The sequence below is a fragment of the Zophobas morio genome, unplaced genomic scaffold (genome assembly GCF_036711695.1).
Source record: "Zophobas morio isolate AGI-343-1 ecotype UQ-CSIRO unplaced genomic scaffold, CSIRO_AGI_Zmor_V1 ptg000304l, whole genome shotgun sequence".
Taxonomy (NCBI): domain Eukaryota; kingdom Metazoa; phylum Arthropoda; class Insecta; order Coleoptera; family Tenebrionidae; genus Zophobas; species Zophobas morio.
The window spans coordinates 299,857-404,815 of record NW_026972408.1 but is presented as its reverse complement, the minus strand read 5'-3'; the positions used below and the strand labels follow the sequence as shown (position 1 = coordinate 404,815).

At 27.6% G+C, this 104,959-nt stretch overlaps 14 protein-coding genes and 4 long non-coding RNA genes across 18 annotated transcripts in view; 7 read left to right on the top strand and 11 right to left on the bottom strand.

Moving 5' to 3' along the window:
• Positions 1–2,896: 2,896 nt before the first annotated feature.
• LOC135119746 (serine/threonine-protein phosphatase 4 catalytic subunit-like) lies at positions 2,897–8,141 on the top strand. Its single transcript, XM_064044128.1, has 10 exons — positions 2,897–2,968; positions 3,169–3,214; positions 3,269–3,392; positions 3,512–3,602; positions 3,661–3,722; positions 3,836–3,898; positions 4,791–4,952; positions 6,327–6,470; positions 7,065–7,186; positions 8,012–8,141. Exons 2-10 carry the CDS (start codon positions 3,198–3,200, stop codon positions 8,139–8,141), a joined length of 915 nt encoding a protein of 304 aa, XP_063900198.1. The 5' UTR covers positions 2,897–2,968; positions 3,169–3,197.
• Positions 8,142–9,058: 917 nt separating this feature from the next.
• Positions 9,059–14,623, bottom strand: LOC135119768 (dnaJ homolog subfamily C member 25 homolog). The gene is made up of 9 exons (XM_064044147.1): positions 14,575–14,623; positions 14,331–14,485; positions 13,384–13,508; positions 11,945–12,056; positions 10,586–10,680; positions 9,516–9,599; positions 9,406–9,467; positions 9,270–9,337; positions 9,059–9,215 (listed from the first exon to the last, which is right to left on the bottom strand). Exons 3-9 carry the CDS (start codon positions 13,463–13,465, stop codon positions 9,059–9,061), a joined length of 660 nt encoding a protein of 219 aa, XP_063900217.1. The 5' UTR covers positions 13,466–13,508; positions 14,331–14,485; positions 14,575–14,623.
• A 1,631-nt stretch (positions 14,624–16,254) lies between these two features.
• LOC135119744 (small ribosomal subunit protein uS4-like) lies at positions 16,255–17,323 on the bottom strand. Its single transcript, XM_064044126.1, has 4 exons — positions 17,152–17,323; positions 16,878–17,072; positions 16,474–16,660; positions 16,255–16,423 (listed from the first exon to the last, which is right to left on the bottom strand). Exons 1-4 carry the CDS (start codon positions 17,165–17,167, stop codon positions 16,255–16,257), a joined length of 567 nt encoding a protein of 188 aa, XP_063900196.1. The 5' UTR covers positions 17,168–17,323.
• An 897-nt stretch (positions 17,324–18,220) lies between these two features.
• Positions 18,221–19,714, top strand: LOC135119766 (uncharacterized). The gene is made up of 6 exons (XM_064044146.1): positions 18,221–18,583; positions 18,635–19,058; positions 19,141–19,213; positions 19,279–19,320; positions 19,376–19,576; positions 19,631–19,714. Exons 2-6 carry the CDS (start codon positions 18,988–18,990, stop codon positions 19,712–19,714), a joined length of 471 nt encoding a protein of 156 aa, XP_063900216.1. The 5' UTR covers positions 18,221–18,583; positions 18,635–18,987.
• A 339-nt stretch (positions 19,715–20,053) lies between these two features.
• Positions 20,054–23,144, bottom strand: LOC135119765 (uncharacterized). Its single transcript, XM_064044145.1, has 19 exons — positions 23,058–23,144; positions 22,851–23,006; positions 22,692–22,781; positions 22,588–22,638; positions 22,491–22,537; positions 22,321–22,436; positions 22,161–22,259; positions 22,012–22,113; positions 21,737–21,950; positions 21,491–21,678; positions 21,255–21,431; positions 21,113–21,179; positions 20,981–21,060; positions 20,856–20,921; positions 20,696–20,799; positions 20,538–20,643; positions 20,403–20,483; positions 20,272–20,350; positions 20,054–20,136 (listed from the first exon to the last, which is right to left on the bottom strand). Exons 1-19 carry the CDS (start codon positions 23,093–23,095, stop codon positions 20,054–20,056), a joined length of 1,944 nt encoding a protein of 647 aa, XP_063900215.1. The 5' UTR covers positions 23,096–23,144.
• Positions 23,145–23,218: 74 nt separating this feature from the next.
• LOC135119743 (uncharacterized) lies at positions 23,219–23,832 on the bottom strand. Its single transcript, XR_010278358.1, has 3 exons — positions 23,533–23,832; positions 23,359–23,464; positions 23,219–23,307 (listed from the first exon to the last, which is right to left on the bottom strand). It is a non-coding gene; the product is annotated as an uncharacterized LOC135119743 (long non-coding RNA).
• Positions 23,833–35,110: 11,278 nt separating this feature from the next.
• LOC135119798 (uncharacterized) lies at positions 35,111–35,686 on the top strand. Its single transcript, XR_010278372.1, has 3 exons — positions 35,111–35,308; positions 35,363–35,466; positions 35,524–35,686. It is a non-coding gene; the product is annotated as an uncharacterized LOC135119798 (long non-coding RNA).
• A 1,258-nt stretch (positions 35,687–36,944) lies between these two features.
• On the bottom strand, positions 36,945–37,945 carry LOC135119764 (uncharacterized). Its single transcript, XM_064044144.1, has 6 exons — positions 37,883–37,945; positions 37,569–37,629; positions 37,416–37,517; positions 37,317–37,364; positions 37,133–37,264; positions 36,945–37,074 (listed from the first exon to the last, which is right to left on the bottom strand). Exons 2-6 carry the CDS (start codon positions 37,622–37,624, stop codon positions 36,945–36,947), a joined length of 468 nt encoding a protein of 155 aa, XP_063900214.1. The 5' UTR covers positions 37,625–37,629; positions 37,883–37,945.
• A 2,956-nt stretch (positions 37,946–40,901) lies between these two features.
• Positions 40,902–41,616, top strand: LOC135119763 (DNA repair protein SWI5 homolog). Its single transcript, XM_064044143.1, has 5 exons — positions 40,902–41,048; positions 41,187–41,214; positions 41,281–41,345; positions 41,407–41,498; positions 41,552–41,616. The coding sequence occupies exons 1-5, from the start codon at positions 40,912–40,914 to the stop codon at positions 41,614–41,616; spliced, it is 387 nt and encodes a 128-aa protein (XP_063900213.1). The 5' UTR covers positions 40,902–40,911.
• Positions 41,617–41,962: 346 nt separating this feature from the next.
• Positions 41,963–44,253, bottom strand: LOC135119790 (actin-like protein 6B). The gene is made up of 14 exons (XM_064044177.1): positions 44,184–44,253; positions 43,953–44,065; positions 43,682–43,772; positions 43,510–43,632; positions 43,378–43,453; positions 43,234–43,328; positions 43,071–43,177; positions 42,921–43,010; positions 42,804–42,865; positions 42,611–42,719; positions 42,516–42,554; positions 42,316–42,456; positions 42,087–42,224; positions 41,963–42,027 (listed from the first exon to the last, which is right to left on the bottom strand). The coding sequence occupies exons 1-14, from the start codon at positions 44,206–44,208 to the stop codon at positions 42,001–42,003; spliced, it is 1,236 nt and encodes a 411-aa protein (XP_063900247.1). The 5' UTR covers positions 44,209–44,253; the 3' UTR covers positions 41,963–42,000.
• A 1,706-nt stretch (positions 44,254–45,959) lies between these two features.
• On the bottom strand, positions 45,960–52,926 carry LOC135119762 (uncharacterized). The gene is made up of 18 exons (XM_064044142.1): positions 52,873–52,926; positions 52,611–52,808; positions 51,891–51,946; positions 51,710–51,836; positions 51,593–51,652; positions 51,480–51,541; positions 51,326–51,419; positions 51,154–51,265; positions 50,758–50,824; positions 50,559–50,699; positions 50,435–50,492; positions 50,281–50,377; positions 49,972–50,173; positions 47,711–47,806; positions 47,430–47,509; positions 47,095–47,308; positions 46,865–47,024; positions 45,960–46,202 (listed from the first exon to the last, which is right to left on the bottom strand). The coding sequence occupies exons 6-18, from the start codon at positions 51,495–51,497 to the stop codon at positions 46,012–46,014; spliced, it is 1,530 nt and encodes a 509-aa protein (XP_063900212.1). The 5' UTR covers positions 51,498–51,541; positions 51,593–51,652; positions 51,710–51,836; positions 51,891–51,946; positions 52,611–52,808; positions 52,873–52,926; the 3' UTR covers positions 45,960–46,011.
• A 25-nt stretch (positions 52,927–52,951) lies between these two features.
• On the bottom strand, positions 52,952–53,342 carry LOC135119789 (uncharacterized). The gene is made up of 3 exons (XR_010278368.1): positions 53,203–53,342; positions 53,097–53,149; positions 52,952–53,040 (listed from the first exon to the last, which is right to left on the bottom strand). It is a non-coding gene; the product is annotated as an uncharacterized LOC135119789 (long non-coding RNA).
• A 1,407-nt stretch (positions 53,343–54,749) lies between these two features.
• On the bottom strand, positions 54,750–60,556 carry LOC135119761 (uncharacterized aarF domain-containing protein kinase 2-like). The gene is made up of 11 exons (XM_064044141.1): positions 60,328–60,556; positions 60,138–60,245; positions 59,827–59,978; positions 59,662–59,775; positions 59,376–59,533; positions 59,198–59,303; positions 58,718–58,920; positions 58,482–58,658; positions 58,278–58,417; positions 55,146–55,269; positions 54,750–54,923 (listed from the first exon to the last, which is right to left on the bottom strand). Exons 3-11 carry the CDS (start codon positions 59,939–59,941, stop codon positions 54,750–54,752), a joined length of 1,311 nt encoding a protein of 436 aa, XP_063900211.1. The 5' UTR covers positions 59,942–59,978; positions 60,138–60,245; positions 60,328–60,556.
• Positions 60,557–63,892: 3,336 nt separating this feature from the next.
• Positions 63,893–66,352, top strand: LOC135119760 (U4/U6 small nuclear ribonucleoprotein Prp4-like). The gene is made up of 13 exons (XM_064044140.1): positions 63,893–63,961; positions 64,019–64,128; positions 64,239–64,317; positions 64,374–64,499; positions 64,553–64,704; positions 64,766–64,872; positions 65,083–65,253; positions 65,315–65,404; positions 65,463–65,585; positions 65,663–65,770; positions 65,839–65,936; positions 66,067–66,219; positions 66,282–66,352. The coding sequence occupies exons 1-13, from the start codon at positions 63,955–63,957 to the stop codon at positions 66,350–66,352; spliced, it is 1,395 nt and encodes a 464-aa protein (XP_063900210.1). The 5' UTR covers positions 63,893–63,954.
• An 8,341-nt stretch (positions 66,353–74,693) lies between these two features.
• On the top strand, positions 74,694–86,678 carry LOC135119758 (conserved oligomeric Golgi complex subunit 2-like). The gene is made up of 10 exons (XM_064044139.1): positions 74,694–74,735; positions 75,196–75,329; positions 76,292–76,341; positions 76,590–76,714; positions 77,215–77,268; positions 79,272–79,346; positions 81,027–81,164; positions 83,126–83,215; positions 84,551–84,681; positions 86,501–86,678. The coding sequence occupies exons 2-10, from the start codon at positions 75,292–75,294 to the stop codon at positions 86,676–86,678; spliced, it is 879 nt and encodes a 292-aa protein (XP_063900209.1). The 5' UTR covers positions 74,694–74,735; positions 75,196–75,291.
• Positions 86,679–87,102: 424 nt separating this feature from the next.
• Positions 87,103–88,009, bottom strand: LOC135119736 (uncharacterized). The gene is made up of 4 exons (XR_010278353.1): positions 87,954–88,009; positions 87,418–87,578; positions 87,213–87,356; positions 87,103–87,163 (listed from the first exon to the last, which is right to left on the bottom strand). It is a non-coding gene; the product is annotated as an uncharacterized LOC135119736 (long non-coding RNA).
• Positions 88,010–88,498: 489 nt separating this feature from the next.
• On the top strand, positions 88,499–91,750 carry LOC135119757 (uncharacterized). Its single transcript, XM_064044138.1, has 5 exons — positions 88,499–88,525; positions 90,892–90,915; positions 91,311–91,387; positions 91,438–91,551; positions 91,606–91,750. The coding sequence occupies exons 1-5, from the start codon at positions 88,499–88,501 to the stop codon at positions 91,748–91,750; spliced, it is 387 nt and encodes a 128-aa protein (XP_063900208.1).
• Positions 91,751–101,561: 9,811 nt separating this feature from the next.
• LOC135119756 (CDK-activating kinase assembly factor MAT1-like) overlaps positions 101,562–104,959 on the bottom strand; it is a 10,576-nt gene continuing 7,178 nt past the window's right edge. The window contains exons 7-8 of the mRNA XM_064044137.1: positions 103,046–103,212; positions 101,562–101,607 (exon numbers count right to left, since the gene is read on the bottom strand). Coding sequence (XP_063900207.1) covers positions 101,562–101,607; positions 103,046–103,212 — 213 coding nt within the window. The remainder of the gene's footprint in view (positions 101,608–103,045; positions 103,213–104,959) is intronic.

Genomic DNA, 104,959 nt, shown 5'->3' with positions numbered 1-104,959 from the left:
AAAATATACCACTTTTAACGGCTTTTGAGGCACTGAATGAATTGTCATCTGATCGTTTGCCTGTCCTTCTCGAATTGGGCGACGAAAGGAAGCAATAAAAACAGTTCTCCGATCTTACAAGAATTAGAACAAATTCACCGAATTGCCCGAGAAGGCGTACCCACCTCCATGACACCACTTGAAACTCCCGCTAAACTAACCGGCGCTGCTGCCGAAATTGAGCGCGCGGTGAAAGAAGCTCATAGCAAAGCGGCGACGACACGTGAACTTGTGTTCCGCCATAAACGCCTTCCTGAGGAACTAAAGGCAATAATATGGGAGCGTCGGCGACTCATTCGAGTAGTCATAGTCTTCTAACGCGCAGTAGACGATTAGTGCTAAATCGCCTTCACTGGCACATCAGGAAAATACTCATGGCGCGTATAAACTGCTAATGGGATAATAAATTAAATGAAGTACCGGAAGCTGGGGACATCGGCAGCGCCTCTTCTTGGAAATTGTCAAGCGAGTTAGAAATCGCGCATGTGACTCGGCCACCACTTCTCCAAGCAGGTACCGTAGCCAAAAGAATGGACAAAGCGAAACTTTTAGCCGATAATCAAGCTGCCCAGTGTTTGCCTTCCGCCCACTTAATCATCGAAAACGCTCTCCTTGGGACTGATCTTTTCTCGTTTGGTACAACTGATTTTCTAGGAGCTGTCTACTACCGATGAGATCCAATTAATTGTTAAATTACTACCGTGGTTAACCTAATGTTAAACCAGCTGTCAGAGGCTGTTATGAATCATCTACCAGTCTCGTCAACTCGGGGCGACCTTCAGCTATTTCCCGGGTGAGGGAAAATGGCAGTATGACGTTATTAGAGACATCGCAACTGGCTTCGGAACCTCGCAACCATCGTCCCATTGGTCTTTTGTGGGGAGTAGATAAGATAGCTGAAGCAGTGATACTTAATCGTTAGAAGGTGGTTTTGGGGGCTCGTCGAATTTTACTTGAGTTTCAGTTTAGATTTCGCAAAGGACACTTAACGTTAAAACAAATTCTTCGCCTAACCGAGTGGACGACAAGAACCTTTAATCTATTAAAAACGCCCCATCGCTGTCTTTCTCGATGTTTAGAAGACTTTTGACCGAGTATGGCATGGTGACTTGTTACGCTAGCTACATGTTCTGGCCATACCGCGCGGCCTCCTAGAAGTTCTCAAGTTGTATTTAAACGACTGCGTCTTCAACGTGCGGGTAGGCGCTGCTCTGTCGGTGGCTCGCTATATTACCGCGGGACTTTCGTATGGCTATCTTCCATCACCACTGCTATTCGCGCCCTATACGTGCGACGCGGGACACGATGATACTATGATTTATGCTCCGTCAAAGTCACACATTTTCTACCTCAGCACTTGCAATTTTATCTCGACACGGTTGCTAGCTCGTGTCGGCAAGGGGACCTCTCCATAAACGCAGCAACAAGCAGGGCGCTTCTTATAACGAAAAACGCCATGCGCTGCCGGCTTCGTTTACTTTTAACGACATGGAATTTCGTGTTTTTCAGTTAAAATAATTGGGGGTAGGGTCATTATAAATTTTAAACTGTCGAGTCGTCCACACTTAAATTACTTGCCGGCTAAGGTCAAGGCAGCAAAAGTAAACTTTCGTTACGCAAAGGTTTTATGTGTTGTGCATTCGGCTGATTATGACAAATGCATCTCCTGTCTGGACTTATAACTTATCGGCATTAACTTCCTCGCATTAAGCGCGACAAAACAAGCTGCTGCCCCTGTTAACAAAGTGCCAGCGGTTTTAGCGCAATGATACACTTCACCACGAACTGCAGACTGAACTGCGGCCACAATCTTTGAAAATGAAGCAGTCACACTCTACGAACGGATAGCTGTCACGCTAATAGCCTTTTTGCGAAAGGGCTCACTTACAAGTTGTGGGACGGCGCACAATACCGTTGTCCGCGTGACTTACTCTCATCATTTGGTTGAAAGCTAAGTTGGGGATCTAAACTGAACGTGAAAAACATACGTTCATATATTAATTTTACTTGCATTCGAGGATGACACAAAACCTGTTTGAGATCTCATATTTTCGAAGTTGTTAACTCGATCGAACACCAGGAAACGCCATTTATAAATAAAATAAATAATATGGGTGAGGAGCTTATAGTCGGGGAGCCCTGCTGGCAGTGGTCCTGGCCGATATGTTCAGGGGACCTAGGTCCTCGTGCTTAAGACTGTCTCTCCCGATAGGGGTTTTAGAATTGTTCCACTAAATTAGGCCAAAATAGTCGGGATCGGGGCCCCAATATATACCGCTTTTCCAGTTCTTTCGAAACAGTCATTAAAGTTCTATAAAGGGCGTACACTGGTGGGCATTTGTGATCCAAACCTTTCAGAAAAGGAAAAGACAGTGCGGTTAAGGTTTCTTACGAAGACCGGCCATAGTATGCCGGTGCCCCCACAAATAAGTTGTAAGCTTTTGTTCTTTATTTCTCTTAGTAGACGCTGTTAGTCAGTTTATAGAGTCTGCGTACCGTCAGCCGGTTAGGTCTAACTATTATACTTTCAACAACAAGTAAATTGTTAGCTTAAAGAAGTATGCAATTACTCTCGCTCCTCACTAAATTTTTAATAATATCGGTCTCATTAATTTTTAGGGTGACTGCGTTGTCATTAAACTAATAGAGCCATTTTAATGAGTTCTTTTGTGACGAATTGATGCAATAATAATAATAATGGAGAAATAAAAAAAATTATACAGATAGTGACAACTGCAAAATTTAAAAAAATTTGAGATTTATATGCAAGCACCGCTCCTAAAAAGCAATGCAGGCAATAATACGAATTCACAACGCATTCAACAACTGCTCTCCGGGACCACATTTACTTTGCACCGCCGGTTGGATAACTTTTCGGGTTCTCCATTTGACCCCTCAAGTATTTTATGTTGCGGAAGAAAAGTTTGTGGTTGAAATAAAACTATTTATTAAAAGAAATAAGTGATTGTGATATTCCCTTATCTATATTAACAAGAGTTTTACAGTACATATACATTATATATTTATATCATTCTATTGTTTTTATTTTTTATTGCAAGAACCCTAATTTTAACGAGTTTTTTTAATATGAATTGTATATTTTTATTAACTCTTTTCTTTAACAAAAAGAATTTTGTTCGTCATGATTAGTATGGAACATGTCAGATCTTGATAGGTAAGATAACATAAATTGCTTGGTAATATCTTTTTTATGTTTTGCGAATCCAAGGCAAATTGAAAAGTTACGTCGCTGTGAACTTATTACAGAGTCAGAAGTTAAAGAATTATGCAATAAAGCTCGAGAAATTTTAGTTGAAGAAAGTAACGTCCAGAGAATAGATTCTCCTGTTACAGTTAATTTTTTTTTTGTATATAAGTTAATTTTTTTTAATACTTTGTTTGTTAGTTTATTTAATTTTTTCTTCACTTATATTTATCTAATTTGCAACTGACCTTTTGGGTAATTATATAGATTTGTGGGGATATCCACGGACAATTTTACGATTTAAAAGAATTATTTAAAATTGGAGGAGAAGTTCCCGAGACTAACTATTTATTTTTAGGTCGTCTTAAGAATTTTTTTTTTACAGGCGTTTATATTAAGTTATTTTTATCAAGCAGGCGATTTTGTTGATCGAGGCTTTTACTCTACAGAAACATTTTTGTTACTCCTCGCTCTAAAAGTTCTCTTTGTATACTTTATTGTAATAAACTTAAAGAAAATGTAGCGCTTTATAATTAACTTATTTTAAAAATTTATAATATTTATTATCTTTGTAAATTTATTATAATGAAGGTGAGATATCCTGATAGAATAACACTTATTCGTGGAAATCACGAATCGAGAGGAATAACACAAGTAATTAAGAAGACCTTTTTATTATTATATTTAATATATAAAATAAATAGTTTTAGGTTTTATAAATTTTTTAAAATTATATAAATATTAATTGTTTTATTAAGCACGAGTTTCATTAAAAGTTTGAAAAATATAAATAGTTTTTAAATTGTTATTCACGCGTTATTTATATATTTTTTTCATGAAAATTAAATTTTTTTACTTGCATTTTTTGTGAACTTTTTTTATTCTTTATATTATTAAATTTTAAAATTGTTATAGTTATTAATACTTACAAGAATTCTTCCCTTTTTTTTAAATTACTATTAATATAATATTCATATAAATACATTTATTGAGTTTTTATAATTTTATTATTACTATTAGTAGTAATAATAAAAGTTTCATATATTTAAGTAATAATAACATTGACAAAAGCTTTAATAATATTAAGAGTTTTGAATAAACGACTGAAAAATAATAATAATTAAAATTTAAGTAATTAACTTAAATGTACTAAGCGTATAATAAAAGATTTAAATAATTAATTAAAAACCTTTTGAAATTTCAAATCATTTATTATTTATAATTTATTTAAAGTATTTTGTGTAATTTTCTCTATTAATTTATTTTAATAAGAATTTTATATAATTTTCAAATTTTTTGTTGACTGCAGTTTGTTTATTTAATAAATATTTTTTTGGTAGTGCTCTAATTTAATTTTAATTGACTTTAATAAAGTGATTAAATATACAGATCAATAACATTAAAATTTTGTGAGTTTGTTATTTAATATGTTTAATCTAATCTTTATGAAAAAGAATTTTAAATTTTTTATTAATTACTTTGCATTTTATCTAATTTATCCAATCTTTTCCTTGGGCTTGCCAATTTTTTAACTAAATTTTTATAGATTTATGGCTTTTATGAAGAATCTCTTAGAAAGTACGGCTCATTGAACGTTTGGCGGTACTGCACTGAGATTTTCGATTATCTTTCGCTTTCTGCCTTGATCGACGACAAAATTTTTTGTGTGCACGGGGGCTTGTCTCCTTCTATTTCTACAATCGATCAGGTTTTTATAATATTAGAATTAATTTTTATAATTCTCTTGCATTTTATAATTTTTAAAGAAAAGTTATAGAAATATTTATATTTATTATTAACTATGATTTATTTCTCCTGATCAATTTTTTTATATGGATTTTAAACTTTTATTAAAAGTTAAGGATTTTATTAAATCATTATTCTTTTATATTTTTTTTATTAGTCATATTGCTTTTAATCTATTAACTATTTAATTTTTAATGACTATTCATAAGATCTTACTTATATTATATAAAACTAAAATTATTATTATGAACTTTCTTTTTTCTTTCACTTTCACAGAATTTTTATACATGTCATAGAAATCTTCAACGCCTTTTCATATGTTTTTAATATTATTTATGCTTATTTAAAATAGTTTATATGACATTTATGAAAGCTCAATATATATATTTTTTATTTACTATTATAAATTTTTAAATAATTACAATGAATTGTGTACTTTTTTAATCTGTTTTTATATTTTGATTATTCAGTATTTATAAAAAAGTGATAGAAATCTGACTATTTTATTAAACTTACTTAAATATATGGTTTGCTTATTTGTTACAATTTTTAAATTAAGTCTTTGTCTTTTATGAAGCTCTTTTTTTTTTTTAAGTTAAATTCTTTCAGTGGACATTTTTTTATTATTTTTTGTTAAATTCAATATTAAGTATTCAGTTTTGCTTAATAAAACTGAATATTTTTAAATTTTTTTCATAATTTAAATTTGGTTTTTTTTAAATTGAAATTTCCGTTTGCTTCTAAAGTTTATACTTTTAGTTATTTTTTTAAAATTTATAAATTTTATAATATACTTTATTTTAAGGTTTAACTTTATAATTCTTTTTTAATTTTGTTTAATCTTTTATATTTGTGATATTTTAAATTTAATAATTACTATGTTATATCTTTTTTTCTCTCCACAATAAGCGTTTACTCTCCTGCGAAAATTAAAATTTATATGTTTTTTTATATTTTATTGTGCTTTGAGTTATCTATAGTAAAAAAAAATTAAAAAAAATATTTGCGATTTCTCATTTTTTTTTGTAATCTTTTTAGCAATTATAAGTGTTAATTTTTATTTTAATCTTTTATTGCACTTTTAAATTTAGTTAATTTATCTATTCTTTAGAGACTTTTAATTACTACTATTGATAATATATCTTTATTTTTTTTGATTAAAATGTTTATCAACTTTTCATTAAGTTTCTATATAAATTATTTTTTCTAAGTAAATTTTCTATAAAATTATATTTTGCTACTCATTGTTTTAATATTTTATACGACATAACTTTAAATTTTAAAAATATTTTTTCTTTTATATTAAAACGGATCTTTTATTTTTTGGATTCCGCAGATTCGCACAATCGACAGGAAGCAGGAAGTGCCTCACGAGGGGGCCATGTGCGACCTTCTGTGGTCTGATCCGGAGCACATCGAGGGTTGGGGGCTCAGTCCTCGCGGCGCTGGTTATCTCTTCGGAAGCGACGTCGTGAGAAACGTAGAAAAACTGCTTGATTTTAACTTAATAGAATTTTTTTAAAATTTTGTGAATTAATTTTTCATTTAAATTTTTTGTAGTTCTGCCATCCTTTTCGTTCATAAATTGGTTAATTAGTAGGCTTATTTTATTTGTAATCTTTTTATAAGTTTATAGTTTCCTAATATATAATATATTTATTCTGTTATAATAAATATTTGATTTTTGAAAAAGAATCTTCCTTGTGAATTTTAAATTCTCATAAATATATTGATATATTCTTTATTTGTAGTTTTTATTTTATATTTTTTAGTAGTCTTTTACTGTTGGTATGTTTTTTGGTTAAACATTTTAATTATTTAAGCTCTGAAAGATTTTTTTAAATTTTTATAAAGTACAAGACACAGATTATTATTTAGTAAAGAAAGTTTAGTAATTTATATAAATTTTTTTCAGTTATCAAAAGTTCTCTTTAGAGTTTGTTTTACTTCTGACCACCGTCCACCTTTTTTTTTAATACTATTTTTTTTAATTTGCTTTCATTTTAATATTTATAATTTTTATATATTTTAGTTATACTTCTATTACTTTAGTATTATTATTCACCTAATCTAGTTTAACTCAATGAATGGAATCACTTTAATTTGTCGGGCGCACCAGTTAGTAATGGAAGGCTATAAAATGATGTTTGACGATTCCATTTGCACCGTTTGGTCTGCGCCTAATTACTGTTATAGGTGTCGCTTTTCATAGATTTATAAAAAGTAGAGTAGTATTTTTATACATGTATAATAAATTTTATATATAAAAGCTCACACTTGGTGTTATGATATTATTAGTAATAAATATAAAATCGTTTAATGTTTTACTCGAATTCAGATTAATTATAATTTTCTTTTAATTATGCTTTTTTTTGTTAAAATCTTGCATCTAAAAATAACTTCTAAAATTTTTATTTGAAAAAAGACTTTTTTGCTATTTTTAATATTGTAATCTTTTCATCCCGAGAGCCCGGCGGGATCCTGTATATTCATAATTATTTTATTGCCCGTCTAATTTGCCCCAACATATTAAACCATTTGGCGCCACAAGCTTTTTTACTATATATACGTCTACTTGTTCGTGTGGTTGGTTTTAGTGCGAACTGCTGGCTGAAGTAGACTGCCTGTGGCAAAGAAATTGGTGTTTTCTGAGCCTGCAGGGGGCCGATGGGAAAGAAATCTTTGGCTTCCTCTAAATTTTAAACTTATTCTATTAAAAAGTTTTAAACAAATTATTATAACAAACTTAATTTCCGTTTACTAATTAGCAAATTATCGTTAAATATATAAATTGATTGCCTAATATTTGATCGTCATCCCTTTTTTATAAGCATAATTTCTGTAGGTACCCTTGCAGTGTTCTGTAAAGCATTGATTTTTATTTTTTTCAGTCAGTTGGAGTAAACTAAGTTTATTAGGCGTTTAACAGCGTTCAAATATTTCCACTGATAATTTATTTTAATATTCTTAGTAACTTTTTTGTTATATATATATGCAAATGACTTATTTTTATAATATAAGATGCGGAAACGTTGCAGCCATTCTTGAACTTGATGAAAGTCTAAACACTAATTTTAAAATTTTTGAAGCTGCTCCTCAAGAAGAACGAGGTATTCCTGCTAAACGCCCTCAAATTGATTATTTTTTGTAAAAAGGATTTGAAATTTTTAAAGCGCGTGCTGTTCTTATAACTTTTTCTATAGTTATTGTAAAAAAATATATATGTTTACTACCACTCACCGCTTCTCTTTTTAATATAAATGCACTAGTAAAGATATACAAATTTTAAGTTTTTTTTGTTTACTATAGTAAGCCGCATAGTTCACAACACATTTTAGTGTTAAGCGATTTTTTTTTATTACTTTACTACTAAATAAACATGTCTATATTACTAACTAATTTCACCTTTACTCCGCTCTCGATTCAGCTGTTTCATGTGTACTGTTATATCTGATTTTAGGTTTTGTAAAATTTTACACCTAATTCTGAAACTCTAAATCTATCATATTCCTCATTTTTCCCTATTGATTTCGCATTAAAATTACGTTTGCACTCTAAAGATTTGACTATTGTTAAGTTTTACTTTCTTTATTTTTAAGTATATGAGAATAAAAGAACTTTGGGCAAGCGCACAACCCCAAGTATACTTAAGACCCCTCGTGATGTTAATTTTCATTATGCATAATAGCAACTTGGTTTAAAAATTATTCTAAAAATTGTTTTTATGGAAGTAAGAGAAACCTTTCTATAAGGGATAGCGGTGTGCGTACGGGCCAACTAGAAAGGAGCATAATATTATAATTATCTCAGTTTTATACTGATTTCAATGAAAACTTTAAGATTAATAACTAAACAGACTACTTTTGAAAAAGAGAATTTACGATTGCATAGCGTAACAGTATAAATTATATATACCGTGTACAAGTGTCACAATGCGCAATGTAAATAATATATTAGATAATCATATATTTTTTGTAGTGGCAAATGAAGTAAGTAAAACTTGGAAAAAAAACCTTTGTTTATATAGAAGTGCTTGAGTATGTTATTCTACAACTACAGCGTTAACTATTAATGTCTAGCTCGAATTTTTTCAATTTTTTCCAGTTGTTTTTTTCTTTTAAAAGCTGCGCTCCCGAGTACCTCTCGCTCGGCTAGCTCTTTTTCTTTTTGGCAGTAAACTTTATAATTCCCTGGAAACCATAATCTCATGTTGATATACGATTGCCTAGAGGTGCAGGGCTGAGTAATGCATTTTTAAAATATATTAATAACTAATAACTTTTCTTGTTTAGGGAGACTATTCCACTTTTCATCGGACATCTTTAATATTTTCTTCGTCTGTCGTTCCTTTTATATATTTACAAGAACAACAAAATATTTATAACATAAAAGGATTTTAATATAACTTTTTTAACTTTTTCAGCTTTGTCATAATCTAACTTCAATATGTAGTATTTATATATCCAGTTTGTTTTTTCTATTATATACAATAAAAATACTACATACTTAATATACGTATCACTACCCCATAAGAAAGTCGGCAAGACTAGCGGTATTTTTATCAGGGACATCCACAAACAGTCTTTCCAGTTAATTTTCTTCCATCCAGCTGAAATAAATATAATTTGATGTTAAATATAATATGTCCAAGCCGAATATAGATTTTCTAAGGGTTATACGTTAATTTGGTTTAGCGTATTACCTTCATATACAACTAAAAAGTGGTTCCAAAGTAATAATTAATTGCAGACCACTAATTTATTAAACAAAATAGCTGGTAAAAAATTTAACTAGCTATTTTTCTGCGAGTGCTTTTTTCTACTCCAACCGTTCTTTCTTACTCGTAAGTATATCTCTTTTTTTTTTTTAATAATTTTTCTATAGTTTATTATATTTTTAGTTCATTATATTTACTATGAATTTTCACACGTTTCAATCATTATCCTCTATATTACCATTAATAATGGGAATTTACTAACAATATAACTTATTTACATAGTTTTTAACTCTTATTGTTAAATAAAACTATAATGATAGTTATCCTTATAATTATCTCAAATAGTTCATTAATGTTAGTTATAACTAGCAAAAATGCTTATTGCTAACAAAAATTTTATTATCGTTTTACAAGTAATGCTTTATTCTTAAAAATTTTTATACTTCTCTTTAAGTTACGACATATACAATAAGCATATGCTTTCTTGTTACGTTTTTTCCCCTCATTATCAATATTAATAAAAAGTATATTTTAATTTTAAATCACTATAATAATAATAATAAAGTATAATGTAATTTTCTGATATCTTCTATTTGAATAAATGATAAAAAGCTTTTTTTTATAATATATAACTTTTAAACTCCGTTAATATAATTATATAAAACACTAAAATTTTATTAATATTACCAGAAAGGATTATATTCAGGTACAATATTGCAAGAATTGTCTAATAATTTCTTTAAACAATCTTTCATTTTTTAATAAACTTATAATAAAATAATTGCAAATGACTAAAAAAACAATATTAAGCTAATTAAATTTACAAGCTTCATTATAATGAAAAAATATATAATAATATCCTTAAGGGCCAACGGTACCTTCCACACAAATTTCAGTTCCAAAGAGGTCTATTAAAACTTGCTTTAGTTTATTTTTTTCAATAAGCTTTCCTTTTGTTTCCTGCACGCGACTTCTAAAGGCGGTCATACAAAATAATAATAAAAGAAATTATTGATTTATTAATCCTAAAATATAGTTTTAAAAAAAGGCACAAGTTATCCCAAATATACTTAACTTTTTTTTAAAGTTAATTTATAGTAAATCAAAGATCAAAGTCAGTAATGCCCATTTAATTTTTAAAGTTAAAATAAATAATAAGACAATAAAAAAATTTTTTTACAGTAATTTACTAATTGATTAAACAAAAACCCAAACGCTCTTAATCTTTTATAGAAAATTAACACAAATTAAAACTTGAGTAAAGCGGTTACTATATTATAATATTTTGTTAAATTAAAAAGATATATAATGTATCTCAAGTGGAAAATATTTGTTAAGCCAGTAATGTAATTTCAAACTTAATCTAGTTAAAAATGAAAATAATCAAAGCTGCATTTTTATAAGAATTACTTCTTCATAAGTAAAATAATAACCCACAGCTAGTCAATTTCACTAAAATTATAAAAATGTAACTATTCTAGTTTACTGGCATGAATGAAAACTTTATAATCACTCTACTTTTTATATAAATATTTAAAAACTATTAAGGCAAATTTGAGAGAATATAAAAACAAAGAAAGTAAACTAATTAAATATAATTTAGCGTATGCCATAAATTATAATGTCGTTAAAATAATATAAAAAATAATTAATTTTATTTTGAAGATAAATTTAATATCATTTTTCCCGCGAGATAAAAAAATCAAGCATTTGAAGTAATAAACTTATAAATTTTAAAAAAATTAGTAAGAATAAATATTCTTGAAGTTGGAAAAAATTGAGCAATAAAGTATAAAAGTAGATTTTATAAGGTAAAACCAATTTTTAGAGTATATATATTAAGTAAATTTAATATCCGACAAAGGTACAAAAAATTAACAATAGAAAGTTATTAAAAATATATTTAAAATTTAACCTTCAAAAGAAAAATATTTATTTATAATGCACAAAAAAAGAGAGTTATACAATAGTACGCTAAATTTTATAAAAAAAAGTTAGGATTTGGAATTTATAAAGAATGAAATAAGAGTTACTGATATTTAAGCATCCGTTAATGAAAATTATATTATTTTCTCGCATCTTATAAAAAGTACTTGTAGCATTTAGAAAAGTAAAATTGTTCTAAGTTTAAATAATTCAACAAAAACACTTTTAACTATTAAACTATATAAGCACTACAATTTTTATGATAAACCTTAACGAGAACTTGGTAGAATATATATTAAAAAAATAAATACCCGTAACCGAGCTCAGTAGCCTTCTGAACATATCGATTACGAATGCGTTCATTTTCTAGAAATTGCTTTAAATTTAGTTCAACACTATTATTCACGAGATAATATTGAGCAGCTGTTAAAGTTAAAGTAAATTTAATTCTTTATAACAATAATTTAATTATAAAATAACTACACTATAATAAATTTATGAAACTATAGAAATGAATTTAAAAGTTCTTAAAGCAAATACCAGTTTAGAATTAGAAAACTAAATTAAGTTCGTTTCACTAAATTTATACAAAAATAAAATAAGTTATAAAATTTTAAAAAACAAAAAGAAATTTTAAAATGTCAATGATTCCCACTTTAAATAATAATTTTAATTTGAAATCACAATAAAAATATAATTCTCAATAACTTAAAAATATATGTTTTTAAATTTTTTTTTAACGAAACTCTATTAAAAAAAGATTGTAAAAACAAAAGTAGTGTTACTAACTTTCGTTGACGTAAAAGTACTGTACCTTAAAAAAAAAATTGAATTAATTTTCACATTAAGTTTAAATTAACTTACTAATAAAAATTATTTAAAATAAAAAAAAATTTATAAAACTACGAAACTTTCTTTAAAAATGAAATTTATATAAAACTAATATAAAAAATTAAGATTCAAAATATGTATAATTAAAAAAATCTTTTTATTTAATCTAATGTGAAAATAACTTGAAGTAAAAAAAAATTACATCAATAATTAAAATTCACAAATTTAAAGTAACATTTTAAATATATGAAGCTTTCAGTTATGTATAAAGCTAATCAAAAAATTAAAGTAGAATTTTAAGTTACATATCCTTAAGCTATTGAAAAAATTACTTCAACTTAGTTAAAATTAAAATAACTAAAATTTAATTAAAAAGAAGACTTTATTGTTTTAAGAATACCTCAGTATTTAAATAACTTTTTAACTAAATAACAATAATAGATAAAACTTATTTTTTTTGTACTTAAAATTTTTAAATTTAAGAATTTTTAAAGTAAAACAGGAAAGATTCCATAAAAAAGGTTGAGAAGTTAGTAAATACTATATAATAATACATACTTTAAAAAAAAATTATACAATTAGAATTGAGATTATTTTTTCAACATCAAAAAAATAAATTCACCGAAATCATTCAAAATAAAGAAAAATAAACAAAATTAGTTTTAAAATGATATATAATAAAAAAAGATTTACGGGCGAAAGTTTATTTTTATAAAAGAATAAAAATTATAAAAGTATATGTTAAATATGAGTAAAAAATAATAAATGGTAAAACATATAAACATACAAATTTTTTATAAAAAACAATTTTTATAGAATTCCCAAAAAAGTATAAACAAGTAAAAATACTGAACAGCCAATTTAACGTAATTTAAATAATTACGAAGTAAACCAAAATACAAACGAAAAATAGAAATACCCGAAAAAAGAAAAACGAGTAATATCACAATTACTATTGAGTTTGCATGAACTTTGTAGCGATAGCCGTACTTTAAGATCATTTCACGCCGAAGTTCTTCCGGATGGTCAAGCAAAAAATTATATCTTTAACAAGGAAAAAATTTAAAATAAAAAAATAAATAAACAAAAATAAAGTGGTTAAAATATGATAAACACTGATAGAAGAGATTTAAGAAACGTAAGAAAATTATGTAATTAGTAATTAATGTTCGGTTATAAGTAAATTAAAGTAAAGAAAATAAAGGAATAATCTTAAAATATAAAATTATAAAGGATTGTTTAATAAAAAGGAAATTTTATAAAGTATTTATTATTTTAAAAAAAAGTTAAAAATAATAAATGACTAAGTTTGTTACTAAAAATAAAAAAACACCATAAGTTACTTGAAGTTATAAACAGATTAAATATTAGAAATCAATAAACTGTGATAATGTAGTGTAATAAGTGTATACAAAAAGATTATATACTGATCAGAAAATTTCTATATAAAAATAGTTTAAAAGTAAACTGTACTGTAAGTACCTCTTTATAGCAATAATTATATAAAAGATGAATTTATTTATAAAAAAACTTATTTAGTTATAAGTTATAAAAAATCGTATCATATATACATAAAAATCAAAATAGTAACAAAATTTAATAAATAATTTATATTTTCAATTTTTGGCAGAAAAGTTTTGTTAAAAAATATTAATTTATACTATTTTTGAGGTACAAAAAAAGTAAAACTGAAAGTTTTTAAAATTTAAAAAGGTTTCTTATATTAATTATTTCGTTGTAAATAATGAATTTAAAAAGAATCGATAAAAAAATAAGCTTTGGCATTAAAAAAAAATCAATTAACTTATAGAATTACTTAAAATTAAACTTTAAAAGTTAATAGCTATCTTTCGCTAATTTTGACACCTTTTTCGCTTTTCATTATCTTTAAGTGTTTCATAAGCAGTAACCAAAAGGTTTCTATATTTCTTTAACTCGTTCGAGTTAACTTCCCCAACCTGATTATCTTTACGATCGGGATGGAATAATAGTTGTTTCTGCCGGAAAGCTCTAGAAATCTCCTAATAAAGTAAACAAATATTACTTTATTTAACTATTACCGTGCGTATGTGGTCATAGAAAGAGGCAAAGGTGAAAGCTAAATATATACTTTTATGGAAGAATTTCTATTAACGCCAAGAATTTCATAGCAAGTTTTTTTTCCACAATAAATTCCTAAAGAAAAAAAATAAGTAAATGTATATTATATATATTAAGTGTTTACCATCATATAATGATTTAACTTCTATAATCAAAGTAAAGAATACAAATAACAAGAAATGATGTCTTATTCTCCAGGAAAGCAAAGTTATCATACCCAAACTATAACTAATTTCACACAATAGCGTAAACGTCGCTTGAATTTTAGCAAACTTGGAGAGACTCTTGGTATAAGTCAAACCCTACTAACCCTAACCCTAACCTTTATTGAAACGAAGTATGGAAAAAATGAAATTTTTTTAAAAACTACTGAATATTATTAGTAAGTTCGTGTTATAATACTGACACCGCTAGTGTTAGCATGTAGAATAAGTATTTTTTTTACAGCTGAGTAGATAACTTTACAAATTAGGTAGTAAAAATAGTTCTTTTGAAGATAGGCCGTTTGGAGTCGAACTGTTCTATGCAATTAAGTAGGTAATTATTCAAGTCATGTATTAAGAAAAGGTCTCTTAATGAAGAGTCGTTTCTTGTTATTTTGTATTATATGTATAGTATTATTATTCTTTATAAGAGTATAAAGTACCTAAAATATTAGTATAATTCCTCCTTTCGTTACAACTATTACTACAAACTGCTTAACTTAAGAAGAAAACTAAATACTTGTTTATCTCAGGTTATCTATAAAAGATAATTTCTGAAACACCAGCCATCCCCTTTAAACTTTTTTTTTCATAGAAAAATAACTCTTATACAATTATCGCTTAGACACTTGTATTTTCTACTTACAATCTAACCATACAGCTCTAAGTTGCTCTCTGTACACTTGTCAATATAAAATAAATCGCAGAAATTGAAGTATTTTATATTTAACAAAGAAAATTTTTACCTAATTAATAAATTTGCAGTTTACAACCTTAAACTTTTTTACTAAATAAAAGTTCCAGGAAAATTCTGTCCATCTTATTTAGAGGTAGGAACTAAGACAAGTTACAGCTTGACACCCGTTGAGCAATTTATGTTTTTTTTCTTCATTACAAATAAGTATCTTCCAAAATTAATTTAATTTAGAGTAAAATAAATAAAAGCTCTATTAAAGTTACTTTGAAAGCTAATAAAACCGCAGCAGTTCGGATTAAAAACGCAATAAAAAAAAAGGGAGAAATTAAACATACTTTTTTTTTTTTTTTTTTTTGCGGAAATCCCGTGCGAACAGAAAAACTGTTAGCTAAGTTAAAATTCAAAATTATTAAACAAATCCTTTTAAGAGGTTGAACGAATTAAGGATTATTACAGAGTTAAAACGTCAATCAACGCAAAAAAGAAACATCGTTTTTATTACTCAATAAGATTTTAAACTACTACACAAGTTCTAACTTATCCACCAAAAAACGGTTAACACTGGCTCTAAGGACTTTAACTTGTGTTATAAAAGTCGATACAAAGCTTTAATGAAATATCTATGTTATTACTTGAATCTGCTTAAATTTTTAGGTTCAGCTAGAAGCATTTGTACAAACTCACCATGCTTCTCCAAAAGTTGTGAATTTAGTACATGACTATACTTGAAACGAAGAATTAGCTGAAACTAAAAAAATATGCAATTATATAATTTATTTAATTTCATAAGCTAGTCATCATCTTCAGCATCAGCTTGTATCTTTTTAGAAGCCTTCTTACGTTTAATTCTTCCCAAGCGGCCGCCCGCTACTAGCGAAGAGTTGCGGGAAAAATCAATGTGCTTAGCCGAGTCTACACGAACCAAGAAGGAAGGGACATTCACAACTTGCTTCCCAACTCTGTACATAATCAACTTAATCACGACGAGCGATAGAAAAAAAAAATAGACCTTATATGGCGCTGTCGTATCAAAATGCGAGCGTGATGAATAGATTTAGCGTAACGAGCCTTATATACTAAAGTTTGCAACCGTCGCTCCAAAAAATCTTCGGTTTTCAAACCCAAAACATAATCCAGTTTCATTTGATCTTCGGTAAGAACGCCCAGTCGAATAAGTCGGCGAAGAAGAGCATTCCCTAGCGTAAAATGGTTATTTAGAAAAAAAAGTATAACTCTTCTCCAAAGCCTCTTAACTTGGCTATACAAATAAAATTATTAAGCTGTTGCTATTCAGTAAATAGTTTAGAGCATAAAGCAATAGTTATTTGCTTTTATTAGTCAAGAGGTGTCAGAAATTCAAAAATAGCATCACAATAACAACAGATTACAAATGCTGAAAAAAAAAATTTCCACCTTCAAATAAACGTCGAGGATCTTTCTCTTGCAAAGTCAATAATTCACGGGCTGCCTTACGAATTTTTGCCAAACAGTATTTAACTCTCCAAACTTCTCTTTTATTTTTGAGGCCGTATTCACCAACAAGTTTTAGCTCTTGATCTAATCTCTCCTTTTCATAAGGACGACGAGGGGTTGTATAAGTCTTACTATCTAAGTATAAGAGGAAATAGTTAGAGAGATCAAAAAGCTCTAAACAAAATGTATTATATAATGTTGATAATATTAGTACAATTGGGCCGAGGCATGGCTCAGCAAAGACTAAATCCAAACGACAAGCACCAAAGGCGAAAAGCAAGGAACTGCAGAAAAAAGAAAAGCACGCTACAGAGAAGAGGGGATACTGCCGCCTTGCGATAAGCTAATTATACATTTGCTTATGGAGGGTTAAACTAAAGCGTGGATTTAATTTCTTCCCCACTTTAATAAAGGGATGGCAAGCAGTATTTTATTAACTATGACGATAACTATAACGTTGTTAACTAATTTAGTCTAAATTTTAAGAGATGTTGTTTTAGATTTTTATTTTAATAACTTTAGATTTATAAAAAAATTTGTTAATTTTCTTGAAATAAAAATCTAATTATAAAAATTAGTTAGGTAAACTATTAACTAAGCTAATTAATCAAAAAAATCATTAATTTAGTACATTCTAAGAATTAATGCCCGTTTACCACATTATTTCTAAAGCAAAGAACATTTAGGAAAAGATTCACCCTCGGTATGTTTCAATTGTATTAAGTTTCAGTAGTTAAGAATACGGTTCATAAAAAATACAGGCCTTCAAATATAACATTATTTATTTTAACGTGGAGGCCTAAATATTTCTTTTGAATAGCTGGGCATAAGAAGTGCGTGTGCAAAGTTGGCTAATTTTAAAAATTCGGGGAAGCTCAGTTTAAAAAAATAAAGTTATATTATAAGAGGAATTGCTTATTATTGGTAAAGCATACCAGAGCGCAATGTTAAAATACCCCCAAAACTTCCGGTAGTTTTTCCATCTCTGCTCATAATGTATGTTCCAATTGGAGGCAGTAGAGGGTAAGCCCTTAAACAATTTCAATTATAAGTCTCGCAAAATCTTTACGCGATTATAATAGAAACAGGTTAGTTAAATAGGCGATCATAAAAGAATAAAAATTAATTCGGCTGGAATTTTATAATAAATATTTGAGATCCTACGCCATCTACCTTTTTCTCTTAACAAAAACATAGTCTACTGAGGGGTTTGCTAAGCTTTCAACGTGTGCCCTGAAATGAGTTCACCTTTTAAACTTTTTCAACACTTCAGCGTACTATAAACGCCTTTTAGAAGAACTTTCTCAGGCCCAAAGCTATTTATATATGTGTGTTCTGCATGAGTTCCTCAAATGCTGAAAAGGGAGAAGAAAGTTTAACACCAAAGAAACCTTTGTCCTTTACTTTTAAAACGAAGTCTAGCCATTTAAACATTAAAAGTAAGAGCGAGATTGTAACAAGTACTGGAAAATCTATATCATTTTTTGAAGCTGGAGAAAGCTTTTTAGAAAAGGGCGAGAATCATAACTCTTCCCTAATTTATAAGGCACCGATTCCTCTCGTTGCCGATGATAAATGGTTTAACAAAGGCAAAATTACTAGTAGAGCTAGAGCTGCTTCGACGCAGACCAATAACCTGGCCTCAGGTTTCTCTTCGTTTTTATTAAAGTTACTGTTAATATCATTCACAATTTAAGGATCCGAGGAAATAGTTTCCGCTGTAATATCTGATTGGACAGGTAATAGGTTTTTTAGTTTGGGAAAGAGTATACTTAAAAAAAAGTTCAAGTAACTTTGAAGTTCCTAAACTTTGGACTTAATAGATTCAGTCACTTTAAGTAAAAAAAATCTGTCTGGAGAGAAGAGTATTCCTCTTTTGTCTAGCGATAGATCTTCTGTTGATGGTTTACCTTGGCTTTACTCTTGTTATATTGGGTATTAGTTCCTAAATATATTCTCTGAAGTTGGCAGGCCACTAAGCGATATAGAAAAATTTAAAAATGATGTTAATTTTCGACCCAACGAGTGCACCACGGAGCAGTACGAAGCCATGCCAGTGGAACATTTTGGAGTGTTGCTTGTGAAAGGAATGTTAAAGGAAAATGAGAGACTTGAAGAAGAGTATTTATTTCTTATAATTTGATTTTTTATTTTTTTTTATTTTGCCTACTGCATAACTATAATAACAAGGCATGTATACTAGACTTAAAGAACCTCGTAAACCGCTTGTGAGGTACGGAAGAAGAGGTTTAGGCGCTTCCATGTCTATTGAAGATGTACACACTCTCCCTTTCAATATCGCTTGCATTCCTTTTGCTTATTTTGTTTAATTTTATTTAAGCAAGACATTGAAAATTTGCTGCGGAAAAATAAAAAAGGCAAAGTAATGCAAATCCTTTTAAGCTTTTTTTTTTCTCTTATTGTTATTAAATCTTTAGGGATATACTAAGCAGAAAATTAAAGCTTCTACAAAGATCCTTTATAAAAAAAATGCACAAAGTGTTGCTCGTCAAGCTGATCTTTGTGAAGGCGACTTTGTAGAAGTGACTGCAGGCAAGCTTATGGGCTCCTGCGGCCGAATCAGTTCGATTAACAGGCAGCACAACTACTCTTTGCTGGAGTTGCCCGTCGAAAATTTGGTTTTTTTGCTCGATTATTTTCTTTTATCGCGTTTTTGTTATCTTTTTAATTAGAAAGTGAAATTGCTTAACACTGATTTGAAGATTATACCCGAAAAGAAATTTCTCAAAGCTATAAAAAGCTTGGCCAAAACTTAGTATCGTTTATTATAAGTTTATATTTTTTGCGTCTCCTGCATCTTCTAAAAGATTTTGGTTGAAAAAACTTGAATTTACCTTAACTTTGTTGTTTGTGTATCCAATAAATTTTATGTTTTAATTGGAAAGAGAAGTTTTATTTTAAGCTAGCTTCCCCTTTATGCTTAGAATCATGAAAGCACATTTATAGTAAAAAGCCTTAATTCGGGCAGTTATGAATCCTCATCAAGTTTGGGAGATCTTCACACTGGCCCTATTATAAACACGTAGCGCCTCACGAGCCTGGAAAACACTTGCAGGGCGCATAGTGGTCGCGGATGAGTTGCTAACCGCCCTAGTTTACTTCATTCTAAATAGTTGCCACTGCCCAGGCTGCTGTACTGCTCGCCATGGACAGCAGGCGCCGGAGTTGCGGAATGAGACTGGGGGAAAAATTGTACGACGAAGTTTTCGATATGCGAGTTCGTCTTTTGTACAGCAAAAACGCCATAAAAAAATAGAAAAACACCCTTTTATTATACAATTAGTTTGGCTTTGAAAAAAAAATTACTATTTACGGGCCCTTCCAATGGGCATTCCCACTCTCACCAGCGTTTCAAGCGGCCTTAGCGAGTTTTCTATAAGATCTCTATCAAACTACGAGATGTTAATCGTAAAGATCTATAAAATTTTATGAAAACGATCGCACGAGGATGCATCCTGGTTGAAAGAGCAACAATACGGTTGATCCTCCAAAGGCAAAGTAACCGTGTTCTTCGCCCTTCCGCATCTGCTCGGTTTGGTGGAAGTCAAGTTTGCGTAGTTGAAGACAGAGCACGTGTACCTCTCCCTGCAGTGGCGCAGTGATGTTTACGGATCCGACCATGGTAGCGCCTATGCATACCATTAGCAAGAGCCCAAATTCTTTTGTGTGTACTTCCTCTACAATCCTGGAAGCGAAGAAAGTTGCGTGTGCGTTGGGCACCACATGGAACTACTTACCTTTTGTTCTCGGTAAAAACGTCGATACACTGGCACACGGCGATGGGGTTGACAGTAAGTAAAGTGCCGTCAACTTCTACGCGGCGTCCGAGTTTCCCTGACACCTGCATTGGTTTAACGTGGATCTGCCTTACGAGCTATAGGTAAGTGTAACAAATACAGGCATGTGCCAGCGATGATAGTCTTGTGGAGCCAAACGCGCTATTACCAGCGATCCTTCGTGGAACTACACATGTGCACGGCAGTTTATAAGCACTGGTAGTATACTCTAATGAATGCGCAAACCAGCGGTGCCACGTCGCTCAAATGCGGTCCGAGGAGTTGAGTAATAGTAAATCCTGCGCCCTTGACCCATATAGCTGTGGCTATAAAGGGTACATTGTACTACGCTTAAGTTAATCTGCTAAAGGAGTGTACCTTCCTTCACGGTCTCAAAAACTGTCATTCTGCAATCAGCACAACTCACGACTATTCGATTGTCATTCTATCGAAAGCTAGATAATGACTTTTCCAAAAAAAAAAAAAAAAAAAGAAAATGTATTAAAACAAGAAAAAGAACCGGAGAGCCGATTGTTCTAGCAGTGGGTTTGAGTTTTCTATAGAAAAAGTGGTTAAAGCATTTATAGTTTCTGTTTTCATCATCGACGGGTAGTAGCCACTCGGCTGAGTTTAACTTATGAAAACTGATGAAGGGCCTTATATGGGCTACTGATGCGGGGTCGTCCATGCGTTGGCCCTGGAGGAACCATATCACGTGCCTTAGCATAGTCACGCAGTTGGGGGCTCTCCTTGTACCTCCCGGCGGGACATAAACTTGAGAATCCTGTGGATAGACTTAGTCCTCACTGTAAACACCCTCGACCGTTTACTATACAACAAGTTCAATGCGACTTTCACGTAACGCGGAATGTTTTCGCTAACAATCAAGCCGGTCGTGCGGTCCATGACATTTAACATGAGCATATCTTTCCGGCTTTTGTATTCTGCCAATCAACGCGAAAATAGTTTTTCCACGGAGTCTAAAGTTTGAAAAGTACACGCCTTCGTTAGTACAGAACACGCCAACTCCAGTTCGTGTTCTTTCGGAAAGAGTGTCGGCCAGCGAGTATCTGTCGTCAATCATATTGGCCAGCCCCTCCTTTCCGTCCGCCAAAAAGGAGAGCAAGTTATAGGCTAAAGGGTGCGACTGAAACTCGGCAGACTGTAGAAAATCCAACAGATCTTCCTCCTTGATTTCTTCTTGGTGCTTGAGTTTCTGTAATAATCGTTAATTAGTATGAGCTAAAGACGGGTTTAGTAATTAAAATACAACGCACATCCATTAGTTCGTCGACATTTTCCTTGCCTTTGAAGTTTACCGAGGAAAGCATGGCGTAAACTTCGAACCAGTCCAAAAGACCATCCTCGTTCGTGTCAAACTGCAAAAAAATTTACTTTACGCACTTTCAAGCACGCTATAAACAACCTCTTCAAGGAGTCGTTTGTAAAACCAGCGCTCCACATCTTGCTTTGGAGAGAATTTAACTCTAAGTAAAACTTTGCCGAGCATGTTCTGGTCAATTTCCTTCATGTGATAGTAAAAAGGTCACCAACACGTGCGTGCAGGGCACAAACTTGCCAGCAACCTCCTCCAAGCAGCGTGTCAATTCCGGCGTTACGCCTTCGGAAGCTCCAGTAAAGCTAAGTGGGTTACGACCAATGGAAAGCGCTCTCGATAAGAGTGGCGAAGACGGTGGTGTGGCTATTCAGAATTTTTATTGATCTTCAATTTGTGATCTGGAAATCTACTGATTACCTCGTGCCTGTTTGAAACGTGTCCACCATAGCTTTCTTCCTCCCGTTCTTTGATGCTGAATAAGTGTACGCTCTGAGTACACTAAACATTATATTACCTTTTCGCCTTAACAATTTCTGGCAAATCTCGTTCTAATTCAGACTCGCTCCTTTGCATAAGTGTATAAGTTGTGGCTTAATAGAATACACGAAAGGAGCGAACTGTGCGTTAATATCCGAAATTTCTTCAGGCACTCCCTTTTTTTCCATAAGACTCACCTCAGCATTTCGTAAATCTTCCATACTCTGGGATCTGTATAAAGTGTTACAAACATACTTTATAAAACTTATGGATCTAAAATGTGCGCTATAAGAGAAGAACTGTGTGAAGGATCGAGTAGATAATAGTTCACAGTGCATGGAGTCCGTAAGTTTTTCGTCAGTCTGGAAAATCGGGACCACAAAAGTGTAGTCTTTAGCCACCGTAGTTTCGACAAAACTCAAATCAGCAAAACCAATTCCAGCAAATCTTAATTTACTATAACTATATAAATTAAAGTCATCTACGGCATGTACCGAGAAGCTCTACCTCCTGTTGAGGGTAGAATATAAGACAAGTTTGAGCATGTACTTTACCTCTCCTTCTTTGACCCATATTCTGCATTCCTGATGATCAATACGCCTATAAAAGTATTGAAGTCGTTATGCATTGACTAAAAGTTTTCTTGCCTGATTAAAAATGGGATGCCTGCCGGCGACAACCCGAGTTCTAAAGGCAGAGAATCCGTGCCTAAGAATGAACTGAGAATTCGTGGCTTGGTTGCTTTTGCCCTCTAACCCTGAGGTAAGCTAATAAAGTGTTGCATATCTACAATGAATATTGTTATAACCCCTGAAATATCCAAGGCGAAGAGAAAGTAATCCTATATATTTTGCATATTCTACTTCCGAAGGATTCGCAAAGTTTACATGCGTAACATTTATTTGAAGTTGCAACTAGATATTAGTTAGTGTATATAGTAAGAAAATTTTTTAAAGGTTTTTAAGAATAAAATAGGTTTCACTTTTCCAGCGAAAGAACCCTTTTCGTGGAGCGAGATCCAGGAAGTTATCGGTAATTTGTAATCAGAGCTGTCAAAGTTGTAAAGAGCACTGCCAAGCTGTTCCTCTTCGTCTCCAAGGATTTGAATTTCAACACTGCCAGGTTGCTCTTTCAAATATAAGTCGAGTCGATCTTTCTCAATAGGAGTAGAAGGGCCTATTTTCTTTGGGTTACTAAGTAAGTGTTGCTTCCCTGCTTTTAAGCATATATGAAAGGGGCCTGTCTCACGCTCTGCAAGCCCTTGAATTAAAAGTACAGAAAGCGCAACCCCTTCTAATAAAGATAAGAAGTATTTAGATATAGATTGGGCATCTTCTATAAATAACGAACCTTCATTGTTACTATGTAGCATTCTTTATACATAAAAGTTAAGATAATATGATAATTTTAAGTAAATTTGATTAATTTATATCTAAGTTAATATATAAAGTTTATTATAAAGTAAAACAGAATTTTATTATTTCTGCAAAATGAGATCATTACTTGACATGTTTGGTCTGTTAAGGACATTATAAGTTATAAAGTGACCAATGGCAATGAGTTTTATTATTGAAAACCTCTTACGACTAATATGATTAATAATTTAAATATAGTCTTAACCAGACCGGCAAGGGAAGACCAGTCCGCTTTTGGAAATAGTTTTTATTTTATTATAATAAAAATAATTTTTTTTAACCTCCAACCTTAGTTTAGCGTCCTTTAGATGCCTCTATTTGTTTGCACAAGAGCAGTTTTTAGAAAATCTCGTTTTAGTTTTATACTAAAAAGTTAGTCTTAAAAATATATATTTAATATTTTTAATTTTGTTCTTATTATAATTAAAATAATTAAGAAGTTATCAAAGTAAATTTTGTAAATTTTGTAATGATATCATGGTTTTTTAAAAAATTAAAATTTTTGCATATTTTATTTAACATAACATTGTTGTCTTTGCTTTCTAAGCATACAAAATTGCTTTTAATAGAGAATTAAATTAAAGATTCATCATTTACAAAATTATGATAATAATCTGTTATAAACTGTGATAGTTTAAAGGTTTCTATTGCTTTGTTAATTTTAGGTTCGTATTTACTTCTGCTTTTCTTACTGGAGTTTAACTTCTATTAAACACACATAAACATATTGTTAAACCAAAAAGGTAGGCCATCAATAAAATTAACTTTTTTTATGTTAAGAAAAGCTATTTAACGAAATTTACAACTAATTTGTGTAACTTCATTATAGATATTATCTGTAATAATAGAACCGCAATGAAATAACCTAACCCTAACCCTATTTGGTGCCTCATATCTTCTGCTTTTCATCGCTTAAAAATATGTATATAATTTTTAGTAGGATATTTTAACTTTAACAATATTTAAAAAATATTTTTTATTAGAAATTTATTTACAGCCTTACCAGTTTGGTCAGAAAATTATTTTGTGATTACATTAAAAAAGTTAAATATTAATTGCACAATAATAAAAAAATACTAACCAGATATTTATTCTTATTCAATATATTAGTAAAGGATAATTACTGAACGAGATTATTAACTTTCAGTTAAAAAAGAGGTGACTTTTCTAAGTACTTTTAAACAATAATTTGTAACGTTATATCATGACTTCAATGTCTCTTTGAAATACATATATCTCAAGGTCACACCAAAAACTTAATAATATTTATTAAAGGGCTGTTTTTGACACTCCCGTCACTATTTATCTTTGTTACAACCGGTTTAATGTTTTTTTTTTGAAATTGACCAATAGTTACCTTTCAGTTGGTTAGAATGCTATAGACTATTTTAGGAACTAAGCCTAAAACTTGCCCTAGAAGTGCACTTAACAAACACTAAAATAAATGTCGCTTTGTTTTATTAAACTTAAGAACGAGTAATTACGAAAATATTATAAAAAAAATAGTAGACAGTTTTTAAAATTTTAAAAGCATTTACTTACTACTTTTACCGGAGTAAATTAAAAGTACTTTTATGAAGCAATAAGCTTTTTTTTAACTAGTTAAACCTCTTACTTTTGGTCTCTGTGATTACCAACCTTTTGTTCTCCGAAGTGGTAAGAGGCGGTGATAGTTCAAAGGTTTTTAAAACTGAATGTTGGTTTAATTATTGCGTACTTTAGCGGTGAGTTTTTTTATATATACCACAGATAAATTTAATTACATAATTATATAGGGGTAGACATCTGTCGAGGTAGGATAGACAGTTAACTAATAACGCTCAATAAGAGTAGGTCGAGGTACCAGGCCTTGTAAAAATAATTTAAATAACCTCTTCTTTTAGCTATTTTTACTTCAATATTCCTGGATAATAATTCAGTAATACCACCTTTAGGACTCTAAACGCAGTTACTATATACTAATTGGTTAAAGCAGTGCTTTAACCTCTTTAAAAGTAAGGTAAAATTGTTCTCTTGTATACAAAACTAGATAATGTTGCGGAAAGCAAAACTTATTATTATAGTTGGAATATTTATTGAATTTGCTATCTTTTACGCGCAGGGTTCTAATGAAAAAATTGCACAAAAAGATATTAATCCTTAATCTAAAGTTTTTGGTCTTAGTGTAGCTGAGCTGAACGGTATATCTAGCATAGTGACCCTCAACTTTGGAATGCAGCAGACCCCCGAGGCAAAAGTATGTGACTTGGACCCCCTAATAAAAAATACATCTAATTAGTATTGATTAATTTATTGGTAGTTAAATACATGGTAGTAGTTTAGCGTGGCACAGGGTAAAGAGACATTACAATAGTGTTATTTACTGGTTTATACTACAATAAAAAAATTAAGAAGATTACGCTTGCAATTTATTTACTAGTTGCGAAATTCTAGGACTGATACTGGTGCTCAAAGCGACACCATGGCGTCGGTAGCTTCAAACTGACTCCTCTGTTCGTTTTTATCAAAAGTAGATTAAAAAATCCCTCTTTGAAGGAACAAGATGCCAAAACATAACAAGATGTCGCAAAGCGTTTTCTCGAAGCTTATCATATGAAATTGCTTTTTTTGCACCAGAACTTTTATAGGTTAATATCTAATTCGACCGTATCCTTGCAGTTGCTATCATTTTGCAACTGGATGACTTTTTATTGGATTTCGTAAGGAAGCTCTCCTACGTTGACAGGGGAGGGGTTTCTAATTAATTTTCGCATCGTTGCCTTCCGGAAAGTATCTTGTAAACGCCTTTTTAAATTCGTGGAGGTGATCCATGACATTTTGTTGAATTTCGGCAGTGATATGCAAGTAATTTTTGTCGTTAAGAGAATTTTTGAGCGTTGGAAACGGCAAACAGCTCGAGTGTGCAATTATTTGCGGTTAGGTTGTTTCCGAACATGACGTTTGCACAACCCTCTAGTTTCGTATTGCCTGAACCTTGTAGTTGCATATTAAGTCTGTTTACGTGTTTAAAAATGTCTACAAGTTAGCCCAACCTTTAGATAACAAAACTGCTCCCACAAATAGGTCAATCCTTTCTCAATTAAAAACACGCTTAGCTCTAACTGAAAAGTGCACGAAAGAGATCGTGCCTATCTATTATAATGAGCAGTTCTAGGACACATTGCAATCCTCGCTCCATTAAAGAGTATACAAAATAGGCGAAAGCCGCTAGATATCATATGATCTTCCCAGCGTGTCTCCTTTCGTCAGTCCACGAACCTTACTATGAAAAAAAGTAGTGTATCATGGTCGGAGTCCAAATCAGAGCACAATTTTTAAAAATACGCGTAAACGCACTGTTTTTGATTGCATCCACTAATGTTATCGAAAGTTTCATGGTGTTCGCCAACTCTTTCGAGCGGCGTTACTACGATATTCATAGCTCATGTAGAGGTCTTTCACTGACGAGCTCTGCTTGGTGGCTAACGTTTGTTTTATGGAAGTTTACTCTCGTACTTTCACAGGTTTAGATGGCAAGTGTTTTCCGCCCAATGCTTGGCTCAATGCTAACTTCAACCGCGTATATATAATATCCACTTTATAGCCCCTTTTTTAGTTATTAATGATGATTAATTCGTGGACCTCTTTTTTATTTTCACGGACCACCGGTTGGGTCCACTCTTCTAGAAAATTATCACTCTAACGTTCTACCGCTTTCACATAGTTCGGCGGTTTAGAGTAAAAGCTGCTCACTTTTTCGGTCGTTCTTGCTCCTTAAAATTTAAAAGTTCAAGCATAAAGTTGTAGTCAAGGCTTTTAATGCGACTCAACTACTAATATTCGTGATCTTAGCATGATTTATTGTTAAAATAACGGAGTGGTATTGATTATATTCTAAAAATGGCCTGCCTTTAATTAACTTCCAAAAAATTTTTTAAAAGCAACTTATGCTTGTCGTTCGTTCAGGCAACTTGCAAATAGCAAATTATTGCGCTTAGTCCACATTACCTAAGTTCCAAGTAACAACACAAATGATGGACTCGGTAGTATGGCTCAAAGAATTGTGTAAGCTTAGTTTATGGGTGCAATATAGCAGCCAGTCTAAAGGACTGTCTCGGTCTATGTAACATTCACTTTTTTTAACTCAGGAACATAAAATATGAATAAATAGGAGTGTTTTGGCAAATAAATTCTTTTATAGCAGGTGCATAAAAGTACACATAGAAGTTTAAAAATAGTAGGGTAAACTTTATTGCTCCTTACGACATTTTTTTGGAGTCCGCGAGTTAGTAGAGGGCTTTATTTTCTTTTTAGCTGGTCTTACTTCTGATTTTGGCACAACATCTAAGATTATACACACAATAAAATCAATTAAATTATAAACTATAGATAATAGGAAAGCTAGTTAAATAAAGAAGAGTTCTAGAAGTCTATGAAATTAAATTTAATAATTTAAACTCTTAAATGTTACCAACAAGGGCGACATGCTTATACCTATTAAGATATTGCCGAATCGCAGGGCATAAAACACCGTTTAAACTGAATTAGACCATTAAACGAAATTAACGGAACTGTTTATCTTTTTTTTTTAAGTAGTAGAACAAGAGTTATTTCTCTGTCAAGAATTAAATCCGTACAATAAAAAATTAAGTTTAACAAGTGTTATACAGCAAAAACATGATGCAGAAAATATATAAACTACATCGCCTAATTATAACATAGTGAACTTTAAACCATTATCATTTAAATATGATCAGTTCCAACTGGGCAATTTTAACATTTATGTTGAGACAAAATATAAAAAATCACAAGTGTTTTTTAGAGACAGGCAGTTACAGTAAAAAAGGGTGCGCTAATGAAGTCAGGACAACCATTTTAAAAACGAAAGTGCGAAGTGTCGCCCTATTGTATATATCTCTAAAGACTTGCAATGTAAACTGCAGAGAAAAGGAAATACTGTTGCACTTTTAAAAAACTGTACGGAAAAATTTTTTTTTTTAAGCAGATATACTATATTACCTATGACCAGAAAATGTGACCGTACTTACTGAATTCGATTTAGAATATACTATCCATTAAAATTCTTTTAAATTTTTTATAAATTTTTAATATTCCTGCTTCTCTTGGTATAACTAAAACAAGCAACTTGTAAGAGTTAAGAATATACGTGTGGAAAGTGGAAAGAGATTCCTATTTAACTAAGAAAGAAGTTCAATTTTTTAAATACATTATATTAAAATTAAAAGACAGGAAATGAAATTTTAAATTTTTACTTAATTTTTTTGTGGAGGATTATAACAGATAAAAAGAGATTCAGAGTAAATTACACTAAAATATAACCGTATTTTTAGATTTTTTTTTGTTTTTTGGCTGATAAAAAGCGGTTAGAACATACAAGGGTTATAGAAAATCAAACAATGTGATAAGAGTTTATAACTATAAGAGAAAAATTCTAGTTGTGCTGGCGAGCAAATTTTGTCGGGAATTTGAGCTTCCTCTAGTTTTAAGTAAGCTCGCTTCCTAGCTCCAAAAAGCTTCCATTAAATTAGCCTTAAAATGAGCATAATATGAAAAAATTAGCAAGCGTTCTCGAATGTAATAAATTTTTTGAAGTTTACAAAGGTGCTTTCATTTTCAACGCACAAAAAAAATTTTAACGACTTATATTTAAAACGCAAATAAAGGTTCATATGAGGTAAGTGTAGCAACTAAAACTTTGTAACATTATTTCTCAATAATTATTGAATCTACATATATAGTTAAAAATATCTCCTTAAATTAGTTAACTAAAACCATTAGAATTCCAATCACGAGTTATTTATTTTGCACAAAGGCTTGTGAAGTTTTAATAGTAAAGTGACCTTAGAAACATATATATATATATGAAAGTTACCATCTAAAAAAATAAAGGGGTCTTTCGCATAAGTGCAAGCCGCTAGATTAATTGATACGAATTTAATATAAGTGAAGCTTAACATTTACCTAAAGTGAAAACATACATTTTTACCTATATCACGAAGAAAAATTGTTTTACGGTCATCTTTCTGGGTTAATAAAAATGCCTCGCCGACGAAATAATTCAAAAAGCATTCCTACATTTAATAATTAGCATTATATAAGGTATAACGCAAAGTAATCTCTGATGTTATATGTTAAGTTTGTTGGAAAGAAGTTTAACTTGGTAAGTGACTTTTTATGAAATAATATAATGGTAAAAGTCTAACAAACTTTTAGTAACTGAAAAAGCAATATATAGAAAAGGCATGACGGTCGGTAAGCTTCAGAGATGGTGTTAATTTAAATTGGTGGAAAGAAGTTTTACTTAGTAAAAAACTTTTTACGAAATGTTAGTGCTTACCAAACTTTTAGTAATTAAAAACAACGCCTCACCACTTAGTAAGGGAGCGTCTTCATCCCTTTTAATTATTTTTTTTACAGAATATCGGGGCAAATCCGTTGAACAAGAAGGAATGATTGCCATCTTTAATTGTTATTACTTGTAGGGTTAGAAATTAGATAAGTTTGGGCTTTTGTGTGATATACTCGAAGTTCGAGGTTTAAGGCTGATCAAGTAAAAACATTTCAATCTCCTTTTATGCCTTTAGTCTGAAACTAAAACTAGAAGGTAATGCTAATGCAGGTTTTTAAGCATTAATCTTTTTTAATAGGTAAAATTACTATTGATAGAGTGGGATTCTCTTAATTTTTATTGCTAAAGTTTCTAAATATAAATTTCGCTGTAAAAGTATCAATCATTATTGATAAGTGCGGTGTGATATGCGGTCCTAATAACTAAATAAACTGGGAAATTTAATTCTCTCTGGCCTATATATTTTTTTTATAATTATTAAGGGCTCAAATCTTGATAAACTTGTTAAATGGTAATGAAAAATGGATATATTACTGTTTATTCATGTGGTTAAATTTATAAGCCTATTTAAGTTAAAGTGCATGTTAAAAAAAGTACCAAAGAAAATGGAATGTCAACGCTCCCAATCTTGACTTGTAAGCATCTCCTTAACTCAATCCTTGGTTTAAAGCAATCCCACAGGAGCTGGACGGGGGCAGACATGAAGAGCCTTCTTAGCGAGTCACGGTGTGTATATTTGGAAAAGCTTGTGACGTCATTCAAGAAGGAAGGATCTAAACGACGCTGTTTTTTACCCCTACTGATGCGAAAAATGATATAAAAATACTTGGAAAAGCGAGTATATATACTTTGAATGAATTTTACCCGAACTAGTGACGAATTTGGTGAAATCAAGAGCAATATATCACCGACATACAGACCAGTTTCAATTTGACTAGTTGTACAGACTTTGGGAGTTAGTAGGTCTTTAGCTCTATATAGGTTAGGTATTTGCTGTGAATAGAGTTGCTAGAAACGTAAGTAGCCCTACTATAGCTAACTCTTTAATAACTCATTAAGCGTTAGACACTTAATTGTTACGAAGCAGCACAGGACCTACCACTGCCGCACTGTGACATTCTCTCTGAAGGTTTTTGACAGAATAAATCAATATAAAATTATACTTCTGTTTTACGGAAGTTAATATGAACCACTACTTTGTTAACCATGGAAGCGGAGCTGGTGGCAATAATACGGACTCAACGAAAGATGCTTTAGGGATACTCTACTTCGTGATGAGGGTGCTGTCTTTAAAAATTTGCTTCAAGCTGCACCTCGACAGTCAAGGTGGCATTAAAATGTCGCATTTCGGAGCATCACGAAAGGTTGGGGGGTAAAAAATAGTCAGATACTAAAGCATTCTTGTTGAGCTGGAAAGCAATTCTCTCTCTCTAAATTATAACACTCCAAAGCTCATTGTGGCGAACATGCTCAATTAATATGTCAACCGGTGAATTTAAAAATAAAAACCGTTTCAAAGATTCCTCGGTAGCCAGCCTTGGAGGGTTAAAACGCTGCTAGAATGCTATGGCACATTTTTTAGGTCATTTTTGATTTGATCTAAAAAAGGTGATTATTAAATTAGCGGACCTCATATGTAAAGATGTATGCTTAATAAAAATCGACTGATTAATTTCATCTTTCGCGCTTCCCTGCATTGCTGTGGATCGTTCTCTCATCAAGGTTTAGTAACTGATTAAAACTCGAACCAAAACCAATAAATAAACTAAACTAACTTAGTGATCTAAAGGGTTAATAATAACTCGAAGCATTATTTATTAAAACAAAAACAATACTAAAGTAGATAACCCTAACCTCAACCCTTAACTTCACAGTAAATCTGTAGTCGTATAAACCTGAAGCTCCTATAAAATACCTATAAGGTTTTTTTTAATTGTCATCTACATATATCAGGAGCCAGGGAATAGGATTAATCTAGGTCCAAAATAGCTTGGAAAAAATTGTTATAGAGTAGTTCATCATTTAATTATGTAAAGAGTATAAAGCCAGAACAGTAGTTTAGTTTTTTCTTAAGATATCCAAAATAGGACGTCCAATTTTGATTGTTTAAAATGTCATGGAAGCATTAAATGTGTTTTTGCTAAGGGAAGAGGATCTAAATCAATCTTTTACTGTAACCTTTTTCTTAAGAAAATAAACATGGCATGGCTCTTTTAGAAAATAGCAATTATTCTCAACCTTTGTTAACCAAACGTTACTAAAGGTAAAATTACTTAACTTAAATTGCGAGAATAGATTAAGTAATTGTATATAAATTTCATGGGTATAAAAAAAAACGTAAAGGTGCATGAATGTACCATAAAGCATTAGTCTATCCGCCACTTTTCAATTAGCGTATTGTCCAGCTATTAAGTGTTCTCGATGTTCAGACCTATCTTATCATATTTATTATCTATTGGTTTATACAGTGGGTCTCAGTTATTTATAGAAGTCGGAGGAGCCGACTCACCTCAACCGCTGAACCATGGACAGTTTCAAGTTGTAATTAGCTGATAAATTAGGAGGGAAGGGGGATAGTTATGTTTATATGTAAGCAAAGCATAAGTTTATAGTAAAGACTAGAAAAATAACGATGCATAGGCCACACCAAGAAGAATAACAAAAGGAAAAGGACATTAGATATACAAGACTAGTTCTACATCATCAGCCTAATAAGCCTTACTTATTTTTTGTGTTTAACTTCTCTTTTAAACAATTTTCAGAAGCCTAGAATATATAAAATTATTAAATCAAATGGTTAATTTTTTGCATGTGCAGTCCGGAATTAAAAATCTGGAAGACAACAAGAACCAAGAATTCTATTAGCTAGTTGGAAGCAATTCAAATGGTTAATCATTATTGATTAACGAAAGCCGTCGCTTATGAGGACCAGGAAAAAGCAGAAGCCTTTTTTTAATTACTTTACGGTTTGTTGCTTTTTGACCAGAGTTGTTGACCTTACTATAAAAATAGCGTTGAACACTTATTTACCTACATTATTATATATTTCCCACTAACGAGCTAACTAACATAGACGAATAAAATAACACCTTGCCTGTTCTACCTTAACTAACAAGGCATTCAATTCTGTAGGTAAAGCATCCTTTGAGCTAAAAACATTTCTGAAGTTAACTGTATTTATTTTATATATGGTAACACCATATTTCCATTTATAAATTCAACTACTCTAATAACCTTTGAACCGCAAATGCGCGAACCATTTATAGTGCTAAGAGCTATCGTCCTATTGTCTAGTTCTTGTGCTTCAGAAAGATTACTGAGACGGTAGTATTGAAAAAACTAAGAATATATGTAGACTGAGCCAAATTATACCAAAGTTAAATTTAAAATGGCTTCTAAGGTTTGAAAGCATACTATTGAAAATTTTTATATGGAGAGACCGACGTGGGCGGTTTTTTTTATCGAACATGTCTACAATGAAAACATATATATATATATTTTCCTCAATAATTTTTGATTAAGTCATAGACGGTGAAATGTAAAGAATTAATAACGCTTGTTCAACCTCAAAGAGCTAGAGTGCCTAATGATTCTTTACTTACACTTATCCTTAATGCAATTTATATGTCCAATATTCTAGAGCCATAGGCAACCATACTATTAGACGAATCGCGATTTTGTTTGAGTTAGCGTTGTTTACAATATTGAGCTAATGCACTTGTCCGCCAAAGCGCTTTACGATAACTTACTATATGAACTGCTCTTTCACCAAAAAAAATTTACTTAAGATTGCCTATACGCAAAAACAAAATATCATGTTATCAACCTGACTTGCTTTATGCTATCGAACATATCTAAGATGGCTCAATACTTAACCACGACATTACCCAGATAGAAAATTAAATTAAGCAGTATATTGGTTCTAGTTGGTAGCAAGCAGCGGGTTTTTTCTATACCGTCTGAAGTCTACACGCCCCCTTCCCCACGAACTAGATGATAAGCGGTTTAATGGAGATGCAGAAAACTAGTTTTGAATTTTCAGATATGTTATATCTTTTTCTGGCGTTAACACTGTATGATAAGTGAGTTATACAAGTATAATAAATATTATTTAACACTAATAAATTATATAAATTATTTATTAAACTATCCCGTATATTACTAGACACAAGATAGATTCAGTTCTTATACAGAGGGCAAACTAAAACAACATGAGAGAAAGATAGGGGAAAGTCATAAAAAACTGTCCTCCATGTGACTTATATATAATCACCCTAACCCTTAACCCTCACTTTCTATAGTTGCAGCTATAGCAAAATTAACCTCTCGTGTATGCGCGGTTACAATCTTTTGTCCTCTTGGAAAAAAGAGTTACCTTCGACGTGGGTAACTACTTAAAAAGGGATTTCTCGAATCAATTTAAATTTATTCTATAAAGATTGCGAATTTCGACAAGTGGAACAGGCCATTTTTTTAAATATGCCACACTATAAAAAAGAAAAATTAGCTAAATTGTGCACATAGCCTTACCATAATAACATTATTCTTCCTGTAAATATTTTAAATAAAATTTAAAATTAACTACCATTTGTGTATCCTACATAATTATTACACGTGATTCATAACTTAAATTAACCGGCAACCGGTCACGTGTTAGGCAGGATTTCTTATCCTACTAGGAGTGTTAGGCAACCTGATTTAGCAGGCATTCAATATACTAAATGCCCAAGTCGAAACGTAATAAAATATATAATATAAATGTAACACGAGCGAAGGGTTTATGTGGAAAGAAAAAAGTTGCTTCTTCACTTGCTGAGTGTGTTGGAAAGTTTTCAAGCATTCACATATTTAAAGTTGAAAACTATAGGAGCTCTTTTTTTAAGAGAATGAAACGTATATGGAACGACAGCAGATTTTTTATGGGAAAAAACAAAGTAATGGCTCGCGCTTTAGGTCGTAATATTGAAGAAGAACTGGAAGAAAACCTTCATAAAGTAATTACATTGTAGTCTAAAATTAATTGTTTGTTTATTATCTACTCCCGAGAGGTGTCAGGATCTTTACACGGAGAAGTTGGTTTGCTTTTTACTAATAGGACTTTGGAAGAAGTCAAAGAATTTTTTGAAAAAAATACTTTCCCGGATTACCCTAGGCATATTCACCGTAATAACTATCAAATTTATGGCTAGCTCACTGTCGATATTGGCAGGAGCGGAAACATAGCCACTGAAGACTTCATGTTAAGTGAAGGCCCACTTGAACAACTTCCGGCTAGTATGGAATTTCAACTTCGTAAATTAGGACTTCCTGCTTGCTTAAAAGCTGGAAAATTATTTTTAGAAAAAGATTTTCAAGTTTGCTCAAAAGGAGATTTAATTAAACCCGAGCAGTCGCAGATTTTAGTACTTTATTTTTTAACCTTTTATATTATTATTTATATTATATAATATTTAGAAGTTATTTTGCGTAAAAATGTCAAAATTTCAAGTTCATATACTTTCCAGTTGGTCTGGCGGAAAGTATGTAGTCTTGTAGTCTATACACTTAAATTTCTTTTCTGGCTTTCTTGTTTTTGACTTTTAGCAGTAATTTTTAGAAGAAAATAAATTATACTTTTTTGTTAAAAAAAATTAGTTGACTTAGAATTTCAGTTTTTTAAAAAAGTCGTCTGCTAATTTTTCACTTCCTTTGTTTTTGCATTCGCTTAAAGCGAAGTGGACGCTGTCATAAATTATAAAATCCACTGTGCTTGAAGTGTTTTCAGATTCCTTTTCAAAGATTCTTTTTAAGACTGACTTTCTTTTTAACTTTTCTGCATTGCAACTTTCCAATGTTTGATGATTCTCAGTTACACTTAATAGAAAGGGAAAAAAATAATTAAAAAATTGAGCCAGATCGTCGCTCAATCCTTTGTCTATACAATCTTCTATAATCTTCGATAGGTTGACTAACAACGTATTCTTGAATTTATCACAAAACACTGCTGGGCTACTCTCACCCGTTACCACGCCGGGATCGTAGCCGCTGAGGGAATCAGTTAAGATTCTCGCAATGTCTAGAGCAGCGTCAGGGCGGCTGCGGCAGATACAAGTGGCGATCAGCGACACAAGCAATTTGTTGTCCAATAACTCAAGCGATGGCGCATTTGTTTGTCGGATTCTCGATTCTTCCTCGTTGATGTACTTTACTCTTCTACAAAGTCGATCAACGTCCTCGTCACTGCCTCAGGGAATGAATCAAAACTTGATCACGGGGAAAATCTACGCAGAATACCTTTTTAATAGTTGCTTGATACACCATCGCAAAGTTATCATCATCTTCGGATTATTGAATTTATCACGAACACTACCAACACGACTGGCGCTGTTTATTTCCGAGTGCTGCGTGTATACAAATTGAAAAAAGTATGCTGTAGAGCGCAGAAGTTCCAAAGAAAATTTAAATTCCATGTCAGACTCCTCTCCGAGACTTGGCGAATTTTGTTTTAGTTTTTGATGGAAATAAGTAGCCAAGTCAAAAGAAGAGTTAAAGGGATGCAAGTGCATTCCATCATCTTTCATTTGTTGGTAACGAACTTCGACCTCCTTAAATTCTTTATTTTTCCAAAACGCTGTAAAATTTAAAAAATATTTAAAAAATTATGGAAGAATTACATAAGAAAAACATGCCGATTAAAATTTGAGTGTTAACTTTTTCATTAAGCGCTTTAGCGAGGGTAAGACGATACGAAAGTTTTCTTAAAAGGTCTATTTTTTGGTACCTATTAAAAAAAAAGCAAAAAAGAAGAAATTCACTCGCTTAAAAGAGAACTGTAATACCTACCGCAATTAGAGATCATCAAACAATGATGATAATCGCTGGGATTTTTTATTCCTTCATAAAATTTTAAGGCTTCATCCAAGTTTCTATGGTGGATGTAGCCGAAGAGAATAAGACTTTCTGTGAGTGCGCTAGATAAATAAAAATTATAAATGCATCCCCAGAGGCAGCGGTGATGCGCACTCTGGCGAGAGAAAACTACTGGCTTTCAGTTCCGCGTAGTACTTTAGCCTGCAATACGAAACTAATTTTGGTGTGAATGGGAGGTTCAAAAAAATATACGCCGCGTCAAATTTCCCATTTTGCACGAGTCCTTGAATTAAACAGTTGTAGGTGGTCGTGCAGGGCCGAGCTTTGTTGTTGAGAGAGGGATGGGCGTTGTAGCTGTTAATCTAATTCAGAGTAAACGCTAAAAAAAATTAATTTACAAAGTACGTTGTCTTTAGTTTTTCAAAAATTTGAATCCCACTTTCTGTTAAACCTTTTTTCATATAACCTTTAAAGAAATAATAATAAAAATTAAAGAGCAATTTTTATTACATAACGTCAATCACTTGTAAGTAGGTGTATGTTGGTTTTAAGAACAGTGTTTGTTATTTAAAATGCGTACTGACTTCGAACTTTAGCACTTACTATACTAATAAATTACGTTAAGACTTAAATTAAAAACGCGGGAGAAAAATAAATATTACACAAGAGATTTAATGAAAGGTTAATAAATAGACTTTGCTTTGAAGGACTCAAAATACCTTTTATTAAAATGCTACAAAAGCCCGCACTTAAAAAGTATTCACTTATAAAATTTTGAACTTCTTTGTACACAAATGGATCCTCGCCTCTTTGGAAGGAAGCGCGAATAAATTGTAAAAAGCTAAAATAAAAAGAATTTCAAAGATCGCCCAACGCTGGCTAGTTTAATAGCTAATAACGTGGCAAAGGTTTTTGGTTTTCCGTAAAGATTTACAAGGATGGATGCGACGTCAAACGCTTCTTTAGGCATGTTCAAGTAGGTGTATGACAAAAACACAAATTTTAAAGAGGTGAAGCAAACCAAGGGAATATTATGTTCTTGAAGCTCTTCATACTTATGTATATTGGCCACGGCGACATCCAAAAAATAATAGCGAGCCCGTGCTAAACTAAGATGTCAGTAGATTTTTATAAATAAAGATAAACACATGTTATCGAGTTGTATTTATAAAAAACTGACCTACTATGAACGTTACTATTTAAAAAAGTGAAACCGATATTAGATTTTTCAGCTTTCTTTAAGTATTTCTGTTGAGAATTTTTTAAAACAAGCATTTCTTCAAAAGTGTATGAGCATATAAGCTTTTTCCCAAGTATGTTTTTCTTCCCCTGTAAACGTAAATTCTCTCTAACTTTCTTTAAAAAATCGTCTTCCCTTTTCATATTCAACTCGGTCAGATCCACTTTTGGATTAAGAAATTCATAAAATTGAGTTCCATGAACTTGATGCTTTAACAATTTTTTGTTTTGTAAATCTTTTATAAGACTTTTTTCAAAGAGATTAGCCGTGGTTGAAGGAGAACCTTCTTGAATATGAAAGAGTTTAAACGTAACGTAAAAATAAAATATGGCACTATGACTAATAGATCTTAAAAATAAATTTTTATGTTTACTATTACGAAAAGGCCTATGACTTGCTATATTGTAAAGCTTATAACTCATTAATTTACTTTTAGTTTTTAATAGTAATTGTTAAACGAACCAGCTCTAACACTAGCAAAGTAAACATAAATGCTGGCTTTCAAAAATTTTATAGAATAGAGCAATGTGCCACTGTTCTTCAATTATAAGGGCAGCAGAAGCTACATTTACTGTTTGAGATAAATTGTAACTAATCAACAATGAATGGTAGTTAACATTAGTAATTTATATATTTTTGTAGAAGTTGGTTCTATTTTATAATAAATATGTTTTTATAAGCTTGTTTAAAAGTCCTTATAACATTTTTAGTTTTGATCTGCGGATTAATTTTGCATATGGGGGGTGCGAAAAAAATTATTATATATATAAATATTGCCCTGACTGACTGTTTAACTGAATTTTCTGTGCTTGTTGTATGTTTGTATAAACAGATTTTATAAGAGAACGGTTTTGTCGAATTTTAAAAATAACCTAGAATCACGTATATTTCCACACAGACGCCATTATTTTAACGCAACTAATCGCCCCGCTAAAACTTTTATGTTAAAGTTTCCGTGAAAATCGAGTTAGCCCCCAAGCCAAACGAGTAATAGCCTATCAACCTCTTATCATGAGCTAGGAAAATAGCTAAGGCCACCATGCTGCGCCGCTTTACGCAAGAAGCCATGCCCTGTCAGTTTCTGTTTGCATTTCGGCAAGGGCATTCCAAAACGCGTTTTTCATTTGCCATTATAGCCGGACCGTGGCTTCGGCTATAGAGCCGTCTTTTCGGATACCGAAAAGCTTTAGACCGAGTTTGTCACAAAGGAAAGTTTGGCTTGTAACATTGTATAAACTACTGGAGAGAGGAAGAAAAAAAGTTACATGCATGACCATGTTTTTTTTTTCTCTCTCTTTTCTTGGACTAGGTTGCCTATTGTATGTGGACTGGGTCTTTCCTGTGTATAATAACTTACCGAGATAATTTAATAAACAAAGTATACTTTTTCTTAGCGTTAAGTAATAGAATTATTAAAAAAACAACAGTTAAGAAGGGAGAGAACAGAAGAAAAAAAAACGCTTCATCCATGCGACTTTAACCCTTACTCCTTTGTGATTACAAATGCTCAAAGCTTACCGCTGGGATCGTATCCCATGTACGCGATCGCACTCACTGTAAGAAGTACTAACAGCAGGGGACTAAAGAGAATCTTCCCTTATACCCCTACTCTATGCCTTATATAAGAGCGACGTGCCATGGTTCGACAACCTTCACTCGTGTATTGTCTTACATGCAGAAGTTACGGCGAATTACTCTTTGTAAAGTCCGCTAGCCTAATTGCCTGCAGCGCTACTTAGTCACGCTTGTTTAAACATTAAGGTTAATGGGAGAAAGCAGGCTCTATTTGACCCGAGGAAACGCACTCGCCATCACTACCGCTAACCTGTAGGTTACTAGGCGAAATCATAGGGGTCAGCATTGACGGTAAGCTGTTACGGTGGCGGCTCAAACATTGTATCCTCTCTTTTTGCCAAAAGGAAACTTGTGTTTGCATAAAGCGACTCCTCTGTGTGTTTTACATACTGCCAATTAACAATTACCCGTTTTAACGGGTACGCCATGGTTTTATTTAAAACCACCGTTTTCCAAGTCAACACTTTGTTCTCACCACCTATGGACGGCTCATTAATTACAGATTAGTTAGTCACTGGCAGAAGCTTTGTTTTATATAAAAATTAGAACTATAAGTATAAATATTATTGCTTTGATTTAAGCAAAAAATTCTATTTTTACGCTATCACTCTATTAAGAGCTTAAAAAATTAGTTTATATCAACTCTATCGTGCACCAGATAATACCAAATACAAATAAATAGTTTCTTTGGTGAACTTTTTGTAGTAGAAAGGAGTGCTTGTTATAAGAATTATAAGAAATATATGAATTATTTTTGTATAATTTATTCGAGTGTATAGAAACCAATAAAGAAAAATCTTTGTATAACTTCTCAACTACACGATAAGAGTTGTAAAAAATAGCCCGTACTTAAGGAAAATGCGCACCACAGGTAAATATCAGACCCTCAAGCAGCCTCATTTTTCATAGTGACCACCCCTTGGGTTTCTTGTTATGCAAGAGTCGCTTCAAACTATTGAAAATAGTGCGAGTAAACGTTTATCGTCCGGTTGTAAAAACTCGATAAAAAGAAGACGCTCTATTCAATCTCCTTCTTTGAGCAAACCGTTTTCCACACCCCGTCGAAGTTGGTATTGTAGTACTGTTGCTTTTAAAAAAGAACATTTATACTAGCTTATTAGTTACATTTTGTACAATTTTTAATTTAGCAAGTGCTTTACTTTTGATACTGTTTTTAACAATATTTTCTTATAACTATTATTAAACAGCGGCGGCTCCCCTTTAAACTTAGAAGAGGTCGCTCTATTCTCTACGGCTTCCTGTTTTGAATTTATTACTTTCAACGATAATTTATTTAAGCAGGATATCAAAATTATAGAAAATGAACTTGAAGAACTTGATGAAAAGATCAACGCTTTAAAATCTGAGTTTTTAATCCTAGCGATAGTTTTTTTAATACAAAGTTACTAATAACACAGTTACTATCAGGTACGATGATAGCGAGCTTTCAGAGTATATAACACTTTTGCATCAGTACAACGAGATTAAAGATGTAGGACAGTTACTTCTCGGTACAATTGGTGAGCGTTCTTAAACGTTTATGCATTTTCTTCACTACTGTGATTTTTATTAGCTGAAATAAAAGGAGTCACCACTAAAAAAATTTACGAGGAATACGATTTAGAAGTGGATTGTTGATCCTCTAAACACTAAATCCAATATAATAATTGATAATAGAATAAAAATTCAAGAAAAAAACTTAGCCTTGATTTTATTAAATGTCCCATTTAATTCGTTTTACTAGCATGATTGTTCGTATTTAGGAAATTCTTAATGTTTAAATTCTATTTAAATGTACATATTTAGATTAAATAATAGAGACTATAAGATGATCTCTTTCGATTCTCTAGGGGTGAAATTTTTTTAAACAAAAATAGAAATCAAAAAAATTGGTATTTAAAAAAATTAACTGAAAAATTTAAGGTCAAAGTAATAAACTAAATAAAAACTAAATAGAGTAAAACTTTAATTTTTTATTTTTAAACTTCAAGTCTCAACAATTCAATTTTCAATGATTTAAAATCACAAGCATCTTTTCTCCACCAAATCCTAAAATTTGTAATTATAAAATAATATAAAATTTATATAAACCAGAAATAAATGAAGACCTTCCCTAAATCGGAGTATTCAACTTTGCTAATCCACTTTTGCTGGAAAGCGCCCAACGAGGCAAGTATAGATCCGCCGATCCATGAACTAAACTGGCGCTCTGAGTTCGTTTGTACAGCGAGAACTTTCAATTTTCCCTATAATTTATAAAAATTGAAAGCACACAAAATTAAAAAATTAAAACAATTTCTTTAATTTAGAACTTTTATTAAATTGAAAAAAAACTACATCACTGGAGTTCCTGAGCAATTGACGGTTGAGCCGATCTACAAGGCCACTCGTAAGAGAAACGCCGCCCGTTACTATAATGTTGCTTAGAAGGATTGCACGAACATCGACGTCGCAGCTCTCCACACTGTTGGCTATAAGCTGTTAAAATCTCAACGAATTTAGTACAGAAAAAGTATAAATTTCGTATAATAATTTACGGAAAATAAATCCGTGTTAGATTCGCTTCCAGTTGCAGCCTAAATAATAAAAGAGGTCATATATATATATATAATAATAATTTAGCTTTTTTAACAGGCGGTGGTGAAAAAAGGGATTCGGGAATCGCAAACCGCTCAGCACCAAAAAAGGCTTTTGTTCCGGTGCAAAATTCATATGCGAGCGTTGGAATATGTTGTAATCCGCTGTAAATTCGTTAAAAATTAAATTTTAAATTCATAAATAAATTACATTAAAATTATTTTAACTACTATACGAAAAAGTGTCACCTTTCCTTAAGCGGAGCGTCGGACACTTGACAAATGGTCTTATAAAAATCATCACATTCGTTCTGATAATTTTATAATTCACTACATTATATTAAGATAAACACATACTGGCCCCACCATAATACAAAGAGCATCAAAAGAAGACGTCATTTGCAAATTGGACGGGACAAACTTTTGCCGTTTTCCCTTCGCATCTTCGTAAGGCTCCTTTAAAAAAATTTAAAAAGCAATAAAAATTTGCGAAACAATAAAATAAAAGAGATTCACTTTTTTAAGAATCTTATAACGAGGAATTAGATCTATCCCTTTACGGCTGATTGCTTGAGAGCACAATTCAAAAAGCCAACGTCCACCAAGTGGGCTCCTCTTGACGCCTACAAAAATATAATTTTTTTAAGATAAGAAGGATGAAAAAAGGCATGCAATCTGCCTTTATTTAAGACAAAGCCGTCAAAGACGGGAGAGGCACTCGCGCCCGAATAGCCGATATCAAGGACGACTGCTGCCGATCTTCCGAAGGAGAAACTAAAAAAAAAATTAAAAATGAAAAATTCTACATAAAGTATAAAGATACGCGCTCAAGACTGGTTTTCGCATTAAGTAAAATGCAGGAACTTCGTACTTTTCAAAAAAAAGTTCAGTAATTTTTTCTTTACAGAATTATTTTTAACGTAGTTAGAGAAGATTATTAAAAAAAAAACACAACCTCTTTGATGCCTAGAACTCCAGACTTCATCTCCCATCATCAAAGGGTGTTCCTTTAAATTGCAGCGCAACTGATTTTTAAAAAGATCATCTAAAAGTTCTTCACAGGCCTCAAAATCAACAACTACCAATATTTTAATTTACAAAATGTCTTAAATATTAATAAGAATTACTTTCTCCATTATGTACAGGGTTAACTACTTCCATTGAAGGCCGTGGCACATATAACTTATTAGTTCCAACATAATATTTCCTTTTTTCTTCCTATAAAGTATAAATGGAAAACTATTCAACGCTCTATTATTATTAAAATTTTTATTTTTACCTATTAAACAGCCAAAAATAAAAGGGGTAACTAATTTCTTTTAAGTTAATTTAAAGTAACCATTATGTTCAACTTGCTATACTTATTCAGAAATATGTATATCAAAAAAAAAAGCTTACAGACGTATTAACTCCCACAAACGAAGGAATCACAACACTGGGAAGCTCCTCTCCTGCATAACCCGCTTTTGTAAGAAAACTGCCTACTTCGACTACTAAAGCACCAACATCGTCTACATATATTTTTTATATATATCAAAAAAGCTAAGTAAACATATTTTTTTGTAATACAAGAAAGTAAAAATATATATATCTATTATTTTTAAGCAAAGTAAAGGAAGTACTCGTTACCTCCCCCGTAAATTGCACCGCTCATAACTTAAGTCACAGGAAATGCGAAGTAGTGCTATAATGAGTCGCTTGCCCCCGGTGAACATTCTTTTTTGTAAGCGCTAATGATATATCCTTCTTTTTTTTTTACTATTTTAAATAACATTGACTAAAAGTATTTGTGTTCTATATTATACAAGAAGTATTGGAACGAGGGGGATAATGAATGTAAAAAACTAATTTTTTTTCATAATTATTTCTTTAGAAATTTTCTTGTAAGGATTAAATCTTTGCGAACACTAAATTAAACCAACGAGCACTCTATAATTTATAACCTTTTTTTGTAACTTGTATTTCTTGTTTTAATTAGATAAAGTTAAATGTATAAAAAATAAAAGAACTTGACGAATAAGTTAAGCTCAGTTTAACTAAAATATATCTAAGCTTAACATCTATTTTTCAAGTATCTAGTGAAGGAAACATTTCGGTAACAAATAAGCTTCTCTGACATAGGAACTATTCCTTAAATTAAGTTTTATATCTGAAGTGCTATTGATTGTTTAAAGCATAAAATATATTATTAAAGTCAGCCACAAACTTAGCCACTTGCTTTTCACCAGTTAAATCTTATACAACGCTCTTATCGCTACTATTTAAAAATCGTAGCTTAAAATTACCTAGATTTGATAAAAAACTTATAAGTATTTGGGCTAAAGCTCCGATCTCTGCTTTCTCATATAGGCCAGTAGAACAAAAGTAAAACGTTCAAAAAAAAATATAAGTGAACTATTTATTAACGAGTTTTGTATAAAATACAACTTTTATTTTTTAATTATAAGCATACAAAGTTATAGTTAATAAGAATTTTTAACTTTTCTTTAAAAAGTTTTGTATATTTTTTTAAAACTTACAAGTAAAACTGTTAGTAAACTGTTATAAAAGGTATAAATAGTTTTAATAATTAACTTTTTTATAAGGATTTCCATATATGATACAACCTTCAATTGTAGTAAAAGTAAAATGTTTAGTAAAAAGTATACTTCTCAAAATAATTTTTAATTAAAGTTTTCGTATACAATACAACTGGCGTGTAAAAATAATAGAGAATTGTTAAAAAAAAAGGTAAATTAAATCAAACAAATTAATCTTTTTATCAAGGAGTAACGTACACAAGACAACTTTCATTTTTAATTAAAAGTAAAATGTTTAAGGTAAGGTAAATTTATTTATAAATTATATACAGGTTTCGTAAACATTACAACTCCCAAGAAAAATTAACAGTAAATTGTTAACGAAGGTATAATTATTCGAAATAATAAAACTTTTTTATAACCAAGTTTCGTATATAATACAACTTTTCTTTTAAAATACTTGTTAAAAAAATTTATTAAATCAAAGTTAATAATCTTTTTATCAACAAGTTTATATGAGGCAACTTCCGTTTATATAAAAATAAGATAATTGATTAAAGAATATATTCCTTTCAAGATTCATATGTATTGCTACTTTCGCTATCAAGTATAAGTAAAATAACTATTCAAAGTTTATAATCTTTTTATATTATCAAGTTTCGTATATAAATACCAAAAAAATTTGTTAATTAAAAATAAAAGGTTAAAAAAATTATTAATATATATAATCTTTTTATAAATAAATTTATATATAATACAACTTTCTCTTAAAATTAATAATAGTAACTAGTAAAAAAAAGTATAATTACTCAAAATGATTAATCTTTTATTAATAAATCCGTTATAATTCAACTTTTATTTCTATATAAAATTAGAAAAACGAGAAAAGAATTCAAATTCGGTCGATCAGGAGAAATTCAAGAAATTGGTATAGAAATTTATAGAGCTATATAGAGTCTGTCAGCGATTTTGAGTTGGGTTCTAGTGAGGTTGGTCAAAAACATGACCATAAGCATGTCATGCAAATTATTATTGAAAAGTTTATCAAAAGTTTCAGTGTCGACGTCGGGAATAGTGGAAATAATGTCCCACAAAATATGGCTTATTTGTTTATCAGAAGGTATTTCCCCTAAATTTAAAAATTAATTAATTTAAAGAAAAGTTAAGGTTATAATGCAAAGAATTTTTTCTATATTGAAAAACGTATTTTTTTTTAAAAAAAAATAGTTCCATAATCAAATATTAACTATTATTTTGTAAAATTGAGAATATAAATTATGAAAAATATTTCTCCTAAATTCAAAATTATAAAATATCAGAAAGAAATTTTCCCAAATTTAAGAATAAGATACTCTGCCTAAAATTAAAAAAATTAATTTTTTGTTTTATAAATTAATATAGAAATTCAAAAAGGTATTACCCCTAAAATTATAAGTTAATTAACTTCTTTTAATAAAATTAAGAATATAAAATGTCAGAAGAAATTTATCCTGAATTAAAAAAAATTAATTTTTTTTAAAAAAGAAAGAATATGATTTCAGAATATATTGACCAAAAATATAATCATTTTTTTAAATAAAAGAAAGTAAGATTATTATTAAAAAGAATACTATATTTTATAAATTCAAATTTTTAAAAAAAATAATATAAATTTTCCAAACGTAATTTTCCTAAAATTTAAAATTGATTACTTTTTATAAATATATGAATATAAAATTTAGGGAAAATTACGATAAATAGAAATTAATTAATCTTTTTAGTATATAAATTAAATTATATAATAAATTGCACCATCTAAAGCCCTTTTAACATAAGTTGTGACGCGAGTTATTAGCTTTAACAATTCCGAAAGAGCTGATTTAAGATGATTCTTATCGGTCATAATAGAAAACGGATTAACCGTATCAGTATTTTTTTGCATCATGTCAACGGCAATAGCTTCATTCTCGGCCTAAAGTAAAAAATTAGAGAAAATTTAAGTTAAATTTATAGAAATTATAAAAGTTTGTTAAATAACGAACATATATAACTGTGGTGTCTAGAGAATAAAAAGCGGTTCCAACGTTCGACTCGGAATTTAATTGTCCAAATTTCATGGTCTGGTAGCTTTTAATAGACATGTCTCCGTTAGTAAGCATTACATCAATAGTTAAATGGACGGGATCGCAGCAAAGATTGGTATAAAATTCGTGAATAAGCAGAGAATAATCGTTAATTTTGTCGCCGGAGGCAAACCTTTGAAAGTAAACAGAAAACTAATAAACTGAATTGTTTTACTTTTATAAAATTAAAAAAATAGCGACAAAAATTTGAATCTAGATGAAATATTACTAAAAAAAATTTTAATAAAAGTTACCAGCCCACTATCACTTCTTTAGGGTTAACTTTTTTATGAAGCTCATAAAACTTCGTTTGAAATTCCATATTTACAGCCACCTATATATAAACAGTTAACTTAGAAAAAATTTTCTAACACGCTTAAAAATTCTGCCAAAAAAGAAAGCAAGCAAGTAAATAAATCAATGTTTCAGTAGTAAAACAATCTCAAATTCTTTGAATATGGTGCATATCATTCTTACGAGACTATGATAAGGGTCTATATGAAATTTAATTTTTAACACTATAATGAATTCCAACCTCATGTTCAGTTTCACTGTGAGGGACCATAAAACATTTAGTTACAGTCACTTCATTTTCTAATTTATGCCCAAGCAGCGTCCCTATAACTCTTTCCTGAGTAGGAGCTCGTCGGGAATAGAAATCAATAATACTTAACAAAACTAAAGGACGAACTTTTACTCTTGTTGAAAGCTTAAGATCATCTAAAAATAAAGGTTGAAGTACAACTCGAAAAGGTTGGTCAGTCATTATTGCAATGATAATTTTATTTAGTAAAACTGTACTAATAAACTTGTGAAAGCCGGGTCAAGTTTACAAATGAACTCGTGAGCGCCTCGTGGGGTAAGAAAAAGTACGTTGTGATTGCAACTTTTACTACACTTTTAACTAAAAAAGGTTTTCTTTTCTGAAAAATAAACTATTTTTACAAATGTTACAAAAATTTTTAGCTCTTTTAAATAAAAATTTTTATGGAGAAATGCTTTTACAAGATAGAAATAATGTTTGTTGCAAGATTTTCACACGTTTAAGTTAAAATATAATCATAAAGTCCTTTCATTTTATAGAAATCAAATGAATTGCCATTTCTCCAGTACTTATAAATAAAAAAATATTTAATAGAAAAACGCTTTTAAATGCTAGAAATACTAATTTATATGTGAAAAATTCTTGTGCACTTTACTAGAAGAATTTTTGTAGAAAATCGCTTTATAATTGAAATATTATTTTTATTCTTGTGTCAATAATACCACACTGTAAGTATAAAAATTATTAATATTTTTATTAATGTTGCAAATCCTACTGCAATCATTATTAGAAACAAATGTAAATAAACGCATCTATTAATAGATGTTATTTGTATTAACTGCTTATATAAAGAAATATTATATACAATGAATATATTTTAATTCCAAGTGAACACTTTTTATTATCTATCTAATTCGGGACCGATTACTAGTCTTAATTAACTTTTTTATAGTATTAAGAACTATTTTTTTATAACGCATATAAGAGATATGGCATATAAGCACAATACTGAATAACATAAAGTTTCAACGAGTTGGTTCAGAGATAAAGTTTTTTTATTGCATGTTGATCTTTATTGCAAGTTTTAAACTTAAATTAATGATATTCTTGGATGCTGACGACCTTCACTGACTAACTTTTAAATTCAACTGAATTATAGGGAACTAAACTTAAAATTACAAAAAAATTCTTCAAAGTTTTTATAGACGTGTGCAGTTAGGATGTGTACTAGTACCAAGTTATAAATTGCCGATGCCAGATTTAGACGCGTACAAATCCAATTTAATTTTTTTATTTCGTAAAAGTATATAAGCCCTTTTTAATGATAAGGAACAGCCCTCTTGGTTTTGGTCCCCGGGGAGGGCGTGTCGACCGCTACTGCACCTTCGATAAAACTACTCGTCCTTTATTATGTTGATCACTAAGGTTTAATTATACCAAGTGTGAGGGTAAACACAACAAATGCAAATAACTGGCGTTACCTAAAGCTACAGTTGTAATAATTACTTCCACTTTCTAATAAAACTCTAAGATTTGACTTATTACTATAAAAACTAAAAATTAATTCCAACGCAAAGTAATTTAAAAAATAAATCTTCCATCCATTTATTTAAAAAGGTTTAATAAACAAGAGAGATGCAAGCAGCCTTCCAAATGTTTATGCTAACGCTACAAATTTATTATAATGAAAACTTGAAAATCGCGTCGAAATTAAAAAAGTGCAAATCGTTTAAAACAAATAAACGTATAATTATATTTTTAATTACTTTGAAAAGCCTCCAATTAATTTATTGCAAAAAAGATGAGATTAAAAATGCCTCTTAAAATTAAAAGCATTAAACGCAGGGAATGCAAAAATTTGCGTGGACTAACAAACATTAAAAAAATCGAAAGAACCAAAAAAGGATGCTAGATTTTCTCTTAAAAAAATTCAAATGTTCAACTAATTACGGAAAGCACCCAATAAATTTATCAACTTGAATAAAAATTTATTTGAAAATGTGACTATACAAAAATGTTAATAAAACAATTATTAATAAATATTCTCCTTAGAAGTTCAAATTGTTAAAACTTAAAAAATCAGTAAACCGAAGGCCAAATCTCGAAATTTTTAAAGATGTAAAATTTCAACACTATACAGTGGAACTTTTAAAGTAGTCAATTTAATCTTGCTTTCAAACTGAAGCAAAAATCCATAAGATCCTGAAAAAAATTAAAAAATAAAAAATTATATTTAAAATTAAAAAAAAAACCAAAAGTCCTGCTAAAATTTTAAGCTCGCAAGTAACAACGCCTGCGATTTCTAGAAGACACTGGCGCGTCTCTGCGAAGAGGACCAGCCGGGGAAGATGCGAATCTAAAAGGACAGCCAACCAGTCCAGTACTTGAAGATACGAAGGAGCCCGCAATGCCGCCGTTAACTTTTTAGCTACCCGCTCTTCATTACTTGCGTAACTAAAAAAAAAAAAGTTTTACAAATTATAAGGAGTTAAAATTTTAAGAAAGTAATTTAAAGAATTAAAATAAATTAAAAATAAGTTAAAAAAAAATTTTAAAAAAACCGACGAATCCAGCAAACGGCAAAACGCAGAAGCTTCAACGTTGATTCAATCGGGATTTTCTTAAGAGCGGAGAGAAGAAAATTATCGTTTCGCGCCGCTAACAAAAAACAAGAAAGCGTTAAAGTATAACCAAAAAGTTAAAATTGAAATCTACAAGAAAATGCCAAAGCAAGAAGAACATCGCCAGGCTTTTCATAAGGAGGTTGCAGTTTCTAATAATCAATAAAAAAATAAATTTTACCATAAAAAATTGTAAAATCGAAAAAATTGCTACACACCTTGCGAGCAACCGACCAGTGTTGACTAAAATATTCCAATAAAAAGGCATCGTTGTCCTGATTAACTGCAAAATTAAGTAAATCGACTATTTGGGACTCAGGAATATCAGACACGTGCAAAAAATAGAGTTCAAGCAAATCCTACAAAAACATTCAAAGAAAAAAAAAATTAAAAAAAAGATTCAAAGGAAAAAATTACGATGGCTTTACGCTCCAGTAAAAAAGATAAAAGTTCAGGGCAAGCTTGATAGGAACAAAATCCGCTTCTAAAAAAAAATAAAATATAAGAAAACGCAACCATAAAAAAAAATATAAAATAAAAAAAACTAAAAAAAAATAAGCTAAAAAAAATCTTTTGATTGTGCTCTTCACCAATAAATTATTACTTACAATTAATATAAAAAAATTATAATTATTAAAAAAGCAGAACTAAAACATAAAAAATTTATAAAAACTTATAAAGAATTGATCTAAAACATGTTATAAAAAAATTATAAAAATGCTAATAAAATAAAAAGCAACAAAAAAGATAAAATTATATAAAAAATAATAAAATAAAAGATTTTCAAATTCAATAAATTTATAAAAAATTTACTCTAAAACAGTTTTTATCGCACTTTCCAGCAAAATTTCTTTTTGATCAACACAAGCTCGCAGAAAGCTGCAGACAAAAAAATACGAATAAACTGAATTCTTTGAATCCGAAGCTGTAGATTTAATAAAAAATCATCTCAGTACAAATAATAATAGTAATAATAATAGAAAACTTTTTTGCGTGTAAACAGAAAACGCCTTCATAAATTCATCTTCATTTCTCTGTTCCATTAATTTCAACATTTGCAAGATCGCATCTTGTTCAGACTGCGCATGAAAAAAATCACTACTAGTCAGCTCTTCACTAATAGCTGCAAACGGTTTAACTTGGAAAGGAGCAAGCATGTTTTCAGGATCTCTTAAAAATTGCTTCGTTTTGTTTAAATTGCCTTAAAAAAAAAATTAACAAATTAAATAAATTAAAAAAAAATTTTGCTTGCCAAGAAGGTCAGCTGTAAGAAGCTCGCGCGTGACAATAGGGAAAATAGTAGCGTTGCTTCCTATAAAGATTTATACTTTATAAAAAACTTAGAAGAATACACAAATTGCAAGACAACCGTCTACAGCAATAAAGTAATCGCAATCCACTACTCGAATCTTAAAAAGGAAACAGTTTAATTTTTCTTCGGAATGGCGTTTTTTTGAAAGATGATTTGAATTTAGTACATTATTTTCAGTACTGCTCTGGAAAACGTGAATGATCAAAGCTGCCAAGTATAGAAACACATGCAAACTCACAAAAGTGTCTGATTGCAACAAAGTCCCATAATCAGTTTCAAATACGCTTAAGATGTCTATAAAAGTATTAATTTAAATTTAGTAAAATTAATGTAAACATAATAAAAATAAACTAAAAATAGAAATCGTAAAATCTAAAACTATTAGTAAAGATAAATCAATTTTTTAAAAAATTGAAAATATAATAATAAATATTAATTTTAATAATAATAAAAAACTTCCAGTATATTAAAAAATAATAATTTAAATAATCTAAAAGTATAATAGAATAAAAATATTATATATTCTTAAAAGAAAATATTTATAGTATCAAACATGACATAAACTACTTTTACAAAATAATAATGAAGACAAACTTTGATTGTCAGTATAAATAGTATAGTAATTCAAATAATCTTAACTGATAATAAAATAATTTAATAAAATTTTAGAAAAAAAAGAGCAAAATTGAATATATAAATAATCTTTAAATAGTAATAAGCAAAAAAAAAGATATACTACATTATCAGAATACTAACAAGAAATTTTTAATGCATATAAATTAGTTCAACTAATAATTATCAAAAAAAATTACTTTATAATCAGTAAACTATAAATAAAATTCTAAGATAATATAAATTATTTATAATTCATAAATATCAAAAAAATAAATCACTTTATTAGTAAACTAAAAATAATGAAAATTATTTTCAATAAATAATAATCAAAAAAAAATAATACTTTTATTATCAGTAGAAGTTCCAGAAATGCAGACATACGAACGATTAAAAGCAATAAGATCCGCACGCCAACGTTTTTGATCAAGCACGTGGCCTGAATACAGACTTAAATTTCTTTTAAATTTGCTAATGAGCAGAAAGCTGGTCTCTTTCTGCCCCTCCAAAATCAGATGACTAACGCAAAGTCGTTCTTTTTCGTCTAACAAAAAAGTTAATAACAGATATAATCATAATAATATTCATATTCATAAAATCGATCGTACCTAACCAGACAAGTCTTTTGGATTCAAAATCAAAAGAAACGGAAAATAATTTACTATTTTCAGTGTTTAACTGCTGCTGATAAACTATAAAAAGACCGTTTTTGCTTAATTCATAAAGCAAAATAAAGTAAATGTTTGTTTTATAAATGGCCAACAAGTAAAGTGGTCCTTAAATAAAAACAAAGTTACTTTAATTAATTGATAAAAGCAGTAAATGATTAAACCATCAGTGGATATATAACCAACTTCGCTATATAATAAAAGTTCTATATTTCCTCTTTAAAAAAAATTATCAATAAAAAATAATAAGGGAAAAAAATAATGCGAGACATATCAGGAGGCGGGGATGATAAAGAGGCTTTCACATCGGAGGGATATTTAGTACATAAAGTTGAAACTTTCCCATTGGAAAGAATTAAAATAGGTTCACTAACATCTTTATGAATGTGGAGACCCAAAATTGAATCTTCGGAAGTCTGAAACTATTACAAAAACAAGGTAATTAGTCGATTAAAAATATCCTTTCAGTATATAAATAACCTCAAAACATCGAATAGACCAAAAGAAATAAAATTTGTAAAATATTTAATTTTTGTTCACTTATAAAAAATTTACCAAATTTGTTTCAATGCTTGTGCTTGAAGAATCCCAGACATAAAGAGTATTGTTATTAGCAACACAGAAAAAGCAACCGTTAACTGGATGCTGGACGGTTGGAAGAGTTAATGATAAAGAAAGCCCAACTCTCCAAGACAAAACACATTTTTGATCCAAGAGATTATAAATGTGAATAGCAGAAGATTTTAAGGTGACTGTGTAATTATAAATTACGTTTACTTAGTCACAAATAAGTACCTTAAAATGTAAACATACCGATAACATTAGTTTCAACTAAATGCGGAGAAATGCCGATAATATCTTCAGGTTGGCATATAAAAAGAAAAGGAGGTTGAATGCTTACACATGAAGAAGTCATATTTACTTAACTAAAGACCCGCTACACGAATACATGATATTAAGTACAAATAAATAGAACAAGCTATCTGACTTTATTTCAGTTGACCACGTGGGCCCTCTTTTGAGGGTTAACACTTTGAGGCCAGAGAGCGCCACTGTAAATGGAGGTGGTATGCAAGTAGTTTACTTTCATGTTTGTTAGCTTAAGGAGATACCGTGGTCTCCACGGGTTTAAAATATGTGATTAAGGGGGAGAAGAATTTATGTATTTGATATTCTATACTATGTACAAGTTCTCGAAATTTAACTTATAATCCAACACGTTAAACTAATCTGCCTTTTTTTGCTTATGATGGATCGGCTAGCTGTTAATCTTTTATTGGCTATAAACGAAATAATTTTTTTTAGTTTTTTATCGTTTTTTTAACTTAGGAATCTTAACTACGGATACTGTTACGTTAATTATTGTTTTTAGTATGTCTTTGTGGTATTTTACCCTTTTTAGATAAGTGTAATGATTGTCAAGATTTTTTTTAGACAAAAATTAACAATTTTTTGAGCGTCCATAAGGTTTATTTTCTTTTTTATTAAAGGCGTATCTTTAAATTTGTTAAGGAGAAAGTAGTAAACAGCTACTACAAAGTTGTTTTTTCTCGTTATAAATCTTTTTATGATGCCTTTATAAATAGAAAGCTGGACAGTAACTTTGCAGTTATTTTTTGCTTTTTACTATGATATACAAACAATGAATAAAGTTCAACTTGTATTTTAATAACTGTATACAGCTTCAATACATTTATTTACTAATGGCGTTTCTGATGCTCGATCGAGTTAACAACTCCAAATAAACGAGATCTTACAGATGTTTTATTCATCCACGAATGCAAGTGAAATTATCTTCACATGTGTTCACGTTTAATTTAGACCTCCCAAACGTAGCTTTCAACCATGCTGACAGTAAGTCGCGTGACGCCGTTATTGTGCGCAGGCCCCCAACTCGTGAGTTCTTCCGCTAAAAGGGGATTAGCGTGGCCAGCTATCCTTTCGTAGAGGACGATGGCTTTACTTTTAAAGATTGTGGTCAGCAGCTCAGCCTGTGGTATGTGGTGAAGTATATCATTTTGCACAAACCACGGCGTGTTCGCTTACAGGCGCAGCAGTTTGTTTTGTCGCACTTAAAGCGAGGAAGTTAATGCCGATAAGTCGTAGGCCCAGACAGGAGATACATATATCATATCCAGCAGAATGTACAGCACATGTAGCCTTCGCTTATTGCGCAAGGAAAGTTTACTTTTGTTACATAATAGAGGATATACGGTATGGGTTGCTGCCTTGGGCTTCACCGCCACATAATATACGTGGATGCCCGACAACTTAGAATCTGCGCTGTCGTTCAAAATTATTTCTGGTTTTAAATTTTTTCGTAAAAATTCTATAACGCTTAAACTAATAATTGGTTATATTGCCCCTTATATATATAAGTTTAGATTGAGATCAATTTAATGTAGTTTGTACTAGAAGATTTCTTCCATACTTGTCCTTATCGCTTTTTAAAATTTAAGTATAGATTAAAACGTTTTGGCACGTATTCCCCTTCGGTGCAAAAAAATTGCTTCAATCTTTATACGATATTTTCATGATCACTCCATATTGGGGTTTTTTTTTAAAGCGTTTGAATGACCATAAAGGATAGCTTATTTAGAGACCTTAATATAATGATGCGTTAACTTTCAATCGATAAAGAAAATGATGTAAAATGTCTTTTAGATCATGGCAAGCCATATACTGAGATCGCTCATGAATGTGATGTTAGTAAGATACAATATCCCGGATCAAAGCTCAATATGATCCAAATCGTCCTTGCAACGAGCCTGGGCGTCCAAAAAATTTGAAAAACCGGGATATAGCTTGACTTATGAAAAGTGACATTGAGCGCAATTGAATCTGCACAGAAAGTTTCAAATGTCATAGAAACAACATTAGATAGACCAATTTCAAGATCGACCCTATCGAGATTATTGCATCTGCTGGTCTCCATGAGAAAAAAAAAGTTAATTAAACTCACTTTGACGACCGTCACAAGCGACTAAAATTTTGAGTTTGCAAAGACATAGGAAAACTGGTCCATTTATGCCTAGGAAAAAGATATTTTTTCGGACAAGACCAAGGTCAATCGATATGGTTCATATGGTATTAGGTGGTGTTGGAAGCAATCCGGCGATAGTGAGTACTTGGTCACCTTCTGGTGCAAACGTATAAACATGGGGGAGGACGGTTATGTTGTTTGACCCTGCATAACATCTAAAGGGGTCGGATATTTAGAAAAATGGACAGGGAGCATCACCGCAAGCACTTGCTTAGACATAATTAAGAATAACCCACCCACAACATGCGATTGGTATGACAGCGAATTGGTTTTCAGCAAACTAATGCCCCATGCCACGCTGTACTATCGGTGCGGTTATGGCTTCAATTACAGTCGTTCCAAGTATTAGTCTGACCTCCGCAATCTCCTGATCTCATCCCATTGAGTACGTATGGGGAATCTTGAAGAGAAAATTGGGATCATGCGAATCATCCCCTGTTAACTTGCACGAGCTTTGGACACGTGCACAATCAGAATGGAAAAATCAATCCTACAATCTGATTGCCGGTATGCCAAAGAGGATACAAGCAGTGATTCTGGCAAAAGGGATCCATACCAACTATTAAAACCTCGTTTACTAAAATTAAAATTTTTCCTACGTTTATAGTATGAGCATAGTGCTCAAGGGAAGCGCATATGTGATTATATAAGTCTGGCTCGCGCAAGATTGCAGTTTTTTTTTCCTTTTTCTTTGTTTGTTGTGCAGTTGGATTTGGCGCGTCTGGGAGTCCATAATTATCAAATAAATTTATAGTGCTTTCTACTACTTCGGCTTTCTTGCACTATATTACTATATTGTCTAAAATATACTTTATATCTTTATTATATTACTTTGCTGTCTATAATATAAAATTCTCGAAGACTTACAGCCTGTGAAACCATCAAAGTGAAAAATTGTAATCTTTCAACTTTACAAGCTCATATCTTTTCGAATATTAAACCAATTTAAGATCAAGTATTAGTAAATCTAGCAAGAACATGGAAGTTTACTATGTACAAATTCTAAAGAAATCCAATAAGTTATCGAAAAATTATTATATATTACATGAAAAAAGGTAAAACATCGAAACAATTTTGCACGATAGTGTATAAAGACCCCCAGGTATTTTACCTGGGAGCACACGAATTTTCTAAGACGTTAAAGTTAACAGAGTTGGCTGTTGCAATATAAACACACATTAACCCCTTTATAATAGATTTTAACCTTTCCAAAGACTTCTGCACTTATTAATCTAAAACCGCCGCCTTTTCTTTTATCATTTTCCAAAATCTATACTTCAGTTATAAGTAAAAATAATTGCTGAAATAAATTTAATTTTATTAACTGCGTGCTTGCCTTGTAAAACTTACAAGGAAAACAACTCACCATTTTATGTTACTCTGCTCCGAAAAAACCGTAATTTATTCGAAAAAATAAGGTTTTCTTCTTTTTAAGATTTATCAGAATACAATTTTTATTAACAAATAGTTACAAGATGTGAATGACGGAATAGTACTTTTCAATCGAAGTAAGAATTTATAAACTTTTTTTTTTGATAAACTCTTTTTGAAGTATTGTCTTAGCTATGATGACTTCCGTAGATTTACTTTCTTTTTATGCCAATATGGCACAGTTGTTGAGTTTATTTATTAAGTAAGCGCAAGTTTTAAGGTTAAAAATCTTATTAAAACTAAGTAAAAAAAATTAAAAAAAAAACCTGAACTAAAAGGGAGGCACTTTTAAGTACTTTCGTTACCATGGGAAACTGCGCAGAGAATATAAAGAAGGTAACGAACGAAAATGTAATCAAAATTTTTATAAGTTTTGAAATAATTTAAAAATTATAAATCAAAGCAGGAGGGAATGTAGCTTTTTAAAGTGTACAGAAAATAAAAATTTATTTATGATACTTTTGTATAGTCAAAAACTTTTTATTTAAATTAATAATTATAAATTTTAATAAGCTTTTATTTCGGGTTGCATCTTAAGGCAAAACTAAATGAGCTAGAATTTATAAAGAATAATGAACAGGTATTTAGGGGTAACTAAAAAGCCGGCACTCTACTGCAGTGTGAATTTGCCGCTCAAAACTACATTGAATGTTCTTCTAATTAAAATTAACAATTAATATTATTATGAATTCTATATGTAGGACTAAAAGTTATAAAAAATAATTCATTTTAATAATGCAAACATTTCATTCTGTATAAAAAATAAAAAATATGATAAACAATATATAAGTAAATTTTTATTAATAAATTTATAAAAAATATTCAAATTTATTTTAATTTTTTGAAATTGTAAAAAAAAATTTTGAGCTACATCTTCCCTCTTAGCTTTGCCTCCGCCAGAAGAGGAGCACATGAGCATAATATATTTAAATTAGGATCCAGTGATCTGCCCACACCCTCCATTACCGCAATCGCTACAACTAAGTTTGCAAAATTAGTTTCGATCTTCACCTATATACACATTTCTATTATAAATCCGAGCAAATCATAAACAATAAACGAAAGCACCGCTAACCTGGTAACGCCTGAGCTGCTTAAAAACATCAGAAAGGACATCTCCTAAACGGAGTTGTGATAATATTAATTCGCTCTCGTGGACTTTTGCCACCAGTTTGCCTATTTCTTTAGCAAACGCATCGACATCGGGACAGTTATGCGAACTGGCGCGCTCTACCATGATTCGTCCCACATACTTATTTTTGTTAAATGATTTTAAATATATATATAATAGTATGTTACGCGCCAAAACACCTCACCGTCGTTCATAACAATGCCGTAAAGGAGGTCAAGAAAATTTCTTTGATCAACGCGGGAAAGTTTTAGCGATATTCCAGCGTCCAAGTAGGTGATGTTCGAATTAGCCTTTTTACTGCCACTAACCAAGATGTTGCCAGGATGCAAATCGCCGTGCACAAAGTTGTGGAAAACAATCATTCTTAAAAAAGAGGTAATGCCTGATATAAAAATTTAATAAAACAAACTTTTATCTATAACAATTATAAAAAAATAACATTTAGTTATGTGGAGTATAATAAATAAATAAACAAATAAACTAAATATTTTACATTGTTCAAGCTGAACTTACCATCGTTATATATAAAGTTTCTTTTTAACTTTAATATTACCATAGTCAATAATAATTTTGGCAAAAAACCATAATTTATATAAAAGTATAAAAAATGAGTTATAAACTTACACTTAAAAAAAATATGCTAAAAGTATATTATTAACCGAGAATGGCGAGCTTCCTGGAAACTTTTTCATCTACAGATTTTTTGCTTTCACTAAAATAATTTGAAATAGGAGTGCCCTCTTCTAGAGACTCCACAAGAACGCTCTTTAAAGTGCAAAAAGAGTAGATATAAAAAAGTCAGCAGAAAAAGGGATCCTCCCATTTTTTTCAAGCTACCTGAGAAATTAGCCCACCAATGGGAGATGGAAAATTTATATATGGCTCTGAAGCAAAGTTATTCAAAAAAACTTCGAGATTACGAGCTTCCTCAGTCAGATCAAGCTGTCCACGCATAGATTGAGAAAACTGTTTAACTACATCAACGGGGCCAAGCCCTTTTATATTAAGAATAAGGTGACCTGCTGACACAAACTTTACAATGAAACTAATTTAATTATAATAAGTAGATAAACTATAATCTGTAAAATACTAAAAAGAGGGCTGTTCAAATAAAGATCTATACATTCAAATCCAGGAACGTATGAGATTATTTTAGCTATAGAATGCATCAGAAGTAAATCACTTTCAATAAAATCGGAAACATGAGGATGAAGTACTTTTACAGCAACCCATAGATCTTATAATATAGGGTAAATAAGAATAGGTTGAAAGATTGCGCATAGCTAACCGCTTTGATTTTTTAGTTTAGCCTTGTGAACCTGCGCGATGCAACCGGATCCGAGAGGATTTGGCTCTACTACCTCGAAAACATCACTGACACTTTCCAAATTAAAGGCTTTCATAATAGCCTCAGAGGTGTAATTATATGGATGAGGCTTCCTATGCGAGTGGAGCTTAGAAAAATAAGCACAAAATTGTTCAGAGAATAAGTCACGTCGAGTGCCTACCACATATAATAGTAACTCAACGAGAAGATAAGAGTTTAATAAAGTTTAAATAGAAATTGAAAAATAATATGTATATATATGTGGAACAGACTCTAACTTGCCCACTGTCCAAACTTAATAAAAGTAGGACCGCTCGACTCTACCGCTCTCAAGAAAATATCCCACCACCATTGCGCTAGCTTTGGTCCGAGAGTATAATCTTAATAATAAAGAAAAAAGTAGAGCGAATGAGGAATCAAAACTCTAAAATATAAACTATAAAAATAGGAATTTTGTTAAACCTTTTTCATTCACCAACAATCGGGCATGTATATAAGCAAAAGGAAAAAGAACTATGATAGGAACGGATATCACACCAAGCCATAGCAGGCGAGCAAGAACTCGGATTGTGGTAAAAACTGTTGGAGTAGGCGAACTAAGCGGACTTGTTATTTTCATATTAGCTTCGAAATCGTTTTCACGGTCATACAAGGACACCATGTTATATTTGTGCCCAAAATTTAAAGTTGTATAATAAATTCGTAATAAAAGTTCATGACAATTAACTAAATTATAAGGACACGTACATATTATTAAAGTAAACAAAGCAATCATATATATTTCTCGATTGTAAACTTTAAGTTGATTTAGTTTTCCGCTGTAAAAATTTGACGTAATATTATCGTTACTGTTTCTAACAAAGGTAACTAAAACTTTTCTTGGTTGTAAAAAATATTTTAAGGTTGGTGTTCGAGGTAGGCTTGTTGAAAACTCTCTCCTTGGTAATAATTCCATAGTCAGAGGCTTAGTCTTCTCTCTAGTTATTACTTTTATAACGCTTGCAAAGCCTTTAACTTTCCATGCAGGAAGGTGGCCTAGTTTCCTGCAGTTAATAAAGCTATAAATAAAACGGTGAAGATTCCCACACTTAAAATATAAATATTTAGATGTCCAAAGCATATTTTTATCAAACTGCTTTACTTTATTCATAGCAATTGAACAAAGACTCAATTTTCATTGTAAATAATTTTTTTAAAACGTTAGTAGGCGCCACGTAGAATGGTTGGCATCACGCGGTGGGCCTAGAGAATATAATGCCATTTATGGAAAGAAAAGTTTTTAAAAGGTAACTAAGTACGAGAAAACTTCCCTTAGAGGTTTCGTTGCCTTTTATCTTAAATATACTAGCAGAAAGGAGGCAAAAAGGGGCTTGACTTAAATTCAGCTTTTTGTTGTGGTGAGTTTCTAAGTAGCTACGTCTAAGTAAATAGTTTAATTATTATAAGATAAACTTTTTAAAGAGCGGTACAATGAAAAATGAAAAAAGTTAAGGCTCTCGCTACATTGAAAATAGCATAATTTATAATACAGTGACACCTCAGGAACTTTTGGTGCATCAAAAAATTTTAAAAAAGTCTTATCTGTGCTAAAAGTTCTTTCTTCTTTAGTATCTAATATTTTACTAAAAAAGTCACTTAACCATATAAATAAACGTTGAAATTTCCCACAACTCTAAGTAGGGGCGCCTCCATTTGAGTGTGACTAACCCGTTATTAGAGTACAAGTTCGACTAAAAACATAACAGTAAGATTGGATAAACGATCGTTCACAAGGGTGATTACTGTTAAAATAAAATAATACAATACTCAGTAATAAATAAGTAATTCTAAAACAAGGATAAAGTTAAAACTTAAAATCATTTCAATCACACAGCAAAACTAAGTCACGGAAATCCAAAACAAGTCAGTGAGATACTTTAGAACATGGCATAGCAGCGAGGATAAACATTAAAGGTAAATGCAAAAGAAATACAAATTCTAAACCTTGTTTATATTCAATAACATAATTTAATTTTATAAAATTATAATTTATTATATTTTAAAGATAATTATCTTCTAGGACCATTAACTCTTAAACTTTATAATTTACTTATTTATTTGTTACTGACATACTACAGTCCATATGTGTAGCACGTTTTTGCTTAATCTCTCTTACATCTCTAAACTAACAAAGAGGTAAAGAAGGAAAACAGTCCATCTTGAAGGGACGTAACTTTCGTAGATTAACAAACTGCACACAGGCAATTCATACAAAAATACATTTTATTACAAAAGCCTAATTATGATTAATTAGAATAACAAGCTACCGGGTTTTATTAATAATTTAATTGGTCTTTTATTTAGGCAGTTAATTAATGCATAAATATAGAGTTGAGACTCTATGATGGGTGGTCATTTAAACCTATAGTTTTTCAAAAAAGTTGTTTACATCTTTATGAAAATAAATGGAATATCCAGTAACATCGTTTAAGTATTGTGATAAATGAGTTCTAGTATTTAAATATTTTTTAGAATTTAACTAAAAAGTTAGTTTTTAAGTAAAACTTTATCTTACATTTTTAGCATTAAATTGCAAAAGCGTGCATAAGAGTGATAGTAAAGGACAGTGTTATTTTGTCATGTGCTAATAATGCCATTTAAATCAGTCCACGTAATAAGTCTACTTTCACTACCAAGTTTAGCGATCATTATGGCTTTCTTTAGTAAAGCTTATAAAACTACGTGCCTCAAAATTTTCTAGCATTTTATAAATAGTTTTGTTAAAAATAAAAAATATAGGTTGTAAGCTGAAAGTTGGCCACTTATATGTTGTGTAAATTTATTTTTTCTAAAAAAGTTCTAGCTACGAACTTGAACTAAAGAAGTTTTACATAGAATTTTTATTAATCTCTAAAGAAAAATTTTGAGATTTTTCGATCAGGTTTTATATTGTATAGCGTTTGTAGTGTATCAATTTTATAAGACAATCTCAGCGACCTTGGATTTAGCACCGCAATAGGCTTAGTGCGAAACTGTACCCACGACTATCCTTTTTTTTAACTTGACTTCTCGTGTTTCTTGCTCTTTTCTATAGTTATATTAAAAAACTTAGAAAAATTAAACAAAAACAAAAAGTAAATTTTACGTTAAGTTGTCGGTCCAGTGTGTAAGCTTTGCAGTGTTAGGGGTCATTATTTATGGTAGGCAATATATTTAAGTACGTGGAATAGCAGAGTTTCTAATTTGTGTCCTAATTTTGTTTTCTCTGCTTATGAAGCGGAGCCACTTTGGTTTCTGGTTTAGGCCTTCCAGTTATATGCTTAAACTTAATGTCATACTTTAAAAACGGAAACGCCCTCCTTCTATTTCACAAACACGTAATCCATCTGTACTTCACTCTGTGCATTCAAAGTAATCTCTAATAGAAACAAAAAACTAAAAAGTTTTCTTTTACTATTAATAAACTCTCAATAAATGTGTCTTCTCCGGTTTATACTAAAAACTGAACTTAAAATGAAGCCAATTTTTCCCATGTCTCCGTAGACATTGCTTGCATTGTTTGCCAACAGTCGTTTGCAAAGTTGTGTTTGGAGATGTAATATAAAAAATTAAAGTTGTTTGATCAATTATAAACTAACTTGAGCATAAAAAGTAGCCTACTTGATCGATTACAGAAAATAACTGGCAGTATTGACTTAAATATACGCAAAGATGCTTGCGTAAGCAAGTATATTTAATAAAATATACAAAAAAAATGAGCGTTAAGTTTAATATGCAACTGGACCCGGCTACTTGATACAGGATTGAAAAAAAACTTCGGGCCCCAATTGCTAAAGACTTGTTGACATACAAAAATCTTATGATATTCTGTAAAGTTGAACTTTTCAATAACCTACGGATGATCATTACTTAGATGAACCATTTTTAAACTGGACAAAACTAATAGAAATAAAACGGCTTCCTAGAGCGGCGGGAACGCTTACAGACCTGCATAGCGAGCAGCTGAACGGAACTGTGTAAGGTTAGCGCTGACTCCTTCCGGTTTGTGAAATAGCTGTTGCTGTTTGACATGAACATTTAAGCTTTAAAATAATATATTTTCTAAGAAAGATGGAAGGTTGTTTCTTTTTGCTTTTTGAAAAAGTTTTTTTTACTTAAATAAATATTATTGTAGTCCTTAAAGACATTAAAGAGCTGGAAGGTTCTGAAAGAAATGCCTTACTTGCCGATTTTGAAAGACGAAAAAAAGCTAGAGAATTAATTTTACCTACAGACGATTTAGCCGTTAGTTTTTTACTAGTTATTTATTTCTCTGATTTAAGAAGTGAACGATATTTGAAAAGTTTTTACATTCTTATTTTATATCAAGAATTTGGAAAACTAGTTATACGCAGGTTAGAGCCCGACTTCGAGAAATTGAAGAACCTGTGGCTCTTTTTGGTGAAGACAAGGGAAAACGTCGTGATCGTTTAAGTAAGTTTTTAATTATTTTTTTTCGTTTTAAATATTATTTTATATTTTTTATTTAGGGAATTTGCTTTCCAATCTTTCTGAAGAAAGATTGGCTCAATTAGAAGAATGCTTTAAAGAGATCAGTCATTCCGAAATTAAAGTTACAGAGGAAAAGGAAAAAACAGGAACTTTTTACTTTAGAGGTCTATTATATTTATTTTGTTTATAAGAATTTTTTTTAACTGAATTTTTTTAGGTTCGCCTCTTCTTAAAGAAGCACGGCTTTATATTGCGAGTTACTCTCTTCCAAGAGCAAGGCAGAAACTTATATTAGAGCGAAAGCATCAAGCTAATCAGAATAGCAAAGAGGAAGCCATATTACATCAAGAAGAACAGAAACTTTTAAAAGTTTTTTTTATAATTTAAATTTAATAAAAAAAATTTATTTTTTATTTTTTCTACTTTTCAGAATTATTCGAATTACTGTAGTCAAGTGGGAGGTGAGCGGGCCATCTCGTACAGCACTTTCTCTCCTGATTCCTCTTCTGTCGCCACCTCTGATTGGACGGGCCTTTGGTTTTTATTAACTTTTTATAATAATATAAATTTATTTTTAAAAATGTCTTTCGGAAAATTTAAAAAATTTCATCTTGTTATAGGTTTATTATTAATTTTGTATATAAATTTTACTAGTAAATCATGGAAGGTTTACAATCTTTTTCGGAAAACATAAAAGATTCCATCTTTTTACAATTTATTATAAAATTTATATATAACTTTTATTAGTAAATTATGGAAAGTTCCATCCTGTGATCTTCTGCGAACCTTAAGAGGCCATAAAAATCGCGTCTGCTGCATTAAATTTCATCCAACCTCCACTATTCAACAATCTCCTTCTGCTTTAAACTTAGTCTCGAGTAGCTTCGATGGTGAAGTTTTACTTTGGAATTTGGAAAAGTATTTGATCTAATTTTTTTTTATAAATTTATTAAATCTAAATTTATATATACAAAATTAGAGAGACACCAATCGGTTCGCTTACGGGTCATCCCCTCCGTGTTAGCCGTGTGGATTTTCATCCTTCAGGAAGATACCTTGGTACCACTTGGTAAGTCTATTAATTTTAAATTTTTTTAATAGTAATTCGATTATTTTTAATTTCACAGTTTTGATTCTTCTTGGCGCTTTTGGGATATCGAAAAGCAAGTAGAACTTGTCCACCAGACGGGCCATTCTAAAGAGGTTTATGATATTTGCTTTCAGAAAGATGGCGCTCTGGTTATCACCAGGTTTAGTGTATTTTTTTTTTTTATAATTTAATTTATTTTTTTTTACATCCATCTCTGCGTGACTGGGCACTCCTTAGCGGACTGGATAGCATGTGTCGTTTGTGGGATCTGCGAACGGGGCGGTGTATTATGGTCTTACAAGGCCACGTGAAACCTGTGATGGCTGTGGATTTCCATCCGAACGGGTTTTTTTACTTAGTTTTCAGTGGAGTTTTGGGTTAGAATTTTTTTTCAAATTATAATTATTTTTTAGTCACGTGGTGCTCACCGGAAGCGATGATCACACGCTGAAGCTTTGGGAGCTGCGCCAGCGGCAATGTTCCTATACGATTCCGGGCCACACCAATACTGGTGTTTTACTTTACTTTTCACTAATTTTATTTTAATTTTACATTATAATTAATTTTATGTCATTCTTGTGCATTACATTCCTTTTTACTCCGCTATATTCGATTTTATATAAATAATTTAATTTATAAAGTTTCTTGTGTTAAATTTGAACCCAATCACGGCCGCTACTTTGTCAGCTCTTCGTACGATCTGTCGGTGAAAATTTGGTCTAACAAAAATTGGCTTCATTTAAAAACTCTTGAGGCGCACACTTGTAAGATTCTCAGCTGCGATATTGCACGCGGTACGTTTTTGCTGTTTACCTTTTTTTTGATTTTTTCAAATAAATTTTTAATTAATTGGCAGATAACAAATTTGTAGTTTCATCTTCTTTTGATCGTACTTTTAAATTATGGGCTGAAGATAAGGAACTTTGAGTTTTGTTTAAATTTTAGCTAAATATATATATATATAAGTTTTGAAAAATTGTTATTTACGTGGATTCATTTTTTGTACGACTAAATTTTTTTATTATAATATTTGAGATCAACTGAAAACAACTAAAGCAGTTTCTATATAATAAACTTTTCTTTGCAATTTTGGACGAGTGTTTTACCACCTTTAATTTTTTAATATAAGACAAATTTTAATTCATTTAGTTAATTATTAAAAGGGGAAAAACTTTTAAGTAGTATTTAAATCTTTTTTAAGGATGTCAAATTTAGTTTTGTAAAGGAAAAAATACTTTAATAAAAAAATTATTATAATCCTTTTCGCTGCTGCGTCACGTTTTGCATAGTATTTTGCTTTCTGTAAAAGTTTACTTTTTTTTACTTTAAAAATTAAAATCAGCGACCGCATTTATATTTTACGCTTTCTGATTAAAAACGTTTATTTCTCATTCGAGTAAATTTTTATAATTTTTTTAATCATTAAATCTTTTTTGGAGACTTATATAGTTTGCTTTTTTTGAATTTGTTACTTATTATAGCTAAAATGAAGATAAGCTTGGTTATATTTAAGCGTAGTTTGTAAATTGCTCATCTCAGTTGATGTGATTTTTTGAGTTATTAACATTAATTAAAACCTGATATAGTTTTTTAAATTGGTTTTGAATTTTTCAGGTTGTTATTTACAAAGTAAATTTACTTTTAATATATAACAACTGAGGAAGAATTATTAATATTCCGCGAATCACACCTATTAGTTAATTTGAATCATGTTTAGCGCAACTTAATATTTGCTGCTTGCCCTTTATAAGTTAAGTTATCATTATTAGCATTTAAGTACAAAGATGAAAAGTTGGAAAACTATAACAGAAAACTATCAAATTTATGTATCACTGCTTTCTTTTTTAAAAAAGAGACGAAACTGCGGCGCCGTTTCTTATAAAAAGAGTAGCAGTTGCTGGTTGTTTTTGTAACAAATTTAATAATTTACATAGTGTTTATTATTATTACTAATTCTTGAAGTGAAAGTACTTGCAATTGAACATCATCTGAGAAAAATTAAGTCTTTTATGTCATATAATTTATATTTTGTTTGTAGGGGGCAGGATAGAAATTTAGTTAAGCCTTTTAATAAGTTACTAGCAGTTAATTAAATTAAAACTTGCACATTTTTTCACAGACAACTATTGAAAAAATTCCGTTAACAAAAAAGTTTTTTATAATATTTTTATAAAAGCATAATTTCCAAAACGGTTAGTCTTTATTTGAGCAAAAAAAGTATCTGAGTTACTATAGACGGAGAAACGACAGTCATTACTTTTTAATAAATCAAGAAAAGTTTAAATAATAAAAAACTTGTATTTTCAATTTTTAAAAGCAATATAATACTTGATAAAGATGAGCGATCTTTCATAAATGGAATTTAGTTTTTACTTAAATTTTTGCTCTTGATTTATGTATGCTCTCACGTAGCCAGAGCACTTAACTTAAGCGAACACATTTTCACTCTTTTCCCAGATTTTGAAAGTGTATGAAACAAATTATTTATAATTCAATTATTGACTCAGTTTTCATAGCAAAAGTTATTTTTATAAAGACTTTAAACGCAAGTTGAATAATTAAACTTAAATGTTATGATTCAAGTTTGGTTTAAACTAAGGCTTTTTACCTTTTTCCTTATATTTAAATAGATATAAAAAAATATTAGTATGTTTATAACTTCTTTCGTTATTTACTATGCTTGAAACTTAACTTAAAAACGATATATTCAACATAAACTCAAACTACAACTTAACTATTGCAAATAAACAAGTGACTTGTTTACCATATAAAAAATATAAAAATTTTCTTAAGAGTAAAATTTACTTGTATTTATGAAAAAAGCGTTAGTTGAAAGCTTGAAATGTATGTTTCCTAGTATAAAAAAACTGGTCGTCGTGGCTTATATATAAATCATAAAAACAATATTAGAAGATTAAAGCTGCTGTTAAGCTTTTATATTCTCTAGTTCTAAAAGAAAAAGGTAATAGAAATTTTTTTTTAAAAAAATTACTAAACACTACGCGTAGCAGTTTAATAAACATTCCGCTTTGAACTACTTTAGAAAAAAAACTTTCTAAGTCTTTAATATACTGTACAAACTGTTTCCTAGTTTAAATGCAGTGTGCAGCTAATAGCTTTTTTATATCTTGATGTTATTACATTAAAGTAAAAAGAAAAAGCAAAGTCAAAGCTCACTCCCGAGGCTGGGATTTTCACCTTCTTTTTTATTAACTAAGAAAAGCTTTGGCTCTGGGAATAAGGTTCATATCTCGAAAGCTTATTTAAAGTATATATACTGCTATACTTAAACAGAAAAATAAATTGTTATTACTTACACTGCCCTAAAAAGTTGTATAAACGCAAATAATTTATTAATTATAACAACCTTTTTATTTTAATTTGAATAGTGAGACACCAAAAAGAAATATTTTATTATGCCTAGTCGTAGATTAATTACTTTTAACTTTTGTAAATTAATGGTTCCTTGAAGGGATCGTTATCTCTACAGTTTATTGTACTTAAAATTCAAATTACATGATCTTTAACTTAGGCATGTTATTAAAATGGAACAAGCTGATATTAGGAAGGCCATATCTTTCGGTTATCAGTTAAATAAAAACATATTCAGGGTAATTTTAATAGTCTAACAAAACGATATCCGCTCCTAATGTTTGTTATATGGTTACTGTAATAACTCTCTTTTGTAAATATAGAACACTCCAGTTTTTATTTTTGATAAAGTGGACTTTATTAATGCTGACTTTGATGTAAATCAGTTTTTAGCAGAAGCTCGTTTAGTAATTTATCGCTTTTTTTCCTATTCTCTGTAAAATTTTTAGTTTTTTTAAAATTAGAAAGCACCGTTACCTCTTATTAAAAAAGAATTACTAGCGCTTTTGAACTCATTACAAAAGGTTTAGTTACAAAATAACAAAACATACAGTTTTATTATTTTATTTTTTAAAAAAACATTTTTCTTTACTTTACCATGAAATATATGACTAATTTAAAAAGGTCAAACCTATATTTTATTGTATTATGATTAATAATAGGAACTTGTGGACTTAATTAATGACGATTATGAAGATTTTCTTCAACTTTCAACTACTCTTGTGGATTTTGAAGAGAAAATTGATTGTGTTAAAAGTTCGCTTCTCCAAAGCAAAGATAAAATATTGGTCTACTTTATATAATAACATCACGAAAAACTTTTAAATTTAAATTATACTAGCTATAAACTCGAATGTTTCGTAATTAGTAGGTAGGATACCCGATTTTTGAATTTTTATATAAAATAAGAATGTTTTTTTTTAAAAAACGCTACTTTCATGCTGCAACGGTTTTTCTTACTTGTTCTTGTTGTAATCTGGCTTGCCGATTTTTTTTAACTATATTAAATTATTTTACTTGAAAATTATATTGGCTTTTAAATTTTAATCTTGAAATTTTCATTTAACTTAAAAAAATTCTTTTATATGAATTTATATTGAAGTTATTTAATCAATAAGAATTTGTAATTGTTTATAAATTATTATAAACTATTTTATGAAGTTTATATGCAAATATTTAAAAATTTTACAAAAACTGTTTATATTATTTAAAAGAGTTAAAAGAATTTCTTTGAAAATAATTTGTTTATATTTGTGGTAAATTTTTTTTATACGATATTTATTAATAACGTTTTTTTTCTGTTACTAATATTATTGCAATTGAAGTTTCTAGATGAAAATTTTGGCTGATACCGCTTTAATTTTAATGTAACTTAAAACAATTATAATTTTAATTAGTGAGTATTATTCCAAATTGTTCGTTATGAAATCAATAATTTCAAAGTAATATTTATAAGTTAATAGGTAATAAAACCTGTATTCGTGGAAGCAACTTTTAGCTAGCGTAATTGTTATGAGAAGTTTGTAAAGAGCGGATGTAATATAATTAAATATAATCTATTATATATTTTTATAATATAATTTTTAATATAATTTATTTGTTAAAAATAAATTTAAGCAACCGGCTTGTTAATAAACCTATAATATTAATAATAAAAAATAGGTAAGCAGGTTGAATGTATTAGAAAATTTATATTAACGAAAATAATGAAGTGAAATTTAAATATTATGAATTACAAGAGAACAAAAAAAAAGAATTTAAATCCACTTGACTATAATTAAAACTGTCTAATATACTAAATTTGATATACTCATTTTTATCTTTTATAAAAAAAATCGATGTTTTGAGAAATTATAAATACGATAAATTATTTTTGAAGATTTTTAAAGATTTTTTTTAAAAAATTTTTGTTAATTTCAATTTTTTTATAATTTTAATTTTGGTTTCAAAAAGAAGATAAAAGAGATCGAATCTACTTGGCTAAAACTGCCTATCTGCTAAAAATTATAGCGCTTTTTAACAAATATTTTTGAGAAATTATAAAAACGATGAAGAATTATTTTTGTAGATTTCGTAAAGCTTTTTCTAAAGAAATTTTAGTAAATTTTTTTTAATATATTATAATTTAAAAATTTAGTTTCATAATTAAGATAATAGAAATTGAATCGACTTGACTATAACTAAAACTGTCTAATTTCTGCTAAAAAAGTATAACGGTTTTTACTTATGTTTAAAAAAGAGTTTCGATGTATATGTGACTATTCATAATTACGATTAACTTTTTTTTTGTCAATTTTTTAAGCCTTTTTTTTAATTAAGTAAATTTAAATTTTTAATAATAAATTTAATTTTAATACTTTAAAATAAATGTTATGCTACACAAAAAAACTCTTTAAAAATTTTTATGGGCCGGCAACATTTGTGATTTCTTTTACAGCTTTTTTCGTAATTTATATGAAGTGATTCTCACGAAGAGTTTATTTATATTTCTAGTCTTTTTTGCCTTTTCAGTATTCAAATATATATTAAAAAACTTTTAAACATGTGCCATTACTAGAAGTAAGCAATAATAATTATAATCCATTAGGAAATTCAAAATTATCTTTCACAAAAAAGTCAAAAACTTTTAGAAAAAGTGAAGGAGAAATCAGAAATTAAAGAAAAACTGGTTTTAACAAATTTATTATCATTAACTTTTATATTTATTAAATGCACAACTTTTTTTAATTATAAAATTTCTAAAACTTTTTTTTAATTAACAATATAAAAAAAAGTAAATGAATTCTTTTACATTTTTTGCTAAAAGTCTTCTGATAGGCGCTTTATTTTATTTCCTTTTTATTAATAATTATAATTAACCCTGCAGTAGTCGCAGGGGGTCTCACAGGTCTGGAAATTATTTTGTTGTCTTAATTTTCTAATAAGATAGAAGTTAAAGTTTAGTGTGGCCTGTAATATCTCAGCAAACAACAAGTGTTCAAGAATTTAGGTATTTAGTATTTAATATAAAAATAAAAAATTTTTTCAAACTCAAAGGATCTGAGAGACCTACTGCGACTACTGTACGGTTAATATATAATAGACGATTAATAACTAATAATAAATCCTAAATAATAGTAAATTATAATAAATAATACAAAATAAATGACAATAAATAAGTAATCTATAGTAAATTTCTATATAATAATAATTAATAAATATTAGATTAATAATGGATAATAATAATAATAGAGTAATTAATAATAAATTTCATATATTATTAATAATTAATAAATAGATTAATAAAAAAAAAATAAGTAATAAATAAATAATAAACAATAATAACTCCTAAATAATAAATAATAACTACTAAATAATAATAAGAAAGTAAATAATAAATAAAAAAATACTATTTATTAATGATAAATAACCACAAAAAGATTAATAATAAACAATAAATATTAATAATAAAATATAAATAATATAACTCCTAAATAATAAGTAAAACTAAATAAATAATAATAAGTAAGTGATAAATAGTTAAATGCAATAAATAATATTAATTAATAAATAACACAATAATAAATCTAAAATTTAACAATAAATATTAACTATTAATTATGAAGTCTAAATAATAATTACTTTAAATAATAATAGTAAATAAGTAAGTAAATAATAAATATTAAATACAATTAATAAATAACAGCCATACTAAATCTTAAGTTAATAATAAATAATAAATATTAGTAATGAAGATTAAATAATAACAACTCCTAAATAATAAATAATAACCAAAACATAATAAAAATAAGTAAACAATATGTAAATAATAATTATAATTAATATTAAATAATAAATCATTACTTCAATTAGAGCGCTTTAAATCTTTTCCTTCAAATCAATACTCTGCTTACCCGACTCGAAAAAACTTTGGAAACACCTTTATTGATTGGTTGCTTATATAAGCATGGCTCTTAAAAAAGTTCATCGTTTACTTGTGCTCATTAATAATATCCATGCAGATCTCAACTCTCCAGCTGCTACTGGCCCTGAACAGTTTGTCGAACTGACCAATAGGCTTATCAGTGACTATAGCCGGCTGCAGTTTAGCGTTTCAAAATGTCCATTTGCGCTTTTTCGGAAGTCTTTTGAACCGGTTTTTTCCTTTTTGTTACAGTTTCCATTAATTTAATTTTATATAAATATATTTTGTGTTGGTTAGCGGGTCGCTCTTGTAACTGAAAAGCTTGATAAAGTTTTGCAAAGTCACTTTGTTGAAAGTTTGCTTACAAAAAACTTTTTTTTGCAGGAACACGTATTAAAAAAAACTTTTACTGAGATTTTTTTTAAAAAATATTTTTTCAGTTTTCTATAATTTTTATGCTTCTTATTACTTTTATTATTAATAGTGTCTTCGAACTTTTGTATTACTGGGAAAAACAAAGCTCGCCGAACAAATTTTCAGTGAAACCATTGTGTTGCCTTTTATAAAAAAAGTAATCATTTTTTTTGTTTATCGCTCTTTTCTTTCTATTGAAAATAAAATAATGAAGCAATTTCTTATATCCACTTTTTATTTCTATTACTTATTAAATGCTTAACTTTTTGAGGCTCTTTAGGCGTTATACTTCACTGTTATTAATGCCTCGTTTATAATACCGCATGTTGGTTATTCTCGGGTGGATTTGACACGTGTTTTCAGAATTTTTAAAGAATATTATCGCATATTTTTTGTTCTAGAAACAATAATAACTTTTTCTGTTGAATGTTTATAATAATTCTTCTTGCTTAGCATTTTACTTATAACATTATTTTTAAACACTTTCAAGATAATAAAGGAGATATTGCACAAAAATCTTTAAATTTCGTGGATATTCAGTTTATAACTATAAATTCTTTTAAAAAAATGCTTTTACCAATGAGATTGTGGTTTTTAAAAATATTTTTCCCCTCTTAATAAGGTTATAGCTGAGTGGAAAAGCGTGGGACTTTCGGAAGTTTATGAATCCATCCTTCACTTCGTTCGTGAAGAATTTTCACACGTGCGACAGCTTTCAAGGAAACCAGGCACGTTTCAGATATATATTCTCTATTGACTGGGAGGCCACGAGGCCAAAATTTACGCTGTTTTTCAGCTTATTTTAAATAGCTCCTATTGGTCCAATTGCTGTATTATTTTTTACATTGCATTTCCTGAAGATTACTATTTATTGTTTATTATTTGCTTGTTACTATTATAATATATATTTTTCTTAAACTTCATATATGATAAAGAGTTACACTTTTGTTATACTTTACTATGAAACTTTTATACTATAATAGTTTTTTTATAGTATAATTATAATAAAGTTTTTCAAAACTTTAAAAAATTTGTTTTCATTTATAAACTTTTTAACTTTAACGAAACTTTATAATTTTTATAGTAAAATTCTTAAAAAAAAATTTTTATTTATAAAAAAGTTATAGTTAATATTATTTTTTATTAAACTTTTTGGTCAAAAGGACTTTTAAGCGTTAAAAAATTTTAATATTTGTTTTGTTTATAGTGAAAATTATATCAACATTCACCGACTTTATATATACTTTTGAAAGTAAAAGTTTTTTATTACTAATAAGAAAGTTATTAATATTATTATGAAAGTACATTAACAAAAGTTTTGAGTGAAAAACTTATCAACTTTCACAAACCTTTTTATATAAAAGTTTTCTAATACTAATAATATAGTTTTTATAATAAATGAGTATATTACTACAAAGTTTTGATTTATAGTGAAAAACTTATGAACTTTTACAAAATTTTTATATAACTTTTAGAGTTTATTATTGTTTATATTTTGATAATGAAGGCTTTCAAGCGTTGGACTTTCTCACTTTTTCCCTGTGGGTTCCACTCACCACAATTATTGTGAAGGAGGCTCCGGAAATCGTCACGTGCGTCCTGCCCGACTCTTTTCATAAAGTTTGTTAAAACTATTTACTTTTTATTTTTTTTCAGTGATTCATTTTGTTTTTATATTGAAATTATTTATGAAATAACTTTTATTATTATTATTATTATAAAGAAAATTTTTTTTTACTTTTATTTTATTTTATATAGAAAACTATTAGGAAAGTTTTATTATTATCATATGAAAGATTTTAATAAATATATAACTATTTTGAAACTTTTCTTATTACTGTTACTATAAAAACTATATTTTAACTTTTTTTTGTATATATAAAAACTATTCCGACTTTTATTATTATTTTAGATAATATTTTTTTACTTATTTATATATATATATATAACTATTCTGAAATATTTACTTATTATTATTCTTAAGAACTCTTTTTTTGTCTACTTCTATTTTTTATCTATAAATAACTATTTAGAAACTTTTATTATTATTATTATTAAATAAAAAAAACTTTTTTTACAGAACTATTCAGAAACCCTTTTGTTTATTCAAAATTTCAAGTCTTTTTATGAAACTCCTGCGGCTGTAAAAAAGTTTTGCCTGCACAAGTCCGAGTTTATGGGCAAATGGACTCTTTCGGTTTATTATCAGTTGAGGTTTGAAAAAAAAAGTTTCTTATATTCCATTATTAAAAAAACTTTAAGTAGATATAAAACAAAAAAGTTGATCCTTCTTGTTTTATATAAAAACAGTAAAATCGAAAGTTTATTTTATAATAGAACAAAAAGCAATAAAAAATATTATCACTATTTTTCTTAAAAAAAAAAAATGAAAGTTTTAGTAATAAATAAAGAGAAAATGTTGAAAAGGTTTTCTCTATTTATAAAAGGTCTAAAGTATTTTATATTTTTTAAATGTAAAAAAGAATAAATTTTTTTAATAAAATAAATATAAATAATTTTTTTTCGTATTATATTAAATAAAAGTTAATAATAAAAATTTTTCATATATATTTTTTATTATAATTTTTATTTTTTATATATCTTTGAAAAGTAGAAAGAAATATTTTTATTAATTTTATATAATAAAAATATCTAATTCTTTATAATTTATATAAAAAAAGTTATAAATTAAAACTTTTTCATGAATTTAAATATTAAAATAATAAACAGTAGAAATAATGAAACTCTTTATTTCTATATTTTTATATAAAAATTAAATAATATAAAAACGTTTCTCATAATTTAATATAAGAAAAGAAAAAAAATATTTACTTTTTTATTAATTCTACTATGAAAATAATAAACGAGACCCATTTTATATTTTTATATAATAAAATAAATAATGAAAAAAAAAGGTTTTCATATTATATTATATAAAAGTTAAAAATAAAAACTTTTTATATACAAAAAATGTTTAAAAAAAACTTTTATGCATTTCAGTATATAATTATGATATTTTTTTTTTAAAAAAGTAAAAGAATTACTTTTTATATATATTATATAATAAAAATAATAAACACTTGGAAAATAAAAACTTATTATAATTATATATTTATAAAAATAATAAATAAAATGACTTTACTCATACTTTTTTTCTTGTACACTTTTTTTTGCAGGTATCAGGAAATTGCTGGCATATTGGAATCTTCTTTATATCTTAAAGAAAGTATGAATATTTTTTTTTACTTTTTCATTATTTATCATTATATTAATAATAACTTTTATTATCAATATATTTTTTATTAAAAAAATATTAAATTTTAGTTAATATTAATAAAATGTTTAATGAAAATATTTATATATTTACATCTTTATGAATATTATTATAAAACTTTAATTTTATTTTATTATATATAAAATAAGAATAAATTTATTTTTCTTATTATAATTCACTATTCTAATTGTACTATCCAGATGTGAACCATTCAAAATACATGTTGAGTGTAAGTGAAAGTTTGATTCGCTGCTGCCGGCTTGTATGGAACAAAAGCTTATTTTTACCGCCTTTGCTTCATCGTTTTTGGAAACTTTTTCTTCAAGTTTGTATTTTTCAAACTTTTTATTATATATAATATTTTGAAAGTGAGAAATAAATATGATTATAAAAAGATTTAGACCCTTATTTTAAACAAAATTCTGTTATAAAAGGTTTTTCGTTAGGAAAAGTTTATATTTCATTATTTTAATATAACATTCGATAAAAAAAAAGGTAACCACCAAATAAAAAAAAATTATACTTCATTATTTAAAAACCTTCATTAAAAAAAGTTATTAGTTAAAAGAGTTCAGATTTATTATTTATAGATAATATTCAGTAAAATGAAGTTTAGACTTCATTAATATAAAATAATATTCAGTAAAAAAAGGTTTATTATATAAAAAATTTCAGATTTCATTATATTACATATAATTTTGTAAAAAAAATAGACACTTCATTAATTGGAAATTCAAATCCAGTAATATAATTTAACATAAAAAATAATTAGACTTCACTTATTTTAACATGCAAAAAAAACTTTTAATTATTGATTTGTTGCAGCTTTTTTCTCGCTTTGATCGTTGGCTGAAAGACCTGGTTCCGGATTCGTCTCAGGTGACTATTTTATCACGTGGTTAGCTAAGCTGGCGCAGTGTCGCGCCGGTTGGGTAATACTGTACCTAAGTGATACCAATCTGGTGCTATCTAAAATTCTTATTATTATTTTTCTTTGACTTTATTATAATTATTATAACTGACTTTTTATATTTTTATTGTATTTTTATTATTATTTTAAAGTATTATTCTTTTCTATAACTTATATTTTTATTGTATACTTATTATTTTAAAGTTTACTATTATTTCTTTAACTTTATTATTGATAAGTTATAACTTTCTATATTATATTTTATTATATTGACTTTTTAAAGTTTATTATCATTCTCATTGACTTTATTATTATTATAACTTTTCATATTTATTATTTTATTTTTATTTAAATTAATTTTTAAATTTCATTTTTTTATTATTATTGACTTCTAGTATAAATAATTCTTATGCAAATTATAGTTTTTATTATTTTATTATATTTACTAAATAAAAGTTATTTATTTATAATATTTTAATAAAAAAGCTATAAAAGTTTATATGTTATTATTATTATTCGTTTTTTGAATATTTTTTTTGGTTTTCTTTGTTATCAATTATTTTTTTATATAAAAGTAATATATTCATTTTTATTTGTTTACATTATAGAAAAAGTTTATTATTATATTTATTTTTTTTATATTATTTTTAATTTTTTCTTCATATAAAAAAGTTTAATCTTATTTATATTTATTTTTTTTATATTATTTAAAATTTTATATAATAAAAGAATATTATTATTGTAATAATTGTTTTCTATAAAAGATTTATTATCTTTTTATTACTATTTCGTTTTCTTATAGAAAGTTTCTTACTTTTATCGTTATATTAATATTTTATTACTGCATTTTTTTATTATTATTTTTATTAATAAAATTTAATATTATTATTACTATAATAATTTATATCTTCCATATTCTTTTTTTATTAATGTCCATTTGTTTTTTATATAAAAGTTAATTATTATTATATTTGTATTTTTTTATTATATTTACTTTTATTAAATAGTAAAAGTTAATATTACTATAATAAATTGTATTTCTATAAAAAATTTATTATTTTTCTATTATTTATTGCTTTTCGTATAAAAAGTTTGTTATTATTAATATATTATCTTTATATATTTTTATTTGTTATATTACTTAAGTAGTAAATAATAATAATATTATTATTATCATATTTCATATATATTTTCTTTATAATATTTTTATTTATTCTTTACTATATTTATTTTATAATTATTTTTATATCGTAATAATGTTAAAATATTATTTTTCTGCTTTATTTTTTTTATTGTAGAATTTTATTATTCATTATTTATTTTTATGTTCATATTATTATTATTACTTTCTTCTTATTTTTTATAATATTTATTTTATTCGTACAAATTAAATTTTTTCTTTTAACTTTTTTTACTTTGGTAGCATTTTTTTAATTTATAGGAAACTTGTTTATTTTATTATTTTCTTTTTATTTAAATATAATTTTTTTATTATTCTTCTTATAACTTTTTATATTATTTTTTTTGTAACACTTTATTTTTATAATAAACTTCTATATATGTATTGATATCATTAATATTTACTTTGTTTAACCTTTTTTATTATTTATTACAAATTTTTTTTATATTAACTTGTTATATATTTATTTTTATCTTTTATTATTATTATTTAACTTTGAAATATTTTCTATTTTTTATTATACATTATTATTTTTATTTACTGTTTATGTTTACTTATTTTTATGGTAACTTTTTTAACTTTTGATATACTTTTATTATTTATAATATTTATTTGTTTTATATTTGTAATAATTTTTTTTACATGTTATCAAATACTTACTCATTTAATTATTTGAAACTTATTATTTTTTACTTCATATATAATTATTATTATATACTCATCTATTTACATATCAATTTTACTATTTCACTCTTTTTTCCAATTATTTTTAATTAATTATTATTATTATAGAAAAACCTGAACACAATTTTGGAAGACAAGCACACAATGTTTCTGCTTCATGATCTCCTGGCACTTTCCAATCACGTGCGTTTTTTATTGCTCAACTTCACTAATTTTTGTTTTTTATTAAGTTTTGCTTATAAAAATTTTCATGTATATGAAAGTTTTTATAAATAATGAATAATTTTTTAATCATATAAAAAGTTTATTTTAGTTTTTTTATACCAAACTATTATTATTTTTAATTATTAAAAAAAAGTTTTTATTGTATATTTGTTATTTACTTTGAATTTTTTTTAAGAATATTTATATTACTTTCAAAAGTTTTCTTAAAATATTATTCTTTTACAATTTTATTATAAAATTTTTTATGTATATTATTTTTTAAATTCAACTTTTTTTAAAAAAAAATTATTATATTTCTTACTTTTAACTTTTAACTTTTTATATTATTTGAAGAAGTTTTTAATAAATTTTTATTATTTTTATTAACATTTAAATATTATATTATTAAAAATGTTTTAATATATCTTTATAAATATTATATTTTTAAAAAGTTTTTTTTAGATATTTTCATTACTTTTATTTATATTTAAATATTACATTATTTTAAAAGGCCTTAATATATTATTATTTTACTTTAGGCCGTTTATTAATATTTAATATTTTGAAAAGTGGTTTTATATAATTTTTAAGTGTATATACTTTGAAAAAGTTTTTTAATATATTTTATTTTTTTTTCACTTTTATTAATTTTTAAATATTATATTCTTTTAAAAAATATATTTTTAATATATATATATATATTACTTTTCACTTTTAATATTTTTTATTACTTTTATTTTTTAAACTTTTTATAATTATATTCTATAAAAAAAGTTATTTTACTTCTCTTTGTTATTTTATTTTTAAATTTTAATTTATTATAAAAAAAAATTTATTTTACATTAATTTTTTTTCTTCTTTTAAAAAATATTATATTCTAATAATAAATTTATTTTTCTTTTTCTTTTAATCTTCATAAATTTTATATCATAACAAAAAAAAATATATTTATTTTATATTTATTTTTTTTAAGTTATTAAATATTAAACGAATTTTTTAACTTTTATTTGTTTTTATTTTACTATTGATTTTTATATACAGTTTTTTTTATTAACTTTTTTTTTAAATATTTTGTTACTATAAGTTTTTTTATTTTACTTTTATTTTTTATCTTCTTAATATTATATTATATTAAAAATAAATTTATTTTCTATATTTTTTATATTTTTTTATATATATTAAAGATTTTTATTATTATTTTCCTTTTATTTTTTTACTTTATTTAAAATTATATCATTATATAAGTTTTTTCATTTTACTTTTATTTATAACTTTTGAAATTTTATATTATTATAAAATAAATAAATTTTACTTTTATATTTTGTTAACTTTTTTTGATATAAAAAAAAATTTATATCTTTTTATTTTTTTTACTTAATCAATAGATTTTATTATTTTATCGAGTTTATTTATTATACTTTTATATTTTAATCAACTTTTTAAGGTTTTCTTTTATTTTGCTTTCATTTTTATTAACTTTTCTTATATGTTATATCATATTAAAGAGTTTTTTCTATAATACTTTTATTCTTATTAACTTTTGTTAAATATTATATTATTTTAAAGACTTTTTTAAATTTCTTTTACTTTACTTATTATGTTCACCTTGTTTAAATAATATATTATTATTAAAATTTTAGTATTATTATTTTTATTCAGCTTCCTGAACTGCACGAAAATATCCTGAATGATCTTCACGGGTGTCTCGACGAAAAAGTTCGGGAAAAGTTTTCCTGTTTACTTAGCGAGTGTTCTCCTTTCAAAATGCTCACCTCGCAAGCTACTTTCTTTCAAAGTGTAACTATTATTGTTACTATTATTATCATTATCATTATTATAATTATTAATTTTTTTAACGCTCAAAAATGTTTTATTATAATGAAATCTAAAAAGTTTTATATATTTTAATGAATTATTACTCTGACTGAACTCTTTGAAAAAGTTTTATTTATATATATAAAATAATAATAGAAAAGTATACTCTTCATTAAAAAGCTTATATTTATTATATTTACTAAATTTTTTTTATTATATTAAAATTTATAAACTTTTAATATATTTAATAGAAAAATAAACGAAACTTTGTATTATTATTTTATTAAATTATAAAGTACTATTAAAAAGTTAACAAACAATAGAAATATATTTATAGCTATAATTTTTTTTTTTTGGTGTTTATATTTTAAAATACTCAAAATATAAAGAAATATAGTTCACTACAAAATGTGCACTAGTTTGTTACTGGTTTCCTTTTTATATAAATAAAGCGGTAGTTTTCGTATAATCAAATCATTATTCATTTTAAATTTACGATTAAATTTATTGGTTGAGCGGTTAAAGCGGTTTTTTAAGGATATCTATGGGTCGCTCAGCTTTTAGAATTTGCAGTGCTGAAGGCTCTCGTTTTAATAAAAGCCCAACAAAGAGTTGCACTAACAATAAGGAAAGTATGAAATAAATGAAAATAAATATAAAAAAATTTATTTTTAATAAAAAAGTTTAAAGAAAATAAAAAATAATGATAAAAAAACTTTTTTTATTACTACAATAAACTCTGCAGAAACAAAAAGAAAACACCAACACCAAATAATTATTATTTTTCATAATTATTTTTAATAATAAAAATTTAAATTTAATAATAATAATTAAATTGAGGATAAAGGAAATAGGAAAAAGACAAGTCACATAAAATAATATTTATTGGTGCACTTTCGAGTGATTGTTCATTAAGCATTCGCATAACTTTAGTTTGGCCAGTCACAATCTGTGCTTGTGCTCCTAAAAATTTTAAGTGAATATATTAATATTTTTATATAAGATATTAAATTATTTACTATTTTTAAATTTTTTAAATGCTACTCTTTTTTTAATCTTATAAAATTTATTAAAGAAAACTGAAAAAAAATTGAAAAAATATATAAAAAGTATATACAAAAAATGAGGATATAATAAAAAATCTTTCTAATTACCTTAAATTAATTATACATTATTATTTTTATATTCATAATAAAGCAGTTTTTACCAAAAGTTTTTCTCCATTTTTAGTTTTGGCAGTAGTCAAATTTTTAATGAAAAAAAAATTAAAGAGAAAAGTTACGCTTCAGCACTACTTTATTTAGCGTTGGATTATCTCTAATAATCCACGTGCTCATCCACGCGGTACATATACCATGTTTTATTATATCACTTGCCCATGCCATGTGTTTCAAGTTTATTCCCCATTTTGTACATTTTTGTATACCTTTCTGAAGGTAAAATTGATTTGCTCCCCTCTTTCTCCATCATTTAGTTTCTTAATCATTATGGACAGTTCACTATAGATAATAATTAATTAGAAAAAAGAAATTCGTTGTATTAGTTTAGATAAATCGAGTTTTTTATAGTAATAATTAATAGATAAAAGTTAATTAACTAAAAATTCGTTAAACCATTTCAATGTTAACATATTTTATTTACTACAATTATCGCTTATAATATTAAATAAAGAATTAAGAAGTAATAAAATGAAACCCGCTACAGTTTGTTAAAGTTGCGATTTTCATAAAATAATAAATAAATAAATAAAAGTTCATTGTACTATTAATATTAATAACTTCATATTTTTATTAACTATGAATACTTATTAAACTATTACTAATAAAAATAATAAGTAAATAAAAAAATAATGGGTAAAAACTTATTATACTACTTTAAAGTTGAGACTTTTATATATTTCGATACTTAAAAAAATAATAATGATAAATAAATACTTTTATTAGATATTGAAGAATTCAATAATGGAGCAGTGCGAACGAGCGCTCAACAAAACATATACGATTACGAGCCTTTTTCGGGGACAAGCACAAGATGTTTTGAATTTATTTTTTTTTAAAAATTATTGATATTATTATAATTAATAATAATAATAATAGTAGTAGTAGTAGTATATTTTAAAACTAATTCTAATCGTTTTGATATTTTTAATCATTATTAAAATTTTAACGAAAAAGTTTATTATTATTTATTATAAAACTAAAACTTTTATTATATATTACGAATATAAAAATATTAACTTTTTTTAAAAAATTTTTTTTATACAATACTTTTTTTCTTTTTCTTTTTACTATAAAAAAATTTTAAAGTAAAATCTTCTATTTTCTACTTATTATTTTATATTGAATTACTTTATCAGTATCTTTACTATTTGGAAAACTTTAATTACTCTAATCATTAAAAAACTTTCTTACTTAATTCTAATATATATTTTTTAAAATAAGAAATTCTTGTAAATAAAACTTTTCTAATAACATTTTAAATATTTTTTTAAAAAGAAATTGTAAAAACAAAACTTTTTATAAATTTTAGTTACAATAAAAGTTAATACTAAATTTATTTTAAAGATATATTATTTTTCTATAAGGATTTATATATAATAATGTTATTTCTTAAAACTTTTAAGTATTATTATTATAAGATTTACTGATTTTTTGCTTATAAACAAAAAAATGGAATAGATTTTATACATTAATTAAACTTTAAATTTCTTTTTGATATTTACTTTTTGAGAAGTATAATATTAATATTAACTGTTTTTTATATTCTTTTATAATAAAGTTTAATAAAGACGGACTGTTCTACTTTTAAAATAACTTTTATTATTATTAGTTTGAAAATATTAAAAATTTTATTATAAATATAAAAAAAGTCTAAGTTTATATAACTTTTTTAAAGTAAATATTTTTATTTTTAATATATCGAGTTTACTTCACTGTTATTATATAAAATAATTACACTACTTTTATGTCTACAATAAAATATATCCTTTTTACTTTTTGGTAATAAAAAAGTTTTATTTAAAATTATTTTACATATTTTATTATTATGTATAATATAATATTTTTAGTATGCATGAAACTTTTTTAAAGATAGTAATCTTTATAATTATTGTTATTAAAACTAATAAAAATCCAATTCTTATCGACCAAGCTTCCTTATTTATTATTATTAACTTTAAATTTATAATAAAAATAGTTAATTTACTATTTAATGTAATATATACACATTTTATTGATTGTATAAAACTGCTATTGTTACAAAAAGTTTATAATATGTTGATAATAATAAAAAATAATAATAAAACCTTAATAAATATAATATATGATAAATGTAATAACCATCATTATTAATAAATATTTATATTCAAGATGCCGAGCAGTCAATCATATTTTGCTTCGGATATTTTAAAGCCATTAAAAGAAGTTGTTGACGCTTCACTACTTCCGCAGGGAATTTTGTTAAACTTAAAAACTGAAGTTTTAGAAGAAATCACCGAACAGTTTTCTCTTTTTTAATTTTTAATAAAAATATTGAAATATCTATAATAATTACGACTAAAAAAATTATTTATAAGAATTTTTATTAATATTATAAAAGTTTTCTCAGAAATAATATAATATTACTTTTTTGAATATTTTACTGGAAAACAAAAAAAGTTGAAGTTTTTGAAGATGTCAATCAGTTTTCCCTTTTATTTATTTCTTAGGAATTTTATTAAATTTACAATAAACTTTCATTAAAAAAAATTATTAATACAAATTTTTTAATTTTTTCTTTAAAAAAAAGTTTTCTTATTTGTTGTTTATAAATATTGTGATTAAGAACTTAAAAGAATTCAAGTTATGCGAAAAACTACCAATCAATTTTAATATATTATTTATATAAAATTTACAAGAAATTGTCAGTATCAAAGTTTTTTCCAAAATTTTTTTTAATAGGAAAAAGTTTTCTTTTTGTTGTTTTTATAAGTTGTTATTAAAAACTTTAAGAAATTGAAGTTTTTGAAGAAACCACCAATTAGTATTCTTTTTTAATTTATTAAAAAAAGTTTTTATATAGTTTCGATAAACTCCAGTAAATAAATTATTTACAAAATTTTTGATTTTTATCCAATAAATGTTTTAAAGATATTAATTATAATTATTTTTCGCAATGATTTTAAATTTTAATTTTTTTTTTAAACATTCTGAATTAAAACTTTAAAAAATTGTAGTTTTAAAAATTTTGAATATTTATAATAATCTTCCAGCTAAATAAAAATTATAATTTTTTGTTTTTCTTATAAAAGGTTCTAAAAGTAATCTAATATTTTTTTGCTTTAAAAATTTTGTTTGTTGGTTTCTTTTTCTTTAAAAAATTTTAAATGTTTATAAAAAATATTTACAAAAGTCTTATATGAAAATAGTTATAATTATTTATTTATGATTAAAGATTTTACTTGTTTTCTTTTTTTTTAACTCATACTTATTTTTACACTCCATATATTTGTTTATTTTTTATATATTAATATTTTATATAAAGTTTGAAACTCCCCCCCTCCCCCCCCCAAGATTACTATTTAATATAATTTTAATTTTAATTTACTTTTTTATCAAAAATATTTACTCCATACATATTTCATTAAAAATCTTTTCAATGATCCTTAAAAGTGTATAAAAACTATGGAGGAAAAGATCTTTCATAAATTTTATACTCTAATAACTTCGTTATAAACCTTTTTGATTAACTTTTTAAGTAAATTATTATTGTAGAAACTAAAGGAGAATTACAAAAACTTTTTTAATTAACTTTTTTAAGAATTCATTAAAGTGGAAAATTAAAAATGATTTATAATTCTTTTTTCTTGCACGTGTCCATAAATTCAAACGTAGTAAAGCGCGACAGCCGATAATAAAACCACGTTCTTGTTCTTTTTAATAAAAATAAAGAACTTCAGCTTTGATATTTTTCTTAAATAAAAATTACAATTAATTCTGAATTTGGATGTAATATTATGGAAATAATTTTTTGTCATGGCGCTTCTTATAGTATTTACCAAAAATTTATAATTTGATTCTTTTTATTTTTAAAATTTAAGGAAAACTGACCTTATTCGCTAAGCAACTGCGGTTTATACTTTAATTTATAAATTTTTTATTTAATCATCTAATAATATTAGATTTTTAATACTTTACCACAATCTGGATCTAAATTAAGTGAATCTAGTAGAATACGCTTACCAAATAAAAATAAATTCTAATCTGAATACAATTAATATTTTTTTAAATTAAAATTCTATAAAAAAATTGAAATAGCTAATGTTCTTACTTTTCTTTTAGCTACTACGCAGTTATCTCTGAAATTCTTTGCAACGTGGAAAGTACGGAAAAAAGTTTGCTTGCTTTGCGAAAAATTAGAAAAATTAATCATAAAACCGGCCCAACCGATGAAGATCGCATTAAAAAGCAATTGTGTTTAGACGTCACTTTTCATCTTCAACAAGTAATTTTCTGTTAAAATTAAATTTGTTTTATAAAATTGGTTTCTAATTTATAAAGACTTTAAATTTTTATTTAAAAACTAAAAAAATTGTATTACATAGAATTTAATATAATTTATTTAAGCTAAAGCAAAGAACCAAGTAAATTTTGAGATCAAGTATTGAGTATTAATAAAAATAATAACCGAGAATTTTTTTTATTTAGCCTTAAAGCTGTTAAGAAAATTTAATATATTTACTAAAAACAGGCGGAGAAATTAAATTTAAGTACTAAAGAAGTTCCAGCTATCGAAAAAATGAAACTATTAAAGTTGACATTCTGAAAATTAAACCTTAGTTAAAAAAGTTGAAGTTACAATAAAAAAATTAAAAATTTATTATAATTTTTTTTTTATTGTTTTCAAAATAATATATTTCTAAAAAAAAGTGTATTTATTATTATTAACTTGCTATAACTTGATAGAAATATTCATTTCAAAACTTGAAAAACTTTTTTAGCAGCCTAAAAAAAAATAATTAAAAATAAATAGAGAAGCTATAAATTTACATACACAGTGATTCACACATTCCATTAAATCGTAAACTTCCTGTTGACAAGTTTCTGTTGTTTTCTTTCTGCTGTTAACGCGGGCAGTACACTTTTCAAGTTCTTGAATGAAGGATGAACAATGAGAAATTCGGCATCTCTCTTGAATCTAATAAAAAAATATATTTTTATAAAAAAGTATAACATTTTATTAAGTAAATTAGTCAGACTTGAGGCATGGCATCTTCTGGATCCTCACGATCTTCTTCCTCCTCCTCTCGACCTTCCAAAGTACTTAACTTCTCGATAGAATCATAGTCTTCCCTTCTCTTTTCATCTTCGGAAGAGTTATGCTTTTCGGTCAATTCCTCAAGCATGGTTTATTATATTGCTAAAGCAAATTAAATAAAAAATATAAAAACTGTTACATACAGATAGTAGCTAAAGTTTGCCGAGGTATTTTACAAGAACTTAAAAATTTTAATGAAAAAAAGACGATATGTCTTGTAATTATTTCTTTATTTATATAAAAAACAGTATTTATTACTTATTTAAATTTATAAAAGGGTGTATGGATTTTAAATATTTATTATTTTTCTTAAAATAATTTTTGCATTTTATTATTTATTATAACTATTTATTATATAAAATTTTATACAAATTTACTATTCTTTTATTAAAGTATAAATAACATTAAAACTTTTTTTTTAGGTTTAAAAGAAAACTAAATTAACTTTTTTTAATATTTACTTTTTACTCAACTTACAAAGTACAAGTAAAAAGAAGTCTTTTTCAGCACAAACGAGGGAAAAACAGAAGAGCCCCCCAAGAAAGTTAAAGTCTACACCCCGTTTGTTACATAGTTAAAACTTTTTTTACGATTGCCACATTTTTTTAAGTTAGTTTGCTTTAAAAATTCTAATTATATCTCATTTCTTACTTTTCAAAATTTTTAAAAAAATAAGTAATTTTTATTAAATAAATATTGCAAGTAAATAACAATTTTTAGTCTAATGAAAATAGTTTTTTTTTTATAATTTTGTAGTTTGTTACATGAAGTCTTTTATTCTCTTAAAATAAAATTATGTATAAAGTTTAATAACAGTTTTACTAGAGAATTTAAATTTAATAATATAATTTTTAATATAATATTGCTAAACTCGAAACATTAAATAATTTGCGGTGTTTTTTGCTTTAATTAATTGTATATCAAATTACTTTCAAAATTTATGTAAATATATATATATTATTACCGTCAGAACTCTATTTTTGTGTGATATTAAAAAGGTTTAACCATAAACTTTAAATAAAATGGAAAGCCAAATAAATAAAGCTACTGTAAGGGTGTTTACAAAGCAAGAAGGTATGTGTGAATTCACAGACGAATTTTTAAAGTGCAACTGAAATATAATAATATAAAAGGTATATATGTATATAAAGAAAATTGAAATAGAGAAACTAAAAAGTTTATGGTTGATATTTACACGACCATCCACACAACTATTTTTTTAAAAAAATAACACTAAACTTAAAATTAAAGGCGGGTTTGTCTGCTATTGTAGTGCGAACTTACTATAACTATTATACTATCCTTACTCAACTTACTATTTATACTTACCTTACTTTTGCTAAATATTTTGTTTGTTTTTTAACTTACAACTTATATATATTTAGTTTTAAACTATTATTTTGCATTTAACTCTATTAACCACTTTATATTCTATTTTTTTTTTTAAAAAAACGTGATAAGCACTCTTTAGCTAGTGTCGAACAGCAAAAACTTTTTGCTACTCTATTAGTTACAAACTTTGCTCTAAGAAAGAGTTAAAATGCTTGAAGCGAGTTTTATTATTTAAATAAAAATGACTGGAAAGATATTGTCTTTAAAACTTGCGCTACAAAATTGATTCTAAAATTCCGCGTTACTGATTTTAGGCAAAGTTTAGACTTAAAAGTTGACGCTTTTAGAAGACTGAAATGGCAGAGGTTTCCTAGAGTAATAATAATGATTTATATGATAGTATCCATTACGGTATTAAATTCTTAAAGATAAAAATAGTTTATTAGAACAGGAACAATAACTACAATAATACTGAAATTAGTAAATTTAGAATAAAATAATTATAATAATAAAGCTAACAACGCTGAAAAAAACAGTATCAGCGATGATAACTTGGGATGCCTCCTATACGAAACAACAAGTTTATTTTGTAGTATTCTAAAAAAATAGATATTTTAGATTCCGATGGGATTATAAAATTATACATTCCGGCTCTCCTATCTGAGAAAGCACCTAAAGTAGTCTTTTTTGTCATTAAAGAAATGCAAGTAAAGGGCATCAAGTTGGGCCTAGAATACCAGTATTTTTGTCCGATAAAAAAAAGTTAAAAGAATGCTGAAATATAATTAAAAGTCTCTATTTTAAATGTTAAAAATATTCAACTTCGTTAAATTATAATAAAGAAAAGCAGAAATGGACAATTTTTTACCATAAAAATTTGTATTTCTTAGTAGGGAAGCGTTAAAAGCGGTGAAATTATGATTTCATGTCGTGCCTTAGGAAGAAAATAAATTAACTTGCGCTAACTTGAAAGATAAACACTCTACTAGTTATAAGAGTTTGCTTTAAAAAAAAATAAGCTTCGAAAACAAGACAATATAACCCATTACACTTAAGCATCTGCAGACAGAGGTGCACACCAAGATAAGATTATAGCCAACCGGTGCTATTTTTAATATACACCATAAGTCCACAAAGACTTAGGTTCATAAGTGATTATTTTTATAGTTAAACAATAGAAGTTGATTAAAACAAATAATGGAAAATTTTTTAATACTAACGAGATTTGGGATTAAAAACAAAGGAAATTAATTAAAAAAAGGATTTTGAATCATGCTCTGATCTTTTAAACTCACCTGAAGAGTGGTGATAAGTTTTGCAACCGTAACTACACGACTTGCTGAGTAAACCATAATAATATAGAGAAAGGAGGTGCATGAACTCTTCTGGAAAATGAATTAAAACACTTTTTAAAAATGTTTTGAGCTACAGAGTATAGAAGCAAATGAGATATGAATTAAGCTTAGTTAAGCCGGTTTTGTAAGTGCATCTACTTAGAAGCCTCTAAATAAGGACCTGAGGGAAAAGACTTTTTAAAAGTTGTTTAACGGCGGTGCTCCCAACTACTATATATCCAAGGCTTTTTTGATAACAAATAATTACACCGTACTATTAATATTATAATGAAATGTATTATTCACGGTAATCATTTCTTTGTTCCTCGATTTATATGATAAAGAGCCCCAAATTTTAAAGTTTAGTCTTTTCTAATTCTCTATTATACTCTTTAAAGAGTCATAGTAAAAAAAATATATACGTAATATTACTTTCTTCAGTATAATTTTAAAAAATAACCTATCACAAATTTATTAATAGCATATAATTAACTTAGCTTGAAAATGAGTAGTAGAATTAAACACATTTCTTATATTTTAATTTTTTATAAAGTTATATATATATAATGTTTAAAATACTCACATTCTTACAATCGCTAGACTCAAAGTAATGCCACTTTAATAGCAAAACATTACGCAAACTATAAACCAAGCGGGTTGGGTTTACCTAGTGGTCAACTATTTAAATTATTAAAGCGAAAATCACATGCTAAAACTTCAGGGATGCCAGGGCATAACAGACTTGTTAGGTGGTCGCAGCGGTCTTCGCCTTGGTAATCTTTCTTCTCGAATTTTGTGTGTGTAAATAACTTCTATTATAATTTTTTTAAATTTTAAAATTAAATTACTTAGATTCCTGGAATTATGAACTTTTGATTTCTTTTTTTAAATTTCATTTTTTTAGCTCAAGGATTATAATTTAACAATGGTTACTATTTATAACTCTACTTTAATTTTTTTATGCTTTGTAACTTTTATTGCGATTTTATTATCCCTATATATGAGGCTTTTAATTTTTCTTGCTTAGATTTTTTTTTATTGCCCTTTTCTCGTATTGTTTACTCTAATCTTGTTTTTGGTATTGATTACTCTAATCTTGTTATTTAGGTGTTTCCTTTTTTTAAGTTTATAAAATATATTAAGTTTTGGAATTATTTTTTTTATTTAGTCTGGCCCCATAATATTGGGTTTAGGTCTTATTGGCTTATCCTTTCTGAGCAAGTTTGGAAAAAAACTATTACAAGGGTTATTCAATAACTTTTTATTGTTTTTTTTCCACTTATTATTTTTAAAAGACCGAATTTTAAAGTTAAAAATACCGCCTCATTTGCAAAGTTAAAACATTTTTATAAAGGAGGTTTTGAGGAAAAAATGTCGAAAAGGGAAGCTGCCCTTATTTTAGGAATTAGGTTACTACTTTTGCCTTTTCATATAATCACATTATAATAAATATATTTTTTTAGTCCTGCTACACCTATCAAACGCGTTAGGGAAGCTCATCGTAGAATCATGTTAGCTAATCATCCCGACCGAGGTGGGTCTCCTTTTTTAGCCTCAAAAATTAACGAAGCCAAAGATATATTAGAAGGAAAAAGGAAAATAAAATAATATATTTATTAAATTCAATAAAATAATATTAAACTTCATTTTTGTTATTTTTGTCGAATTTAAAATTATTTACAGTCAAATATACTAGTAACTTAATACGTAGTATATTATATAGAGGGAGCGCAAGAAATTTTTTTTCATATTATAAATTTATTATAGGGATATCAAATTTTTATAAAAGGAAGAACAAGCGTAAATAGTTGTATGTTTGCGCAGAAATAACATAATTTACGAGTTATAGATATATAGGTTTTATATTTATAACTCTTTCAGCTTCACAACTTTCACTGCAAAAACTTGCGTTTAACTTTTTTACACAAATATATTAATGAACAAGCCTATTCACCTCTCACTAATTTTCTCTTTGGTGTTGGTGCGTTTGGTTGACTTTTGCCATATTTCCGTTTTTTTTTTTTTCATGGTTTAAATAAACATAAGTTTGTTTGTCAATCATTTTCTCATCATATTCTACGGGGTTTCCCTTTAAAAAGTCAAAGTCCCACTTCTCTTTTTTATTTTCGAGAATCAACTCCATATCTGATTTGAGTTCTCTATTTAACTTAGCATGGTCGATTGGCCCAAATAAGTTTCTTTTTACTGAGCGACTCCCTTGAAAATCATTAGTAACGTAAGCCCGTGATCTTTTTAGGTTCTGGCTTTGATATCCCTCTGGTGATGTAAGATCTTCTTGAACCGTTTTATTATCTTTTGTGTTCCATCTACTTGTCAACGATTTAATAGTTTTTTCATTATCATTTTTTGGATTACTTTTTGATGAAATATTTGGAGAGATTGCATCATCTTTTCTAGAATTTTTCTTTATATTATTAGTTTTTGCAGTTGACATTCTAACAAACAACCTTTTTTTATACCTTTTCGATGTGTATATATTTTTCTTTAATTCAAACTTTGACTCGAAATTTTTTTTATAATATATATGTCATACTTTTTTTATACACTGTCAGTTGGTATTTAAAAATTATAATCGATAAACTATTTGTAGCTAGAGGAATGTGATAGAAATGCGAGATTATATTGCATAATACTTATACGATAAATTTGTGTTGTCGTTTAAAGTGTCGTAAATTTGTTAAAAAGTAAATGTACGATTATTGCTTGATCGCAAATAAAACCATTCATCTATATGTTTTGTTTTAAAAGAAATTTATAGCTTAGAATTAACAATATATCTTTTTGTCAATCTGTTAACGTTAAAAAGATAAGAATTTTAAAGTGATTTTACTTTATTTAATAGTTAAAACGATAAATTTAGCCTTTTTGAAGGTAATTATTAGACATTTAGGGATTCTCAGATGAATATTTATAAAAGGCAATACAAATACTAATTTAGAAATTCTATATTTTCTACTGCTGGTTTAACCTTGCATATAAGGTGCTTTGTTGCGAATATGACTACGTTAACAATATAAGCATTTTTTGTATATAATTTTCTTTTTAAGTCTTTAAGTTTCTAAGCTTAGGTTTTTCAATTTTTGTTTTACTTTATAACTTTGAAATTATTAATTACTAATAAAAGGACAAGTTAAAGTAAAGGGTATACCACATAAGTGTATATAACACTGGCTGATTATATTTTAATATAAAAAATTCTCTAAAGCTATGCGGATTTGTAATGTATATAGTTTGAGTACCGCGCAACCATAATACTTGGTAAAAAATACTTGGAAAAAAAAAAAGAGCTCTCTGGTTTCAAATTTAGTAACTTAAGCGCTAACTTGCGGTAATAAGATATTATATATATCTAATTTTACTTCGGACTAGACTTTTGGCTATAAATTTATATATACTTAACGCTAATTTTTTATTAATTTACTAGAGACCCATTAATAGCTCAAAGCAAAAAGTGGTCTCTAGTCTCTTTCAACTCTCGAGGAATATATAAATAGATTTAAAAACAATGAAATACAATAAATGATTATTTTAAAGTAAAAATAAAATAATAGAAATTTACTTGTAGTTAAAGACAAACTCTAATTTTACCATATGATCACTTTAATAAGGGGAAAAGGGATTATTATACATTAATTATAACTCTATAATGTAATTTTCTTGACCTTGAGAATAATATATATAAGTTTTTCCTTTAGATGGTAAAATTCTTCTCTCACTATTATCTTGTGCCTGTTAATTTTTTAAGCGCTAAATTAGAAAAATGAATTACAGTAAATATTTTGGTTTCCTATTAATCTAGTGACACAAGCTTACCAGCCCTCTATAAAAGCTTAAGTTTTTTTTAATGATGTAATCACCTAAAATTTAGAAGTTAAATAAGATCATTTAAGGTAAAAAAAAGTGATTCTAAAACTATGACGATGTATTAAATTAATAAAAATATGTATATTAAGCACTCAAAGGATATGCTTGGTAATGAGAAAGTTTTTCTTAATATTGTGCTTTGAACTACGGATCAAATGTAATATAATTCCTAGTTACTTATAAAAATGTTTCTTATTATCTATGATATAAATCTCGCTATTACTTTACTTCAATAGTTACACTTACATAAAAAATATCGTTGTGATAAAAAGCCAATAAACCGCTTCGTATATAACGTCCCTAACTGGCTTAAAAAATCAAAATTTTGTTTAAAGTCTTCATATTTTTAAAACTTAGAGTTCCAAGTGGTCTATAAGAAAATATAGAACTGAAATTTTGTGAATCTGTAGTTATTTAAGATGCCTTTAGTTCTCAATATATTAAAAAAAATATTATGTTAACGTAATGAAGCATAATAAATAGATGAACTTGGCTATAAAATAATGCTACTTTTTCCTAACAAAAATACGTGATAAAAAGCTATGTGCTTTTTTACCTTAAAGTTTTTATAACAGAATAGTTTATACGAATACATTTATCATTTGAGGAAAGGCAGAGACAATATTAAAAGTATTTGACTAAGTACAATAATCAAAGCTCAAATTTTTACTAAATATCATATTCTTAATAAAGATAGAAGTGTTCGTGTTTACATAACTTTTTTAGTCCCAAACCGTAAAAGCCTTTTTATTAATATAAGTTGCAACTATTACATAGCCTTTAGGCGCGTAGAAGGCCCATTTTATAAATATTTAATGGCTTAACTGGTTTTTGTAAAAAAAATTTGTAGATGTAGAGAGATAATTGAGTCACTTAATTATTAACCAATATGCTATTCTTTTACTTTTGGGATGTTAACCACCTTTTCAGTTACTTGACCCTTACCCACCCTTTAACAGGCAAAACTCTAGGGCTTAAAATAGATTTGTGTTTTTTTCTGCGAAATCACTTCCTATGTTGGAACTATACTTTAAAGTTTAATATTTGTTTTTAAAACTTGATTCTATATTCCCACCCAATTAATATTTCAAATTAAAACAGTAAAACAATTGTTTACTTGTCTACCTAACCAAAAATAAACCTTACATCCAGATTGGACACTTTTTTTTTGACCAATAAAAAGCTCGGTAGCATATGCTTAACTTAACGTTCACTGGTAGATATATTTACCACTTTTTTTTGTTGGTTGATGCCTAGTTCGCCAGAACATGGTGCCCTAACTTAATAGGGATTGTTTCATTGGCCGTGTCTATAGTTTGGGGTCAATTTCCATTGATCTACTCTTGCAAGTTGGACCTAGACGACAAATGGTAAACATTGTAACCAGAAACCTATAAGGGGTTAAGGGTGCATTAAAAGAAGATATTTTAATTGAAGCCTCAAAAAGAGAGACTGAAAATCGATTTAATTACTATCAACTCTATTATAATATAGTTGACGAATGTGTATTCTTATAAAGAATGAATCGCTCCCCGTTGGGGGCGTACTCTTTCTGGAGTTGCGGTTGATTCCACACTGGTATACACAGAAATAAAAAAGTCAAAATGCAGTTTTTATTTTTTAATTAAATAGGTTGTAAATTCAAAGAAAACCTGTTATCTTCTAACTAATAAATAAAGAAAGGCTAGCTAAGTACGTTCATCTTGTACTTAATGTTTTCTCGAAAAATTTAAGTAAACACAGCCCGTGTAATTTTGCTTAAAAAACTATTATTAGCTGTATTAGCGTATACAGACGTAACGTCAAAAAAATATTGATTTTACAAAAAGTTACTACTAGACACTACAACTATTTTTCTATTAACCATAGTCCATTATATAAGTTGTTAAAAATATTATTAGCCTCCACTATTATGTTTGTAAAGCTATGTATATATCAACTATGAAAGCTCTTTCTTCCCATGTTAATAACTTATTTGATATTTTTTTTAATATCTCTAATACTCTATATTTTTAGTGCTTTGCGCTAAATAATAGTGTAGTTTAATTAAATATTAATATATATATGCTAAAATAATTAACGTTATGTCCTGATCGATTCTCTTTACAGCTCCGTTTCTCTAGTCCTCAGATCCACAAACTTATACCTGAGGTATATATAAACCTGAACAACCAATATATTTTAAAGGTTCTGACCACTATTCAAGTTTTAATGTATCTTTATAATGCTAATATTCGGTAATTTCCAAATTACGTTTTTCAAGTTTCCATACCTTTTTACGGATCACCATCCTCACATTAAAGCTTTCTACAATGGTATTAAAGTTAAGCTCGGCGACCAACATCATGTATATTAGCAAATTTTGTTAGTGAACTCGCGTATATAAAAGAATAATGGTAAATTTTTAAACGTTATTACATTATATATGTGGTTAATCTATGTTTTTTTACACAAAAGCAGACAACTGTTAGTTAGAAACCCACTCGCGTAAATCTTTCAAGTTGACTATAACCATTATTTACGTAAATTTATCATACCTAAACTGGGGGATGTCGTCATAGCTCCGCCAGCTATGAACAGTGAAGTCTACCAGCACAAAATTTGGAAATTGTATAACCCCGCCCCCATAACTTCTGATCAACTATAGCGCGTATGACAAATATACCTATTTTACGATTACTCCCAGAAGACAAATAAGTTGTCGTGCAGCTTAAAAAGTATTGTACCGCTTGGTAAATATTAATAAAAGCCTTGTGCTTAGCTTAAAGAAGTTATTAGTGCCTAGAGCTATCGAAAACTATGTACCCAGAGGTCTACTAAAAAAGGTAATTTTATAAAAACCTTGCAATTCTGTTATTGTTCTTCCCTCACGCAAGGTATTAATTGAATATTACTGACCAAAAGATGTTAACTTTATCAAGGATAGGAGTGGCTTTAGTCGAGGGCATAAGAGATTAAGTGTTCACCAGCGTAATGATTCATAAAAAGATCGAAAGGTAGCAGGAACTTATCCTACCAGGACCACCGCCATTTGGTTATTCATAGGTTTTTAAACACACCAAACAATAAACACCTGTCCTAAGGAGGCTGAAATCATTGGTTAAAGTATTAAGTCGTAACAGTGGAAAACTGCCAATAATCCATTCAACCTCGAATAATAAACCCTCGGCCTTTACGAGAAAAATGACCAGCATGGCTGCCAACCAGGCCTTACCGGCTTCTTAGAAATATTAGCTATAAAAAGGGCTTTAGATAAATTTACGACATCCTTAATTTTAGTATTATATATAATAATATTGTACTATTACATAATTTTATGAACTATTTAAAGAAAATAAGGAAATATATTTCAAAAAAAGAATGTACAGTCATTTAAAAAGCCTAGAAAAGTTTCACTTTTAAGCACTGGCTATTATGAGATTACTTAAGAAACCTTGAAGAAAAGGAATAGCTACTTTAAATAACAAATTGCAAGCATATGCACAACTTCTTGTGCTTTACTTATAAAGAATACCTTAAAAGGAATTATTATTATTTTACTAATGATCAAATAGAAAATTAAAAAGATGGTGCATGTAAAACTCTAGTTATCCGCGCATTGCCATATTTTGATGATTTTATACTTAACACCAAGCAAATGAACTGCACGCCTAGTTATTGTTTAGAATTTAATTGCCTTAGAGTAGGATTTAAAATTAAATAATTGAGTGTGACTATATATCGTTTATTAGGTATACCTTTTATAATTTATTGCTACAATATATGTGTATACATTTTTTTTAATAAAACACATGGTGCTATCATATTTTTCTGCTCTTTCTTCCCTTATTTCTTTTTAGGTTTTTACCGCGTCTTCAGAGTTTTAGTTTGACATTGGTCTAAAGGACCAGCGGTATTATAAAGGTTATAGTCGAAGTTATTAAATAGCTTAGTAGTCTAGAAAACAATTAAGTAAATACTAAGTTAACTAGTTTTACTAAATATTTTAAACAGATTTAGAAAATTTATTTAAACAGTTATAAACGCTATTGTCAAATTCGAGACTACGCTGTTGGGCGTCCTAAATAGCAAACCCAAAAATTTTTTAAATTAAAATTACAAGCCAATGAAGCTCATTGGCTACGCTCTTGAAGTTTATTGGTTGGCAGATTTCTGAAAAATTTGTAAGAGAAAATTCCGGTAATAAATACTTTTTTAGCAATTTTTTTAACCTGTTTAAGATGTGATCACAAAGTTCAATGTTAGATAACGGATAAATTTAACCGTTCATAAATTATAAGTTAACTTAACTTAATTATAGAAAACTGATTCTTTCATAAAAACTCTTGATTATTGCAATCACTGACTAGGGAATAGCTTATAAAGAATCTTTAAATCAAATATTTACAGGAGGGTTATTAAAGTTACCATTTATAGGAGTGGAAGATTTAAGAAATTTAACTAAGGCCAATATATGTATGTCTGCAATGCACGCTTTAAAGAAAACTTTGGCTTTTAAAAGAGTGGTGCGAGTTAGTCTAGGAAACCTGTTCTCTAACACAAGTAAAAAGGAAGAACTGAAGGCTTTGCTTGATTGAAGCTGACAGGCGTTATTTTTCTTTTTTTTTTAGGTTTCCTTTTACGTATAAGTACAAGTAGTTGTTTTTTTGCTTGTGCTGTTATATAATAAGTTTACTATTTATTTGCTTAAATGTTTGTTACCATCCAACCATAAGTATTTTACTTTTTTAGTAAAATTTTTTTATTGCCTTAAGAAAAGGTTGGTCGTTTTTCATAAGGAAAAATAAAGAAAAGATGTTATAGCGGTCCACTTTATGTTAGACACTTACCTTGCAGTAATTATTTAGTGAAAAAAAATAACGTGCTAACAACACTTCACGTCTAATGATTGTGTCGCAACAAGCTATTTATCCGTTCTACTTTTTAAAAAAGCTATGGTTTGGATAGTGGGTGTAACTTCCTCTCAAACAAGTATAGAAAATTAAACTTACATTAGCCGCAGTAGTTTAAGCTCACTTTCAATAATGTATACCTACTGAATCAAGTACTGCTCTCAAAGATATCTTAAAATTGTTCCAAAATATATTTTTAGTCTAAGCCTCCATTCCCTTAAATAATCTGTAAAGAGAGGGTGACACCCTATGTGAGTGGGGTACAAGGGGGCTGGACAAATTCTATTTCAGGTCATGGAGACATGTGCATCTAATGCTTGTCCTATTTCGCATGGGGTATATTTGTATCCTACCAGTAAGTGTCCACTCTACTGCAAAACAAGTCTTTTACTAAATGGACGTCGGGTATGCCAAAAGGGTAAACCGTTCTATTAAAAAATTTAATTAGCTTATTTCTTACAACCGCCATTAAAATTCCGAGCATTTGTTTCTTAATGATCAAAGCAAAAACGGAATGCATGTTAATGTTACATTCTAATTTATACTTTCAATGCTACGGGGCCCCGCCAATAGCAATGCGAAGCCAGTTCATATGGCCTTTAAACTAGTTTTCGGGGCCACCATCCCCAATGGTAAGTTTATAAGTTGTTTTTTCATTACTCTGAGTTAAACGGCGTAAATCCAAGTCGATATTTTTCAGGGACAGCCATACTTCTGTTTAGAGCAAATTCTTTAGAGGGCAAAGTTATAAGATTAAAGATATCTTAAAACTATAAAGATAACAAAAAAAATAGTAATGAAAACACTAGCAACTTAAAAGGCCAGGTCATTAGCGCCTGGGCAGTCAAGTTCGAAATTGGTCAAAATAAACTCTTCTAAAGTTAAGTTCATGGCAGATAAAGTCCGGAAATGTGGGACGTGGGTTGTTGCATTTTAAAATTCATAAAAAAAAATAGATAAAAACATTTTTTCAGTTAACCGTATAATAGCTGTTTTTTATTGATTGAACTTAGCAATTATGAAAGATAGTCATTCGGATAATAATTTAATTAGGAAATTTGTATTTTTGTGTTTTACGAGCTATAGTATATATTTTGCAATTTTTTTTTGTTTTTGTGTCATATGTTATATATATTATTTTATCTTTTGTGTATCGTGTCTTGTGGTTTTCATTATTATATTTGTATATTGGGTTGCAAGTTTAATGTTGGTGATGTTTTCCGTGTTATAGCATGCCATTGCCATCTACTAAAAATTATATCTAGTAGTGTTTTTTTCGCCTCTATTTATATTTTTCTCTTTTATATTATTACATACTTAATAAACTCAAAGTTCTTGATACATAGCCACCAATATCACAGTAGGTCGGTTCACGTCCAAAGTTTTATCCGCCGAAGTTTTTACCATTATTAGACGAGACATTTTTTTTAATTGATAGTATAATTATGATTTTTCTGAGTTTTAATAAGCTTCTGTGTATCTTGTTAAAATCTTGAGCTTCATACAAGTATGCATGTTTTAAATCATTGCTAAAAAATGACCACTAATGATATTATTTAAGTTATATAAACGTTGAACCATATGCCTCACTTAAGCAAAAGCGGTTACCAAAGAGAGATTGTAATTCCGACATGTTCACTAGAGGGATAAACTATTGCTAACAACAGGAAGCCTTGAACTGCTTCGTATTATGCAAAACCGCGCCGTCTAGTAAAGACTCTCTACTTATGGACAACGGGGATGTTTTAGTGCAGAACTTTAGCAGCGCAAGTCTCTTGTTATAAAAAGTTTTCGAGTTAATACCATAAATAAAGTTACCAATTGGAAGTCCACGCGGTAACCAAGCTCACTTTATATCCTAGTCAGTATATTACCCAGCCTTCTCGCATCTCTCGGAAAAGCATGAGGAGGTAGCACGCCCCGAAAAGTCACGTTTATACACCACGTGTTACATCAGATTGTGTTGGTAATACTATACCATCTGACCCCAGTACGGTCAAGTGCCAATGTCCAATTTGGTTTTTGATTCCCATATTTTTGTCCATTTCTTATACTTATCCTTAAAGAATTAACTTTTTCCCTTTATAATATAATAAAGTATAAATTTCAATGAACTATAATTTTATTTTTTCAAATTTGAAAATTTAATATTATTGATTACAATTATTAAAAATTAAAACAAGAAATTTATAGTTTGGGCTCTTCTTCTTTCTTAGTCGTTTAAATGCGTGGCAAATGCAGAGCTCGTTAACCATTATGTCATGTACTTTTCACAAAATCAGTTGGTAGGATGCAACGTGGTACTACGACTTCCAAAAAGGAGTTTTATTTAAAAAAAAATTATTTTAATTTTTGGGCGTGAGCCCTAATTTTTTACGTATCTTTTCATTAAAATTATACCGCATAAACTATAAAAAAATAATTTCGCTAAATGTTCTCTTCATACTTGTATAGAGATTAATTAATGCTTTTGGTATATTGCTAGATAAAAAAATTCTATAAGGCAGTGCTCCAAAATGTTTAAAATTTTTAACGAGATTAATAAAAACCATTACAAAAAAAAAGTTTTATTATTAATAAAAATTAATAAAAGTTAATAATTATAATATAACAGTTTAATTCAATTCTGTTAAAAACGTTTCTTATGACCGCTTAAAGAATAGGCAATTAAACGCTTCACTTAAAGATCTGTTTATTATTAATAATAAAAAGTTTTATTCCTACTGATTTTTGATATAATTATAAAAATGATATTTACAACACATGTATATTTTGTAATAATCATAATTTACTTTTAATAAAGTCTCTTAGCTAAATTACTATAGCGAAAAAAAAATTAAAAAAAACTTTATAATAAAATTAGCATAATTAAATAAAAATACGTCGGATTATATTAAAAAATATTCAACTTTATTAATAAAAATAATATTCTTTATGATATTTTATATAAAATTATTAGTGGACATATAAAAGTAAAGAAAGATTTTTAAGTATTATTTTACTAATAATAACTTTACTATTTAATATTAATAAACTACTTATATTAAACTTAAATATTTTTCTCAAACATCCGGTGAAAATGTTAATATTTCTCAAAACTATTTGTATAAATTTAATAATTAAATAATTAATTTTTTTTACAAATAGTTTCTAATTTATTTTAATAAATTTATTGGCTTTTAAATAAAATATGATTAATAAATATAACATGTATTTTAAAAATTAAACTTTTTTAATAAAATTTATATAAAAAAAATTATATTTTTATTACTACTATTTTATATATTTAAGAAAATATATAAAACCAATAAACCTTTTTAAAAAGTTTTTAATTTTAAATTTTAATATTTTGTAATTAATAAAATGAATTTTTTTACTTTTTTATAATCTTTTATTTGTTTTTAATAAACGTAACATGTTTTAATAAAAAAATAAAAAAATAATTTTTTCAAAATTAAAAATTCTAATTAAAAATAATGTTAAACTACTTCATAAATAATATTAAGTAACTTTAAAAAAAAATAAAAATTTTAAATATTATCATAATTAAAAACTTTTTTGGCTTATATATATAAATTAATTTTATTAAACTTAACAAGTTTCAATAAATAATAAATAATTTTTTTAATAAATTTTGATTTTATAAAAAAGTAATAATTTTAAAACTTTAAAAAAATTAAAAAATTCTATAATAAAGGCATTTAAATTATAATATAATGAAAGTAATTTTAGTAACTTTTATTAGTATCCATTTTCATTAAACTTAACACGTGCCAATAAAATATGAATATAACTTTACTATAAATTTTAAATTTTTGATCAAAAATATAAAATTTACAAAGAAAGTTTTTCAATAAATTATAATAAACGTATATTTTTAAAAAAAGTAACTTTATTTACTTTTATAAATAAATTAATATTATTAACATGTTTTAATAAAATAAATATCTAACAAATTATTAAGCAAAAATAATAAATTTTTTAATTTTATAAATAAAATAAATAAACTTTTTCAAAAAATTATGAAATAATAACTTTATTAGCTTTAATAAATAAATTATCATAAAAAAACTTTACATCTTTTTTTTAAAATTTTATAATAATAAAAAAATTCTTGTTAAAAAACCTTTGGATTTGCCTTGCAATTTCGAATCCGCACGGAACCGAGTGTTCAGGAGGCGCCAAGTCAAGCAGATCCGTGAATGCTGGCTGGTAGTGATTTTTTATTAAGGCATAATCGGGAACGGGTGGGCCGTGCGTATTGGATGAAGGGAACTTGTAACTGTACAAAACCTGATTATCAAAAATAAAAGATTATTAAATTTTTAGAAAAAAGAAGTAAAAAGTTTTTTATTTAGAAGAAATAATAATAAAATTATATAAATTAAACAGTAAAACAACAAAACCAGTTCAGAATAGATAAACAACTAAAAAAAATTTTAGAATAACTTTTTCCTATAAAAAGTTTCAAATGAAAGAAGTAATTTATAAATTCAGTAGAATTAAATAAATATATCTGAACTTTTACAAAATAATAATAAAAAAAGATTAAGTTTTTAATTAAATTTTTTTAAAAACTCAAACATCAAAAAATTGTCAATCACAAAAAAAAATAAATAGTTTTTATTAATAATTAAATTATTTATATTAAAAAAATAATTAAATATAAAGTAAAAATAAGTTATTTTTATACAATTTCAATAAAAGTAAAAATAAATAATTTTTTTTAACTATTTTAATAGGAAAAAATTATAATATTACTATTAAGAGTATTAAAAGTTCTTAGTAAAAAGGAATATATTTTTTTTATTTATCGTATTAAATTTATTATTAATATTATTTATATATTTTTTTAATTAAAGTTAATAATAATAAAAGTTGTTATATTAAAATTATTATATTAGAAAATATAATTCCTTTTTTACTTTGATTATAAAATATTTGATTTTGTTTAAAAAAGTATAAAGATTAATAATATTATTATTTACTGGTAAACATTATATTTTATTAGACTTTTTAATATTATTATTATATAATATATATTTTTAACTTGTTATGAAAAAAATTAACATAACATTCAAAGTTACTAAGAATAATAATATTTATTTTATTAAATATTTATAAAATTAATCTTCTTTTTTACTTTGTTTTGAAATTTTTTATGTTTAAAAAAAGTACAAAAAAGTTCACATTTTTAAGAGTATTAAATTTTTTATAATTTAATTTTTTTTATTAATATTGAGGAAAATATTTATTTATGAATAATAAAATTTAAAAAGTTTCAAAAAAGTGTTAAAAAAATTATTATAAATAATAATATTATTATATTTCCAAGGAAAAATAATTCTATTAGACTTATTATTATTATTTATAAAAAAAAAATTTCTTTCTTACTTATTCAAAGTGTTTGATAAAAGTTTTATAATTTAATATAATAATAAAAATAATAAATTTTATAAACAAATATTAATTCTATTACGTTATAGATTATAGTATAAATATTAGTAAGATTTTTATTTATCATACTAATTTTCTCAAGTATTATTATTTATAAAAAAAATACGTTTTTTATTTTTTATAAATATAATGAATATAAAAAAAAATTGAAGATTCATATGTAAAATAATAATAATAAATTTTTTTATAGGCATTAATTCTACTGAAATTTTAATTATAATATATTTTTTATATTTTAATTATTTATAAAAAGTTTCTATAAAAAAAAAACTTTTTAAAAGATATATAAAAAGTAAAAATCCGCGATCAACTATAATTCATAGCCAAATAAGTATTTCATATATTTAAGTTTTAAATATAAATTTATAGATAAGTATATAAATAGTTCAGTAACATATAATAGTATATTAGTTTTATTACGTATAAAATATTATTAATATAAAATAATTTTTTTTTATAACAAAAAAGTTTATGAATTATAAATAATAAAAAGTAAAAAGTTACTTTTCATTAAAATATTATTTATTTTATATTTTTTTTATAAAAAAGATTATAACAATAATTAAAATAGTAAAGCAAATTT

Bases quoted from the DNA above. Each gene is read 5' to 3' on its own strand.
- LOC135119746 (XM_064044128.1), top strand. The intron at 3,723-3,835 runs GTTCTCTTTGTA...ATTATAATGAAG, and splicing joins TGTTACTCCTCGCTCTAAAA to GTGAGATATCCTGATAGAAT. The intron at 4,953-6,326 runs GTTTTTATAATA...TGGATTCCGCAG, and splicing joins CTATTTCTACAATCGATCAG to ATTCGCACAATCGACAGGAA.
- LOC135119768 (XM_064044147.1), bottom strand. From the start codon at position 13,465: ATGATCTTAAAGTACGGCTATCGCTACAAAGTTCATGCAAACTCAATA. The intron at 9,468-9,515 runs GTAGTGATACGT...TGTATATAATAG, and splicing joins CTTGCCGACTTTCTTATGGG to AAAAAACAAACTGGATATAT. The intron at 9,216-9,269 runs GTTATTAGTTAT...CTGCACCTCTAG, and splicing joins AGTCTCCCTAAACAAGAAAA to GCAATCGTATATCAACATGA.
- LOC135119763 (XM_064044143.1), top strand. From the start codon at position 40,912: ATGCAAGAGTCGCTTCAAACTATTGAAAATAGTGCGAGTAAACGTTTA. The intron at 41,049-41,186 runs GTATTGTAGTAC...ATTATTAAACAG, and splicing joins TCCACACCCCGTCGAAGTTG to CGGCGGCTCCCCTTTAAACT. The intron at 41,346-41,406 runs GTTTTTAATCCT...AGTTACTATCAG, and splicing joins ATCAACGCTTTAAAATCTGA to GTACGATGATAGCGAGCTTT.
- LOC135119758 (XM_064044139.1), top strand. From the start codon at position 75,292: ATGGGCAAATGGACTCTTTCGGTTTATTATCAGTTGAG. The intron at 76,342-76,589 runs GTATGAATATTT...TGTACTATCCAG, and splicing joins TTCTTTATATCTTAAAGAAA to ATGTGAACCATTCAAAATAC. The intron at 84,682-86,500 runs GTTTTCTCTTTT...CTTTTCTTTTAG, and splicing joins TTAGAAGAAATCACCGAACA to CTACTACGCAGTTATCTCTG.
- LOC135119760 (XM_064044140.1), top strand. The intron at 64,318-64,373 runs GTAAGTTTTTAA...TTTTTTATTTAG, and splicing joins AAAACGTCGTGATCGTTTAA to GGAATTTGCTTTCCAATCTT. The intron at 65,586-65,662 runs GTTTAGTGTATT...GGCACTCCTTAG, and splicing joins GGCGCTCTGGTTATCACCAG to CGGACTGGATAGCATGTGTC.
- LOC135119761 (XM_064044141.1), bottom strand. From the start codon at position 59,941: ATGAAAGCCTTTAATTTGGAAAGTGTCAGTGATGTTTTCGAGGTAGTA. The intron at 59,304-59,375 runs GTAGCTTGAAAA...TGCACTTTAAAG, and splicing joins TTGGTGGGCTAATTTCTCAG to AGCGTTCTTGTGGAGTCTCT. The intron at 55,270-58,277 runs GTAGCTCAAAAT...TATTAGTTTAAG, and splicing joins GCAAAGCTAAGAGGGAAGAT to CGTTATAGAATTTTTACGAA.
- LOC135119765 (XM_064044145.1), bottom strand. From the start codon at position 23,095: ATGCTCAAACTTGTCTTATATTCTACCCTCAACAGGAG. The intron at 22,538-22,587 runs GTAATATAATGT...TCAGCATCAAAG, and splicing joins GAAATTGTTAAGGCGAAAAG to AACGGGAGGAAGAAAGCTAT. The intron at 21,679-21,736 runs GCGTGTACTTTT...GTTGATTGGCAG, and splicing joins CGTGTTCTGTACTAACGAAG to AATACAAAAGCCGGAAAGAT.
- LOC135119790 (XM_064044177.1), bottom strand. From the start codon at position 44,208: ATGAGCGGTGCAATTTACGGGGGAG. The intron at 43,633-43,681 runs GTAATTCTTATT...AAATATTGGTAG, and splicing joins CCCTGTACATAATGGAGAAA to TTGTTGATTTTGAGGCCTGT. The intron at 42,866-42,920 runs GTGGGGCCAGTA...TAAAATTATCAG, and splicing joins TTGATGCTCTTTGTATTATG to AACGAATGTGATGATTTTTA.
- LOC135119764 (XM_064044144.1), bottom strand. From the start codon at position 37,624: ATGAAAAAAGGTTTAACAGAAAGTGGGATTCAAATTTTTGAAAAACTA. The intron at 37,518-37,568 runs GTACTTTGTAAA...TTAGATTAACAG, and splicing joins TTTGAAAAACTAAAGACAAC to CTACAACGCCCATCCCTCTC. The intron at 37,265-37,316 runs GTGCGCATCACC...TTATTTATCTAG, and splicing joins AGTAGTTTTCTCTCGCCAGA to CGCACTCACAGAAAGTCTTA.
- LOC135119766 (XM_064044146.1), top strand. From the start codon at position 18,988: ATGCCAGTGGAACATTTTGGAGTGTTGCTTGTGAAAGGAATGTTAAAG. The intron at 19,059-19,140 runs GTATTTATTTCT...CATGTATACTAG, and splicing joins AATGAGAGACTTGAAGAAGA to ACTTAAAGAACCTCGTAAAC. The intron at 19,321-19,375 runs GTAATGCAAATC...TTAAATCTTTAG, and splicing joins GGAAAAATAAAAAAGGCAAA to GGATATACTAAGCAGAAAAT.
- LOC135119762 (XM_064044142.1), bottom strand. The intron at 50,825-51,153 runs GTAAATTTTTTA...ATTTTTTTTTAG, and splicing joins GCGATAAAAACTGTTTTAGA to AAGCGGATTTTGTTCCTATC. The intron at 47,807-49,971 runs GTTTTTTTTTTA...GCTCCTACTCAG, and splicing joins AAATTTTAGCAGGACTTTTG to GAAAGAGTTATAGGGACGCT.
- LOC135119757 (XM_064044138.1), top strand. From the start codon at position 88,499: ATGGAAAGCCAAATAAATAAAGCTACT. The intron at 90,916-91,310 runs GTAATCTTTCTT...TTTTTTATTTAG, and splicing joins TCGCAGCGGTCTTCGCCTTG to TCTGGCCCCATAATATTGGG. The intron at 91,388-91,437 runs GTTATTCAATAA...TATTTTTAAAAG, and splicing joins GGAAAAAAACTATTACAAGG to ACCGAATTTTAAAGTTAAAA.
- LOC135119744 (XM_064044126.1), bottom strand. The intron at 16,661-16,877 runs GTGGAAATTTTT...ATTTTACGCTAG, and splicing joins TCCTCGACGTTTATTTGAAG to GGAATGCTCTTCTTCGCCGA. The intron at 16,424-16,473 runs GTCTATTTTTTT...GATTATGTACAG, and splicing joins ATACGACAGCGCCATATAAG to AGTTGGGAAGCAAGTTGTGA.